Source organism: Malania oleifera, chromosome 9 (assembly GCF_029873635.1).
Source record: "Malania oleifera isolate guangnan ecotype guangnan chromosome 9, ASM2987363v1, whole genome shotgun sequence".
Lineage (NCBI taxonomy): Eukaryota > Viridiplantae > Streptophyta > Magnoliopsida > Santalales > Ximeniaceae > Malania > Malania oleifera.
This window is the reverse complement of record NC_080425.1, coordinates 88974928-89119106: the sequence shown is the minus strand read 5'-3', so window position 1 is coordinate 89119106 and position 144179 is coordinate 88974928. Positions and strand designations below refer to the sequence as shown.

Genomic DNA, 144179 nt, shown 5'->3' with positions numbered 1-144179 from the left:
GAGAAGGTGGGAGCATGAAAAGTGTAAGGCTTGCCACTTCCCACACGAGCAGCCGTGCAAATCCTGAATGCGCAGCGTTTGCACGTTGTTTCCTTTATGAGGTCCCAACTGCGCAGTCGTGATGCTAAAAGTACCTCTAGACCGGTTGAACGTCGTCACGCGATGTCCGGTCGCCTTCAACTTCCTTCTTTCCATCGCAAACAATATATGAGGAGTTAATGCATTTCCTCCTGATATTGCATTACGAGCAGCCTCACGTCGGCTATTGAAATAATGTGCAACGCGATAAAATGTCAGTTGCACAAAGGCAGTGATTGGGAGGCTACGAGCGCCCTTAAGGACGGCGTTGAAACATTCGACGAGGTTTGTCGTCATGTTCCCATACCTTCTGCCCCCGTCGTGGCACTGAGTCCACATATGAGGAGCGATTTGATCAAAGAACGTCTTCGCGGGTTCCCCACCTTCATCGAAGATCTTCTCCATCCACATGTTAAACTTTCTGACCTGATGCTCCCTTCCCGCGTGCTCAGCCATTCGCTTCAGATTGACACTGTGCACTTTCGTGCTGAAGTTGCTTACAATGTGTCGAAGGCAGAATCGGGGGTGCGCACGCGGTGGCTGCCAATCGGGATTGTGAGACACTGCAGCGATGATCCCTGGATGCCTATCTGATATAAGGCAAATGTCGTCCCTATCGGTAATGGAACGAAGACAACACAGAAACCAATTCCATGTGTCCAAACTTTTCTCTTGCACAATAGCGAATGCAAGGGGAAATATTTGCCTATTTGCATCCGGGCACATCGCAATAAGGAGTTTTCCCTTGTACTTACCATACAAGTGTGTCCCATCTATACAGATCACAGGAGGACAGTGGGGAAAACCCTGAATAGATGCTGCGAATGCCCAAAAGACTGATACAAATGTTACGGTCTAATCGCTGCCGAGTATAGGGTTCCACCTCCACTTTACGACAGTACCAGGATTATAAGTGCACATTGCTTCCATCCACCTAGGCAACGTCTGATAAGACTTCTCCCAATCGCCGAATACTTGGGCAATTGCCTTCTGTTTGCCTAACCAAATTTTCTTATATGAGATGGAACAGCCATAACGACGATCTATGAATTCTTTCAATGTAGCGATTGAGGTCGACGCATCACCCCTTATCATATTCACAACCTCACTAGCAATAAGGGACGACGTGATTTGGCTATGGTCTTGCGAGAGGAGTTCATTCAAGCATGTGTGCGGACCACCATATTGAGTGATTTCGAAGAATCGATGTTTCTGACGATACATCGCACGCAGTCTCCAACTGCATTCAGAGTTCTTACACCTAACAACCCATAATAGTGGGGTCAACTGCAGGACGTAGAAGTCATGGTGCGTTCGAGCATGGTATATTCGCGCAGCAGCTATTAATTGATCTTTCGACCCGAATAGATCTTTCGACCCGAATAGCATCCCTTGACTCAGTTCTGATGATTCATCCCAACGAGTTACCCGTATAGGAAGCTCGTCACCATGGGACAAATCTGCAGCCTCTACGTCAATTACACCATACATAGGAGGTTCATCCATGAAATCTGCCGTATCCGTGCCATCGTTCGATTGACGGGGGGGTGGGTCGACATCATCGGGGAACTCGTTCGTCCCTTCACCAATTTCCTCCTTGTACGTGTCGTCTTGTAAATGAACATCGTTCGTGATGTTCATCCCCACGTCCAGCGCGTTGTTCGCTATTGCGAACAACGATCTTGGTTGTTCTGCTGAAACATCTTCGCAAACACCATGAAAATTCATATGGATAGTAGTTCCTTCATACGTCTGCGCCTCGAATGACGATCGTGGACATTCGTTCATATCCACAACAGGCATCCCACCAACATCTGCATCTTCTTCCTTCGCTTCAACCACGTGCTCAATAGACGTTCCCGGCTGCCCATGTGTGGCGACACCCATCTGAGGAATGAGTTCAACATACAGTTGCACAGTCAAATATGTCGTCCCTACGCAGTGTGCATCCAACACCATGCGCAAACCGTAATCACTAGTTACGGGAACAACCTCATAGAAGATTGTATCATGATGCCCCTTAATCGGGTATCTTTCGGTTAGCCGCAATGCATTTTGATTTGGATCAATTTGCAAATACTTGTATATCTTCGTATGCAATTTAGTTAATTTACACCTATGACCAATTCTAATAGGTTGAACTGGCGGAATACTATAACTAACACCGGTTTGGCCAGTTATAATGTTACCCCCCATGTACAACAATACCGGAACCGGAATACTGCTTGAACTTCCTGCCATCTAGATTGACGCCCGGTAAATATAAAAGATCTACGCAAAACAATAATTTTATGTATAAGTCGTATGCTAAGTGAATAGTAAACAAAAATTATTTTCAATACATTAATGTGCACATTATATTCTTTAAATGGGTTAGGGTACACTCATGTAATTATATGGGTCATAAATGGGTGACCCATTTAGACCCAAAAATTAAATGGATAAAACGGGTCTACCCACTTAAACCATCGGCCCATTTAAATTTTCAACCTAATCATTTATAATAGTATTTTATTTAATGTATCACATTTAAAACTATACTACGAGCAAGTAACTAGTATAATAGTTAAAATCTCTACGTGCATAACATAATTATGGATTGTTCAATTCGAACATTTATATAATTACATAAAGAATTATGAACGTAGTTTGACTTGGTTCGATTTTCAAACTAATTAATATGCATGCATATTCATAATTGCATAATTCGTTCAGTTTAGATATGCCCGTAATTATGTTGGTTTTTAATTCTAGTATTGGTTATACCTATTATTTGTAATTAAATTACATAATTAAATAATTAACATTATAATATTAAAATCTCCGGTGCATGATTTTATAATTATGGACCATTAAAATATAATATATGCATAATTACACAATTATGTGTATGCATGTAATTTTATTTGGTACGATTTTCCAAAAAAAAAAAAAAACTAATAAGCATACATGAACATACATTACATATTTGGTTCAACTTAGATATGCTTAAAATTATGTAGATATGTAATTATATTTTTAACTACACCTATCAATTGAAATTAAACTATAATTACGTAATTAATACCGTTATTTGGAAATCTCTGTACATAATTTTATAATTATGGACAATTCAGTACAACTATATTCATAATTACGCAATTATAAATGTACACAATTGGTTTGGTTCATATGCATGCAACATGCATGTACGTAATTACATAATTGGTATGGTTTAGATATGTCCATAATTATGTAGGTATATTATTATAATATTGGCTACACCGAGCTATCATTTGAAATTAAACTACATAATCACGTAATTAACATTATAATTTGAAAATATATGTACCTAATTTTTTAATTCTGAACAATTAAATCTGAATATGTACGTAATTATCTAATTGGTTTGATTTAGATAAGCATAATTAATAGTTTGGTTCAATTATCCAAACCATCTAACATGCATGCATGTACGTAATTATATAATTGGTTCGATTTAGATACGTCAAAAATATGTAGGTATGTAATTATAGTAGTAGGTACATATCATTAGAAATTAAATTACCTACATAACTACATAATTAACATTATTATTTAGAAATCTAACCACATACATAACTACATAATTAACACTATTATTTAGAAATCTATGTACATAATTTTGTAATATGAACAATTTGGTCTCAATATGTACGTAACTACACAACTATATAAATATATATATATGTAGGAATTGGTTTGATTCAGTTTTCCAAACTATTTTTTTCATAAAAAAAAGAATTTATGTTTAGAAAGAAGAGAAGCTACAATGTGCAGGGACAAGAAGTCCACTATAAAAAGAGAGAAAAAAAAAAGGAAAAAAAAAAAAGAAAACTAAAAAACACAAGATCCCAAAAAAGAACTAAACAAAATCAACTGAGAAACCCCCTTTTCAAAACCTTACCATCAGAATTTACCGAGCTCTTCAAATTTGCTAACCCTCTTTGACCTTTCACCTTTCAACTTTTACCACCATCAGACACACTTTATTTCCTCCAATATCACTCAACTTTAAATCCATTTTATCCTCAAGAATTTGAGCTTCTAAATCCTCCTTGAAAATCTCCTCCACTAGAATGAGAAAATTCCATCCCTATGCTGAAACTTATTCAACAACCCATCATTATCAAAAATTGAAGCTCCCTCTAGACCTTCCAACAGGCATGGATCAGCATAAGATAAATCCCCTATTTCATCACAGGAGTCAGAAACCTACCCATATTTTTTTGGAAATCTATCCAACAATAACCCCCCAGCACAATCAAAATCACTATTGTCATCACTTTCTAAATCTGAAACCTCATTTTAGCTTTTCTAATCTCATTTGAACCTACTGCAATCATCTCAACTTAGGAACTTTCACAATACTAAAGTCCCCTTTAAAACCTCTCCTTAGTACAGTAGTCGTTGACTCATCAGAATTTTCTCTCTTATCTTCAAATACCTTCTTCATTGCAGCACCCAAACAGACTGCCTTTCAATGAGCAAAAACCTTATTACCTTCAAATTTATCCATTTAAAGACAAAAAACAACACACTCCCCCAACGCTGCTTTTTTTCTACTCTTCTCCACACCACCTTCTAATACATTTTCGGAACTAGACACAATTTTATCACCACCTATTTCTATTAACATGTATGCATGTACATAATTACGTAATCACTTCAGTTTAGATATGTCCGAAATTATGTAGATACGTAAATATACTATTGGTTACATCTATCATTTGAAATTAAACAACATAATATGTAATTCTAAACTATAATGACATTATTAACTAAAAAAACTAACCTTCCTCTAGATGCAGAGCCAGAACCCAAATACTCGGAACGCGGCATGTGATATCAAACCAACTCAAAACATAAACAATTATCTCATGTAAATCTCAGTAAGTTAAATGAAATATTCACGTTATTTTTCTAAATATTAAATAACATACCCCATCTTCGGCTCTTAAATAGCCTCGCCTCGCCTTCGCCTTCGCCCGAACGGTCACCTGCCAACGCAACGGTCATCTGCAAGCTCGAAGGAAGGTCTGCAACTTTTCTTCTCTTCTCCTCTGCATGATTGTGTTCTGAGAAGGCTCAGGGAGGAATTCAGCGCGCAAAACAAATCTCGCAGGTTTACCACGTGTCACGATCCCTCGGAATCTCGAAGCCACACGTCGCCTCTCCGTTCGATGGCTTCTTAAATCTTGCAGGTTGGACCTGCGAGATTTACCACGTGTCACGATCCCTCGGAATCTCGTAGCCACGCGTCGCCTATCCGCTCGATCTCTTCTCAAATCTCGCAGGTTGGACCTGCGAGATTTACCACGTGTCATGATCCCTCGGAATCTCGCAGCCACGCGTCGCCTATCCGCTTGATCTCTTCTCAAATCTCGCAAGTTGGACCGGCGAGATTTCTTCACCCGTCGCCACACGTCACGTTACCCCTGTTTCTTTCTTTACCACGCGTCGATGGCAGAGTGGCCACCAGTTTAAATCTCGCAGCATGAAGCTGCGAGATTATGTGAGCATTATTTTAGGAAAAAATTTCCTTTTCAGAGTATTATTTTATATTTTATTTATTTTTAATTATAAAACGGGAAAAAACTCCAACGCCTGCTCTCTGGCTTCTTGCTCTTCTGCCCCAATCCATTGAATTCGCTACCTGCTCGCAGAAACTTTCTCCAAAACCCTATCGAATTCCTCATCGTCCAGCTCTAGATCCATCTCTTCCTCGTTTTGGCCTCTGGATTCTCTGCTTGGATCCTCGTTTCTTCCAACTAGGGCTTCCTTTTTTTCGTCGATGCCTTGACGATTTTGTTTGTTCTCAGCTTTGGTTTCGCTTTCGGTCTGCTTAGGTTTTAGTGCGGAAGCTGAAATTCTCGTACCTTTTTTTTGTTTGTTGTTTGTTTTCCTGTTTTTTGATTGGAATTTTGCGATGGATGGTAATAATTGGAGGCCTGCTGCTCAAACTCAAGCTTCAGCTGCAGCTCCAGCTCAAGCTCAAGCTCATGCTCAAGCTGAGCCACCGACCACCATGGACGCGGGCGATTGGAGGACCCAATTACGACCTGATTCACGGCAAAGGATTGTCAACAAGATGTAAGTGTTGTTCGTTCATTACGCGTTTCAAAATTACCAATTATGGTTTCCCAAATTCTGTGTAATAAGCAATATTAGTATCTGTATATGTATGGATACACATATACGCACGAGTGCACATATACACAATGATGGCGTTCGTGACATTAGGATAATAATGATTGTTGCACCTTGAACAGGACAGTAGATATGGTACTTTATGCACACGTGTGCACTTATACATTTTGATTGTGTTTCTGGAGATGACAATGGTGCTAATAGGTGCATCTGCAGTAGATATGGTGATCAATATACGCATGTGTGTGAATATATATTCATACATATACGGAAATGCACGCACATGTGCATACTGTTTGCTTTTAATGTGGCAAAGGATGATAATGGTACTGATATTTGTATCCTGAATGCGGGACAATAGATGTAATGATCGTTACATCTGTTAGGTAACAGGGATTTGTGTCTTTAATGAAGTATCTTAGATATTGTTTTACTAGAATTAGTTTGCGTTGAAAAACAATAGGTGGGCATTGTTGCAAAGCTGACAATGCACGGGGCATGTTGTAAAGATGAGACTTTGGCATTAAATACTGGGAGATTAAATAGAATAAAAGTATATGCTGTGCATTGTTGATTGTTGGTGCGGTGTCACCCCATTAATTTAAGGCATGCAATTTAATAGAATAAAAATTTGTTGCTTTGGTTTGCCTATGTTGGGACGATGACTTGATAATAAAAATTTTTGAGGATCATGATGGAATTGTTTTCCTTGCAGTGTGAAGTTTTGGATTACCAAAAGGAGTTCTATTTTAGAGTGGTAAATTTGTGTGCTTAAGCAATGCAAGTTTTCTGGGTTATAGGAGTTGGAATCCTGTAATGCACTGCAGGGTTAGACCTAAAATGCTTATTTTTTGAATTTAGGTTTTAGACCGCTTAAGAGCCATTTTGATAGAAGTTTATGTTGTGTGTGGTTTTGTGTCAAGAAAGTAGCGAAGACTTGAGCAGTGGCACCATTGTCTAACAAAGATGATTTAGCTTAAGCCTTGTTATAGTGCAGTGCCCTACATTGGCAATTTGTGACATATGATTTGAGGCTTTTTCAGGGACAGTAGGTGTCCAAGATGGAGAATTTTGTCTGGATGTGTTAGTTACTAGGTAAAATTTCAATCTTAACTTATAGAAGCGGGATTTTTGGTTTGATTAATTCAGAATGTTGCATTTTTATAGTGACATGGAACTTTAACGCCACCTAGGTATCAAACACGTGGCTTTAGGGAAAATCTGGGATGCACCAGCCCCTTGCTATTGTGCAAGAAGAAATGTTACAGTTTGATGGTGATGGTTCCATTCTTAGAAACGTAGATAAAATTCACTAATTTGTCCTGACTCTATGAGTTAAAATTAACTCTTGCTGGGTGGAGATCCAAACCTTTAATGCATCAATATGAATATATATTTTATATATGATTATGAATGTATGAGAGAATATTTTGATGCATGATGATGTCATCTCATTTGGATGGTCTTTCCAATTGGCTCTTTTTGCTTGTTTTTATTTGTGTATATTTCAAATTTTTTCTTCCTAAAGCTTTACGAGACTAGGTATAAAGTTGATGAGAGGGTTAAAGGAATAAACTAGTTGGAGTTTGGCTTAACATGGCATCTTTTCTGGTGAAGTTTTCCTACTTTTGGCATTCCCATTTCTAATGAAAAATAATTTAGTCTTTGTTTATATTTGAACTTTTGTGTTGGATTTAGAGTATTGTGAACTTCTGTAGGTTCTAGTGGCCCAGGGGCTTACCGCATTAAAGGATGTGAAAAGTATGGGTGTAGCCTGTTTCAATTAACCTAGTTTTGGGATTAGAATAGCTTTAAACTTCTCTTGTTTATCACAATAACGCTATGAAGACTGAAAGGACCCTTAATTTTTGTGGAACCTAATAATTTATATTTTGAAACAAATGAAAATAACAACGAGGTTGGAGATTGATGCACTTTGAAAATAGTATGTAGGTTGACTGCTTATTTTTGCATTTAATATCAATTGTTCTTCTTCTATTTTGGCCTTTGAGATGGTCAAAACTTTCTATTCACAGTTACAAGACTCAAAGTGGTTTTGCTATTACGTACATCGCTCATTTTTTTGTATCTGGCTATTTGTATATTCATTTCTGTTATTGGGAAAATGCGGTTCCTGTTCACTGTGCATTAAAAAATTTTGGTTTTGAAAAAAAAAATTCAGTTTTAAATTTGTGACTTTTGTTCTACCAAAAGTCTTGAAATTGAGGAATTATGAGGGACAAAAATGTAGAACTCATGAATGGTTCTGGTGAATGCTTATAGCAACAGCAATGAGCTGATAACTTCTGATTTTTTTTTTTTGGATAGAAAAAAAATAATTATTAATAGAGAGATGAGAAGTACAAATGGGAAGGACAAGGTATCTTCCTAAACTCATAGGACAAATAACAAGAAAAGAAAAAGAAAAAATGACATCAAGACCACCCTCCAATCATGTTGTAATTTGTAAGTCACCCAACGAATCCCCCTAAAAATATTAAAAGTAAAAACCCCAAACTGAGGCCTGGAAAACGATTATATCCCAAAGAAAATGATTGTAATTGTTAAAAAAAGTGTCTCATTTATTTCTTTCCACAATACCCAAATTTACCTTCATGAAGTCTTCTGCTTCATGCTTCTCTCAAGCCAATAGATAATTTAAAATACTAATATGAAAAACTTTTGTGGTTTGTCACTGTATAAGACTTCATACCATCTTAGGATATTTGTGAAAGAATTATTTAAAATGTTTATACAAAAACCTCTTTATTTTTGTTTTCAATTTTTTAAAGGGTCATATTTGATATCTTGCTTCTATCCCGCCCCCACCTCACCCCGCCCCCCGCCAAAAAAAGGGGGGGGGGGGGGGAAGATATCTTGCCCTGGGAAGAATTTCTTTATTACTCTTAACAATTTAATATTTTTGGAATGTTTGCATATACTTATTTTACAAGTAAGTATGTTTTCATCTCAATTATTATTGGCTTGCTTTTTAAAATTTAATACCTACTAATCTTGTAACCAAATTTTGGTCATGCATTAAGTGAAGTTACACATCCCTCAGATATCTATGCATTAACCTTGTGATTAACCATTTGTTTGCTATAAAATTTCATTTAGTCGAAATGGATGTAGTTTAGTAGATTTTTTATTATGTTATAAGAAATCTTGGTTTTAGTTTCAAAAAATTATTTCTAATTTTAAAATGGGTTAAACTAGTGCACTGTGAATTTCAATTATCTAATGGACTGAATTTTTCCAGGAGAAAGAAAAGGTTTAAAAGAGAATAATGCCCTGGGGCCTATGATTCCCCCCCCCCCCAATAGTAAGTGAAGCTGAAAATGAATTGCACCTTGGGTTGCTAGCACATGCACAAAAGAAAATTCATTTGCTAGCGAAAGAATTGTAAATAAAATGCAGATACCTTCCTTGAGGTTTTTGAATTTGGCACTAACCTCTTATGAGGTTTTTAAAAGTGCACGTTACATTTCCTTTTGTGGTTGACTCCCTTACAGCTAGTTCACTGTTTTTGAAGTGTTTTTTTCTTTATTAAATCATTAAAATGACAATTCTGTCCTTATATACATTTTTATTTACTTTAACTTTAACATCATTTTAAAATTAAAAACCTTTTACATTACAAAGTTTCTTCTATAACATTTTTTCGTGATTAATATATTTTCATTTTAACTTTAAAAGACATCATTCTTAAAATTAAAAAACTTGAACATTACAAATTTTCTCATTATAACATTTTTTCGTTATTTGGACATTAAATGAATGACAAATTTGCTTTTGTATGATAATTTTTTTTTATTCAACATCAAGAATTGTCATTTCAAAAACTTAATGAGTTTAGAAAATTCAAAATTCGACTTGATGTAGGGGTAGAATTGCAAATAATAATTGTTTTAATTTTTATTGTACAAAGATAACACTATTATATTAAAAAAAATTTTAATTTTTTAAAAAAAATGACAAATTGATGTTTGACTAAAAAAATTAGAGGGGTGAAATTAAAATTTTATTGATCTAAACAAGAAAAAGCATTGTACTAATGGTCAACTAGTGGTAAGGAAGTTGACAGTAAGTGGAATTAAACTTGAGGGGAGAATATTGTAGTTTTTGAAATCTCAAGGGAGGTTTCTGCATATTACTATTTTAAGTATTGTAGTTTTAGGCAAATGTTGGGCGAGTTCAGAGGCAGTGGAGGATTTGTTGGTTGTTTCTGTTCTTGGTTTTGGCAGGAATAAGGATAGGGAAAGCACTCTGCAAATGTGCCTTTCTGGCTGTATTTGGGGGGTTGTGGATGGAGCGTAATGCGCTTATCTTTTAGGGACGATACATTAATTGGCTTCTCTTTGTTGTGTGGGACTGGAATTCTAAAGTGGTGAGCTTTTCTGGTATTCGGTGTGGTTGGCGCTTTGTGCTGGATTGTTAGTCTGCATTTTACGTGTTTTTTAAAAGTTCTATGGTTTTTTTTCTGTTTTTATTTATCTGGATCTTTCCAGATTTTTTTAAGGAGATATCTTGTTCTCCTGACTGTATATTCTTGATCTATTAATGAAATTCTTCTTTACTACCAAAAAAAAAAAAAAATGCTAGAAATTTAAATCTTTAAACCATCTATTTTTGGGCACATGAAGCTCAAGTTATGCTACCTCTCCAAGGGAAATGTTGAAAAATCACTGGCATTGATCATACCATGAGCATTTAGCTTTGTGCGCGGCGCCTAACTAGGCATTCTTTTTAACTGTCTGATGAAGTGGAAAACTCTTTATAGTAACTAGTAAGTTGGTTTTCTTGTTATCCTTCATTTTGGATTAATAGCTTTCAACTATATATATACTGCTAGATGCAGCTTGGCATCTGATAAGGGCAACAGATATTGGCTATTGAAAACCTTATTGGAGCTAGTATTATATTAGAAAGAGAAGCCAATATGATGGTGTGCGTCAACCAGTTAAGGACCTGGGCGCAAGGATATGCAGAAGAACATTTTTGAGTTGTTCATTGTATGCTGACTTTGCCCTTCTTTAGCTTTGTAGGAAGTCAATTCCTCGAAGCTCATGGTTTTTGGCTTGTCAATGATTGACCAATTGGCAATTATTGCTGTCAAGTTTAATTCAACTCTAAACAAGACTTACTTGTTGCGTTGTGCTCACATAATGGGTCTTCTGCCAATGTAGGACAAGTTGTGGATTCGGACTCTGGAAAGGTTTATTATATGGGTTTTTTCGTAAGATCTTGTGTTAAATTTCATTACAAGGCTTATGAAGGATGAATATCTAGAATAAAATCATATTTAGCAAGACAATATGCATGTTTGTGTGCACACACACACATGATATGGATTAGAAAATATAAGCCATGGTTTTCGGTTCATCAAAGTTGGGTCTATTGAAAGACTTGAATTCATGATTTGAAACCATAATGGCCTTGGTGCCTTTACTGTTGTGTTGTAGTAGCTGTGGGTTAAATGCATTAACCGTGTAATTTCATTTTTGCATTATATGTAAAATTGTGTATTACAGCCTAGATTGACATATTAATGCTTTAAATATATTTTTGATCCTCTTTTTTTGGAGAAGTATATTTTTGGTAATTTTTTTTTTATCAGCATGTGTACAAAATATGTTATAATCAATCAGATTTATTTTGGTCTTAAGCCTTGGATATTGGAACTACAGCTTCATTTTTCAGATTGACTGACTTAAGAGAAAAATATGTTGATAGTTTTTCTTTTTTTTTTTTTCATGACCACAGATTTTTGACAGATAGGTAAATTAAGAAACATAGCCATTTGATGATTTAGCATATTCATGTAGTAATGTGAACATGTGTTTAATAAATTAAATAATGTACCTATTAGATTATTAGTTAATTCGTTAATAATTAACATGTTCTTGCAAGTCTATGCAGAATCCAGTCTGCTTCCTTATATAAAATAAATTCTTTTATTCAAATACTCATATTACTAAAGCTTAACATAAAAACAAGAATTAAATTGATTTACAGTTAGGAAACTAATTCTACCTAATCTTGTTTACTCAAGTAGTAATGATAAAGCGAGTCACAAATTCATATTAAATATTTAAATCTAACTGTAAATGGGAAAAACAAATAAAATCAATGAAGCATCAATGGAAATATCGCACTCTGAAAGACAATTTTTCTTATAATGAACAAAAATCTGAGCATGCTAGGCCCAAAATAAATCAAGAGCTCCCTTAAAATCTGGAAAAGGATAAACTGTAGCTCATGAAATCCAACCTCAAATATTTACGCCTCATTTATTTTAATCTTAACTGTCAACGAGTATACATTTGGTTTTGGAAAACTCTTTCTAAACTTAATTAACGAAAAATTTAATAAAAGCAAAAGAAGTGACGATTTAGGAAAGCTGTAAAGAAGGTGACATTTTGTCGTTATTTGGGAAATTGAAAATGGAAAATAAGAACCATATTCCACACTGAACAGCATACAGAATAATAATAAAGAAAAATTTTAACAAACAGTCTTTTATGATATCTTCCATCAGTCCTAGCTCACTTGTTCAGATTATACTTTAAAGGCTCAATCCTGAATGCTTAAGATGGATAACTATCTTTCCAGCAATAACACTGCTGTTTTTAATATTAATTTTTTTTTTCTTTTGGGTAGTTATTGGATTAGGAAAGAAACTGAGAAGGGAAGGGTGTGATTTGAAACTTAAAATAAGGTTCTTCAGATGATGTTTATTAGGCAGTAGAGATCTAAGTTATGCTAGCTTGCTTGGGTAATCTATAGTCTATTCTATGCCTTTCTTAGAAAGATGCTCACATGAAAAGCTGCCAATCATCAAAATTCCCATCTCTAAAAAGATGCCTATTGTAGTTGAACATTTGAGGCTTTTGAATGCTCAAATTTGAACAATTATATGTCCCATGGTTACTTTTGTTCTAGCATTAAAAACTGCGTATTCGATTTATTTTGGTTCGATTTTTATGCAGCTACATATTTTAGTTTGAAATTTTGTTGCCCACAACTGCAGATCCCCTGCATTTATTAGCAGTAACTTCTTTGCTCTGAATGGTTCATAAACTATCTAAATCGATTGGTTTATGGGTGCAGAATGGATACTTTAAAGAGGCATATTCCCTTTTCAGGCCAAGAAGGGTTGCATGAACTGAAGAAATTTGCTGTCAGGTTTGAGGAAAAGACATATTCTGCAGCGACAAACCAGGTAAATTTGCCATGCAAGGGTCTCATCTGTTTTGTAACAAAATGTTGCATTGGAGCCTTCACATCCTCAAATCTGACATCCTGACAACCCCCCCCCCCCCCACCCCCAACAAAAAAAAAAAAAAAAAAACCAAAAAAAGGACTTAAAAAGAAGGGGAAAAGCATGCGTAGTTACAAGAAACAGGAGCAGATGATGCTTTAGAAGTGAGTATGCGGGGGAGATATATGTCAGTTTAGAAAGCATTGATATAAATTGTAAATTATATATGATATTGGGAAATTTATATATGAAACTATGACATAAACATAGAATCTTGTCAAAAGTAGAACAGAAGAGTTTTTTCCCATTTTATTATTATTTTATAATAATATATTAAATAATACTCTGTTCGGGAAAATTATTTCCAGAATGAAGCTCACGTAATCTCGCTGCTTGATCTAGCGAGTTGGATCAAGCAATGAGATTTGCCACGTGTCAGGAGCAGCTTATTTTTCAGGCAAATCTCGCTGGACCAAGCAATGAGATTTGCTTGCCACGGTTGAGATCCATGACGGTGGCTTCGTTCTATTTGGCCACTCTCTGCCAGGCTTCGTCGATCGGTGTTCCCAGGGACAGCAACGCTGGCGGTCTGAGCGATGGAGATGGCGAGGAAGTGCAGAGCAAGTTCAGCGGATGCTTTGGATCTCTGGGATCCTTGGAGGAATCCCTTCCCATCAAGAACCCTGCTTGCGATCAAGCACTGGTTGTCAAGAAACTACAAATCATCATCATCATCATCAAACGGCTTCTACTGCTCCCCAAACCCAACCTCCATGCCCATTCTCCAGGCCTTCGATGAACACGAAGAAGAAGAGGACGAAGCTGCTGATGACGAGGATGACGAAGCTGAAGGGAGGAAGCTCAGAATTGGCCTAAAATCACAATATCAAAGTTGTTTCTCACTCACAGATCTGCAGCATGCTTGATCTTATCTCTAGTTTTCTGTCTCAATGAAAATATAATATATTATATTATACATAATTATATATTATATAATTTTATAAATAAATAGATTATCCTTTTTAGTTATTTTAGCGTATTTGAATTTCCAGCTAGCAAGCAGACCATCTATTTCCGTTGACTTGTTTTCTCATTGTATCTAGGTTTTTTGGGTGCGTGTGTGACCATCATTTCCCTGCTCTGTCCCAACTCTAAATAATATATATATATATATATATATAATTTATTAATATGTATATAGATACATATATCTTTATGGTGCAACTTCTAACCATGACAAGTCAATTGGGTTTCTCTGTCCATGCCAAGAAAAGATTACAACTTGAACAAGAGAATAAAAAAAACTGATATTACATTTTAATGGGGATCTAGATAGATACCCAGTCAATTGGGTTTCTCCACCGACGAATATTTCTCCAACATCAAATTGTCAGACTCTTCCTATGAACATTCTGAGAAACAGAACGTGATATCAGACTAAGGGGAAGAACCCACATCGGACATAGCTGGCAACGATGAGTTTTCTTGCTTTAAATCCTCCGACGCCGAACTCTCTGATTTTGGTTTTGGTGAATTATCAAAGACCATCTTCGCCGAGGGAGTTGTCGTCGCCGAGTGTCACGGTCCGACTTTTTCACACCGTTGTGAAGGGCCGTGCGGCGCTAGCTAAAACACTCTTGCTTAATTAGCTAGCCTATTGTTTACCAACATTCATCTACGAAGCACTTTCATTAACATTCAATCAGATAGCAGAGGAAATAATAATCAATTCATGAAAGCCGTGGCAATCAAGCAGCAAATATTGAAGCAAACGTAATTTATTAACAAATCCTCCGTTGACATGTTGTACTTAGCGAGGGAGGCAAGTAGGCTAAGCACGTTGACAATTGCTAGTGAGTTTTACAATGACAGATGAGCACTCACCCTCCCCTAAAGAACTTTTTGGGCCATTCTCACTCTGGCACTAGGAAACATCAAAGTGACCGAGGAGTCATATTGCCTTATTTGGCTTACAATGAAATAAATACTGGAAAATAACCCTACACTAGTATTTACATGATGGAAACCCATCCCAAACATACGAGATAAGCGGTCATAGGCAAGCATAATGCCCTGAACAAGCTTAGCCCGTGACATTCTCCCCCATTTATGCGATCGACGTCCTCGTAGACTTTTGGCGATAGGTACACTTCAACTTTGTCCACGAATGGCTTCAAATCTTCCGCAGAAATCCAGCTGATTTCTTTATCATCAAGGCACTTCCACTTCACTAGGAACTTCTGTCGCTTCTTCCTTGAGGATAGGAACTTTCTGTCTGCAAGGATCTCTTCAACTTCATGTCTGTCAAGTTGCACTATCTTCAACTCTGCGCTATTTGACTGACTCCCGCTCAGGTCGTTGATGTTGGCGTTGAATGGCTTGAGGCAATTGACATGAAACTGCGGTCTTCTCTCCTGTTCTGCCCACTTCTTCATCTGCTTAGAAGCTTTCTCCAGATAGGCTTGGGCAAAGTCTGCATTCTGTCTCCCTTCACTGGTGAAGATGTACGCCTTAGGACTTTTTCGTTTGTATGGCTCGCCCACTGTGTGAGGTAACAGTGGCAGCTGGCCTGTAACAAGCACGAAAGGGCTCTTGTTGGTTGTTGAGCGCCTTTGGGCGTTGTCACAGAATGGAGCCACATCAAGTAGTTGCACGCCATTCTTCTGGTTGTCGTTGACAAAATGGCACAAGTACTCATCTAGCAGCTCTCTGAATCTCTTCATCTGTCCGTCTGTCTGTCGATGATAACTCGAAGAGATGTCAAGATGTGACCTGAATATCCTGAAAAACTCTATCAAGAAGTTGTCAGTGAACATTAAATCTTGGTCACAAATAATAACTTGGGGAACACCCCAATGTTTCACAATAGTCACAAGGAACAATTGTGTCGTCTCCTTTGCCGAACAGTACTTTGGTGCGGCCATGAAAGTACCATACTTCCTCCGCTCCCCCTTGTCTTGTTGGCAAGTGAGACAAGTTTTGGTATAATCAACCACATCATCCCGTGTGTGCAGCCAATAATACCTCCCCAGTAGTCCTGTTATTGGAGTCATTCTCCGCGAATACCCCTCAACGAACTTCCTGCAATATCTAGTAAGGCCAAGAAAGGAACGCAACTCCTTCACTGTCGTGGGGATCTTCCGTTCTTAAATCATCCTTACCTTCTCCATACCCCTCCGGATATGACCTTGTTCAACGACTTGACCGAGGAATTTGTTGCTCCGCCTAGCGAAAGAGAAATTCTCCTTCTTCACATTCAGACTGTTTCCTTTCAGCCTGTCGAACACCTTCCGTAGATGCACTTAATGTTTCCTCTGAAACGACACCGATGCTCCCAACGGTGTTTTGGAAGGGCGAACACATCCCGCTTCCACTTCATCAAGCTGTTTCCCCAACTCTACTATCTCTCGAGGCGCAATCCAACATGGCCCTTTAGCAGGTGGTTTCACTCCTGATAACAACTCGATCTCTTGCTCCACAGTCCGTCGTGAAGGCAAATTTTGAGGCAGCTTATCCGGCAACACCTCCTTATCCTCATCCAACACCACTTGGATGGTCGTAGGCTCCACCTCCTGGCTTACTTATTTGTCTACCACCACCGTGGTTAGACGTGTCTGCTCACCCTGACCCAATCCTTCATTGAGTTGTATGGCTGAAAGGGACTTCCCGTCGTCTCCTTTCGTTGCAACGACTTGCACCATGCACGAGTGATCTCCCATCAGACACAGGGAACCAGCCGAAGGCATCAGCACTGCCCTCGTCCCCATTAGGAACTCCATTCCTAGAATGACTGGATAGTCATCCAATGGCATTGCTGTGAAATTCGCATGACCTTCCCACTGTCCAAGCTTTATAGCCACTTGCTTGGCTACTCTTAAAGTAGGCTGGACTATAGAGTTAACTGCTTTCAAGCGTCCTGTATCATTCTCTAACGATAAGTTGAGTCTTCCTGCTTCCAACTGCGAAACAAAATTATGAGTAGCTCCCGTATCCACCATAGCGCGAGTACTCTTCCCATTTATCCTCAAGTCCACAAACATTAACCCTTTTGCTGGTGTAACTTTCGGTGTTTTTGCCTGCTTTTCCAATGCGTTCACCAACCGCACTGAACCCACCCTTGGGGCATCATCCTCTTCCCCATCGTCTTCCATTGCCTGTTCTACAATGGAAGCCTGTAAGGCATTAAGTGATGCTTTGTGAGGGCACTCAAAAACTCTATGAGGACCTCGACACAAGAAACACTCAATTTTACTCTTCCCCTTTCCATTGGGTGTGTTGAACCCTTGAGACGACGAAACTTCCTGTGAGGTTGATGATTTAGAGTCGGCTCCCCCACTCTTGGGTTTGCCATTCTTGAAAGACTTTCCACTGTTTCCCTCTCCGCCAAACCGTTTGGACGAAGCGGTCTCATCACTAGCGTAGTCTGTCAAGCGCTCTGCAGCTGCTTGTGCAGTTGACAAGTCTTGAACCCTTTGCCTATGAAGTTCAATTCTTGCCCACGGTTTCATCCCCTCTAGAAAATAGAACAACTTGTCCTTCTCCAACATATCCCGAATATCCAACATTAAAGCAGAAAATTGTTTCACATATTCACTGATTGACCCCGTATGCTTGAGATCTCTTAGTTTTCTCCTTGCATTATACTCAACGTTCTCAGGAAAGAATTGGGCCTTGAGCTCTCTCCTCAAGTCTGCCCAACTATCAATTACACAGTTTCCATTTTCAATTTCTCTGTACTTGGTACGCCACCACAGTTTGGCATCACCAACCAAGTACATGGTTGCAGTATCCACCTTTGCCTGTTCTGAGGCCATCCTCACAACGCGAAAGTATTGCTCCACATCAAACAAGAAGTTCTCTAACTCCTTGACATCTCGGGCACCCCCATACGTCCTGGGTTCTGGCACCTTGGTTTTGCTAACTCCCGGAGTGTTGGAGTTCCCCATAGCAAGAACCATCACATTTACCTTTGCATCCAAATCTGCCATCCGGGCTTGCAAAGTTTCCACAGTGTGGCGAAAGTCCTTTGACATGTCGCCTATCAAACCTGCTTGATGTTTTTGTGATCCCCTCACTTCATCAACAAGTTCTCTCATCTGAGCCACCTTCGCGGCCACAGTGTTGGTTGTTTCCTCAACCTGTGCTTCCAGCACGCTGATCCTCTCAGCATTGTTTGGTGTCATGGTCGCTTACCAAAGCTTCCCAAATCCAACAACGAAGGCAATCGAATTCACGTAGCAACTCAACCTTGGGCTCTCACCAAGTGTCACCGACTTGGCTCTGATACCAAATGTCACGGTCCGACTTGTTCACACCGTTGTGAAGGGCCGTGCGGCGCTAGCTAAAGCACTCTTGCTTAACTAGCCAGCCTATTGTTTACCAACATTCATCCACGAAGCACTTTCATTAACATTCAATCAGATAGCAGCGGAAATAATAATCAATTCATGAAAGCCGTGGCAACCAAGCAATAAATATTGAAGCAAACGTAATTCATTAACAAATCCTCCGTTGACATGTTGTACTTAGCGAGGGAGGCAAGTAGGCTAAGCACGTTGACAATTGCTAGTGAGTTTTACAATGACTGATGAATACTCACCCTCCCCTAAAGAGCTTTCTGGGCCATTCTCACTCTGGCACTAGGAAACATTAAAGTGACCGAGGAGTCATACTGCCTTATTTGGCTTACAATGAAATAAATACTGGAAAATAACCCTACACTAGTATTTACATGATGGAAACCTATCCCAAACACACGAGATAAGCGGTCATAGGCAAGCATAATGCCCTGAACAAGCTTAGCCTGTGATACCGAGGAAGCCACCTTCGCGTTCTTCTTCCTTGTGTTACCTTATTTCTGGGAATTGGCCAGACTTTGGCAAATAGTTTGAAGCTTCGTGTCGAAGGAGGAATGGAGAGGCTTGTAGTCACCAAAGTCTCCGGCAGCGTGAGAGGGCTAGAGATTCGGAAAATTGAGTCTAGAAAAATCTCCCCTAAGCTTGTATGCGGCCTTTTCATAAGCCAAAGCAGCTTCTTCGACGATATCGAAGGTCCCAAGCCAGAGTCGCGTTCTGTTCTTGGGGATAGATTTATACATATATCTAAGTATATGTATATAAAATTAAAAAAACCAGCTATCATGAAAAGTAGATTGGTTTGCCCCTAGGCAGCTTCCACAATGGACTCGTAGCCGGAGAATCACTGGATGCCTAGAAAAATTGAGATCACAGTGAGAATCTAAAGTACGGGGTAGGGAAGAGGGTACAGAAAGCTCGTGCTTGATCTCCAGATTTCTCACGCTCTGCCACCGCTTATGGAGCTTAAAGAGCGGCCAACGGGGACCCATTTCTTCTGCGGCTGGTTTGGCGGCGGCGTGCCTCGCCAGGATGATTACGGGGAGCTTTTTGGCAGATGGGTCGTTCGTGGTGGCACCGGTGAGCCTCTGCACAACGGCATGGAAGGTGGAGGGATCGACTTGGACGAAGGTGGTGTTGGAGGAGTCGTAACAAGGGATTGCTAGGAGCTTATTGGCGGCGTTGTTTGAAGCCATGAGAGAGAAAACAAAGTAAAGAAACAGAGACGGAGGAAATAGAGAGTGAAATGGCGAGAGAGAAGAACACATCCATGCAAATGTCCATGCAAATTTCGCTGGACCATTTAGCGAGATTTGACTGTCACACATCAACACACGAATTCTCCTAGTCGTTTAAATCTCGCTGCTTGATCTAGCGAGATTTAAACAAATCTCGTTGGACCAAGAAGTAAGATTACGTGAGCGTCATTTTCGTAATAATTTTCCCAAATAGGGTATTATTTAATATATTATTATAAATTATAGGACTATACATGGTTCGGTGCAGTTCGGTTTAGGTCAGAACCGAAAACCGAATCAAAATTTTCGGTTTTGGGATTTCTGAACCGAAACCGAACCGAAATTATGCTTTAATTGAAAACCGAAAATGTGGCGGTTCGGTTGCAGTTTTTTGGTTTTAAACATATTTTTTTTATAAAAAAAATAATCTTTATTTTTCATAAAGTTGTTGAAAATTTATTGAGCATTTTAATTTTTTTTATAGGGACTCATAATTTAAAAAAAATAAAATTTGTTGGGCACTTTTAACAAAAATAACTTTATTTTTCATAAAGTTCTTAAAAATTTATTGAGGATTTTTATTTTCTATAGTGGCTATATTGCTATATGGCATGCTATATTTTTACTAGTCATATTATATATATATAAATCAGTTTTTTAGTTTTTTTCGGTTCAGTTTCAACATAAAATCGAAACCAAACAATTTAATTTTTGAAAACCGCAACCAAAACCGAAAATCGAACCGTTTATGGTTTTGGTTTGGTTTCGGTCCGGTTTTCGATTTTTCGGTAATTTTTGTACACCCCTAATAAATTAATAATAAATTGGGAAAAAACTCCAGAACAGAAAGTAACATAATTATGTAAAGATTGTAACAATAATGCCGAAGGAGTTGCAAATTTTATTGCAATGGCAGCCCTAGTTAATAGGTTCTTATGCATACGACTTACCAAAAATACTTTTGGGCTTGTAATGATGAGAGCAAAGTTCGGTCATGGTTGGATTGGGATTTTGCCTTGATTGGAGGGAGGCTTGGCTAAGGTTCTGTTAGAATGCTGAATTGATGCTCCAAGGTGGAAGCATCCCCTGCGAGAAGGTTCCCGTAAAAAACTCTTTGAACCACCTCTCTGCCCCCTGACACATGGCATTCATATACCTGGACGTGCACGCCGCTGTGCACACCCAGGCTCTAGGCATGTTGGGGCATGTGTTGCTTGTGCAATGAATTAGCATGCCTTAGTATATTTTTGTTAGTTTCATATAAATAAAGGAGTAGGAGTGCCTTTCATCTCTCTTTCTCAATTGTGAAAATGGTTATTATTTTTTACAAACAACAAACCTAACGTTGAGTCCCACTAGGTGGGGTTGGCATGGTTATTTATCCTTTTCATTAATTGCTCTTGTTTAGTTTATCGTTAATATGCTTAAATAAAAAGGCTTTTTAGGAAAGATGTGTCTGTTTGAGTGAATTTTTCTTTGTTTTTTTTGCACACACATGGAGACGCGTGAAGTTGTGCAAGTCTGTGCATGTTGTCAGCTGCGTTTAAATGGTTTTGAGGTCGAATTATATCAGTTCTAACACTTTATATAATGCAAAATATGAAGAAAGAATCTTTTGATAACTCATGGGAGATTTAAAAAAAAAAAAAAAAAGAATTTCAATGCAAAAAGTGAAGAAAAATTTTTGATAATGAGAGAGAGAGCGTGTGTGTGTGTGGGGCATGCTTGAGTCTTTATTATGTATCATTAATTACTTACAAAAAAACATATATATATATATATATATATATTTGTAATTTCAGTCGGATTATCTGAGGAAAATATCACTGAAGATGTTGACGCTGGAGTCGAAGTCTCAGAATCCAATACCACCGAATGCTCCTGGTACTAAGTAGGGAAAAAGGCCCAAGCTTTAATTAGTATTGAATATTTAGACATGTCAATTTGTAAAAAAGATCATTGTAGAATATTATTATATACCGACACATATTTACAATGCGGTTATTGTGGTCAAATTGTGTTAGCATCGTCATATTTGCTATATTTCATATTTTTTTTATGCACGCCTGATGTTATTGTGATCTTATTATTTGAAACTATTTATTAGGTTATCCATTTTTTTTTAAAGTCAATAGTTATATTCAGGCTTATGCTTGTGTTGAAAACATCAATATTCTTACGACATTCTTGTAAGATATTTACAGTATAATCCCAACTAGTTACCTTTGGCTTCTGATTACATGTGCGCCAACTAGGGGGCAATCAGATTGCATGTCATGTTTGACTAAGAGTATTTATGGGCGATACAACACTAGTTAACCTAATATTCAACTCTTTTTGGGCTGTAAGTTGGCTCTATAAATTCGCCACTTAGGTTGAATCACTAACCGGGTCAACCTTTTTTGACTCATGTGTAGTCTTATACCATTAGCAATAGATGTAGATAAATGGCATAAAGAAATTTACATTTTGTTTTTCATATAAAACTATGTAAATATAAATTTAAGATTCAATTGAAGCAAGTATAAGAGTATATTGGGTACATAACTCCTCATCTCTCCTCCTATGTGTTTGGAAGTGTAGTGAGGACTATTATTGACACTAAGAAACTGCATCTTCTTTAATTGCAATTATAAATATGGCTAAAGTGAACAATTAGTTTCTAGACTCCATGCGTGTATGTTAGTTCATTGTTTGCCCATATGGGGTATAGGTTAATTCCAATCATGAATACAGATGAAGTATACAATTAGTTTCTAGCATATAATATTACTCCATGTGTGTATGTTAGTTCATTGTTTGCCCATATAGGGTATAGGTTAATTGCAATTATAAATATTGTTGAAGTGCACAATTAGTTTCTAGCATATAATACGACTCTATCTGTGTATGTTAGTTCATTGTTTGGCCATATAGGGTACAGGTGGTGTCATATTATTAAAAATGTGGTAGAACACACACACACACACACACAAGAGGTACATAACTTTGATATCCACTTAATGGAATCTGCCAAAGAGATACAAAAGTTCAAAAATTTACTCACCACTCTAAAGATGCAAACAACTCACTGCTTTAGAGATATAAGGTTTAAAAGTAATGTTTTCCACTCCCAAAGGAAATATAAAACTTAAAAATAAATAAGGCAATGTCAAAATCTCCAATTTTCATTTAAAATGGCAATACATGCTTTAACTATCATTAAATATTTTTGTAGCTAACAAAAAATCGAACGATCTTCGGGTAATTGCACCTTGATCACGATCACCTGAAAGAGATAAAATAAGAATGTCTTGAGGGACCCAGAGTGTAGTACTATAAGGGATCACTCCGATGCTTAAGTTAGGGATTATAAGAGGTTATGAACTGCAACAGTAGAAAGAAGTGGATATGAACGAGATACTTACCTCTTTTCCAAGTCCTTTTTTATTGTGGTGGAGGTTGAATCTCCATCAATATGGTATTAAGGGGCATTATTGTGCTTGTGAGGGTTACATAGGTTTTATGAGTATTTTATGTGGAGGTTTTGAATATGATTTTGTAACCATCACTCTCATAAATGTGTATAATAAATTTGTCCGTCGGTTATGTAAGGAGATTTAATGGTGGAATTGAAATCCTGCCTCCTTTTAAATGAAGATATTTTGAGGTATATAAGTTGCCCCCCTCTCGTTTCGAATTTTTGAAACTTGTTTCGAATTTTTGAAACTTGTTTCAAAAGTTTGAAGACTTTACACACTGTTGGGCCTTTTTTCTTGCTAATATTTGCTCGTTTGAGCCATTTAGATTTCTATCGAGCTGTAACACACCATGTTTAGCTCATCCGAGCCGTCGCCAATTTCTACTAAGTTGTATGCTAGGCCTGCTACGTGCCTCTATTGGCTCACTCGAGTCGAAGAGGTTCTGCCAATCCGTGTCATTGGCTTGCCCGCGTGCCTCTATCGGCTCATTCGAGTCGTGTGGGCTTCTATTGAGTGGTATGATCGGCTTATCCTTGCATCTATTAGCTCATCCAAGCTATGCAAGGTTCTACCAAGCTAGGCGATCGGCTTGCCCATGCCTCTATGGGCTCATCCGAGTTGAGAAGGCATTGCCGAGCCGTGTGATCGGCTTGCTCCTGCCTTTATTGGCTCATTCAAGCCGAATGAACTTATGTCGTGCCATTTTTCGATGATTGTTTGACTAGTTTATTAGTGTAATCTAACCAGCTGTTCGACTCTTTCTTTTTTCAAATGAGTCGAGCAGCTATTTCGTTCTTTCGAGCATATAAGCAGTTGTTGGATTTCAATCATCCGAGCAACTTTCTAGTAGGATTTTTACAATCCTAGTAGCTTTTCTCATATGATTTTTTTATAATCCGAGCAACTCCTTTGTTAATTTTTCAACAATTCGAGAAAAGCTAACCTCTTAGACCTCATGAGATGTGCTCATCAGTTTGGTGGTTCTTCAGGCCTCATGAGTTATGCTCATCAGTTGGTCCAGTTCTTCAAGCCTTGTGAGTTGTGCTCGTCAGTTGGACCGGTTCTTCGAGTCTCATGTATTGTGCTCATCAGTTGGCCGGTTCTTCAAGCTTCATAAGTTGTGCTCATCAATTGGGACAGCTCTTCGTGGCTCATGAACTGTGTTCATCAGTTGGGCTGGATCTTTAGGTCTCATGAGTTGTGCTCACTTGTTGGGTCGATTCTTCAGACCTCATGAGTTGTGCTCATATATTGGGTCGTCCTTTAAGCCTCATGAGTTGTGCTCATCTGTTGGGTCGTTTCTTTAGGCCTTATGAGTTGTGCTCATCTGTTGGGATGTTTCTTCAGATCTCATGAGTTGCGCTCATCTTTTGGGTCATTGAAGGATTTGCCTTAGCGTTATGCTAGCAAAAGCAGCCTTTTTTGCTACTGTATAGTTGATCTTCCCTCCATGCAACACCTTACTAGAATAATATATGGTCTTGTGCTGCCTACCTTCCTCCCGGACTAGGATCTCACTTACCGCACATCGAGTAAAGGCCAAATACAAATATAGTTCCTCTTCAGTTTTTGCTTTTTTCAAAAGAGGAGGAGACCTTGGGTATTTTTTAAGCTATTCGAAGGATTTATCCTACTCTTCCCCCCATTCCAACCTTCCCGCCTTCTGCAATGCCTTGAAGAATGATATACACTTATCTCTTGAACAGGAGACAAAACTGCTTAGTGAGGGAATTCTCCCCATTAAAACTTTGATTTCTTTCTTCATCCGATAAGCCCGCATCTCAATCAAGGCTTGTATCTTGTCATGGTTAGCGTCTATTCCCTTATGGGTTACCATAAACCCTAAAAACTTCCTTGCAGACACTACAAATATAGATTTGGTTGGATTCACTTTCATTTTGTACCTGCGTACAATTCGAACGCTTCGCCCAAATTTTTGCCATGATCATCCGCTTTTAGGCTATTGACCAACATTTCATCCACATAAGCTTTCATGGTATTCCATAGGAGATCTTTGAATATTTTATTCACTAGCCTCTGGTAAGTCACCCCTACATTTTTTAATCCAAACAATATTACTCTATAGCAATAGATCCCTTTTTTAGTGACGAGCGCAGCCTTCTCTTTATCTTGTGGATGCATGCAAATTTGGTTGTAAACTGAGTATGCATCCATAAAGGTCAAGAATTCATGTTTGGATGTGGAATCCACCAACTAATCAATTCATGGAAGAAGAAAGCTGTCTTTGGGGCATGCCTTGTTTAAATCCATAAATCGATGCAGGTCCGCCACGTCCCATTTGACTTCTCCACTAGTACTAAATTACTAAGCCATTATGAATAATTGACCTCTTTGATGAAATTATCTTTTAAAAGCTTGTTTACCTCATCGTCAATTATCTTGACTTGTTCTAAAGCGAAACTTCTCTTTTTTTTTTGGCTTCACTGGACAATGATTTGGATCCACCTGTCACTTGTGCTCAATAACCGCATGGATGATGTAATGACCTGCTATTTAAATGGGGTTATATATATATAACATTTGAAATGCTCTGATATCAAACTAAATTAAACCCAATCATCAACCTAAGTAGTAAGAAGCAGAAATCAAATAAACATGACCATACGTAGTTATATACAATACCAGAGTGCTAAAGTGTTTCCCAAAATATACTTATATGTCTGTTTTCTAGAATACTCTCAACTGGCTAGGGCTATACAAAAATACTCCCAAAAATACTCACACTATTGTCAGGGCAATACCGAGGCCCCTCTATCTGCGAGCCTAATCTGCTCGCTTACATGGATCACCTGAAAAATGTTAAAGTAATTGGGATGAGCCAACGCTCAGTAAGACGAAATATGCTATTGCTAGTGTGTGACAAATGAGTTACAATACTGTGAAAATTTATTACTGTATAGTCACGTATCCCTGAATCTGTAAAGTACAATACCAATAATATAATCTTCATCTTTTACCTGTTGCTTAACATTTCTGTGCTTTAGGTTTCCACTCAAAATACTGCTAATATATATATTTTCTGTTTCTGTAAACCTGTATGAACATAGTAATAACTGTAAACTTCCCTATGGATAACTGTGTGTCATGATTTAACCTCTCATGACAGGGTTGTGCGGCCCGTAGGCGGGATTTTCCTGGACTAGCCAACCAGGAATAAATCACTATACTCCATAGTCTGACAAGTCCTCCTTAGCCCATATTGAATGGGGAGCCTGTCCACTCGTGGGCTCTATGCGATCGACCTTTATACCACGTATTATCTGAATAGGTGGTTGCACTTTATATACTGTATGTAGCTACGGTACCGTGCTCTATAACTGTATGGTCCAACAGGGCTGATACTATGTAATACATCTCTATATACAACTATCTGTCTTACCATGATTCTGTAATAACTGTATAAACCATGACGCTGTAGAAAATTGTATTTATATCAACCGTGTTTCTGTAATTAACTGTAAATATGTATGTCATGGTACTGTAAAACTGTATAATCATGGTATTTCTGTAATTGCTGTAAAATACATTCATTGTCTGTATATTCTGTAAAACACATTTCTGAAAAATACTGTAAAACATGTTTCTATACTATATCTATATACTCAAGCCACATAGTAATTTTAAAACATATTAATCATACTTGATAAACTATATAAGTCTCTGTTGGGAATAATACTCTGGTGGAACGTTTATAATTTTATACTGAAATCATACTCAAATAACCTAGCATAACATATTTCTCTTACCCATTTTCTGCCAAAAATCCCCTACTATAACGGGTCCAACACCCACAGGGTTCTCCACTCAACACCCTAAAAATCATAAATTTTAGAATAAAACATTACTATTTTTACGTCGATTACATTTCTTACAACTGCTGGAAACTCAAATTCTGAATAAAAGATCTTACCTTAGATTTGGGATGAATCCCAACTTCGTTACACTAACGATTCGCTTCGGTAGACTTGAAGAGAATTTCGCTAAAAGCGTCGTGGTGGCCTCATATCATTGATCCGGCAACTAACGGGACTGAAATCGAAGAGAGATAGAAGAGGGGCCGTAGGAGAGAGAGCGAAGAGAGAGCGACGCTGTATTTTTTAATTAATCTGAAGTTTTGCACTATTTATATTGCGGGATTCGTCGATGAGCCACGTCACCTTGTCGACGAGTCTAGTAGAAAGTTCGTTGACGAATCTGCACCCTCGTCGACGAATTTCAGACTTCCCAAAATTCCTCTATCAGTATCTTCTCGTCGATGAGGTCCTGAAGAACTCTCGTCGATGAAACCCTTGTGTTCGTCGACGAGACCTAGGAAAATTTCTTGGAATTATCACCTTAGCGTTCGTCGACGAAATTGACTGCCTCTTTTTGTTACTAATTCCATTTCCCTCCCTCTTTATTATTTAAATACCATTATTACTCGGGTCGTTAGAGATGATCCCTGGCATATCATGAGCAGGCCAAGCAGAAATATCCGTGTACTCGCCCAGTAATTTCTCTAGCTCCACCTTCAGCGACTCCTACAATTGGCTTCCAATTTGTACACACCTCTCCTAGTTACCATTTATTGGAATGTTGATCACGTCTTCATCTAATGTACTGATCTACGAGTATTCACTTCTTACCACTAAATCTTGTATTGTCAAGGTCTCCCATCCCTCTGTCATTCCTTTCAACGCCATCACATAACAGTTATATGCTGCCGTCTGATCTTTTTTTACTACTCCGACTCTGTTTGGGGTAGGGAACTTGACCTTCATATGATAAGTGGAGGTTACTCCTTGGGATACATTGGGCTACATTGAGCATTGGACAACCTAATATTATGTTGTAAACTGAAAGGCGGTCAACCACTAGAAAATTTGTCATAAAGGTAACCTACTGCGGAGGTGTCCCCATAGCCAGCGGGAGTGTAATCGTGCCCAAATGATGGACTACGTTTCCCTCGAATCCCACTAAAGGTGTTGAAATAGGTTTTAAGTGTTCCCTTCCAATCTTCATTTACTGTAGCACCGACCAAAAAATTATATTGGTTGAGCTTCCGTTATCAATTAGCACCCTTCTTACCCGATAATTGGCAAAAAGTAATGATACCACCAAGGCATCGTCATGGGGCTGTTGCACGCTTTCTTCATCTTATTTGGTGAAGGAGATGGTCTCCTCGTGCTTCTGTTTTTTATAATTCTACTTTAGTTCATCCGTCAAAAGCATCTACTTTGCATACCTCTTCCGAGCACCTCCACTGTCTCCTCCATTAGCTGGTCCTCCCAAAATTACAATGATCTCTCCCATAATCCAATCTTACTTCTGCTCATCCTCTGGTTTTTTATGATTACAGGTTTCTGCTTAGTGGTCACCTCTTTTCATGAACTTCGATAAGTTTCCCCTTTTTATTAGGGCATCAATTTTGTTTTTCAAGTGGATACATTCTTCCATATAATGCCCATGATCCTTGTGGAACTTGTAGAATTTGGATGTTTTCGTTTATATGATGGTGCGTGCATGGGCTCTGGCCACAAAACATAACATATTTCCTTGATATGCATCAAGACATTTGCCTGGGAGACATTCAAGGGAGTGTAGGACTGGAACATAGGTGTCGGTCCTAACTCTCTTGAGCTGCTGGGCGGTCTGCTACTCTCTTTTCTTTTTCTTGCTATAGTTGTTTCTTCCGTATCCTTCGGGCCCTTTCTCTTTAAGTCGGTTCGACTGCTTTTTATGGCCGTCACCTTTTTTAGGTTGATATATTTCTAAGCACGTGCCATCAACTCTCCCATATTAGTTGGGTGCTTCTTTCCTAATGAATTTAAGAAATCTCATGGCCGAAGAGTCATTGTCAAGGCTGCTACTATTGCTCTGTGATCCAAGTTTCAAATCTCTATGGCTGCATTGATGATAGGTTGCATGAATTACTTTAACGTTTCTCTTTCTCCTTGAACAAGGCTCATCAGATAAGTTGAAATTTTTGCTATCGGAGGGCTGCTGATGAAGTGTCCAATGAGCTGTTGCTTCATTTCGAAAAAAGATTTGATAAAATAAGGCTTCAAGGTTTGATACCACACCTTGACATTCCCTTTTAAAATGGTTGCAAATGTTTGGCACATGATTGCATCTAGTGTGCCTTATAGTTGCATCGACACTTTAAAAGTGTCTAAGAGATCAATAGGATTGGACAAGCCATCGTACCCCTCTACATTTGGAATTTTAAGCTTATTAGCTAGGGGAACATCCATTACCTCTTTAGTGAAAGGTGGATATGAAGATTTAACTGAAGACTCCCGTAAAGATGGGTTGCTGCAAGCTTCCTTCATCATTTTCTCCAATTGATCAATTCTTTTGAATTTTTCTTCTAGTTCGTGTGATCATTGTTCATAGATTCCCACAATATTCGCATAGTCTACCTTCTTTACTGGATCAAAAGCCTTATCAATGATCTCTGGTGGGACTGCAACCTTACCATGTGACTCAAGTTCTGCTCGGTTAGGATGGGGGACAAGTTCCTCCTTTTTTTGTTGCATGATCATATTGAACACATCTTCCATTTTTTTTCTATAATGCAAGGAATTCACCTCTTGTCACGTCAGAATATTCAACTGCAGCAGAATGTATGGATTGGGGTGATTGGTCACCCAACGTAGGTTTTGACTTTAAATTGTGTGATGGAGTCATGATCGAGGATTGAAAAAGAAAACCTATCAAGAAGTTCACACAGATGGCCCCAACTGTTGGTAACTGAAAATCGAACGATCTTCAGGTAATTGCTCCTTGATCATAACCACGTGAAAGAGACAAAATAAGGATGACTTGGAGGACCTGAGATATACTTTGGGGGATCACTCTGATGTCTAAGTAAGGGTCTGTGAGAGGTGTTGACCCTATGAATTATACCTTGTTTTGATTATGACAAATACTCAGGTATTTAATGTCTGCCGAGTTGATGTGCAGGTTTATCTTGGCAGTATCATAAGATGACACTCGGAGACCCGTAGGAAAATGAAAACCCTAGTTATAATTTATTTGTTGTAATTTCTATTCGAGTCTATAATATTTAAGTAAGAAAGGTCTGAAATAATCTGCATTTCATGCATGTAGAAACTACAAGTTCAAAGACCTTAGAACGACTCTAGGTCCCCACACATCTCCTGAAAATCAAAATGACCATAAAAGGACCTTAGGGAACACCCTTCGATCGACCTTTGGTCGACCGACACCGGATTTTTTTGGTGCACTAAAAAATGACCTAAAATGATCCTAGGATACTCACTCATTCATACATATGAATGATCATTTGAAATGAGTGATTGAATGCTTAAAACAGGACCGAAATGCACTAAATATGTACATCCGGTTGACCGAACTTTCCTGTACAAAAATGCCCGCTCGACCGAACCGGTGCTGGGTCAACAAGTTGACCATAGCTTGGTCGACCGAACTCTTACAGTTCATTTGACTTTGGTTAACTGAACTCCCCATGAGTCAACTTTATTGACATTCTGATCGATTGAGAATAAAATACACACCAACTACTTGGTCGACCGACCGACTTAGTTCAAAATGGTCTCGGTCGATCAAACCTCGTAAAACTAAAAAATCGCCTTTGGAATTATAAGTCCGGTCGACCGAACGAGCATTTCATTTTAGTCCCGATCAACCGAACCTCAAAAACTTCGGTCAACCGAACTTGTTCTGGTCGACCGATGCTCTCGGGTTGCCCCATATTTTTTACCGCGATTAACTTTTTTTAAATAGGGTTAATCATTCTTAAAAGTTTCAAAAAAATCCTAATAATACCCTTCATGTTCCTAACGGTCATAATTCTCCCCATGTTTATATATATGAGATCATTTGCTAAAATTAACAAGAGATTAGGGAGTTAGATTAAGAAAATTCTCTTTGAATTTTTGAGTGCCCTTTCTTTATACACATCTCATATAGTCATCATTCCCTTGCCAAATCTTTCAGAGTGAGTACATCTTGAGTGATCCTACAAAGCCCTATACTCTCATTGATATTTGTATTGTTTGATTTTTATTGAGAGTTTGGCTTGAGTTCTTCCCACAGATTTAACTTGATAAATTTTGTGTAGGGAAAACTCTTTAGCTTGAGGATTTTTGCATTATCATTGCAAGATTCCCTGAGTAAATATTTTTGTGTGCAAAATATTTTTCAAAGTTTGTTTTCAAACAACTCTTGTGCTTGATACAATTAGAGAAAATATTTCGAGTTTGTTTGAATAATATTGCTAGCATCTTTGAATTACTAAGCTAATATTAGAATTTCATTTACTTTGCTTTCAAAGATTAGCTTGCTTGAACACTCTTGTGGTTGATTAGATAAAGTCATTATATTGAGTGTAGATTGCACATATATACCATTAAACTTATAGTTCTTACATGTTTGGTGTGGATTCATTATTATTTGCGCGTATTGGGTACATATCTGCTTTACATGAAAGCACAATCACTGTACCAACTTCATTGTGAACAAATACTGTTGTATGTCTAGGCACGGGCTGAAGAGGGAGTCAAGCCCTGGTAAATAGTCCCGAATTGACTTAGACTCGGTTAGGAAAGTTAGGTGCGTCATCCTGTTAAGGCATGTAGGTTGAGGTCAACCCCACTAATTGATCTGGTTGTAAAGGTTGAGGCCAACCCTGTGCTAATTGACATGGTTATATTAGGTGTCGCTCCACCCGTTAAGTGAGTCATTAGTGGAATCCTCGAACTTGCGAGTTAGAGGCAGGGACATAGGCACAGTTGGCCGAACCCCGATAACATATCGTGTGTCTGTTCATATTTCCGCACTTTATATTTACCGCACGTGTATGTTATTGTATGAATGATGCACATGATTTAAATTTCACATATTTTACTTATCTGCGCATTTGGGTAGACTGACCCTAGGTTGTGAATATACTGTTGCTGAACTAGTTGAACCCAGGGGAGAAATTTTTAAATACCTAATTCACCCCCCCCTCTTGGGAGTACATCAATTCCAACAAGAGGCTTTGAATGGGCATTATAGTGCTTGTGGGGGTTTCAAAATATGATCTTGTAACCATCCCTCTCATCTATGTGTACAATAAATTTGCCCGTCGGTTATGTGAGGAGGTTAAATGGTAGAATTGAAACCGTCCTTCCTTTTAAATGAAGATATTTTGAGGTATATCAAATTTGAACAACCCTCCAAACTTAAGAAAATGATAGTTCATGTTTTCTAGTTAAAACTAATTGACTCTGACAAAATAAAAAAGAAAACAATTTCTTAATACGTTTTTGACATAAAGAAAACGAACGAACACATAAAAAGCTCAAACTAACATATTGAACACTTAAAATTTAAATAAATATGACTCCTTGCATACACCTCCAATTAATGCTTAATTTCTTTAATTGCATTTATGAGGTGAATATTTTCAACCTTTAAAACCTTATGAAAATGGATTCCAAGCTAATCCAAATTGTATTGGTCCACAACTTCATACACTAATTTTGCTAATATAATTAAGTCACACTGCAGACCTAAATCCACTTAAACTAATTGAGCACAGTGACAATGGGTCATGCAACAAAGGTATCCTACCTAGTGTTTGATATTCTTTTCTATACTCATGATATGCAGTCTTAAACTTTTACAACTAAGACCCGCCCCCCTTAGGAGCCACTCCACATACTATAATGTATAACCCATATTAAAAATGACTTTGGGTGGACAATTTTGGGCTATCAATATTTTTTCGGTATAGTTTTTAAATTTTTCATGTATAAATATAATTGTATCTCAAGACTATTTTTTAGATTATATTCTTTTTTTTCCATGCAAAATCTTACTCCCTCTTCCGTTGTGATGGTAAACGCATTAACGAACCAAATAGTTAATGAGTGAGAGTTGAATGAGTTAATCCAAAAGAATATTCATTGATAACATATCTTAAATTTGTTATTTTTCTTAATACTTCAATGCATCTAAATGAAATTATGAAAATAATTGTAATTTTTTTTCCACGAGTCCATGTTATAATGTAGGACTATATATGTATGTATGTATGTATGTATGTATGTAGTGGTTAAAATGTTTAATGGGCTAGCTAGCTCACTAACAAGTGAATATTAAACAAGTTTAGATTTAAGGTAGTCATTTTTAATAAGCTAGAAAATAGAAACAATAACGCTTCTTTATTTAATGACTTGCAAAGAGATGGCAATTCACAAATAATACCTTGATTTATACAAATTTTAATATTTCAATAACTCGATAAGGAGTACAATATTACACTCATTGAAACATTCATAATTATTGTTATATTAATATTAAAAATATTTTGATTATCATCAAAATGCTATTTAAAATCAGCCGTATATTCCTTTTTTTTTTTCATACGCCTCAACTTTTATGTAACTTATAAATAATACGACGATTAAGTACATTATCAGTATTTTTATTTCATGACTAACGATATGACTATGTTTGTGACTATAATACTAGTTACTTTATTTGTAATATATTTTCACAATACACTCGATTAATTCATCCATAACATTCAGTAGTGATTCACTTTGTCGTGTAAATTTTTGTTTATAAAACACATTTGTTTTTTGGTCGATTTGAAGCTCAAATTGGGTTTGAGCTATACAAAGGTAAGTAACTCATTTGCCTTCTCACTCCTCCTAAATATTCAAATTCGAAACCTTTGATAAATATGCCTCAAGTTTTGACCACTTGAAAAGAAGAAAAATTATTAGGTTAAGGGATCTAATCATGTCATGTCGTAGATTAGACAGTTAATTATATCATCAAATTTTAAATGATTTTGAGTATTTTTCTAAAACTTTAAGTTAAACCAATAATTTCTAACGTAAAATTATTCAAGATCTAAGAATATGATTAGATGGTCTAAACTTAATAGAGTAAGATTGTGAGTGAAATAATTCATTGATAAAAAGGATTCTAAACTGTAATAAGTTTATAATGGTATAAATTTAGGAGATAGAGAGATCACATGACCTTCCTTTTTTCTCACCCCTTGTCCCCAAGCAATAGTACAAATATGATACACAAAAATTACCATTGAATCTTATAAAATCTATAGAGCCACATTTTTTGCACCCAATGTTATATTGGGTAGTGTGATGTTCATTTATTGATAATTCATTTCAAAAGTAATGTGTCTGTTCTTATCTTAAAATTATTAAACCTCAATTCTCTTTTTTTGGCGAAATAACTATTCCTTATCAACAAAATGTGCTATAAACTCCATCGGTCCATAGCACTATAAATTTGGGGAAGGAAGTGTGAGTCAAAATAGAGAGACTACGTGGGTTTTTTTTTTTTTTTCCCCCGGCTTTTCATTCCCCCGAAATGATAGTACATATATGGTACACAAAATTTTTCATTGAATCATAGAAAATCTATAGAACAATAAATTTTTGCATATAAAGTCATTTTAAAACACTTTAATTGTATGTCCATTCTTATTTTGAGTTCATAGTACTTTAATTTTATCGAGATAACTGTTCATAATCTTATAATTTCTTTTCAAAACGAAAACTAATACAAAAATTAAATGAGATATACAACATGAGCAAAATTTTCAATTACTTTAAAATATGTGAGTTATTATTATTATTATTATTATTATTATTATTATTATTATTATTATTTGTTATTAATGTGTATAATAAATTGAGTGATATAATTGGGATATTCTACCATACATTTTAAGGTTTTCTTTTAATATTAAAAATGACAAATAATTAAATATTCACTTACCTTTATAGCAAAGCAAAGTTGACTTTTTATATTTATTTTTACTTTTTATTTTTTATTGTTTAAAGTTTTGATGACTAATTTCCAAGCAAAATGTTATTTTCAATTTTTTTAATTAAAATTCTACTCTTGATAGCCTTGACTATTGGCCGAAAGGCTAGAAAATTAAACATATAAAATAATTAAATTTCAAAATTTTAAATTTAAAATAATAATGAAAATTAAAGACCAAACCAACTTTGACATCTCATTGTGAATGCATAGAAAGTATTTTTATTACTCTTAATTACTCTCATAAATACCAAATTATCATTCCTTTATTAAACTTAAATTTGTTCTTAAAATGAATGCAAACCACATTCAAATGCTAGCCAAGTAACATCGTCACATTACCTGTTTTTAATTTTAACTTTTTCATTCTCATACATTCCTCTAATTCACAAAGGCCAATCCCTAAATCAAATTTATAAAAATTCTTCCATTTATATTTTATAATTTTATAAAATCATATATTAGGACTTGTTTGGCATTGTTATTATTTTTTATTTTATATTTATGTTTCTCTGCAGTAAAAAAATAAATCGTAAAAAATGCGTTTGTTTCTATTGTCAGCTTTTTTATTTCTTTCGCCGTTTTACAGGTTTAACTATTTGTGAAAGAATTGAAAAATCTAATTTTATAAGTTTTAATTGTTTTGACAGTCAGTTGTCAAAAATTGAATATCTAGAATTTTTTTAATTAAATTATTCATTTTATATAATTTTAAATAAATTTTGTTGGTTTTTGTATCTAATTTTTTGTTTCTCTAATTTTTGACAATGAAACCAAACAATCTCTTAACATTTGTATTTATACAAATAAAGATTTTATATGAGTGCAAATCTCGTATCATTTTTTACATGTTTAATTTAATATTATACTTGTAATAAGTGAATCTTAAATTTTAAAATAATAATTTTTTAAGGACCACTAATAACTTGAAAGTCATGAAAAAATTGAAAAGAGTTTAACTTTTTATTTTTAACTACGAAAAATGAGAAATATAAAATATATAACAAATTAATTAACAACATTTTAATTTGTATTTCATTAGCATTTAATTTTTAGATTTTTTAACCGTATTAATTTTTTTATTTTAATACTAAAAAGGTATTTCTTTTTTATTTATTACTTTCCTTTTTATTCATAAAAAAGTATTTCCTTTTTTATTTTTTGAGAAATTTTTCATTGGATCCGGTAATGGAAATCTAGTCCTGAGGCGGTGAGGACCCCCTTGACCAAATCAGACCTAACCTAACCGCACCTTGGCTTACATACATCCAAGAAAGGACAAGTGGGTGGCTCCTGGGCCTAAGTTCAGGTAGTAAGGAGGTTCACCAGACGACCTTAAAGTTTGAGTTTGAGGTTCAAATCCTGCTGCTCGAAGCACACATATGATGTTTACCTTCTACAGTTGGGAAATGGGTGTATTCCAAAAAAAACATAGAAAGAAAAAAAAGGACAAGTGGGTGTCATTAAGTCGAATCTCACTTTTTATCTAAAACAAAACAACTCAAACGCCTCCTCTCTGGAGTTTTTTCCCATTTTATTATTAAAAATAAATAAAATATTAAATAATACTCTAATTGGGAAAAAATTTTCCGAATAGCTCACGTAATCTCTCAAGTTGCGAGATTTTAACTGATGAACCACTGGAAAATTGACGCGTAGCACGTTGGGAAGCAAATCTCGTAACTTGAAGTTGCGAGATTTAAAAGGAGCAACCAACGGAAGGTGATGAGTGGCAAGGGCTGGAGCAAATCTCGCAGCTTGGAGCTGCGAGCGGCAGCGGGAAGGTGACCGTGCAGAGAGGACGGGACATTGCAGAGAGTGCAGAGGGGATGGGAGATTACAGAGAGTGCAGGTGACCGTTCGAAGCTTGGGGAACTGAAAGGGATTGCTGGGAATTTATTTCAGATAACTACAGGGAAAGAAAAAAAACAAAATAAAAAGCCGTTTACAGGGAGAAGGAGAGGTTTCGGGGGCAGAAAGTCGGGGTTGGAAGCTGAATTTACAGGTACGAATGGAGAAGAAATAAAAGGAAAAATTTGTGGAGGCTGGGAGAAATAAACGAGCCAGAATCTGAGGAGATCCCACCGAAAAAGGTCGCCACCATCGACGAACTAAAATTAGAAAATCAAATGAATTGTCTTCCCCTTGTTCGGAATTTTCTCTACTGCGGCAATGAAGGAAAGATCGGGGCGGCTTCACCGACGTCGTTACAATTCTGCAAGTCTGATCCAGAATGATTTTGCAAGGTGGTTCGGCTATTGGCTCAGGGGATGTGAAGGAAATCAAGAGAGGATAAGGGGGGGAACAGGGAGAGAATGAGAATCAGGGTGATGGAAGAGTGGAAAGATGATGAGGGCTGCCAAGGTGGGATGGAAATGGGAGATGGTTGGAGAGGATGGATCGATTGCGTCTCTGGCTAGTACTCGGCTAGCTCGTTGGCTCGCGGGTATATCCGGCTGAGTGGAGAGGTCGGTTCGGTTCGTTGCTAATGCGAGGTTGTTGGAGAGTGGTGAGGTGATCAGAGTGGTAACAGGTGAGATGGGAGACACCGAGGGTGGAGAAAGAGAGCTGGTGATGGTCTGGGAAAAAGGGACAGTCGGGTCGGGATTGGTTTGGATGGGTGGTGGTGATGGGGTTAGAAGATGAAGGTGGCTACAACAGCGGGGCGGCTGGACATTTCCTGTGGGTGAGCTCGAGCTGCTGAGGGTGGTGCACGACATTGCCTTCCCTTCCCTTCCCGTCACCTCCCCGCTGCCGCCGCCTTTAAATCTCGCAGCTTGGAGTTGCAAGATTAGGTCCAACTCCTACCACGAGTCACTTTCCCGCTGACTACTCCCTTTAAATCTTGTAACTTGGAGTTGCGAGATTTGTTCCCGGGCACGAATCAATTTTTCAGCAGCCCATCATTTAAATCTTACAGCAACAAATTGCGAGATTACGTGAGCATTAGGTTCATAAAATTTTTCACGTTAGAGTATTATTTAATATTTTATTTTTTTTTAATAATAAAATTGAAAAAAAACTCCGAGTTTTTTCCCGTTTTATAATTAAAAGTATATAAAATATAAAATAATACTCTGAACAGGGAATTTTTTCCCAAAATAATGCTCACGTAATCTCGCAGCTTCATGCTGCGAAATTTAAACTGGTGGCCACTCCGCCATCGACGCGTGGCAAAGAACGAAGCAGGGGTAACGTGACGCGTGGCGACGGGTGAATAAATCTCGCAGGTTCGACCTGCGAGATTTCAGAAGGGAGCGACCGGTGAGGCGACACGTGGTAAATCTCGCAGGTGGAACCTGCGAGATTTCAGAAGGGAGCGAACGGGGAGGCGACGCGTGGCTGGTGATTCAGAAGGGAGCGAACGGTGAGGCGACACGTGGTAAATCTCGCAGGTCGAACCTGCGAGATTTCAGAAGGGAGCGAACGGGGAGGCGACGCGTGGCTAGTGAATGACGTGCTACTTGACACGTGTTGAATCTCGCAGGTTGGACCTGCGAGATTTGTTTTGCGCGCTAAAATCCTTCTTGAGACTTCTCAGGACACATTCAGGCAGAGGAGAAGAGAAGACCTGTTGCAGACGAAGCCTTCGATTGCACGACGGACCGTGGAGTGATGCAGGAGGGAACGTGGAGGTGCAGGTGACAGTTCGGGCTCGGGCGAAGGCGCGGCGAGACTATTTTAAGAGCCGAAATGGGGGTAGGTATTTAAATTTGGAAAAATAACGTCGATTATTTTATTTAGATTTACAGGAGATATTGTTGATGTTTTCTGTTGGTTGATATCACACGCCGCGTTCTGAGTATTAGTTCGTTGCTGCATCTAGAGGAAGGTTAGTTTTTTTTAATTATAATGTCATTATAGTTTGTCTTAATGGTATTTGTAATGCGGAAACAATATATAGAAAATTCGAATAAACAAATGAGCTTTTTTTTCAATGGATAGAACAAAAATTATTTTTTGAAAAAAATTAGTTTGGGAAAACTGACTGAACAACCAATTCGTACATATATATATATTTATATAGTGTGTAGTTACGTACAATTGAGATGAAATTGTTCATATTACAAAATTATGTACATAGATTTATAAATATAGCTTAATTATTGTAGTTATGTATGTGGGTTAGATTTCTAAATAATAATCTTATTATGTAGTTATGTACGTAATTTGAATTTTTCTAATGATATGTACCTACTACTATTAATTACATAACTACATATTTTTGACGTATCTAAATCGAACCAATTATATAATTACGTACATGCATGCATGTTAGATGGTTTCGATAATTGAACAAACATGAATTATTGCTTATCTAAATCAAAACCAATTAGATAATTACGTAAATATCAGATTGAATTGTTTCATAATTTAAAACAAATTAGGTACATATATTTTCCAAAATTATTAGTTAATTACGTGATTATGTAGTTAATCAAATGATAGTCGGTGTAGCCAATATTATAATTAGGTACATAATTTAAGCATATCTAAGTTGAACCAAATAGGTAATGTATGTTCATGCAGCTTATTATTTTTTTTATTGGAAAAATCGACGAAATAAAAATGCATGGCGTACACATAATTATGTAAATTATGCATATATTATATTTTAATGGCATAATTATAAAATAATGCATGTAGATTTTAATATTTATAAATGTAATAAATGATAATACCTGCCCTGCCTTCTCAATTTCATGTTGTTCATCTGTAAGGGCATTTATTTTATTGAATATGCTTTAATATCCAAACCTAACCTTCAGATTATTGTAGTAGCAAAAGCATCAAAAAACAATCAGCCTCAGTGCATCAAACTCAGCGAGACAGCGGTTCTGTGACACAGAAATTAACAAGTTCACACACAATTTAGAGATGAAAACCACTACACAAGTGGCCCACTATAATATGGAAAATGCTGATTTTGTCCCTGATTGAACAACATGTCAAGGGGTGTTGTCCCCTATCCTCTTTGTGAGGGAATCCGATCTTGCCAATATTTGTCCATTTTCCAAGACCTAAGGAAAGATCTAGGTTAACCCCCAAAAGTTTCACTGATTAAGGCAGCCCTTTATGTGTTTTTCTTATCTTTCTTTAACTTGACATGAAAGCAGTAGATTGTAATTGGTCCTTTTGTGGGATGACATTCGTGCGGTGTTTGTAGCGAAATATTACATATTTAGGTACATAATTTTAAGCATATCTAAGATGAACCAAAATAGTAATGTATGTTCATGCATGACTTATTTTAGTTTTTTTTATTTGGAAAAATCGAACCAAAAAAAACTACATTGGGCATACACATAATTGTGTAATATGGCATATATTAATTTTAGGTCAATAATTATAAAATCATGCATGTTAGATTTTTAATATTATAATGTTAATTATTTAATTATGTTTTTTTCAAAATTTTTAAATTACAAAATCATAGATAAACCAATAGTAGAAAATAAAAAAACCAACATAATTACGGGCATATCTAAACTGAACGAATGATGCAATTATGAATATGCATGCATATTAATTAAGAAGAAGTCAAACGAAGTTTTCAAACTACGTTCATTAATTGTTTATTTGTAATGGATATAAATGTTCGAATTGAACAATCCATAAATTATGTATTGCACGTAGAGGATTTTAAATTATGACTAATAGTTACTTGCTCGTAGTATAGTTTAATGTGATACATTAAATAAATTTTACTATTATAAATGATTAGGTTGAAAAATTAAATGGGCCGATGTGTAAGTGGGTAGACCCGTTTATTAATTTAATTTTTGGGTCAAATGGGTCAACACATTTATGACCCCCATATAATTACATGAGTGTACCCGAACCCATTAAAGAATATTAATGTGCACATAATGTATGAAAATTATTTTTGTTCACTTTCACTGAGCATACAACTTATACATAAAATTATGTTTTGCGTCAGGTCGGTATATCACCGGGCGTCAATCTAGATGGCCGGAACGTCAGCCGTATTCGGTGTCCGGGATTGGGGTACATGGGGTGGTAACCATTAGAACCGGCCAAACCGGTTTGTTAGTTATAGTATTCCGCAGGTTCAACCTATTAGATTGGTCATAGTTGTAAATTAACTAAATTGCCATACGAAGATATTACAAAGTATTTGCAACTGATCAAAAATCAAAATGCATTGCGGTACCGCGAGATACCCGATAAGGGGGACATCATGTACAATCTTCTATGAGGTGTTCCCGTAACACTCAGGATTACGGGTTTACGCATGGTGTTGGGGTTGGATGCACACTGAGTTAGGGAACGAATATTGACTGGGCAACTGTCTGTTGAAATCATCCTTCAAATGGGTTTGTTGTCGCCCGCACATGGGCAGCCGGTGAGGGGGGAACGTCTATTGAGCCGTGGTTTTGAAGCGGGCAGAAGGCAGATGTTGGTGGGATTCCTGTTGTGGATCTGCCCGCAATGTCCACGATCGTCCTTGAGAGGCACAGGGTATGAAGGAAGGAACTTACATCCATACGCATTTCATGGTGTTGCGAAAATTGGTTCAAGCAGAACAACAAGAGATCCGTTGTTCGTAATAGCGGTTGGTTTTTTTGGTGTGACACCCGCTGGACGTGGGAATGAACAGCACAAACGATGTTCATGTACAATATGACACGTACGAGGCGGAAATGGTGAAGGGACGAAACGAGTCCCCGCTGATGTAGACCGACCCCCCCGTCAATAGAGAGGCACGGTACGGCCAGATTCATGGGACGAAACTCCTATGTTATGGTTGTAATTGACGTAGAGGCTGAAGATTTGTCCCATGGTGCCGAGTTTCCATATACGGGTAAACTCGTTTGGGCTGAATCATCAGAACTCAGTTCAAGGGATGCTATTCGGGTCGAAAAGAATCAATGATAGCTGCTGTGCGAAATACCACGCTTCGAACGCACCATGGACTGCTTACGTCCTGCAGTCGACCCACTATTATGGGTTGTGAGGTTGTAAGAAATTGAATTCAGTGGGAGACTGCGTGAGGATGTATAGTCGAAGAAACCATCGATTCTTCGAAATCACTCCAATATATGGTGGTTCGCACACATGCTGAATGAATCCTCTCGCAAGACCATAAGCCAATCACGTCGTCCTCTTATTGCTAGCTGAGTTGTGAATATGATAAGGGGTGATGCGTCGACCTCAATCGCTACATTGAAAGAATTCATAGATCGTCGTTTTGGATATTCCATCTCATATAAGAAAATTTGGTTAGGCAAACAGAAGGCAATTGCCCAAGTATTCGGCGATTGGGAGAAGTCTTATTAGACGTTGCCTAGGTGGATGGAAGCAATGTGCACTTATAATCCTGGTACTGTCGTAAAGTGGAGGTGGAACCCTATACTGGGCAGCGATCAGACCATAACATTTGTATCAGTCTTTTGGGCGTTCGCAGCATCTATTCAGGGTTTTCCCTACTGTCCTCCTGTGATCTGTATAGATGGGACACACTTGTACGGTAAGTACAAGAGAAAACTCCTTATTGCGACGTGCCCGGATGCAAATAGGCAAATATTTCCCCTTGCATTCGCTATTGTGCAAGAGGAAAGTTTGGACACATGGAATTGGTTTCTGTGTTGTCTTCGTTCTATTACCGATAGGGACAACATTTGCCTTATATCAGATAGGCATCCAGGGATCATCGCCGCAGTGTCTCACAATCCCGATTGGTAGCCACCGCGTGCGCACCACCGATTCTGCCTTCGACACGTTGTAAGCAACTTCAGTACGGAAGTGCACAGTGTCAATCTTAAGCGAATGGCTGAGCGCGCGGGAAGGGAGCATCAGGTTAGAAAGTTTAACATGTGGATGGAGAAAATCTTCGATGAGGGTGGGGAACCCGCAAAGACGTTCTTCGATCAAATCGCTCCTCATATGTGGACTCAGTGCGACGACGGGGGCAAAAGGTATGGGAACATGACGACCAACCTCGTCGAATGTTTCAACGCCGTCCTTAAGGGCGCTCGTAGCCTCCCAATCACTGCCCTTGTGCAACTGACATTTTATCGCGTTGCACATTATTTCAATAGCCGACGTGAGGCTGCTCGTAATGCAATATCAGGAGGAAATGCATTAACTCCTCATATATTGCTTGCGATGGAAAGAAGGAAGTTGAAGGCGACCGGACATCGCGTGACGACGTTCAACCGGTCTAGAGGTACTTTCAACATCACGACTGCGCAGTTGGGACCTCATAAAGGAAACAACGTGCAAACGCTTCGCATTCAGGATTTGCACGGCTGCTCGTGTGGGAAGTGGCAAGCCTTACACTTTCTATGCTCCCACCTTCTCGCTGCATGTGCGGAGACACGACTCAACCCCATGCAGTACGTTGAGCCTTGTTGGACCACCGCCGAACATTATGCGACATATGCGGCGGATTTTCAGCCGATTATGCACGAGGCGTACTGGCCAGCATCGTTTTTGCCGACTATACAGGCAAATCCAGCCTATGCTCGACATAAAGGTCGTCCAAGGAGCTCCCGTATACACAATGAGATGGACGCTAGGGAAGGTAGGAAAAGGAGCACGTGCAGTATATGTCATCAAGAAGGGCATAATCGCACAAGGTGTCCGAGAAGGACCCACTCGGGTGATGCAGCGGGACCGTCGCGATGATTTCGTATGCAGTTTTATATTATTTCACACCGTTTCTTTTTTATTTATACCTATGCTGATGCAACTGTGCATTTCTAGGATTGATCTAGGGCCGTCTGATCCGAGCGTCTTGACGATGGGCGATCATCACAGGGCTAGCCGAGCGTGGGCTGAGGGGTATGCGGAGCCCCTGTGCTGCCGAGGGGGCACGCAGTTCGCCGAGCGTTGGTTAGAGGCGGACCCCCGCATTGTCCAGCTGATACGCGAGGCGGGGTTTTATGGCATTTATCGGATTGCTCATATCCAGCTTGACTGGCATCTTGTCACATCATTGGTGGAGCGATGGAGAACCGAGACGCACACGTTCCACCTACCTCATGGTGAGGCCACCGTCACATTACAGGACATAGCTGTTTTGTTCGGGTTGCCGATTGATGGGCGAGCTGTCATAGGTCGCACTGCCGGACCAGTGGAGGGACCTACAGACCTTCAGGGTCGACAAGCCCTGCGTACTATGTGCGAGCGTTTGTTAGGCGTTGTTCCGCCTGACAGCGAGTTGGTTGGTACACGCATCCGTATGCGGTTCCTTGAGGGGGATGCGTTTCGTGAGCTCCCAGCACATGCAGATGTTCAGACCATAGCATGCCACGCACGAGCCCACTTGTTGCGTTTGATTTGTGGGGTGATCTTCTCGGATGTTTCCGGCAATTATGCACATCTTATGTTCCTTCCACTTCTTGAGGACTTCGGAGCGTGTCACTCGTACAGTTGGGGGTCCGCCACTTTGGCGTGGTTGTACAGGGAGATGTGTCGCGCCGCGCATCACTCGAAGACACAGATTGCGGGCCCCCTTCGCTTACTCCAGGTTTGGGCTTGGGAGAGATTTCCTTCATTCGCGCCTACGCGGCGAGGTTTCCTGCAGATTGAGAGGGGTCAGGACGGTCGTCCGGTTGATCCTCTCCCGCTCGCATATCGATTAGTAGATATTTTATCTATCCCTTTATATTCACTCAATAACTATTACGAATACTAATTCGTAATATGTAGTAGTCTTGCATTTGGGAACTTTGATTTCATCTTACACAGATGGAGGGACGACTTGAGGGCATCGATGGTTGCGCTTCACACATTGCCCTGGTACAGGTTTGAGTTGGACATGCACCGGGAGCATGAGGTATAAATCAGTTAAAGTATAGCACATGAAAGCATTTCTTTCTTAATTTCAGTTGTGTATAGTCCGCATAACTTTGTGTTTTGTCTAACTGCAGTTTATATGGATGCCCTACACGGATGAGATTTTAGCCGACATACCGCCTGGCTATGCAGACCGGAGGGACCTGTGGGTAGCGCGAGTGCCACTCATATGCTTTCATATTATTGAGTGGTATCTCCCCGATCGAGTCATGTGGCAGTTCGGGTTTCGACAGGTCATTCCCACCCCATTTATGACTTCGGGGGTAGATATTGTTGAAGACGATCTCCACGGCATGGATGGACGCGGTCGAGGGGTCACAGACTAGTCGACTACGCACGCGATATTCGTCACTGCGTGGGAGCATCGGCGAGACTACATCGTACGAGGAGTGGCGGAGCACATTCCGATGCGTCCAGATGACCCATACTTCACTTGGTATAGGTCTATCACACGCCGCTTCGTCGACAGGACCGCAGCTGTATATTTGAGCCTCGTAAGAAGATTAATGACACAACTCATTTTATTATATATACGTTCCAATTTGAATGCGTTAATAAAATATGTTCATCTCCTGCAGGCTGACATAGTCATTTGAGGCAGCTCAGGATCTCGTCAGAATCCTGCGATTCCACCGATTGATTGGCAGTGCCTGCACTGGACCTCGTCCACGAGGACGGTCGACGGATCCCACAACGAGGAGGTCGACCTGATGTACCAGCACGAGGAGGTCGACCAGCTCCAGTCCGCGGAGGACGACATGCTTCCTCTAGTTGTCCAGGGACTCCCATGTCCTCCCCACCAGTCGTACAGGCCGAGTACTTGTTTGGCCCGTCAGCGCCTTATGCGCCTTCCACTGCAGCTGATATTGCTGGACCATCGAGCAGACCGATTGATGCCCCATCCGACTTTGCTGCTACCCCATCCATGTCATTTTTATTGGACGATCTTTTCGATGGGGTCGAGGTCGATGCACCCTCTAGGCCGCCTCGTTCTCGTTCCGAGACATCGTATCATTTCTCACCGCGTGCGCTACTCATGACTGATGATGATGATGCAGCACCTCTTGGGGGAGAGGATTCACATCCAGCACGACGGGCCAGGACACCTGATGATGTTGACGAGCAGGGAGAGGGTAGACGCAGACGGCAGGCAGCACGACCCCGGAGACGACCTCGCTGCGGCACGGAGTAGTTTAGCATTACTTTAATTGCATTTTATTTGTATGTATATCATTGATTGTTTTGATTTCATTTGTATATAATTGATTACTTTTTTCTTTCTTTTGTATATATCATTTAATAATTCGTATATCTAAAGAATTCAATACTGCCAAATCTAAATAATGACACATAATTCGTATCGTCTAAATTTGCATTTCTAGTTAAGTTATTCCTTAAATTCAGTTGACTTTTACTACAAAATTCGTATTGCTAAAATTTGTATGTCTGCATGCATTTACGTGCGTCGTCAGATGCAAATGTCTTTCAGCACTCTAAACCCTCGCATGTGTAATAATTCTATATTATAAGCGTTGATGTCCAATCAATCAAAATAGTGAAAGCAATTGGCATAAAAAATAGAATTTCCAAGGGAATAATTTTTCGTTGAACCTTACCAAAGGATGATGCTCAAGGGAGGAATGTAATTAAGGCAGGCATTGAACTATTTTTGGAATGCAATTACTGCATTTGATTACTGACATGGAGTAAGTAATTCAAATTTTTATTTCTTTCCAACATTTTGTATTCTTTTTTATAATGGTATAAAAAATAAGTTTTTTTTTTTAATAAATACCCCTAAAGCATAATCAAATAATTTTATAATTATTATTTTTTATTTGTAATAGTGATTATTAATAGTTTTATTATACATTTTTAGTGCTGTTATTGATTTTTAATGAATTTATATTTAATATTATCCTTAAAATAATAATAATTTATTAGTTTCATTGAGATTTAAAAAATTCTAAGGACCTTTCCCGAGCTTTCAAGAATTATGATGACCTCCCTTACGGTTTATTAAAAAAACATGTACCTCTTCTCGTCTTTTGTAAAAAAATAAGTCTTTTAAGGAAGATTTATCTATTTTTAGTAAATTTCAAGGGAGGTCTAACAATTTTGAAACCTTTAGGGCAAATAAATAGGATTTTGGAAACTTAGGGGAGCTCCTATCGGTTTGCCAAACCTCAAGGTAGGTTTGTTTCTTTTACCGTAATTGTTATTATTACCTGTTTTTTTTTTTTTAATAATAGTCCTAGTTGCAATTATGCACGTGTTACTTCATTTTATTTCAACAACTTGAGCATGCTTTGGATACGTTCACATTTAGACATTATATTTCTAAAGAAAAAATATGTCATCAACAACATACTATAAGAGATACATCATAACTCATGAAGAGTGTAGGGAAAATAAAAACAAATGTTCTATCCCATTTCTAACCATTAAAATTGTATTCAAAATTCATTTCTCTTACAATTTATTTTGTGCATCAAATCCATTAAGTGTTTCCGCACATGGAGCACATTTTGTGAAAAAAATGCTATTATTTTGTATGAATTTAAAATTTTCACAAATTTTTAAATTTTTTAGCAAATTGTGTTATTTTATTGTAATTCATAATCACTACAAAAAACATGATTTTTAGTGACGAAAGTATTAGTGACGGTTCTAAATTTGTTACTACAAGCGCATATTAGTCACGGTTTTTAAAAACCATAACTAGTAATGCACTTTTGGTGAAGATTTTCAAACTGTCACTAATACTGTCGTAACTAAAAACCAGTTTTCCTCCTCAAACCATTGTGGGAATTCAGGGTTTTGCGCGGAAATTATCCCGCAAAAATATTGGCGACGTTTCTTGGTATATTAGTGACGGTTTATTAACCGTCAGTAATAGCATCATATTAATAACGATTGCCTAAGCTGTTACTAATAATAATAGTTGACTAAGAAAAAGTCAACACGATTAGTATCGGTTCTAAGAAATCGTCACTAATACTACAATATTAGTCACAATTCTTCTAAACCGTCCCTATTAGTCTTGTACTAGTAATGGTTTATAAAACTGTCACTAAGAATGCATTTGTTGATACTAAAAAAGTCAAATCAATTAGTGACGATTTATGCAAATCGTCGCTTTTAGTCTATTATTAGCGACAAATTTATTAAACTGTCACTAATAGAGTTTTTTATTTAAAAAATATAAAGAATTTATTAACTATATTACTGACGTTTTAGAAAGACCGTCGCTAATAGTCTCTTATTAGGGACGATTTATTGAAACTGTGACTAATAGTCTATTATTAGCGATGAATTTACTAAACTGTCACTACTAGTGTTTTTTATTTAAAAATATATAAAAAAAAAATTTAACTATATTAATCACAATTAATTAAGAGAATCTTGGCAAAATACTTGGAAACTGACCTAGTTAATGAGTTCGACTTCTCAAACTCCAAAGCGGAATGATCTATGTTTGGCCAATTCGAAACTGAGATTGTTCTTAATTAACATAGTGGATGAAAAAATTGGAAGAGATGTCATTTATATATAATAGTATTACTGAATATTGGTTGAAAAGATTCTCTAAGTTTAAACATTTTTAAGTTCATATCTTTTGGAATGACCATTTACAGACCAGGGAAGATGTGGTCAAGTTCTGGAATGATTAGGCTAATTTTTTAAATGCAAAAGAGTTTGAGAGATCTTTTGAAGTTGTTCATTATCACAATACTCAAAAGGAATAGGATGCATGAAATTAAGAACAATTGTTGATATTGTCTAGCAAGCAACTTGACACCACAAATGAGAATCTGGATGAGTTGAAGATAAAATACAACCTCGATCTTTCAAATCTGAAGGAAAGTTCTATATGTCTGGCCATGAACTGAGAGTGTTCTAATTAACATAGTGGAGGAAAAAATGGAAGATAACTGTCATTGATAGTGAATATTGGTTGAAAAGATTCTCTAAATCTAAATCTTCTCAACTGCATACCTTTTGGAATAACCATATACAAATCAGGGAAGGTGTGGTGAACTTATGCAATGATTGGACTAATTTTTTAAGTGCAATAGAGTTTGAGAGATCTTTTGAAGTTGTTCATCACGTACAGTAACAAGGAATGGAATGCACGAAAGAGAAACAACACGCTTTCTTCAAATGTCTATGTATGGGTGGGTTGCTCATGGGACCAGAGCCCTTACATACCATATTATATATATAGCTTTCCCCCTCAAGGAAGTCTCACTTTCATTATCTACAGAAGATTTTTCTAGTTTCTTTGAGATAGACTTTGTAGTGTTAATGTGCAAAGGCTTTACAAAAATATTATTCATTTTTAGTTTCTTGAATGAATCAGGTCTTGAAGATCTTTTCTCACTTTTCCTAATAGAAGCGACATATTTTAAATTTGAAGGAAAGAGCTAGATGTCTGGCCATGGACTGGGATTGTTCTTAACGTAGTGGATGAAAAAAATGAAATAGCTGTCATTGATAGTGAACTAGACGTATATACGGATCACGACGAGCCGTCTGAGTGGAGGAATTCGAGGTCGGTATCGGCCACAGTTAAGTCGAAATGATATTCTACAATAGCCATATTGGTACATGCATGAGTGGGTTGCCCATGAAGATGATTACAATTCAGATGGGCCAATATGAGACTATCTTTGTAGCAGTGGACAGATAGGAACAGTTGCTAATATATATTGTCCAGGAAGAAAGACCATCACTAATAGTCTTTATATTAGTGATGGTTTTTAGAACCATCACTAGTCATTTAGCTTAATTAAGTAGCTCAATCATTTATTAATTTTATTAATAAAATTAATAAAATATAAATTAGTGACTAAATGGTTATAAAAAAAACTTCAGAGTAGCTTTGTCATCCAACAAATTTTGAGTTAAAATTTTCAAATTAAGGTGCTCAACATCTCCATATCAACTCACCAAATATGCTTCTGTTCGTCTGTTTTCTCTTTTTCTAAATTTGGAATTTAGAAAGGCAAAAGGGCCATATTTTATGAGTGATGAAGAGGTTCTCTTTTGGTTTTTAATTAATATAAGCAGTATGAGTATCTGTTTTTCCAGATAAGCATGTATTTTTTTACATAATTGAAATTTCCTAATATCTACATAAAAATATTATATATATATATATATATATATATAATTGCGAGTGATGCAGCCAATCCTTGAAAAGCAAATTTTAACTTTAATTTTACTGGCGTTATTTAAGCAAATTATGTTTCATAGCCTTTAGGCTTCAGCATTGTTGGTGTTGAAACACCAGATCGTTATGTGTTGGAGAGCTGGTAAGTTGTTGAATGTGACTGGCGTGTTGTGGTTCTTCTTTAAGGCCAACCCAGAAAAATGACTTAAAATGAGCCTCTGTTTTTATAATTTACGATGCAACGAGGACAAGTTACCCCTGTTCAGAGTCTTATTTTATATTTTATTTATTTTAAATTATAAAACGGGAAAAAGCTCCAAGTTCATTCCTTTGGTTCTCCGTACGGTCGCTCCTTAAATCCCGCAGGTCCAACCTGCGAGATTTACCACGTGGCACGATCTAAGTTCACTCCCTTCTGAAATCTCGCAGGTCCAACCTGCGAGATTCACCACGTGTCACGATCGCTTACCAGCCACGTGTTGCCTCCGTTCGCTCCCTTCTGAAATCTCATAGGTTTAAAACTACGAGATTCACCACATGTCACGATCGCTTACCAGCCACGCGTCGCCTCCGTTCGCTCCCTTCTGAAATCTCGCAGGTTCGACCTGCGAGATTTATTCACCCGTCGCCACGCGTCACTTTACCCCTGCTTCGTTCTTTGTCATGCGTCGATGGCGGAGTGGCCATCAGTTTAAATCTCGCAGCATGAAGCTACGAGATTACGTGAGCATTATTTTGGGAAAAAATTTCCTGTTCAGAGTATTATTTTATATTTTATATACTTTTAATTATAAAACGGGAAAAAACTCCTCCCCCTCTGTCTTTTTCTCTCTCCCTTCCAATGATGATATTTTTATTCTGTGGTATTTGTTATAGTTTGGCTCCTTTTGTTGTTTCCTGCTCTTCCGCCCAAATCCATTGAATTCGCTACCTACTCGCAGAAACTTCCTCCAAAACCCTATCGAATTCCTCATCGTCCAGCTCTAGATCCATCTCTTCTTCGTTTCGGCCTCTGGATTCTCTGCTTCGATCCTCGTTTCTTCCATCTAGGGCTTCCTTTTTTCCGTCGTTGCCTTGATGATTTTGTTTGTTCTCAGCTTTGGTTTCGCTTTCGGTCTGCTTAGGTTTTAGTGCGGGAGCTGAAATTGCCGTACCTTTTTTTTTCTTTTGTGTTTGTTGTTTGTTTTCCTGTTTTTTGATTGGAATTTTGCGATGGATGGTAATAATTGGAGGCCTGCTGCTCAAACTCAAGCTTCAGCTGCAGCTCCAGCTCAAGCTCAAGCTCAAGCTCAAGCTGAGCCACCAACCTCCATGGACGCGGGCGATTGGAGGACCCAATTACAACCTGATTCACGGCAAAGGATTGTCAACAAGATGTAAGTGTTGTTCGTTCATTACGCGTTTCAAAATTACCAATTATGGTTTCACAAATTCTGTGTAATAAACAATCTTAGTATCTGTATATGCATGGATACACATATACCCACGAGTGCACATATACACAATGATGGCGTTCGTGACATAGGATAATAATGATTGTTGCATCGGGAACAGTACAGTAGATATGGTTCTTTATGCACACGTGTGCACTTATACATTTTGATTGTGTTTCTCGAGATGACAATGGTGCTAATAGGCGCATCTGCAGTAGATATGGTGATCAATATAAGCATGTGTGTGAATATATATTAATACATATACAGGAATGTAAGCGCATGTGCGTACTGTTTGCTTTTGATGTGGCAAAGGATGATAATGGTACTGATATTTGTATCCTGAACGCGTGACAGTAGATGTAATAATCATTACATCTGTTAGGTAACAGGGATTTGTGTCTTTAATGAAGTATCTTAGATATTGTTTTACTAGAATTAGTTTGCGTTGAAAAACAATAGGTGGGCATTGTTGCAAAGCCGAGAATGCAAGGGGCATGTTGTAAAGATGAGACTTTGGCATTAAATACTGGGAGATTAAATAGAATAAAAGTATATGCTGTGCATTGTTGATTGTTGGTGCGGTGTCACCCCATTAATTTAAGGCGTGCAATTTAATAGAATGAAAGTTTGTTGCTTTAGCTTGCCTATGTTGGGACGATGACCCGATAATAAAAATTTCTGAGGATCATGATGGAATTGTTTTCCTTGCAGTGTGAAGTTTTGGATTACCAAGAGGAGTTCTATTTTAGAGTGGTAAATTTGTGTGCTTAAGCAATGCAAGTTTTCTGGGTTATAGGAGTTGGAATTTAGTAATGCACTGCAGGGTAAGACCTAATGCTTATTTTTTGAATTTAGGTTTTAGACTGCTAATGAGCCATTTCGATAGAAGTTTATGTTGTGTGCGGCTTTGTAGCAAAGACTTAAGCAGTGGCAGCATTGTCTAACAAAGATGATTTAGCTTAAGCCTTGTTATAGTGCAGTGCCCTATGTTGGCAATTTGTGACATGATTTCAGGCTTTTACAGGGACAACAGGTGCCAACATGGTGAATTGTTTGTGGATATGTTAGTGACTAGGTAAAATTTCAACCTTAATTTATAGAAGTGGGATTTTTGGTTTGATTAATTCAACATGTTGCATTTTTCTAGTGACATGGAACTGTAACGCCACCTAGGTATCAAACACATGGCTTTAGGGAAAATCTGGGATGCACCCGTCCCTTGGTCTTGTGCAAGAAGAAATGTTACAGTTTTATGGTGATGATTCTACTCTTAGAAATGCAGATAAAATTTACTAATTTATCCTAACTTTCTAAGTTCGAATTAACTCTTTCCGGGTGGAGATCCAAACCTTTAATGCTTCAATATGAATGTATATATTTTATATACGATTATGAATGTATGAGAGAATATTTTGACACATGATGATGTCATCTCATTTGGATGGTCTTTCCAATTGGCTCTTTTTACTTGTTTTTATTTGTGTATATTTTAAATTTTTTCTTCCTAAAGCTTTACCAGACTAGGTATAAAGTTGGTGCGGTTTTTCTAGTTTAGGCATTCCCATTTCCAATGAAAAATAATTGTTAGTCTTTGTTTATATTTGAACTCCTGTGTTGGATTTAGACTATTGTGGACTTCTGTAGGTTCTAGTGGCCCAGGGAGCCTACCGCATTAAAGGTTGTACAAAGTATGGGTGTAGCCTGTTTCAATTAACTTAGTTTTGGGATTGGAATAGCTCTAACCTTCTCTTGTTTATCACAATAATGCTACGAAGACTGAAAGGACCCTTAATTTTTATGGAACCTAATAATTTATGTTTTGAACAAATGAAAATAACCCCATGGTTGGAGATTGATGCACTTAGAAAATAGTATGTAGGTTGACTTGCTTATTTTTGCGTTTAATTTCAATTGTTCTTCTTCTATTTTGGCCTTTGAGATGGTCAAAATTTTCTATTCACAGTTTCAAGACTCAAAGTGGTTTTGCTATTATGTACATCACTCAGTTCTTTGTATGTGGCTATTTGTATATTCTTTTCTGTTGTTAGGAAAATGCGGTTCCTGTTCACCGTGCATTAAAAAAATTTGGTTTTGAAAAAAAAAATTCAGTTTTAAATTTATGAATTTTGTTCTACCAAAAGTCTTGAAAATGAGGAATTATTAGGGACAAAAATGTTGAACTCATGAATGTTTCTGGTGAATGCTTATAATGAGAGCAATGAGCGGAATACTTATGATTTGTTTATTTTTAGATAAAAAAAATAATTTATTGATAGAGAGATGAGAAGTACAAATGGGAAGGACAAGGTATCTTCCTAAACTCATAGGAGAAATAACAAGAAAAGAAAAAGCAAAAATTACATCATGACCACCCTCTAATCATGTTGTAATTTGTAAGTCACCCAATGAATCCCCCTAAAAATCCTAAAGAGTAAAAAACCCGAACTGAGGCCAGAAAAACAACCATATCCCAAAACAAAGGAGTGTAATTTTTTAAAAAGTGCTCTCATTTATTTCTCTGCACAATACCCAAATTTACCTTCATGAAGTCTTCTTCTTCATGCTTCTCTCAAACCCTCAACATTTAATCTCCCTTAAATATCACCAATAGATAATTTAAAATACTAATATGAAAAAAATTTGTGGTTTGTCACTGTATAAGACTTTATACCCTCTTAGGATATTTGTGAAAGAATTATTTACAATGTTGATATGAAAACCTCTTTATTTTATTTTTTATTTTTTTAAAGGGTCATATTTGATATCTTGCTTCTATCCCACCTACACTTCCCCCCAATAAAAAAAGGGAAAAAAAAAAATCTTGCCCTGGGATGAATTTCTTTATTACTTTTAACAATTTAATATTTGTGGAATGTTTGCATGTACTTATTTTACAAGTAACTATGTTTTCATCTCAATTATTATTGGCTTGCTTTTTGGAATTTAATACTACTAATGTTGTACCAAATTTTGGTCATGCATTAAGTGAAGTAACACATCCCTTAGATTTCTATGCATTAACCTTGTGATTAATAATTTGTTTGCTATAAAATTTCATTTAGTTGAAATGGATGCAGTTTAATAGATTTTTTATTATGTTATAGGAAATCTTGTTTTTAGTTTAAAAAAATGATTTCTAATTTTAAAATGGGTTAAACTAGTGCACTGTGACATTTCAGTTGTCTAATTGACTGAATTTTTCCAGGAGAAAGGAAAGGTTTAAAATGGAATAATGCCCTGGGGCCTATGATTTTTCCCCCCACTCTAGTCAGTGAAGCTGAAAATGAATTGCACCTAGGGTTGCTAGCACATGCACAAAAGAGAATTCATTTGTTAGCCAATGAATTGGAAGTAAAATGCAGATACCTTCCTTGAGGTTTGTGAATTTGGCACTAACCTCTTATGAGGTTTTTAAAATTGCATATTTCATTTCCTTTTGTGGTCGAGTCCCTTACAGCTAGGTCACTGTTTTTGAAGTGTTTTTTTCTTTATTAAATCATTAAAATGACTATTCTGTCCTTGTATATATTTTTCTTTATTTTAACTTTAACATCATTTTAAAATTAAAAACCTTTAACATTACAAAGTTTCTCTTCTATTACATTTTTTTGTGATGAATATTTTTTTTTTATTTTAACTTTAAAAGACATCATTTTTAACATTAAAAAAACTTTAACATTACAAGGTTTCTCATTTATAGCTTTTTTTCGTGATTTGAACATTAAACAAATGACAGATTTGCTTTTGTATGATAATTTTTTTTATTCAACATCAAGAATTGTCGTTTCAAAAACTTAGTGAGTTTAGAAAATTCAAAATTCGTCTTAATGTAGGGCTTGAATTGCAAATCATAGTTGTTTTAATTTTTATTGTACAGAGATTACACTATTATATTCAGAATTTTTTTGAATTTTTTATGAAAAATGTGATGTTTGACTAAAAAAATTTGAGTGGTGTAATTGAAATTTTATTGATCTAACGCATGAAAATGCATTGTAGTAATGGTCAACTAGTGGTAAGGAAGTTGACGGTAGGTGTAATTAAACTTGAGGGGAGGATATTGTAGTTTTTGAAATCTCAAGGGAGGTTTCTGCATATTACTATTTTAACTATTGTAGTTTTAGGCAAATGTTGGGTGAGTTCAGAGCAGTGGAGGACTTGTTGGTGGTTTCTTTTCTTGCTTTTGGCAGGAATAAGGATAGGGAAGCACTCTGCAAATGTGCCTTTTTGGCTGTATTTTGGGGGTTGTGGATGGAGCGTAATGCACTTATCTTTGAGGGACGGTACATTACTTGGCTTCTCTTTGGTGCGTGGGACTGGAATTTTAAAGGGGCGAGCTTTTCTAGTATTCAGTGTGATTGGCTCTTTGTGCTGGATTGTTAGTCTTCATGTGTTTTTTAAAGTTCTATGGTTTTTTCTTTGTTTTTTTTTTCTTGGGATCTTTCCAGATTCTACTGAGGAGATATCTTATTCTACTGGCTGTATATTCTTGATCTATTTGTCTGCATTTTATGTGTTTATTAAAGTTCTATGGTTTTTTCTTTGTTTTTTTTTTTATTGGGATCTTTCCAGAGTTTGCTGAGGAGATATCTTATTCTACTGGCTGTATATTCTTGATCTATTGCTGAAATTCTTCTTTACTACCAGAAAAACAAAAAAAAGATAATGTACTAGAAGTTTAAAATCTTTAAACCATCTATTTTTGGGCACATGAAGCTCAAGCCATGCTACCTCCCCAAGGGAAATGTTGAAAAATCACTGGCATTGACCATACCATCAGACATTTAGCATTGCACTTGGCTCCTAAATAGGCATTCTTTTTAACTGTCTGATGAAGCGAAAAACTCTCTATAGTAACTAGTAAGTTGGTTTTCTTGTTATCCTTTATTTTGGATCAATAGCTTTCAACTATATATATACTGCTAGATGCAGCTTGGCATCTGATAAGGGCAACAGATGTTGGCTATTGAAAACCTTATTGGAGCTTGTATTATATTGGAAAGAGAAGCTAATAAGATGGCGTGCGTCAACCAGTTAAGGACCTGGGCGCAAGGATACGCAGAACAACATTTTTGAGTTGTTCATTGTATGCTTACTTTGCCCTTCTTTAGCTTTATGGGAAGTCAATTCCTCTAAGCTCATGGTTTTTGGCTTGTCAATGATTGACCAATTGGCAAGAGCTATGGCTGTCAAGTTTAATTCAACTCTAAACAAGACTAATTGCATTGTGCTCACATGATGGGTCTTCTGCCAATATAGGCCAAGTGGTGGATTCAGACTCTGGAAAGGTTTATTATATGGGTTTTGTGTAAGATCTTGCGTTAAATTTCATTACAAGGCTTATGGAGGATGAATATCTAGAATAAAATGATATTTTGCAAGAAAATGCGCACACGCATGATATGAAGGTTTTCAGTTCATCAAAGCTGGGTCTATTGAAAGGCTTGAATTCATGATTTGAAACCGTAATGGCCTTGGTGCCCTTACTGTTGCGTTGTAGTTGCTGTGGGTTAAATGCATTAACAGCATAAATTCATTTTCGCATTATATGTAAAATTGTGTGTTAAAGCCTAGATTGACATATTAATGCTTTATACGTAGGCCGAATAGTGCACCAATGAGGAAGAGTGAATTAGTTACTGTGGGGGGCAGTAGAAGGAGTAGAGATAGACCTAAAATAACTTGGAAGGAGATAGTGAGAAAGAATTTAATATCCCTAAATCTGTCAAAAGAAATGGTCCATGATCGCATAAATTGGCGGAAAGGATTCTTATAATTGACCCAACCTAGTGGGACTTGAGGCTTGGTATTGTTGTTGTTGTTTTGTAGAAGTGTATTTTTGGTATTTTTTTTTATCGGTATTTGCACAAAATATGTTGTAATCAATAAGATTTATTTTGGTCTTAAGCCTTGGATCTTGGAACTATGGCTTCATTTTTCAGGTTGACTGACTTATGAGAAAAATATGTTGATAGTTTTTTTATATTTTATTTTTTTCATGACCAGTGATTTTTGACAGATAATGTGATATATGGTAAATTTTGATCTGTTTGATGCAACTTTTACAGTTAGTATATAACTGTATAAAAATTAAAGTTCATGGGTGGAAACACTGTAATTTTTTTTTTCACTACTTTTTGACCAAAATGCTGGTAAATTGAGAAACATAGTATTTTGATGTTTTAGCATATTCATGTAGTAATGTGAGCATGTGATTAATAAATTAAATAATGTGCTTATTAGATTATTAGTTAATTCGTTAATAATTAACATGTTGTTGCAAGTATATGCAGAATCCAGTCTGCTTCCTTGTATGAAATAAATTTATTTATTCAAATACTCATATTACTAAAGCATAACATAAAAACAAAAATTAAATTGATTTACAGTTGGGAAACTAATTCTTTATTCCTAATGAAATTACCTAATCTTGTTTACTCAAGTAGTTACAATATAGCGAGTTACAACTTCGTATTAAATATTTAAATTTAAATGTAAATGGGAAAAACAAATAAAATCAATGAAGCATCAATGGAAATATCACACTCCAAAAAACAATTTTTTCGTTTAATTAAAAAAAAAATCTGTGCATGCTAGGCTCAAAATAAATCAAGAGCTCCCTTAAAAGCTGGAAAAGGATATATTCATGAAACCCAACCTCAAATATTTATGCCTCATTTATTTTAACCTTAACCATCAATGAGTATACATTTAGTTTTGGAAAACTTTTTCTAAACTTAATTAACTAAAATTTTAATAAAAGCAACAAAAATGACGATTTAGGAAAGCTGTAAAGAAGGTGACGTATTTTGTCCTTATCTGGGAAATTGAAAATGGAAAATAAGAACCATATTTGACACTGAACAGCTTATCGAATAATAATAAAGAAAAGTTTTTACAAACAGTCTTTTATGATATATTCCATCAGTCCTATTCATGCTCACTTGTTCAGATTATACTTTAAAGGCTCAATCCTGAACGCTTACCGTGGATAACTGATCTTTCCAGCAACAACACTGCTGTTTCTAATTTAATTTTTTTTTTCTTTTGGGTAGTCATTGGATTAGGAAAGGAACCGAGAAAGGAAGGGTGTGATTTGAAACTTAAATAAGGTTCTTCAAATGATGTTTATTAGGCAGAAGAGATCTAAGTTATGCTAGCCTTCTTGGGTAATCTATAGTCTATTCTATGCCATGCTTAGAAAATGGTCACGTGAAAAGTCGCCGATCATCAAAATTCCCATCTCTAAGAAGGTACGCATTGTAGTTGAACATTTGAAGCTTTTGAGTGCTCAAATTTGAACTATTATTTGTCCCATGGTTACTTTTGATTTAGCATTAAAAACTGCGTATTTGATTTATTTTGGTTTGATTTTTATGCAGCTACGAATTTTAGTTTGAAATTTTGTTGCGTGAAACTGCAGATCCCCTGCATTTATTAGTAGTAACTTTTTCTCTGAATGGTTTATAAACTATGTAAAACCGATTGGTTTATGGGTGCAGAATGGATACTTTAAAGAGGCATCTTCCCTTTTCGGGCCAAGATGGGTTGCATGAAGTGAGGAAAATTGCTGTCAGGTTTGAGGAAAAGATATATTCTGCAGCGATAGACCAGGTAAATTTGCCATCTGTTGCATTGAAGCTGATAATTCTCATCCTCAAATCTGACACCCTGACACATCCCCCCTCTCCCCCACAAAAAAACAAAAAACAAAAAAGGGACTAAAAAGGAAGGGGAAACAGCATTTAGTTACATGAAACAGGAGCAGATGATGCTTTAGAAGTGAGTATGCGGAAGCGGGGAGATATATGTCAGTTTAGAAAGCATTGATATAAATTGTAAATTATATATGATATTAGGATATATATATATATGTATATATATATATATATATGAAACTATAACACATAAACATAGAATCTTATCAAAAGTAGAACATAAAGTAACAAAGTTATGTAAAGATTGTAACAATAATGTCGAAGCAGTTGCAAATTATATTGCAAAGCCAGCCCTAGTTAATCCATAGTAATAGGTTCTTACGCATATGACTTACCAAAAATACTTTTAGACTTGTAATGATGAGAGCAAAGTTCCGTCATGATTGGATTGGGATTTTGCCTTGATTGGAGGGAGGTTTGGGCCGTTTGGCTAAGGTTCTGTTATAATGCTGAATTGATGTTCCAAGATGGAAGCATCCCCTGCGAGAACTCCGAGAAGGTTCCTGTAAATAACTCTTTGAACCACTTCTCTGCCCCCTGACACAGGGTATTCATGTACCTGGACATGCAGTCTTCTGTGCTCACCCAGGCTACTCTCCTACCGCATCTCAGGAATAGGAATGATGGAGCATGTGTTGCTTCTGTGATGAATTAACATGCCTTAGTATATTTGTGTTAGTTTCATATAAATATAGGATTATGAGTGCCTTTCATCTCTCTCTCAATTGTGAAAATGGTTATTATCCTTTGCAAACAACAAACAACAAGCAACAAACAACAAACAAAACTTTAAGTCCCACTAGGTGGGGTTGGCATGGTTTATTTAGCCTATTCATTAATTGCTCTTGTTTAGTATCTTGTTAACATGCTTAAATAAAGGCTTTTTAGGAAAGGTTTGACTGTTTCAGTGAATTTTTCCCTGTTTTCTTTGCATACACATGGAGAGGTGAATGTGTGCAAGTCTGTGCTTGTTGTCAGCTGTGTTTTAATGGTTTTGAGGTCGAATTATGTCAGTTTTAACACTATATAATGCGAAATATGAAGAAAGAATCGATCGATAGCCCATGGGAGATTTTTTTATTTTTTAAATTTGAATTTCAATGCAAAAAGTGAAGAAAATTTTTTATAATGAGAGAGAGAGAGAGAGAGAGTAGCATACTTGAGTCTTTATTATGTATAATTAATTGCTTCCAAAAAAACATAATATATATATATATATATATATTTGTAATTTCAGTCTGATTATCTGAGGAAAATATCTCTGAAGATGTTGATGATGGAGTCAAAGTCTCAGAATGCAATACCAACGAATGCTCTTGGTAGGGGCAAAAATCCTGGTAATAACAAAGTGTCAACTTTTACAGGCTATATTAAAAGAATGGGCAAATGACACTCACCTCTCTTGAGGTTTGGCAAAAATACAGAGACCTCTCCTGAGGTTTCAAAAATACCACCAATCTTCCCCAAGGTTTGGAAAATTTCACAAACCTTCCCTGAGATTTTCCAAAAAGACACATACCTCCCCTCAAAAAGCTTGTGTTTTTACAAAAATACTAGGGAGGTTTGGGGAGATCCTTGGAATTTTTGAAATCTTTAGGGAGGTCGTTGTCATTTTGCCAAACCTCTTCTGAGGTTAGGTAACTTGCTGCTTACTAATATCATGTTTTTTATTTGAATTTCATGTAAATGGTTTTATATTTCCTTTTCTTTGCTTCTTTCATCTAGTTTTTCGTACACTCTATGGCTTGGTTCTAATATTTTTGAACACCACTATAATTGATTCACAGCAAAAATATGAAAAAGCGGAATAATGCGATAAAAATGATAATTATTTTAAATAGAAAAATAATCTATCCTCTTAATTGGTAGACTAAATTTAGTTTTAAATTTTCTCAGTTTTTGACTTCTTCTGATTGTTCCTCTTATTTTTTATTCTTTTATCCTGAATAGCATCTCATGGTATGCAACCGCAAGTGCACACCCAAGGGGAGTTGCTTCCTATTCCTGGGATGAAATTTTATGAAGAAGATCCATGCTTGCATGACCTAGTCTCCTATGCCATAGCCAACAATTTTCATTAGTGACAACTAAACACTTAATGTTTCAATTTGTGATATCATCAAACTCAATTGTATATATGTTTGATTCACGCTTTCCTATGAGAATGGTATTTCTATTTAAATCATTTATTAAGCATTTTGTGGATTGGATCTCAGTTTTTGACTTCTTCTGATTGTTCCTCTTATTTTTGATTCTTTTATCCTGAATAGCATCTCATGGTATGCAATCGCAAGTGCACACCCAAGGGTAGTCGCTTTCTATTCCTTGGATGAAATTTTATGAAGAAGATCCATGCTTGCATGACCTAGTCTCCTATGCCATAGCCAACAATTTTCATTAGTGACAACTAAACACTTAATGTTTCAATTTGTAATATCATCAAACTCAATTGTATATATGTTAGATTTACGCTTTCTATGAGAATGGTATTTCCATTTAAATCATTTATTAAGCATTTTGTGGATTGGATCTCAGTTTTTGACTTCTTCTGATTGTTCCTCTTATTTTTTATTCTTTTATCCTGAATAACATCTCATGGTATGCAACCGCAAGTGCACACCCAAGGGCAGTCGCGTCCCATTCCTTGGATGAAATTTTATGAAGAAGATCCATGCTTGCATGACCTAGTCTCCTATGCCATAGCCAATAATTTTCATTAGTGACAGCTAAACACTTAATGTTACAATTCGTGATGTCATCAAACTCAATTGTATATATGTTAGATTCACTCTTTCCTATGAGAATGGTATTTCCGTTTAAGTCATTTATTAAGCATTTTGTGGATTGGAAAATAATGTTTAACCCTTTATCACATAGTTGACTAACACTTAACAAATTATGTTTGAAAGTATCAACTAGAGCAACATTATCAATAGCCAGGATGAATTACTTATTTTACCTTTACCGATGATTCTTCCCTTTGCGTTATCTCCAAACATGACTAACCCTTCCTTTTTGTAGGTGAGAGAGAAGAATTTGCTTGCGTTTCCCGTCATGTGCCTTGAGCATCAACTGTCTAGAAATCATTTATTCTTTACGGAGTCGCTTTTTAAGCATACCTGCACACAACATCAAGTTATTTGTTTTGGTATCTATAATTTCTTGGGTCCTATTGGGTTAGAGTTCTTAATCACCCATTTGTAGTTCATATTTTTTCCTCTATTTCCCCTGAAGGGGCAAGTAAATTGCACATGACCCTTTTTCTCACAATATAGGCAGACTTTATTTGTGTGTGAGGGGTTTAGTTTAGGTGCACGACTTTTTTTTTATGCAGAGCTCCTTTTAGCATAGAGGTTTGCAAATCTTATAGATTTTGAAGATGATAGGCCGTATCCTAAACCTTCTTGAAAATTGCAAATCTTTGAGCTCCAAGTAATTTATAGAAATTTTCCTTACCATTTGTTAATTTATATATAGTGTTGCTTAGATCCTCCACCTTCTTTTTCAATAAAGAGTTTTCTTAAAGGAATTCAATCACTTGACTCTTTAAGCTTTCAATTTCCTCTTGAGATGACTCTTTATAGTTTGAGTATTCTTTAGAAAGTTTTTCTTTTTCAAGATGAGAAGATGCATTTTCAGCTTTTAAGGTGTCACACAAGCAAATCTGTTTTTGTTTGCATTTTGAATAATTTTCTTCTAAAGGTTTGAGTTTCCTTTTAGATGCTCTTAGCTCAACATAGAGTTTTCTGCAATTTTCCTCTAATTCTTCATATGAGGGGAGATATTCGTCATCAGAACTTACCTCACTTTGTTCGTACGTCATAAGGCAGAAATGAGCGACTTCTTCTTCGATTTCTTTGGTCGGTTGAGGTTCCATCTAGTTCATCCCATTCAGTTGCGTTCATTGCTTTGAACCTCTTCTTGTCTCCTTGTTCATTGTTGCCTTTGTTTTTGAAGAGAGGGTAATTGGTCATGCGGTGCCCGATCTTTTTGCAATTGTAGCATCTGATTCTTGATTCTCTTTTCTCCTTTTGTTTGCTATTTTGTTTGTTCATCAAAAAGTTTCTGAATTTTCTAGTTAGTAGGGCAACTTCATCGTCCTCATCATTTTCCTCTTCTTCTATGATCTCTTTTTGCTTCCCGGCTTTCAGAGCAATTCCGGTAGCCTTCTTGGGTGCTTCAATTTCAGCAGCAGCATTTTTCTTCTTGATCTAGTAGGTCATGAGAGATCCAATTAGTTCGTCAAGTGTGACCTTTGAGAGGTCCTTTTGCTTCCTCAATTGTTGTGGACTTTGCGTGCCAAGATGTCGGTAGAGAACGAAGGACTTTGTGCACATTATCTTCCATAGAGTTCTCTACCAAGAGCTTTTAGTCCATTAGTGATGTGTGTGAACCGTGTGAACATAACTGTAATTGTTTCACCTTCTTCCATTTTGAACATTTCATATTCTTTTACAAGCGTATAAATTTTAGATCTCTTTACCTGTGTAGTGCCTTCATATGTTACCTGAAGTTTTTCCCACATTTCCTTGGTCGTGTTGCAACCGCATATCCAGTTGTACTCTTCATCACTTACGGTGCAATATAGGAAATTTTTGGTTTTAAAGTTGAGCTGTGCCAGCCTTGCATTTGCCTCGGGAAGTTTTCCAATGAGTATGTCATCGCCGTCTTCATTTTTGAAGGTGTAGTCTCTTTTAGTGATGACATTTCACATACGGTAGTCATAGGCCTAGATAAAGATAGACATTCGATCATTCCATGCTGGGTAGTTAGTTCCACAAAACTTGGGGGGGGGGGGTGGTTCACGAATTGACCTTGGGCAAACATATCTGTCATGTTGATCTTTTCGCCTGGATGTTACTCAGAATTTCAGCGACTGACGCTCTGATACCACTTTTTGGCCCGGTTAAACATCTAGAGGGGGGGGGGGGGTGAATAGACTTTCTTCACGGATGTGCTAACTTTCTACAAACACAGAAATCTTACCAAGAGCAAGTGCATAAAATTGCAGTGTAAAGATGCAGGAATCACAATAATAGTATAAAGGAGATATGTGAGAAGAAAAGTTTAACACAAAAATATTTATGTGGTTCGGCACCCCGCCTACGTCCACGCCTTGAGACCAACTCAAGGATTCCCAAAATCCACTATAATCCTCCTTCGGGCGGAGAAGCCAATACACGGTAGCTCACAAAGAGCTTCAACAAGGCGCTCACTTAGAGACACCCAACAGTAGCTCACAAAAAGCCTTTATTTACAAGAAGTAGATGAGAAATAAATGTAGACTTGAGTACTCCCTTTGAGCTGATTACAATAATAAAATCCTTACTCAATGTCCTCTTGTCAATAGAGTAGAAGCAAGACGAAGAACAGTAAAAAGATGGCAAGTGAGTGTATGAGCAAACCCTAGAAATGAGAATACCAATGAATGATCTTTTTACAATATCAACTTTCTTGGTAAGGAATAAATGTTATTTACTCCTATTTAAACACCAAATGGGCGAGGGGAATGCTGGAGAGCTGATGGGCATTTATGAACGTGAGACAAGGGTCAAACTAGTCGTTCTGCAGCATTTAATGTACGCTGCTGCCCAACGTTCGTCGACGAAGACTGAAATTCGTCGACAAGTTGCTGGTTCTGAATTCAGGTACCTCTCGGTATATTTTCGTCGACGAGAACCCTGTGTTCGTTGACGAGTTCTTCATTCCATTCGTCGACGACGCCTCGTGTTCGTCGACGAGTTATAGCTCTGAACTCAGATGCCTCTCGGTATCTTTTCGTCGATGAGAACCCTGTGTTCGTCGACGAAGTTTGTGTTACACTCGTCGACGAAGCCCTGTGTTCGTCGACGAGTTCCTTCTTCTTAAGACTTGTTCTTTAAGTTCAAAGAAGGTCATTGTCCGTTTGAGGGTTTCTTTTCACACTTTTAAATAACTTTACTTGTATTTTGTTGTGTGTGTGTGATATGCCCATTTCTTGCTCTTAGTTTTGAGTTTTACTCTATATACAAGATATTTACAAGATAGTCTCTCTCTCATTCTCACACTCATCCTTCAGATGACTTTGTATATTATGTATCGTCCATGAATGCCTTGAGATTCTTGTGCTTTTGGTAATGGCTTGAGTTGCTTTGATTGTTTGTTGGTTCAAATGTCGTTCTATAAAGCTGAACATGACTTAGAGAGAAACGTTAGTAGCCTTAAGAACTGCTAATAGGTTGTTGGCATCAAAACACGGTAGGAATGAAAGACTCTTAACTACTTTGTCTAACAGTATTGGTCCACAACTTCATAAAGTAATTTTGCTTGTATAATTAAGTCACACTGCAGTGGCCTAAATACACTTAAACTAATTGAGCACAGTGACAATGGGTCATGCAACAAAGGTATCCTACCTAGCGTTTGATATTCTTTTCTATCCTCATGATATACATAGTCTTAAACTTTTACAACTAAGACCCGCCCACCTTAGGAGCCACTCCACATACTATAATGTATAACCCATATTAAAAATGACTTTGGGTGGACAATTTTGGGCTATCAAGATTTTTTCGATATAGTTTTTAAATTCTTCATGTATAAATATAATTGTATCTCAAGATTTGTTATTTTTCTTAATATTTCAATGCATCTAAATGAAATTATGAAAAAATATTGTAATTTTTTTTCCACAAGTCCATGTTATAATGTAGGACTATATATATATATATATATATATAGTGGTTAAAATGTTTAATGGGCTAGCTAGCTAGCTAACAAGTAAATATTAAACAAGTTTAGATTTAAGGTAGTCATTTTCAATAAGCTAAAAAATAAAAACAATAACTGTTCTTTATCTAATGACTTGCAAATAGATGGCAATTCACAAATAATACTTTGATTTATACAAATTTTAATATTTCAATAACTCGAAAAGGAGTAGAATATTACACTCATTGAAACATTCATAATTATTGTTATATTAATGTTAAAAATATTTTGATTATCATCAAAATGCTATTTAAAATCAACGGTATATTCACTTTTTTTTTTCATACGCCTCAACTTTTATGTAACTTATAAATAATACGACGATTAAGTACATTATTAGTATTTTTATTTCATGACTAACGATATGACTATGTTTGTGGCTATAATACTAGTTACTTTATTTGTAATATATTTTCATAATACACTCGATTAATTCATCCATGACATTCAGTAGTGATTCACTTTGTCGTGAAGTTAACATGGACTTGTCAATGCTAAATTTTTGTTTATAAAACACATTTGTTTTTTGGTCGATCTGAAGCTCAAATTGGGTTTGAGCTATACAAAGGTAAATAACTCATCTGCCTTCTCACTCCTCCTAAAGATTCAAATTCGAAACTTTTGATAAATATGTCTCAAGTTTTGACCACTTGAAAAGAAGATAAATTATTAGGTTAAGGGATCTAATTATGTCATGTCGTAGATTAGACAGTTAATTATATCATTAAATTTTAAATGATTTTGAGTGTTTTCTAACCTAAAATTATTCAAGATCTAAGAATATGATTAGATTGTCTAAACTTAATATGGTAAGATTGTCAGTGAAATAATTCATTGATGAAAAGCGTTCTAAACTACAATAAGTCTATAATGGTATAAATTTAGGAGACAGGGAGATCACATGACCTTCCTTTTTTCTCACCCCTTGTCCCCAAGCAATGGTACAAATATGATACACAAAACTTACCATTAAATCCTATAAAATCTATAGAGCCACATTTTTTGCACCCAATGTTATATTGGGTAGTATGATGTTCATTTATTGATAATTCATTTCAAAAGTAATGTGTCTATTCTTATCTTAAAATTATTAAACCTCAATTCTCTTTTTTTGGTGAAATAACTATTTCTTATCAACAAAATGTGCTATAAACTCCATTGGTCTATAGCACTATAAATTTGGAGAAGGAAGTGTGAGTCAAAATAGAGAGACTACATGGGCTTTTTTTTTTTCCCTGGCTTTTCATTCCCCCAATATGGTACACAAAATTTTCAATTGAATCATAGAAAATCTATAGAACAACAAATTTTTGCATATAAAGTCATTTTAAAACACTTTAATTGTATGTCCATTCTTATTTTGAGTTCATAGTACTTTAATTTTATCGAGATAACTGTTCGTAATCTTATAATTCCTTTTCAAAACGAAAACAAATACAAAAATTAAATGAGATATACGACATGTGCAAAATTTTCAATTACTTTAAAATATGTGAGTTATTATTATTATTATTATTATTATTATTATTAATAATGTGTTTAATAAATTGAGTGCTATAATTGGGATATTCTACCATACATTTTAAGGTTTTCTTTTAATATTAAAAATGACAAATAATTAAATATTTACTTACCTTTATAGCAAAGCAAAGTCCACTTTTTATTTTTATTTTTACTTTTTATTTTTTATTGTTTAAAGTTTTGACGACTAATTCCCAAGCAAAATGTTATTTTCAATTTTTTTTATTAAAATTCTACTCTTGAAAATCGCACTAGTAGCCTTACTATTGGCGGAAAGGCTAGAAAAATAAACATATAAAATAATTAAATTTCAAACTTTTAAATTTAAAATAATAATAAAAATTAAAGACCAAACCAACTTTGACATCTCACATGAATGCATAGAAAGTATTTTTATTACTCTTAATTACTCTCATAAATACCAAATTATCATTCTTTTATTAAACTTAAATTTGTTCTTAAAATGAATGCAAACTACATTCAAATGCTAGCTAATTAACATCGTTACATTACCTATTTTTAATTTTAACTTTTTCATTCTCATCCATTTCCCTAATTCACAAAGGTCAATCCCTAAATCAAATTCACTATACAGTTCCTAAGCATAAGTTTGAGTTTGAAGTTCAAATTCTACCTCTTGTAGCATACATTGGAAATGGGTGTATTCCAAAAAAAAAAAAATAGAAAGAAAAAAAAGGACAGGCGGGTGTCATTAAGTCGAATCTCACTTTTTATCTAAAACAAAACAACTCAAACGCCTCCGTCTTTTTCTCTCTCCCTTCCAATGATGATATTATTATTCTGTGGTATTTCTTGTGGTTTGGTTCCTGTTGTTGTTTCCTGCTCTTCTGCCCAAATCCATTGAATTCGCTACCTACTCGCAGAAACTTCCTCCAAAACCCTATCGAATCCCTCATCGTCCAGCTCTAGATCCATCTCTTCTTCGTTTCGGCCTCTGGATTCTCTGCTTCGATCCTCGTTTCTTCCATCTAGGGCTTCTTTTTTCCCGTCGATGCCTTGACGATTTTGTTTGTTCTCAGCTTTGGTTTCGCTTTCGGTCTGCTTAGGTTTTAGTGCGGGAGCTGAAATTCTCGTACCTTTTTTTTTCTTTGGTGTTTGTTGTTTGTTTTCCTGTTTTTTGATTGGAATTTTGCGATGGATGGTAATAATTGGAGGCCTGCTGCTCAAACTCAAGCTTCAGCTGCAGCTCCAGCTCAAGCTCAAGCTCAAGCTCAAGCTCAAGCTCAAGCTGAGCCACCAACCTCCATGGACGCGGGCGATTGGAGGACCCAATTACAACCTGATTCACGGCAAAGGATTGTCAACAAGATGTAAGTGTTGTTCGTTCATTACGCGTTTCAAAATTACCAATTACGGTTTCACAAATTCTGTGTAATAAACTATCTTAGTATCTGTATATGTATGGATACACATATACCCACGAGTGCACATGTACACAATGATGGCGTTCGTGACATAGGATAATAATGATTGTTGCATCGGGAACAGTACAGTAGATATGGTGCTTTATGCACACGTGTGCACTTATACATTTTGATTGTGTTTCTGGAGATGACAATGGTGCTAATAGGCGCATCTGCAGTAGATATGGTGATCAATATAAGCATGTGTGTGAATATATATATTCATACATCTACGGGAATGCACGCACATGTGCATACTGTTTGCTTTTGATGTGGCAAAGGATGATAATGATACTGATATTTGTATCCTGAACGCGTGACAGTAGATGTAATAATCGTTACATCTGTTAGGTAACAGGGATTTGTGTCTTTAATGAAATATCTTAGATATTGTTTTACTAGAATTAGTTTGCGTTGAAAAACAATAGGTGGGCATTGTTGCAAAGCCGAGAATGCAAGGGGCGTTTTGTAAAGATGAGACTTTGGCATTGAATACTGGGAGATTAAATAGAATAAAAGTATTTGCTGTGCATTGTTGATTGTTGGTGCGGTGTCACCCCATTAATTTAAGGCGTGCAATTTAATAGAATGAAATTTTGTTGCTTTAGCTTGCCTATGTTGGGACGATGACCCGATAATAAAAATTTCTGAGGACCATGATGGAATTGTTTTCCTTGCAGTGTGAAGTTTTGGATTACCAAGAGGAGTTATATTTTAGAGTGGTAAATTTGTGTGCTTAAGCAATGCAAGTTTTCTGGGTTATAGGAGTTGGAATTTAGTAATGCACTGCAGGGTAAGACCTAATGCTTATTTTTTGAATTTAGGTTTTAGACTGCTAATGAGCCATTTCGATAGAAGTTTATGTTGTGTGCGGCTTTGTAGCAAAGACTTAAGCAGTGGCAGCATTGTCTAACAAAGATGATTTAGCTTAAGCCTTGTTATAGTGCAGTGCCCTATGTTGGCAATTTGTGACATGATTTCAGGCTTTTACAGGGACAACAGGTGCCAACATGGTGAATTTTTTGTGGATATGTTAGTGACTAGGTAAAATTTCAATCTTAATTTATAGAAGTGGGATTTTTGGTTTGATTAATTCAACATGTTGCATTTTTCTAGTGACAAGGAACTCTAACGCCACCTAGGTATCAAACACATGGCTTTAGGGAAAATCTGGGATGCACCCGTCCCTTGGTCTTGTGCAAGAAGAATGTTACAGTTTTATGGTGATGATTCTACTCTTAGAAATGCAGATAAAATTTACTAATTTATCCTACTTTCTAAGTTCGAATTAACTCTTTCCGGGTGGAGATCCAAACCTTTAATGCTTCAATATGAATATATATATTTTATATACGATTATGAATGTATGAGAGAATATTTTGACACATGATGATGTCATCTCATTTGGATGGTCTTTCCAATTGGCTCTTTTTACTTGTTTTTATTTGTGTATATTTTAAATTTTTTCTTCCTAAAGCTTTACCAGACTAGTTATAAAGTTGGTGCGGTTTTTCTAGTTTAGGCTTTCCCATTTCTAATGAAAAATAATTGTTAGTCTTTGTTTATATTTGAACTCGTGTGTTGGATTTAGACTATTGTGGACTTCTGTTGGTTCTAGTGGCCCAGGGAGCCTACCGCATTAAAGGATGTGAAAAGTATGGGTGTAGCCTGTTTCAATTAACTTAGTTTTGGGATTGGAATAGCTTCAACCTTCTCTTGTTTATCACAATAACGCTACGAAGACTGAAAGGACCCTTCATTTTTATGGAACCTAATAATTTATGTTTTGAACAAATGAAAATAACCCCATGGTTGGAGATTGATGCACTTAGAAAATAGTATGTAGGTTGACTTGCTTATTTTTGCATTTAATTTCAATTGTTCTTCTTCTATTTTGGCCTTTGAGATGGTCAAAATTTTCTATTCACAGTTTCAAGACTCAAAGTGGTTTTGCTATTATGTACATCACTCAGTTCTTTGTATGTGGTTATTTGTATATTCTTTTCTGTTGTTAGGAAAATGCGGTTCCTGTTCACCGTGCATTAAAAAAATTTGGTTTTGAAAAAAAAAATTCAGTTTTAAATTTATGAATTTTGTTCTAGCAAAAGTCTTGAAAATGAGGAATTATTAGGGACAAAAATGTTGAACTCATGAATGTTTCTGGTGAATGCTTATAATGAGAGCAATGAGCGGAATACTTATGATGTATTTATTTTTAGATAAAAAAAATAATTTATTGATAGAGAGATGAGAAGTACAAATGGGAAGGACAAGGTATCTTCCTAAACTCATAGGAGAAATAACAAGAAAAGAAAAAGCAAAAGTTATATCATGACCACCCTCTAATCATGTTGTAATTTGTAAGTCACCCAATGAATCCCCCTAAAAATACTAAAAAGTTAAAAACCCGAATTGAGGCCAGAAAAACAACTATATCCCAAAACAAAGGAGTGTAATTTTTTAAGAAGTGCTCTCATTTCTTTCTCTCCACAATACCCAAATTTACGTTCATGAAGTCTTCTTCTTCATGCTTCTCTCAAACCCACAACATCTAATCTCCCTTAAATATCACCAATAGATAATTTAACATACTAATATGAAAAAAATTTGTGGTTTGTCACTGTATAAGACTTTATACCCTCTTAGGATATTTGTGAAAGAATTATTTACAATGTTGATATGAAAACCTCTTTATTTTTATTTTTATTTTTTTAAGAGGTCATATTTGATATCTTGCTTCTATCCCACCTACACCTCCCCCCAATAAAAAAAGGAAAAAAAAAATAATCTTGCCCTGGGATGAATTTCTTTATTACTCTTAACAATTTAATATTTGTGGAATGTTTGCATATACTTATTTTACAAGTAACTATGTATTCATCTCAATTATTATTGGCTTGATTTTTGGAATTTAATACTACTAATGTTGTACCAAATTTTGGTCATGCATTAAGTGAAGTAACACATCCCTTATATTTCTATGCATTAACCTTGTGATTAATAATTTTTTTGCTATAAAATTTCATTTAGTTGAAATGGATGCAGTTTAATAGATTTTTTATTATGTTATAGGAAATCTTGTTTTTAGTTTAAAAAAATGATTTCTAATTTTAAAATGGGTTAAACTAGTGCACTGTGACATTTCAGTTGTCTAATTGACTGAATTTTTCCAGGAGAAAGGAAAGGTTTAAAATGGAATAATGCCCTGGGGCCTATGATTTTTCCCCCCACTCTAGTCAGTGATGCTGAAAATGAATTGCACCTAGGGTTGCTAGCACATGCACAAAAGAGAATTCATTTGTTAGTCAATGAATTGGAAGTAAAATGCAGATACCTTCCTTGAGGTTTGTGAATTTGGCACTAACCTCTTATGAGGTTTTTAAAATTGCATATTTCATTTCCTTTTGTGGTCGAGTCCCTTACAGCTAGGTCACTGTTTTTGAAGTGTTTTTTTCTTTATTAAATCATTAAAATGACTATTCTGTCCTTGTATATATTTTTCTTTATTTTAACTTTAACATCATTTTAAAATTAAAAACCTTTAACATTACAAAGTTTGTCTTCTATTACATTTTTTTGTGATGAATATTTTTTTTTTTATTTTATATTTTAAAACACATCATTTTTAACATTAAAAAAACTTTAACATTACAAGGTTTCTCATTTATAGCTTTTTTTCATGATTTGAACATTAAACAAATGACAGATTTGCTTTTGTATGATAATTTTTTTTATTCAACATCAAGAATTGTCGTTTCAAAAACTTAGTGAGTTTAGAAAATTCAAAATTCGTCTTAATGTAGGGGTAGAATTGCAAATCATAGTTGTTTTAATTTTGATTGTACAAAGATAACACTATTATATTAAGAGTTTTTTTGAATTTTTTTTAAAAAATGTGATGTTTGACTAAAAAAATTTGAGTGCTGTAATTGAAATTTTATTGATCTAACACATGAAAATGCATTGTAGTAATGGTCAACTAGTGGTAAGGAAGTTGACGGTAAGTGTAATTAAACTTGAGGGGAGGATATTGTAGTTTTTGAAATCTCAAGGGAGGTTTCTGCATATTACTATTTTAACTATTGTAGTTTTAGGCAAATGTTGGGTGAGTTCAGAGCAGTGGAGGACTTGTTGGTGGTTTCTTTTCTTGCTTTTGGCAGGAATAAGGATAGGGAAGCACTCTGCAAATGTGCCTTTTTGGCTGTATTTTGGGGGTTGTGGATGGAGCGTAATGCACTTATCTTTGAGGGACGGTACATTACTTGGCTTCTCTTTGGTGCGTGGGACTGGAATTTTAAAGGGGCGAGCTTCTCTAGTATTCAGTGTGATTGGCTCTTTGTGCTGGATTGTTAGTCTGCATGTGTTTTTTAAAGTTCTATGGTTTTTTCTTTGTTTTTTTTTTTCTTGGGATCTTTCCAGATTCTACTGAGGAGATATCTTATTCTACTGGCTGTATATTCTTGATCTATTTGTCTGCATTTTATGTGTTTATTAAAGTTCTATGGTTTTTTCTTTGTTTTTTTTTTTATTGGGATCTTTCCAGAGTTTGCTGAGGAGATATCTTATTCTACTGGCTGTATATTCTTGATCTATTGCTGAAATTCTTCTTTACTACCAGAAAAACAAAAAAAAGATAATGTACTAGAAGTTTAAAATCTTTAAACCATCTATTTTTGGGCACATGAAGCTCAAGCCATGCTACCTCCCCAAGGGAAATGTTAAAAATCACTGGCATTGACCATACCATCAGACATTTAGCATTGCACTTGGCTCCTAAATAGGCATTCTTTTTAACTGTCTGATGAAGCGAAAAACTCTCTATAGTAACTAGTAAGTTGGTTTTCTTGTTATCCTTTATTTTGGATCAATAGCTTTCAACTATATATATACTGCTAGATGCAGCTTGGCATCTGATAAGGGCAACAGATGTTGGCTATTGAAAACCTTATTGGAGCTTGTATTATATTGGAAAGAGAAGCTAATAAGATGGCGTGCGTCAACCAGTTAAGGACCTGGGCGCAAGGATACGCAGAACAACATTTTTGAGTTGTTCATTGTAAGCTTACTTTGCCCTTCTTTAGCTTTATGGGAAGTCAATTCCTCTAAGCTCATGGTTTTTGGCTTGTCAATGATTGACCAATTGGCAAGAGCTATGGCTGTCAAGTTTAATTCAACTCTAAACAAGACTAATTGCATTGTGCTCACATGATGGGTCTTCTGCCAATATAGGCCAAGTGGTGGATTCAGACTCTGGAAAGGTTTATTATATGGGTTTTGTGTAAGATCTTGCGTTAAATTTCATTACAAGGCTTATGGAGGATGAATATCTAGAATAAAATGATATTTTGCAAGAAAATGCGCACACGCATGATATGAAGGTTTTCAGTTCATCAAAGCTGGGTCTATTGAAAGGCTTGAATTCATGATTTGAAACCGTAATGGCATTGGTGCCCTTACTGTTGCGTTGTAGTTGCTGTGGGTTAAATGCATTAACAGCATAAATTCATTTTCGCATTATATGTAAAATTGTGTGTTAAAGCCTAGATTGACATATTAATGCTTTATACGTAGGCCGAATAGTGCACCAATGAGGAAGAGTGAATTAGTTACTGTGGGGGGCAGTAGAAGGAGTAGAGATAGACCTAAAATAACTTGGAAGGAGATAGTGAGTAAGAATTTAATATCCCTAAATCTGTCAAAAGAAATGGTCCATGATCGCATAAATTGGCGGAAAGGATTCTTATAACTGACCCAACCTAGTGGGACTTGAGGCTTGGTATTGTTGTTGTTGTTTTGTAGAAGTGTATTTTTGGTATTTTTTTTTATCAGTATTTGCAAAAAATATGTTGTAATCAATAAGATTTATTTTTGTCTTAAGCCTTGGATCTTGGAACTATGGCTTCATTTTTCAGGTTGACTGACTTATGAGAAAAAATATGTTGATAGTTTTTTTATTTTTTATTTTTTTCATGACCAGTGATTTTTAACAGATAATGTGATATATAGTAAATTTTGATCTGTTTGATGCAACTTTTACAGTTAGTATATAACTGTATAAAAAGTAAAGTTCATGGGTGGAAACACTGTAATTTTTTTTTTCACTACTTTTTGACCAATATGCAGGTAAATTGAGAAACATAGTATTTTGATGTTTTAGCATATTCATGTAGTAATGCGAGCATGTGATTAATAAATTAAGTAATGCGCTTATTAGATTATTATTTAATTCGTTAATAATTAACATGTTGTTGCAAGTATATGCAGAATCCAGTCTGCCTCCTTGTATGAAATAAATTTATTTATTCAAATACTCATATTACTAAAGCTTAACATAAAAACAAAAATTAAATTGATTTACAGTTGGGAAACTAATTCTTTATTCCTAATGAAATTACCTAATCTTGTTTACTCAAGTAGTAACAATATAGCGAGTCACAACTTCGTATTAAATATTTAAATTTAAATGTAAATGGGAAAAACAAATAAAATCAATGAAGCATCAATGGAAATATCACACTCCAAAAAACAACTTTTCGTTTAATTAAAAAAAAAATCTGTGCATGCTAGACTCAAAATAAATCAAGAGCTCCCTTAAAAGCTGGAAAAGGATATATTCATGAAACCCAACCTCAAATATGTATGCCTCATTTATTTTAACCTTAGCCATCAATGAGTATACATTTGGTTTTGGAAAACTTTTTCTAAATTTAATTAACTAAAATTTTAATAAAAGCAACAATAATGACGATTTAGGAAAGCTGTAAAGAAGGTTACATATTTTGTCATTATCTGGGACATTTAAAATGGAAAATAAGGAGCATATTTGACACTGAACAGCTTATCGAATAATAATAAAGAAAAGTTTTAACAAACAGTCTTTTATGATATATTCCATCAGTCCTATTCATGCTCTCTTGTTCAGATTATAATTTAAAGGCTCCATCCTGAACACTTACGATGGATAACTGATCTTTCCAGCAACAACACTGCTGTTTCTAATTTAATTTTTTTTTTTCTTTTGGGTAGTCATTGGATTAGGAAAGGAACCGAGAAAGGAAGGGTGTGATTTGAAACTTAAATAAGGTTCTTCAAATGATGTTTATTAGGCAGAAGAGATCTAAGTTATGCTAGCCTTCTTGGGTAATCTATAGTCTATTCTATGCCATGCTTAGAAAATGGTCACGTGAAAAGTCGCCGATCATCAAAATTCCCATCTCTAAGAAGGTACGCATTGTAGTTGAACATTTGAAGCTTTTGAATGCTCAAATTTGAACTATTATATGTCCCATGGTTACTTTTGATTTAGCATTAGAAACTGTGTATTCGATTTATTTTGGTTTGATTTTTATGCAGCTACGCATTTTAGTTTGAAATTTTGTTGCGCGAAACTGCAGATCCCCTGCATTTATTAGTAGTAACTTTTTCTCTGAATGGTTTATAAAGTATCTAAAACCGATTGGTTTATGGGTGCAGAATGGATACTTTAAAGAGGCATCTTCCCTTTTCGGGCCAAGAAGGGTTGCATGAACTGAAGAAAATTGCTGTCAGGTTTGAGGAAAAGATATATTCTGCAGCGATAAACCAGGTAAATTTGCCATGCAGGGGTCTCATCTATTGCATTGAAGCTGATAATTCTCATCCTCAAATCTGACACCCTGACACATCCCCCCTCTCCCCCAAAAAAAAAACAAAAAACAAAAAAGGGACTAAAAAGGAAGGGGAAACAGCATGCGTAGTTACCTGAAACAGGAGCCGATGATGCTTTAGAAGTGAGTATGCGGAAGTGGGGAGATATATGTCAGTTTAGAAAGCATTGATATAAATTGTAAATTATATATGATATATATATATATATATATATATATATATGAAACTATAACATATAAACATAGAATCTTATCAAAAGTAGAACTGAAAGTAACATAGTTATGTAAAGATTGTAACAATAATGTCGAAGCAGTTGCAAATTATATTGCAATGCCAGCCCTAGTTAATCCATAGTAATAGGTTCTTATGCATATGACTTACCAAAAATACTTTTAGACTTGTAATGATGAGAGCAAAGTTCCGTCATGATTGGATTGGGATTTTGCCTTGATTGGAGGGAGGTTAGGGCCGTTTGGCTAAGGTTCTGTTATAATGCCGAATTGATGTTCCAAGATGGAAGCATCCCCTGCGAGAACTCCGAGAAGGTTCCTGTAAATAACTCTTTGAACCACTTCTCTGCCCCCTGACACAGGGTATTCATGTACCTGGACATGCAGTCTGCTGTGCTCACCCAGGCTACTCTCCTACCGCATCTCAGGCATAGGAATGATGGAGCATGTGTTGCTTCTGTGATGAATTAACATGCCTTAGTGTATTTGTGTTAGTTTCATATAAATATAGGATTATGAGTGCCTTTCATCTCTCTCTCAATTGTGAAAATGGTTATTATCCTTTACAAACAACAAACAACAAGCAACAAACAACAAACCAAACCTTAAGTCCCACTAGGTGGGGTTGGCATGGTTTATTTAGCCTATTCATTAATTGCTCTTGTTTATTATCTTGTTAACATGCTTAAATAAAGGCTTTTTAGGAAAGGTTTGACTGTTTCGATGAATTTTTCCTTGTTTTCTTTGCACACACATGGAGAGATGTGAATGTGTGCAAGTCTGTGCTTGTTGTCAGCTGTGTTTTAATGGTTTTGAGGTCGAATTATGTCAGTTTTAACACTATATAATGCGAAATATGAAGAAAGAATCTATCGATAGCTCATGGGAGATATTTTTATTTTTTAAATTTGAATTTCAATGCAAAAAGTGAAGAAAATTTTTGATAATGAGAGAGAGAGAGAGAGAGAGTGGCATACTTGAGTCTTTATTATGTATAATTAATTGCTTACAAAAAAACATAATATATATATATATATATTTGTAATTTCAGTCTGATTATCTGAGGAAAATATCACTGAAGATGTTGACGATGGAGTCAAAGTCTCAGAATACAATACCACCGAATGCTCCTGGTAGTAGCAAAAATCCTGCAGATCCTGGTAATAACAAAGTGTCAACTTTTACAGGCTATATTAAAAGAATGGGCAAATGACACTCACCTCTCTTGAGGTTTGGCAAAAAGACAAAGACCTTTCATGAGATTTCAAAAATACCACTAACCTCCCCCATGGTTTCAAAAATGTCACAAACCTTCCCTGAGGTTTGACAAAAAGACACAGACCTCCCCTCAAAAAGCTTGTTTTATTACAAAAATACGAGGGAGGTTAGGAGAGGTCCTTGGAATTTTTGAAACCTTAGGGGAGGTCATTGTCATTTTGCCGGACCTCATGTGAGGTTAGGTAACTTGCTGCTTACGAATATCATGATTTTTATTTGAATTTCATGTAAATGGTTTTTATATTTTCTTTTCTTTGCTTCTTTCATCTAGTTTTTCGTACACTATATCGCTTGGTTCTAATATTTTTGAACACCACTATAATTGATTCACAACAAAAATATGAAAAAGCGAAATAATGCAATAAAAATGATATTTATTTTAAATAGCAAAATAATCTATCCTCTTAATTGGTTTGACTAAATTCAGTTTTAAATTTTCTCAGTTTTTGACTTCTTCTAATTGGTCCTCTTATTTTTGATTCTTTTATCCTGAATAGCATCTCATGGTATGCCCGCTTCCTATTGCTTTGACAGCCAATCAATCTCAACCACGCCAACAGTTGTTATCACAGAACACATCTTCTGGAGTGCAAAGTTCTGCTGGCTTACCAAGCACTCTGCCTCCCGTCAGCAGTTTAACTCAAACTCCAATGCCAAATGTTGTTGGCCCGAATTCCAATATGCAGAGCATTTCAGGCATTTCGCAGAATTCGGTAGCAAATTCAATGGGGCAAGGGGTGTCTTCTAATGTGTTTGCTGGTTCTCAGAGGCAGCAGATTCAGGGAAGGCAGCTTTCGCAGCAGGTTGTTTCCCAACAGCAGCAGCAGTCTCAGAATCCACATCAGTATATGTATCAGCAGCAGTTACAACAACAGCTCTTGAAACAGAAGCTCCAGCAGCAGGGAAATATACCACCCTCACTTATGCAATCTCACATTCAGCAACAACAGCAGCAGCAGCAGCAGCAGCAGCAACAGCAGCAGCAGCAGAATCTCTTGCAACCCAATCAATTGCAATCGTCTCAGCAATCTCTTATGCAGCAGCAGAATCTCTTGCAACCCAATCAATTGCAATCGTCTCAGCAATCTCTTATGCAAACATCATCTGTTATGCAGCCTTCTGTGATGCAATCCCCTCCACTTTCTGGCCTTCAACAGAATCAGCAGTCTTCTGCTCAACAGCCAGCACAATCTGTTCTTCAACAGCATCAGCAATCAGTTCTTCGGCAGCAACAGCAGCAACAACAGGCTCCTATTATGCATCATCAGCCACAGCAGCAAATGTTGCCATCACAGCAGCAGCAGCAGCAGCAATCATTGATGGGGCAACAGCCAAACGCTGCAAACATGCAACAGAACCAGTTAATTGGGCAACAAAGCAGTGTTCCCGAAATGCAGCAGCAACAGCAACCGCAACCGCAGCTGCCGCCGCAGCAGCAGCAGCAGCAACAGCAGAGGTTGCTAGGCCAGCAGAATAATCTTTCAACCCTGCAACAACAGCAACAGCAGTTACTGACTCAGCAAAACAACCTCTCAAATGTACATCAGCAGCAGCTGGGTCCTCAAAGTAATGTTGCCGGAATACAGCAGCAGCAGCAATTGCTAGGAACTCAATCTGGTAACTCCAGCATGCAGAATACTCAGCACTCTGTACACATGCTGCAACAATCAAAGGTTACAGTGCAGCAACAAAGCCAGCAAAACACGTCAACTCCGTTACAATCACAACCACAGGCTCCACAGCAGCAATTGTTATCACAGATTCAACCACAGCCAGCACAGCTGCAACAGCAGTTGGGTTTGCAACAACAGACAAATTTATTGCAGCGAGATATGCAGCAAAGACCTCAAACTTCAGGAGTCTTGCTTCAACAGCAGAATGTACTTGACCAGCAAAAGCAGTTATTTCAATCGCGTGCTATTCCAGAGGCATCATCCAGTATGCATCTGATGCAATTTCTTGTCAAGTCCCCATAGTTGCATTTCTTAATGATATTATATTCTCTTATCTTTATTTTCTTGTTTTTCTTTGTCTCCCTTTCTTTGTGGTGGATATGTTTTTAGGTGATAATATTTTTACATGCACGTTTACTGGTTTTGTAGCTTCTTTGGATTCCACAGCTCAGACAAATGGGGGTGATTGGCAGGAGGAGGTTTATCAAAAGGTAATATGTGTTGCTTTTTTATGTGTATATTGAAGTCACTTGTTTAATTGGACTTGAGAAACTCCAAGGGCTAGCGTTACAGGTTTGTGTAGAGGATGAAGAAACACATCCTATATAAAGTAGCACATTTACTGGAATTGGTTATGGTTGATAGAGAATACAATTAGTAAATGCAGAGAAGTTAATGGAATAACCAAAAAAAAAACTTATTCTGACTAGTTTGAGTTGGATATTTAGATCCTTATCACCTTTTAGCTCCTTTTAGGATTGTTTCCTTTGATAAATTAGAAAACCTGCAAAAAAGGGACTGTCCTTGTCAACAAATGTTTTTCGTGTGTGGAAAATATCGATACAATTGAGCATATCCTCTTGCATTGTTCTTGGACGGAAATCTTAGGGATCTGGCAACTACACTTGTCAGGCTGGAATGTTTTACTGGCAGAACATTTGGGGCAGATGTTTGGGTAGGAAAAGCATTAACTCAAGTGGGAAAAGAAGGAAAGATTTGATTCTTATTCCACTGACCATTTTTTGGATTGTTTGGAGGTAAAGAAGCGTTCGAAGGGATTAGCTACAGCCTTAAATATTAGTGAAGACAGATGGAATCCTGCCTGAATGAGTTGGTATAGTCGTTTGTTCATGAAAGACACTTCACAATTCTTGTCAATGTTTGTGCAATCCCGCCAAAGTTACTGGAAGCCACATATGCTGCTCAGGAAGCCACATATGACCACCAGATTTCATCATTTTATTATCACTAGTATTTATATGATACTGTGGACCTTGGTCACATTGCTATAGCAATATACTGTTGGCATATTATAGCTGGTAATAGGGTGGATAGGGGTAGGCTTAGAAGAGCTCAATTAAGATAGCAACTAGCAAGCAAATTTTTGGAGGATGTTAACTAGATGCGTCAGGATAATATTAAAAAAAAAAATGGTGCAATGAATCATATGATCAATCTTGATTCAAGGTTTGCTTAGGGAACTAGTTGGGATATTGCACCTTTGGAACTCTTGTGTGGAGAGTGTGATTGCCATCTTCATGAGTACGTTTGCTTAGGAAACCCTAACTATAATTCTTTATTTTTTTTTAAAAAAATTTTATTATTATTTTCTTACTTGCTTCCTTTCTTATCCTTCCATTTTCCTCCATTTTTATGTTGGTTAGAAAAATATAGTTTATTGAGAGAAGAATGATCTACAATGAGGAGGATAAGGCATCCTCCTACAAGAACAAAAGGGAAAAGGAAAAAGAAATAAGGTGAAGGACTAGTATACATCAACAAAGTCAAGCTAACAAATTCATCCGTTCCCTCTAAAAGCCTATACAGCAAATTTCCTGAAAACAATCAGATGCGAAGGCCCGTAGAGAATCAAGAAATTGAATTCTCTCTCAAATCAACTTCACAGACAGAGAGTGACCATCGAAATTGCTGGTGTCCCTCCCCAACTAAATGCCTGCAGCACTACGAAGGCTGCACAAATCTATAACTTCCTAGTATCCTTACCTCTTCCATGACCTCTAAAAGAGGTGAACGAGAAGGCGTCTGTTGATTTTGTACACTCACAATATTCCTTAAAATAATCAAACAACTAGTTCCACAATATCCAAGCTTGAGAGCAATGCAAACTAATATGAGAATATTCATCAGTGTCAAAACAGATCACACAATCAGGAAATAACACCTCGTGGACTCTGCTAATCTACAATAGGGTGTTGGTCTTAACCCTAGTAAGGATTTGACTAAGCAATTGCTTTAATCTTGGGAGGAACCTTGGTCTTCGGGATCATTAAGGTGGAAAGAGGATTTCAGGTCTAAATTGGAGGGAGGGCTGGATCTTGGAAAATTGGTGTCTGAAAAAACATTGTTCTCTTAGCTTAATGGTTATAACGTTTTCCCCTAGAAGATCATTCCCTTTGGTTTAGAGTGATTAGAAGTAAGTATAGGTTGGGTGAGAATGGTTGGGATTCCAACGTTAGTTTGCAATGTTCATCGGCGAGTCCGTGGAGATATAAGTTTTAGATGTATCCCTTATTCACTCCTAGAGAAAGAGGTATATGCATATGGTTTTTATTGACCTAGAGAAAACATACGATAGAGTACCTAGGGAAGTCCTTTTGTCAGTCTTAGAAAAGAAGGGGGTTTGTAGTAGACATACTGAGGTCATTAAGGATATGTATGATAGAGTAATGCCTAGCGTTAGGACTATAGTAGGGGAATCTAGAGTTTTTCCAATCACAATAGGTGTACATCAAGGTTTTACTTTGAGTCCTTATCTTTTTGCTTTAGTAATTGATGGCTTACTAGGAGTATCAAAATAAGATCCCTTGGTATATGTTGTTTGTAGATTATATTGTGTTGATTGATGATAGTAGGAGCGGAGTGGAATTTAAGGTAGAACTTTGGAGAGCCACAATAGAGTTTAAAGGGTTTAGGATAAGTAGAAATAAGACAAAATATATGAAATCTAATGTCAGTAATGTAAGGAGCAGCAACGGAGAGAAGATTAAATTTGATAATCAAGATCTTAATAGCACTAATAGATTTAGATGTCTTGGATATGTTATACAAGTTGAAGAGGAAATTGAAGAAAATGTAGTACATAGAATTAAAAACATGTTTGGTAAAATGGAGAAGTGCGTTAGGTGTGTTGTGTGATCATAGAAGACTTTTAAAATTAGAAGGGATGTTTTATAAGACTGTTATAAGGCCAGCTATGCGTTATGGTTAAGCATGTTGGGCAACTAAGAAACAACATGTACAAAAAGTTAAATTTGTTGAAATGCGAATGTTAAGGTGGATGAGTTGTTTAACATTTAAAGATAAAGTAATAAATGAGCATATACACAATAATTTAGGTATAACACTAGTTGAAAACAAGATAAGAGAGTGGCAACTTAGATGGTTTGGGCATTTGAAACGTAGGCCTACTAGAGCATCTGTGAGGAGTGAAAAAGTTAATTGTTTTTGGCATTAAGAGGGGTAAGAGTAGTCCTTAAATAACTTAGAATGAGGTAGTGAGAAAGGATTTAATAGTGTTTGATCTAATAGAGGAAAACACTCTCAATTGGGTGAATTGGCAGAAAAACATTTATGTAGTCGACCCCACCTAGTGGGACTTGAGGCTTCTTGTTGTTGTCACTCCTCACATTATTTGTGGTGGAGAGGGGTTCGTAGATTTGTTTTTGGAAAGATCCATGGTTGGGGATTGATATTCTATCCACATCTTTTCCTCATCTCTTTTGGTTGGCTTATGGCAGAGTGGTATAATTTCCTTCTTTGCAGTGTATTTCATTAGTCCCTTGATTTCTTGAAACTTTCATTTTAGAAGATCTTTAAATGATAGAGAGCTGACGGAATTTTCCCCTTTGTTATCTTTAATGAATTATTGTCATCTTTCTTCAGATAGGGATGCTCTGGCTTGGTCTTTGGATCATATGGGGGTGTATTTTTGTAAATCTTTTTTTGCATTTTTTATCTGCTCCAACCTTTTTTTACCTATATATTTGTGTGTGTGTGTGTGTGTGTGTATAAATAAGTATATATTGTAGTGCCCTGAACCCGGTGGGGCCCGGAGTGCTATTCTCCATACATAAATCTTTGATACCACATCTATAGCGTTAGCGATCCAAACCCGAAAGGGGGTCCCGGGTGCCCCTATCCATACACTCAATATAAAACATGCAGCGGAAGACAATTAAACTTCAAACACTTTACCAGAGTTCTAAACCATCCCAGTTACTCGTATGTGTATCCATGTTGTATGTATTACATCCCAAAATAAACAAACATAATAAACTAGTGTCTCACTTGCACTTACAATAACTACAAAATTCTAATCCCTGCCCCGTAGCACGTTAGGCTCGATTCCCCGTAGGACCTGAAATATGAGATGGATATTGGGGTGAGACACTTGTCAGTAAGACTGATTAGATTATCATCAATGTGTGGCTAACATGAGTTTTAGTGTGAACATAATATATTCATATGTTTAACTATAAGTGAAATGGCATTTGAAAACTATACTCACACCTATATCATTGAAAATACATATATTTTCCTTGATAACATACTTTTAGCTCAATATAGCCCATTTTTCATAAATTACTTATATGAATAGAGAACCTCCCTTATTGGGTCATCATATAACATCATGAATAACCCCCATGATCGGGTTGTATGGTCCGAAGACTGGACTTAGCCATGGCTAACCTACCACTAGGCTAAGTCAACATACTCGTCTGTAAATTCGATTTGCCTACCCTCTCTGGTCCGGACTCCAAGGGGGATACACAACCCTTCTCTGGCCAAATCGACTATCCAAACCAACACTCTCAGAATAGTGTGGTTGCACTGACATATCATACTAGTTGCAGTATGAGCTTTTACAAGATCTAGTCCCTCAGGGTTCATAAACCATATATATAATTTACATAGTAAAAATTGTACGTGATCTCATTTTCAATATTCGGTATAAACCGTCATATTCATAAATCTGTATAAAACCTATCATATCATAACTCGGTATAAAACCATCATATCATAACTCGGTATAAAACCGTCATATCATAACTCGGTATAAAATTGTCATATCGTAATTTGGTATAAAACCGTCATATTATAGCTCAGTACAAAAACCGTCATTTCATAATTCTGTATTGAACCTGTCATATCATAACTCGGTATAAAAATCGTCATTTCATAATTCTGTATTGAAACTGGTCATATCTTGATTCGGTATAAAATCGTATCTTTTACTGTATAATACCATAAAAGCTATTATGTTTAATTATGCAATAATAATAAACATTCTCATGCCACATGATTTGAGTGATATATCATAATATAATAAACTGCCTGAGGAAAATATATTTTGTCAAAAATAAAGGTATGATCATCTCTAGGGTTTAGTTTAACTCAATACATATGTTTTTCAGGAAAAGGAGATGATCACCCCACTCACTTTAGTATATAATACCAAAACCCTCATTTCATATGCCTGATTCAATTAGAAAAATTATACATAGTATTTCTGTATCCGTATACTTTAGTTTAATCAATTCACATTTCAAAAATAATTGACATAATCTAATCCCCTTACCTGTTCTTGAAAATCTGCCTACAACTTTTGGAGGAAACTCTAGCTTCTTAAACCTGGTCGAGAAACGAGGACCGGCAAGCCGGGAGGAGAGAGAGAGGATCGGAGAGTGCATGCGGAGAGATTTTGGGCTAGAGAGAGAGTGAAACCCTAATTTGGAGAGAGAGAGAATTATGAAATATGAAATAAAAATATTAGGTTTCCTTTTATAGACCCCTTAGCCCGCAGGAAACCGTCGACAGTTTTCTTGAGATTTTTGAAACTGCTGACGCTTTGGTCCTGTCCCAAACTGTTTTCCTTCTTTTCTTTTTCTTTTTCTTTTCTTGGTTCGGGTTCCTACATATATATTTTAAGGCCAAAGCTCCTCTAAAGATTTAGGCTTTTATTTGTCTGTTTGTGCTTAATATAATCAATACTATTAGCCTATTGCAAGTCAAGAGACCTTTTAAGGCTTTATCTCCAGATGTGTGTGGTTAATAATCTCATCTCAATACAACGGAGATCGGCACCTCCGACCATATAATGTTTCATACGATGTCATCTCGATACTAGCCTGATAGCTATTGTTGTAGGCGAACTCCACTAGTGGCAAATACTTGAATCCTACTACCTCCGAAATCTAGCACACAAGCCCACAAAATTTCCTTTAATATCTGAATTGCTCTCTCTGACTGTTGATTAGTCTGGGGATGAAATGTTGTACTAAAAGTCAGTTGAGATCCCAAAGCTTTTTGGAAACTCTTCCAAAACTGGGAGGTGAACCGTGGGTCCCGGTTTGAAATGATGGACGCAGGTACGCCGTGTTGTCTAACTATCTCCTAAACATACAACTCTGCTAGCCTATTCATGGAGTAGTTAACTTTAATCGGAATGAAATGGGCAGTCTTTGTCAATCGGTCAACAACTACCCAGATGGCGTTTTGCTCATGAAGTGCTGGTGGTAACCCCGTGACGAAGTCCATGGAAATGTGCTTCCACTTCCACTTAGGAATGTGAAGTGGTTGCAATGGCCGTGTTGGTCTCTGATGCTCAGCCTTCACTTACTGACATGTCAAGCACTGTTCCACGAATCGGACAATTTCTCTCTTTATGTTGTTTCACTAGAAAAATTCTCGCAGATCCCTATACATCTTGGTGCTTCCTGGATGCACTGTATAAAAAGAGCGATGTGCCTCTTCTAGAATGGTTCTTTTAATCTCAGTTTCATTGGGTACACATAACCTGGTGTAAAACCTTAAAACCCCATCATCTGAGATGTTAAAATTCGCCATCAGTCCACTCCGTACTTTATCGACAATCTTCAACAACTCTGCATCTTCCATTTGAGCGGCCTTAATCCTTTTCAGTAAGGTCGATTGGACTATCAGACTAGCAATGAACGCCTGGTGATTTCTTTCGACTATTTCCCACACCAAATCTTTCCAGATCCATAATGATCTGATGTTGAGTTACAACTGTTGATACTGATGCACCAACTGACTTCTGACTCAACGCATCAGCTATCACATTAGTTTTCCCTAGGTGGTAACTAATGGTACAATTATAGTCCTTTATTAGCTCTGGCCATCTCCTCTGTCTCATATTCAGTTCTTTCTGCGTGAAGAAGTACTTGAAGACTTTTATGATCTATAAAGATATCGTGCCTTTCACCATACAGGTAATGCCTCTAAATTTTCAACGCATACACTATTGCCACCTATTCCATATCATGCGTGGGATAGTTTTTCTCGTATTCCTTGAGTTGACGAGAAGCATATGCGATGACCTTCCCCTGTTGCATTAAAACACACCCAAGCACTTTCTGAGACGCATCACTGTAAATCACAAAACCACCATCTCCGGATGGAATGGTTAGAACCGGAGCAGTGACGAGTCGTTGTTTTAATTCTTGGAAACTCTGTTACAATCATCAGTCCACTCATACTTCACATTCTTTCATGTCAATCGTGTTAGAGTACTTGATAACTTAGAAATTCTTTCCACAAACTGGCGATAATACCCTCCCAGACCTAAGAAACTCCTGACCTCATGAACATTCCTCAGTCTTGGCCAATCCACTACCGCTCTATCTTACTCAAGTCCACAGAAATACCACCCCTGGATATCACATGTCCCAGAAATGCTACTTGTTCCAATGATAATTCACATTTCTTGAATTTATTATAAAATTTCCTCTCTCTAAGCACCTGAAGTAGCAGCTTCAAATGAGTCTTATGCTCCTCGGGACTCCTCGAATAAACCAAAATGTCATCAATGAACACCACCACAAACTGATCCAGATACTTATGGAATACCCTGTTCATCAGGTCCATGAATGCAGTAAGAGCATTAGTTAGTCCGAATGACATAACTAAGAACTCATAGTGGCCATACCTGGTTCGAAAAGAAGTCTTTGAAACATCCTCTGATTTGACTTTCATCTGATGATACCCGGATCGGAGATTGATCTTAGAGAATACTTGTGTTCCTTGAAGTTGGTCAAACAGATCATCAATACGAGGTAACAGGTACTTATTCTTGGTCGTTACTTTATTTATTTCCCGGTAGTCGATACACATCCTCATCGACCCGCCTTTCTTTTTCGCGAACAACACTGGTGCTCCCCAGGGTGACACACTAGGTCTGACAAATCCCTTATTCATTAATTCCTGTAACTGTTCCTTCAATTCCTTCAATTCAGCTAGAGTCATTCTGTATGGAGCCTTAGAGATTGGGGCCTTACCTGGAAGTAAGTCAATAACAAACTCCACTTCACGATCGGGAGGCAACCTAGGTAAGTCCTCCGGAAAAACATCTGAGAACTTCCTTACTATTGGAATATCCTCCAGCTCTAGTTCTTTCATTGGTCCTTCTTTCACACATGCTAGGTACCCCTGGCATCCCTCTAGGAGTAGCCTCTTTGCCTGAATAGCTGACAGAATCCGTGGTGATGAGCGCACACACGACCCGACATACTTATACTCTTGCTCCCCAGGAGGTCTGAATACTACCTCTTTCTTGTGACAGTCTATACTAGCATAATTGGAGGATAGCCAGTCCATCCCCCAGAATGACATCGAATCCATGCATGTCAAACATTATTAAGCTAGCAGATAGCGTTCTTCCCTGAATACCCACTAGATAATCTCTAATCACTTTTCTTTATACCACTACTGTCCCTGTCGGTGTAACTACAGATAATTCGGCGTCTAATAGCTGAGTTTCTACCCCACACAATTTGATATACCCCAGAGATATGAAGGAATGCGTTGCTCCTGAATTAAATAACACAACAACTTTATTTGAAAACATAAAGATATTACCTGTCACTACGTCTCCCGCATTTTTTGCATCTCTCGGAGTAAGAGAATAAACTCGCACCTGGGCAGTGTTCCTTGGGTAGTTGCCTCAAGGTGCCTGATTCCCTCCCCGGTATTGATTAGGTGGGGGTGGATTGTTCAACGGCTCACGATAGTCTCGTGCAACGTGGCCATGTCTACCGCACCGGTAATAGGTACCTGATCCACTCCGACATTACCCCGGATGCTTTTTTTCACATTTAGGACAAGTAGGGTGTGATGGGTTACCCTGATACGCACGGTTCCCCATCTCCTGTGGACCCACTGTTACCATGCCTCCTCTAAGTATCTTGACTCGCACCTGCGTGAAAACTAGGAGGCATGGGCCTTTTCTCTGATTCAGAAACCCTGCACTTCTCTGCAGACTCGTCTCTGCTGCAGTGGCTTTATCCACCAACTCCGAGAAATTTTGCACCTGAAATGCCACCACATGCTCGTAGATCCCTTGTCTCAGCCCTTCTCGAACCTCCGTGCCTTCTTAGACTCATCTGGTACCATATATGGGGCGAAGCGAGACTGCTCAACAAACTTGGCCGCGTACTGCTGAAAAGTTAAGTGCCCCTAGGTTTGGTTCGTAAATTCCTCCGCCTTAGCATCTTTGGTGGAGGTGGGGAAGTATCGATCAAAGAAAATCTCTTTGAAATGGTTCCATGTCAAAGCTGCGGGTGTTGGCCTCTGTTCCTCAAGTAGCTTCACAGTTATCCACCAACGCTTGGCCTCCACTGTCATTTTAAATGTGGCGTAAAATACCTTCTGCTCATTAGTGCAATGCAGTACTGCCAAGTTCTCCTCGATCTCCTAAACCCAATTTTTTGTAATGATTGAGTTGGCTCCTCCCGCAAAGGTTGGAGGATTCATGTGGGTAAACTGCTTGATGGTGCAACCCAGGTCAGTGGTGGGATAGTTTTGCCCCCTAGAATTTCGCATGATCTCTGCCATGACTTGCTGGGCTAAACCACGAAGCACTGATGTAGAATCAATGACGTCCTTGTTGGAAGCCCCCTCGTTGCTACTTCCTCCGACGTTCACATTGTTATCCTTGGGATCCATCCTGAAGATAGGACAAAAATGAATTTAGAATTCCAATTTCTTAACGTGAATGGTACAATTATTTAACTAAAAACCACTTTTAAGTCCAAGTTCTCAATTTAAGGTTCAATCCTACTGTTCAGACACGAAACTGTTGACGATTTTACTAAGAGTCTTGAAACTGTTGACGGAAAAGTTGAGATCCTGAGAGCCTATTTTGAGGAAATCGTCGACGGTTTGTGAATGCCGCAGAAAACCGTCCACGGTTTTGCCCTAGAAACTTTACCGATCCCTTCTCTTGTATACATTTAGTCATTCCAAGGAACATGCCTCAAATCACCATAGAAATTACGACATACCCAACCAACTTAACATTCCAATTCTAATTTTTCAAGTTCTAGTCTCTCCGCTTAGAAACAAAAGCTGTCGATGGATTTACCGTAACTTTTCTAAAACCGTCGTTCCAGGAAATCACATAAAACCGTCAAGGTATTTTTGCCTCCAGGCTGCGATACAAAACTCAAACTAACCTACTAGTATCCCAATCTACCCGTTCCTATCATCATCCTAACTCGAACCTATACTCTGGTAAGATCATCTGTCAAAGTATACAGGACCTATCAACTTGGCCTCTGATACCACAATTGTAGTGCCCCGAACCCGGTGGGGCCTGGAGTGCTATTCTCCATACATAAATCTCTGATACCACATCTATAGGGTTCGCGATCCAAACCTGAAAGGCAATTAAACCTTAAACACTTTACCAGAGTTCTAAACCATCCCAGTTACTCATGTGTCTCCATGTTATATGTGTTACATCCCAAAATAAACAAACATAATAAACTAGTGTCTCACTTGCACTTACAATAACTACAAAATTCTAATCCCTGCCCCGTAGCACGTTAGACTCGATTCCCCGTAGGACCTGAAATATGAGATGGATATTGGTGTGAGACACTTGTCAGTTAGACGGATTAGATTATCATCAGTGTGTGGCTAACGTGAGTCTTAGTGTGAGCATAATACATTCATATATTTAACTGTAAGTGAAATGACATTTGAAAACTGTACTCACACCTATATTATTGAAAATACATACATTTTCCTTGATAACATACTTTCAGCTTAATATAGTCCATTTTTCATAAATTACTTATATGAATAGAGAACCTCCTTTATTGGGTCATCATATAACATTATGAATAACCCTCATGATCGGGTTGTCCGGTCCGAAGACTAGACTTAGCTATGGCTGGCCTACCACCAGGCTAAGTCAACATACTCATTTGTAAGTCCGATTTGCCTATCCTATTTGGTCCGAATTCCAAGGGGGCTACACAACCCTTCTTTGGCCAAATTGACTATCCAATTACCAACACTCTCAGAATAGTGTGGCTGCACTGACATATCATACTAGTTACGGTACCGAGCTTCCACAAGATTTAGTCCCTCAGGGTTCATAAACCATATATATAATTTACATAGTAAAAACAATACGTGATCGCATTTTCAATATTCGGTATAAATCGTCATATTCATAAATTTGTATAAAACCTGTCATATCATAACTCGGTATAAAACCATCATATCATAACTCGGTTTAAAACCGTCATATTCATAATTTTGTATAGTACTTGTCATATCATAACTCGGTATAAAACTGTCATATCATAACTCGGTATAAAACCATCATATTATAATTTGGTATAAAAACCGTCATTTCATAATTCTGTATAGAACCTGTCATATCATAACTCAGTATAAAAATCGTCATTTCATAATTCTGTATAGAACCTATCATATCATAACTCGGTATAAAAACCGTCATATCATAACTCGGTATAAAAATCGTCATTTTATAATTTTGTATTGAAACTAGTCATATCATAACTCGGTATAAAACCTTATCTTTTACTGTATAATACCATAAAAACCAATGCAATAATAATAAACATTCTTATGCCACACGATTTGAGTGATATATCATAATATAATAAATTGCTCGGGGAAAATATATTTTGCTGAAAATAAAGGTATGATCATCACTAGGGTTTAGTTTAACTCAATACATATGTTTTCCAGGAAAAGGAGATGATCACTCCACTCACTTTAGTTTTCCCCAAATACATATATAATACCAAAACCCTCATTTCATATGCCTGATTCAATCAGAAAAATTATACGTAGTATTCCTGTATTAGTATACTTCAGTTTAATCGGTTCACATTTCAAAAATAACCGACACAATCTAATCCCGTTACCTGTTCCTGAAAATCTGCCTACAACCTTCGGAGGAAACCTTAGCTTCTCAAACCTGGCCAAGAAATGAGGACCGGCAAGCTGGGAGGAGAGAGAGAGGATTGGAGAGTGCGTGTGGAGGGATCCTAGGCTAGAGAGAGTGAGAGTGTGAAACCCTAATTTGGAGAGAGAGAATTATGAAAAATGAAATAAAAATATTAGGTTTCCTTTTATAGACCCCTTGGCCCGCAGGAAATCGTCGATGGTTTTCCTGAGATTTCTGAAAGTGTCAACGGTTTGGTCTTGTCCCAAACCGTTTTCCTTCTTTTCTTTTTCTTTTTCTTTTCTTTTTCTTTTCTTGGTTCGGGTTCCTACATATATATTTTAAGGCCAAAGCTCCTCTAAAGATTCAAGCTTTTGTTTGTCTGTTTGTGCTTAATAAAATCAATACTATTAGCCTATTGCAAGTCCGGGGACCTTTTAAGGCTTTATCTCCAGATGTGTGTGTGCTCTGTTATTTGAATTCTGAAATGGCACCTCATTTTTGTTTAACGCTGTGATTTTGCTTGGAGAAACTGGAATAAGTTGTTTGGTGTGTTCGGTTTAAATTGGGTTTGACTGGCGTTAGTGGAGGGGCTGTTGGCTATTTCTTTTGAGGGTTTTGGAAGAAGGAAGGATAGGGCTGTACTTTGGGAATGCGATATTTTTGCATGTTGTAGGGTGGGAATTATGGTTGGAACATGCATGGATTTTTTTGGGGAAATAATTGAGTTAGCAGCTGATTTGGGAAAAGATTCAATACTTGGCCTCTTTGTGGGGCATTGATTTGGGTGCTATAAAGGGAGTTTGCTTTACAGTGGTTCTGTGTGATTGGAAGAATCTTTTATTTTTTTTCTTTCCCTAGTCTCATTTTTTTTGTTTTTCCAGTTTATTTCTTTTGGTTTGTTCTAGAATTTTGATGGGAGATGTCTTATTCCCCTCATTGTAGATTCTCCTCCTATTAATGAAGTCTCTTCTTTTGTTATTATAAAAAAAAACCTTTGGAGGAACCTTAGCTCTTTAAATTTGATTAAGTGGAGGGAAAGGAGTTGATAAAGGAATTAATTGAGAGTACAGAGACTTGCAAGAAAATTTCAGCCTCACTCTCTTCAAGTTCATCTTCTTGTTCTTCTTGTTCTTCTTGTTCTTCTTTTTCTTTTCTACATATACTATCCTTTTAGATAAACCACATATCAAACCTTTAAGTTGGCAAAATACCCCTTGAATTTCGTCTGTACGAAATTATTATCCTTATCCTTTAATCTATGGCTGAAAATTGAATGATTATACATCATATTTGGTATTAAAACCAAGTAAATGGTATGAGAATTATAAGCAATTCGAATTTTCGGAATGGGTAGAAAGATGCCTTGTGTCACGGACCCCCAAAATGGGACTCAAGTAAGGGCCGTGTGGCACTCGTTGAGAGCTCTCTCTCGACAAGTCAGCCAACTCTCACACGTTCAAGCCTGCAAGCACGAGCACCAAGTGAGTCTCAATACTCAAGGAAAACAAGGAACAATAGGATTTCACATGAGCAATATATTCTTATACACCGAATAAGACTATAACAATCAGAGACATCATAATCCAAGGCAACAGAACACCACAATGAAAAGAACTACTTGTATTATTCATCTACAAGAGAATCACCATACAAGCGATAACACAGATATTCATATATTCATTCTAAATCCCTGAAGAATACAATTATAGCAGTATCTCACTCCCCCATTTTCCCCATTACATTGTCACACCCTAACATCCTCCCCCACTCAATTTATCGACGTCCTCGTCGATGTGTTGTAGACGGCCTTCTCACTCTTCTAATGTCGATGTAGATGTCGTTGACTACGAATTTCTGAAATCTTCAATCTTCTGTATGGCATGCTGAAGGTTGTCTGCTGTTTTCCAACTATTCTCTTCTTCCCCTAGTCCTAACCACTGAACCAGAAATTGTTGTTGTTGACGACCGTCTAGATTGACGACTCTGTCTGCAATGATCTCCTGGACTTCTTTGGTGACAGGATGCCTTCTGGAAATTGTTGATCTCCTTAATTTTTGTCGGTGCGGATCTGCTTCATCTGTGTGGAATGGCTTTAAATTGCTTACATGAAACACGGGATGAACTGGACGTCTGTGGCTTTTCATCCACTCGGGTTGCTCAAGCCGATAAGATGCATGTCCCACCTTTTCGATTACTCTGATTGGACCTTCGTAACGACGTAACAGCCTTTTATCCTTGCCACGAAGAAAGCGAAATGTCTCCGGCGGCACTTTTACAAGAACCAGATCTCCAGCTTCAAATTGTTGTGGTCGTCTCCCTTTGTCAGCCCATTTCTTCATGCGCTTGGATGCTTTTTCTAACTGAGCTCGGGTGACTTCGATGTTTTGCAACCAATTTTTCGTGAATTGGTAGGCTTTTGGGCAATTTCCTCTATATGGACCATCCAGAGTGTGTGGAAGAGTCGGTTGTTGACCTGTCACAATCTCAAAAGGGCTTTTATTAGTTGCAGAAGATTTCATAGAGTTAAAACAGAATTGTGCCGTGTCTAGTAAAGTAACCCAATTCTTCTGATTGGAGTGAACAAAATGTCGCAAGTATTCTTCCAGCATCCCATTAAAACGTTCAGTTTGACCATCTGTCTGTGGGTGATAGCTCGTGGAAAGATTAAGGTTTGAACCCATCAAGCGAAAGAGTTCACCCCAAAATCCCCCCGTGAATCTAACATCCCTATCACTAATTAAGCTTTCTGGAACACCCCAATATTTAACCACATGCTTGAAGAATAACTGAGCTGTCTTCTCTGCTGAACACGGCTTCGAGACTGGTACGAAAGTTGCATACTTTGAGAACCGGTCAATCACCACCAAAATTGTGTCAAACTCCTCTACTTTTGGCAACGAGGAAATGAAATCCAAAGAGACACTCTCCCATGGCCTAGCAGGAACTAGCAATGGCTCCAATAAACCTGAGGTCTTCTTTCTTTCTACCTTGTCTTGTTGACAGATCAAGCACGTTTTAGTATAACTCATCACATCATCTTGCATATTTGGCCAATAGTACCCCTGTGTAATCAAAGCATGAGTTCTTCGCCATCCCGGATGACCAGCCCACAACGTATCATGACACTCTTTCAGTAAGGTTTTCCTCAAGTTTCCAGCTTTAGGCACATAGACTCTCCTGCCTTTAGTCATTATCAGTCCATCTTCTACCCAGAATTGTCGTGTCTTCCCTTCGTCTATTAGTTTGCTTAATGACTGCGCCTGCTGGTCTGTACTTAAATGTTCCTTGATAAGATTCTTCAAAGGTAGCGCCACCCTACTAGTTGATAGATGACTGATGATTTTCAATGCTGCCAATTCAGTTTTTCTACTTAAAGCGTCGGCCACTTCATTTGTCTTCCCCACTTTATATTCAAAAGCAAAATCAAATTTAGCTAGCTTCTCCTGCCAACGGGCTTGTTTTGACGTTAGTCCAGGTTATGACAAAAAATGAGTAACTGCTACATTATCGCTTTTTACCACAAATTTGGACCCCAAGAGATAGTGCCTCCACACCCGAAGACAGTGTACCACTGCGAGAAGCTCCTTTTCTTGTGCTGTATAGTTCCGTTCGGCACCCGACAATTTTCTACTTTCAAAAGCAACTGGATGCCCTTCCTGCAAGAGAACTCCACCTAATGCAAAGTTTGAGGCATCTACTTGCACTTCAAACGGTTTTGTCACATCAGGAAAGATTAGCACAGGATCTCCTACAATCTTTTCCTTTAATTCAACAAATGCTGATTGGCACTCTTTTGACCACCCCCATGGTACCCCATTCCTCAATAAATTCATTAACAATACAACTCTTCTAGAGTACCCCTCTATAAACTTTCGGTAGTAGTTGGCTAGACCCAAGAAAGATCGCAGTTCTCTAACGGATGTAGGTGCTCGCCATTCCTTGATAGTTTTTACTTTAGCTGAATCCATCCGAATCTGGCCCTCCTCAATGATATGCCCCAAGAATTTAATACGCTTTTGAGCGAAAGCACACTTCTCCCCTTTTACATATAACTGATTTTCTTTGAGTTTTTGAAAAACCTTTCGAAGATGATCTTTATGTTCTTCTAAGGATGCGCTGAAAACCAGTATGTCATCAAGGTAAACAACCACAAACTGATCAAGGTAGTCCCGAAAAACCTGATTCATTAGAGAACAAAAGGTAGCGGGTGCATTTGTTAGCCCAAAAGGCATGACAAGGAATTCAAATGCCCCATACCGTGTGACACAAGTGGTCTTCGGTTCATCTCCCTCAACAATGCGCACTTGATGATATCCCGACCTCAAGTCCAGTTTCGTGAAATATCTAGCTGTACTTAACTGATCAAAAATATCAGCAATCAGTGGAATAGGATACTTGTTGCGCACGGTCACCTTATTAAGAGCCCGATAATCTATACACAAGCGCAAACTACCATCTTGTTTCTTCTGAAATAACACTGGGGCCCTAAAAGGTGCTTGTGAAGGCCGGATGAACCCTGCTGCAATAAGATCATTCAGTTGTCTTCTAAGTTCAGCTAACTCAGGCGGCGCCATTCGATAAGGGGCACGTGCTGGCGGTTTTACTCCTGGCAAAAGTTCAATTTCGTGGTCAATCTGTCGTCGAGGTGGTAAAACCTTAGGTAGCTGTTCCGGGATCACCTCCTTGAACTCTTCTAAAACTTCCTTAATCTCAAGTGGATATTTCCCTACTTCTGCATCTTCTGAGACTATTGGTAGAACCACGAAAGAAGATTCTCCCCTTTTTACTCCCTTTTTGAATTGGAGGGCTGAAAGCAATTTCCTCTCATCGAAATTGTTGTAGGCTGCGGGGACCGCACAAGGTGCACTTCCCATTATCACAAGACAATCCGCAGCTGGGATCGGCATTGAGCGTGTCACTTTAAGAAAATCCATCCCCAATACCACATCAAAGTCGTCAAGGGGTGCCACAGTGAAATCAACTGTTCCAGACCATGATCCCATTTGGCATGCCACTTTAGGTACCACCCCCACCGTGGTTAATGCTGGAGAATTCACTGCTTTTATCTTGCCTACATCTTTATCTACTTGCAATTCTAACCGTTGAGCTTCAGAATCAGCAATGAAATTATGGGTGGCCCCTGTATCAATCATGACCCTGATTTTCTTTCCATTCAAAAGTAGATCCACATACATTAGTCCCTTCTCCTGAGACTTGTTGTTAATTACTTGACGCTCTAATGCCCCCAAAAATCTCAAGGCTCCCACCATATTCGGTTGTTCTTCTGGAATTGCTGTCGAGGTTTCGGTTTCCCCTCGAAGGGCCTTCATGGCATTCAAAGCCTTACGATCGGGGCACTCCGCCACTCGATGTGGTCCACTGCAAAGAAAACAAGAGATCGGTCGACGCTCTCCACCCCCTGTTCGTCCGCCCCTCCACTCCCTATTCATGGGCACTCTTTTATCTTTCCAAGAACTATTTGTCTCCTTATCCCTTCCCCCATTTGTGGGCTTATACACTTTGTTGGGACGGGAATCATTATTGGCGGATGTAGGGAAATTTCGCTTCCCAGAAGTATCTGAAAAATCATCCAACCGTTCAGCAGCAGCGAGGGCAGAAGAGAGATCACCAGCACCTTGCCGACGTATTTCATTTCTTGGCCATGTCTTCAAACCCCAAAGAAAAAATGAATCAGTTTATCCGATTCAGTCATGTCTACAATGTCCAACATCAAGGCTTGGTATTCCCTTACATAACTCCTTAACGAGCCCGTCTGTTGCAATTCCATTACTTTGTACTTTGCTATATACTTCACATTTTCTGGATAGAATTGGGTCTTCAACGCCTGTTTCAACCCCTCCCATGTGTTAATGACACATCTATTGTGCTGAATATCATTCCATTTAGTTCTCCACCACAATTTTGTATCCCCAACCAGGTATACCGTTGCCATATTGACCTGGTCCACTTCTAAATCCACTCGGGAGCACGTGAAGTAGTGTTCCATATCAAAGAAGAAATTGTCTAGCTCCTTTGCATCTCGTGTACCCCCAAAACTTTTAGGTTCCGGTACCTTCCATCGAGAACTCTCATTTGGATGTGCAACTGGCCATCGGGCTAACTGTGCCACTGCATTCACTTTCGCAGTGATCTCTTGAAAATCCCTCTGGACTTGGACCACCGCACTTTGGACATTGCCCATCTCCTTCAAATCTCCCTTCAAAGCAGTAATGGACACTTTAACATCTTCTGTAAGGAAATCAAGATTATCCGTTAGCTCCCGTAAGGAGGCCTCAAGCTCTATTGGCTCTCCCCGTTGGGACGAAAGAGATGGCAATATGCCCTCAATATGTTGTAGCCTACTCTCAAAGGCTTGCAACTACTCGATACTCTTCTGGAAGGCCTCAAGCTCTCTTGGCCGTTTCTCCAGGGATTTCACACTTGGAATGAATTTTTCAAGTTCCTCAAGTCTCTCTACGACTTTTGATACCCCATAGAGATTTTCTCTAGGGTTTTCTTCGGCAGCCTCAAGCTCTGTTGACCCGCCTTTCTCTTTTATCAATGTTGCCACCAACCCTTGGAGGTCACCGCACGTTGTCTCCAGGGTTGCGAGTTTTGTCTCAAGCGCCTCAATGCGCTTCACTCTTCCTGACTTATTTCTCCTAATCCCACGCATGGTGCTCGCACACACTGTGCTCTGATACCAACTGTCACGGACCCCCAAAATGGGACTCAAGTAAGGGCCGTGTGGCACTCGTTGAGAGCTCTCCCTCGACAAGTCAGCCAACTCTCACACGTTCAAGCCTGCAAGCACGAGCACCAAGTGAGTCTCAATGCTCAAGGAAAACAAGGAACAATAGGATTTCACATGAGCAATATATTCTTATACACCGAATAAGACTATAACAATCAGAGACATCATAATCCAAGGCAACAGAACACCACAATGAAAAGAACTACTTGTATTATTCATCTACAAGAGAATCACCATACAAGCGATAACACAGATATTCATATATTCATTCTAAATCCCTGAAGAATACAATTATAGCAGTATCTCACTCCCCCATTTTTCCCATTACATTGTCACACCCTAACACCTTGCTTTGTAAGATTTTGGAGTGATGTGAAATTCCATGAAGTGAAAATTGTGGTTACTGAATTCAATAAAAAGTCAGGAAAAAATGTTTTTGTTCCATTATCTATGGCATGGTGAATGGAGATGTACATGTGATGGAGAATGTTGCGCCAGGGTGGGGGTGGGGGGTTCTTACTTCACCATGTTGAGACAATCGTAAAGCATTTTTCCTTTAGAGGCCACAATCCTTTTTTGTTTCTATTTGTGGGGAACTTTTTTCCCTCTATTTGTTTTTTCTAGAAAAACCTCAGCATAATCTGGGGGAGATTGTGTAGGCAACATAGAATTGGATAATTTGAAAAAAATAGCCTAAGTGACATGGCTAATGAACACAGTTGTACCAATTCATGAGTTGAAAACTGTAATCAAGTTTAGTGGTATTGATTTCTTGGTAATAGATCCAAGGTATTGAAGTTTAATACATTGAGTTAAAGCAAGTTGCATAAATCGGAGAAGTGCTTCAGACCTATTGTATGATCGTAGAATATCCTTAAAACTAAAAGGAAAAGTTCTATAGGACTGCTGTAAGCTTGTACAATCAATTTTCTATACGAATCAGAATGTTGAGTAACTAAAAAGCAACATGTCCAAAAAGCAAATGTTCCCAAGATGAGAATGCAAAAGCAATGACTGGGATAAAAAGGTAAATTAAGGAATGAATACATTCACGATAAGTTACAGATTGCTCATATAGAAGATAAAATGAGCAATCAATACCACTTCTCCGATTTATGCAACTTGCTTTAACTCAATGTATTAGATCCAAGGTATTGAAGAAATCAATACCACTTCTCCGATTTATGCAACTTGCTTTAACTCAATGTATTAGATCCAAGGTATTGAATCTACTAGTGGTATTGATTTCTTGGTAATCAAGTTTAAACTTTTCTCCAATATTTGTCATACTATGACTGAAATTAGTAAATTACATTTCATATATTATGTCTTATGTCTACTTATTCTAAAACCTCTAGATTTCCAAAGCTTCTTTTCATAATTCTAACTTAAATTCAACTCCATTTCTAGTTTTATCAATCAAGACAGTATTATTTACAAATAACATACACCATAGAACCTCATGTTGGATACTCCTATTAAGTTCATCCATCATTAGGGAAAAAATATAAGGACCCAAAAGCAGATCCTTGTTGTACACCTATTGTCATTTGAAATTCCCTAGCCTCACCACATATAGTCCTAACGCTAGTCATTACTCCATCGAACATATTCCTAATGGCATCAATGTACCTACTACATACACTTTTTTTTTTTTTTTTCCAAAAACCCAACATTTCTCTATGATATGAAATCATTCTTGAATAGTGATGCTCATCTCATGCTTCCATGTGCACATTATTTCATATATAAAGCTTTTATCTTCTTCAACCTATATTTTTCCATTTTGTAATATGTGGAACAGAATTGCTTGGATAAGGGAATGAATGATCCTGTGCTGATGTAATATTTGTTCTTTATAGATGATAGCACATGAATTATGAAACTTTTAATCAGTAGCGTTCTCTTAATAAATTTTGAATTATTTTAACTTGCTGCTGTTATTTTGCAGATTAAATCCATGAAGGAGATGTTCTTACCTGAATTGAGTGAGACGTATCAGAAAATTGCTGTAAAGTTGCAGCAGGTATGTTGTTACTGTTTTTTCTAATGTTGTCTATTATATAATCATAGACCATTAGTAGCCTTTTACTATATTAGTTGCCATGGTAAAGGCATCCGTCCCGAGAGGTTAGTTGATCTCCGCAGCACAAAACTGGGTGGAGTGCCCTATTAAGTGCAGGATTATGTCATCTTTTGTAATTTCTTTCCAGATCCCTGCAAATGCTTAAATATTATTTTAAAAAATTATTTCTTCTGTTTTGTATTGTATTCCTTACCACTGTCATTCTTGTTCTTATAATATTTTCTTTTCTATTCTTACTTTTCACCAGCAAGATTCTCTTCCTCAACAGCCCAAGTCGCAGCAGTATGATAGGTTCAAAATGGTTAAGGTTATGTTGGAGCACATTATATCATTTCTGCAGGTTTCCAAAAGTAATGTTACCCTTGCTTACAAAGACAAATTGGGTTCCTATGAAAAGCAGATAGTTACTTTTCTTAACACAAATAGGCCTAGGAAACCTGGTACTTCACTGCAGCCAGGGCAGCTTCCTCCGTCCCATATGCAGTCCATGCAGCAGCCTCAGCAGCCACAATCTCAGATAACTCAAGTGCAGTCCCATGAAAATCCAATGAACCCTCAATTGCAATCAATGAATTTACAAGGTTCTGTAGCACCAATGCAGCAGAACAATGTAACAAACTTGCAGCATGGCGTGTCTTCTTTATCTGGGATTTCAACTGGGCAGCAGAGCATGATGAATTCCTTGCAGCCCAGCTCAAATTTGGATTCTGGACAAGCGAGTGCACTGGGTTCATTGCAGCAGGCTGCTGTGGGATCTCTACAACAGAATCCTGTGAGTGCTTCCCAACAGGCAAATATAAACACCTTGTCATCACAGAGTGGGGTGAATGTTCTCCAGCCTAATATTAACTCCCTTCAGTCAAATTCCAGTATTCTTCAACATCAGCATCTGAAGCAACAGCAGGAACAGCATCTCTTACAGACACACCAACTGAAACAGCAGTTTCAACAGCGTCAGATGCATCAGCAGCAATTCATGCAGAAACAGCAAATGCTGCAGCAGCAGCAGCAACAACACCAGCAGCAACAGCAGCAGCAGCAGCAACAACAGCAGCAGCAGCAGCAGCAGCAGCAACAGCAACAACCACCATTGCACCAGCAAACAAAGCAGCAGCAAGCCACACAGTTACAAGCACATCAAATGCCACAGCTTCATCAGATGAATGATGTGAATGACATGAAGGTTAGACACGGAATGAATGTTAAGCCAGCTGTTTTCCAGTCACATCCTTCTGCAGGCCAGCGTTCAGCTTATCATCACCAACAGTTGAAACAAGGCGCTTCTTTTCCAATATCTTCGCCCCAGCTTCTACAGGCTGCATCCCCGCAAATTCCTCAACATTCTTCTCCTCAAATTGACCAGCAAAATATGCTGACATCCTATACAAAAGCTGGAACTCCTTTGCAATCTGGAAACTCTCCATTTGTTCCATCTCCATCAACTCCACATGCTCCATCCCCTATGCCTGGTGATTCTGAGAAGCTTAATACTGGTGTTTCATCCCTTTCAAATTCAGGAAATATTGGACATCAACAAACAACCGGTGCAGTAGCTCCGGCTCCATCCCTTGCCATTGGCACTCCTGGGATATCAGCCTCTCCTTTGCTGGCAGAATTCACTAGTCCAGATGGGAATCATGGCAATCTCTCAATAAATGCCCCGGGCAAGTCAAGTGTGACAGAGCAGCCTTTGGAGCGCTTACTCAAAGCGGTTAGTTAGACTGGCATAACCTTGATTATTTTTGTTCATAATGATATTGTTTGCATGAAGTCTGAAAATACAGCATGCTGCATTTTTGTGCTGCATCTATAAGATTTGGTTCCTCAATTTTAATTTTCAGGTAAAATCAATCTCACCTAAAGCGCTAAGTGATTCGGTAAGCGACATTGGCTCAGTTGTTAGTATGATAGATAGGATAGCAGGATCTGCACCAGGTAATGGATCTAGGGCTGCGGTTGGTGAGGATTTGGTTGCCATGACAAAGTGCCGTTTGCAAGCAAGGAATGTGGCTGCACAAGATGGGATGACTGGGGCAAAGAAAATGAGGCGCTACACTAGTGCCATGCCCTTAAATGTTGTGTCATCAGCTGGCAGTATAAATGATAGTTTCAAGCAATTCAGTGAGACATCTGACCTGGAATCAACTGCAACATCTAGTATCAAAAGGCCTAAGATTGAGGTACAATTATGCTATTTTCATTTGTAATAATCTAAGCCATCTTTGAAGATAGGCTATAAACACAGTTTGTTGAATTCAGCATAGGGACTTTTCTGCAGCTTCTCTGGAGGGTTCATACGTCATAATGACATCTCAATCCAGTTTTGATAGACAGTTCTTACATTACATCAGTCGAACCTTAATGATTAACTATTTTATTTAAAAATAAAATTTTCTGAGTCATGCATTTATTGTGATTTTCGAACCAATGTATGCTATGGATGACTTCAATTTCTAACATGTCATTTGGTATCTCCCTCCCTCCCTTCTTTCTCCTGACACTTTCTCTTTCAAGGTATCAAGCTCTCTTTGTGCTGGGCATAAGAATGACATGTTTGCTATCTGATTTCAGTTATATTACAGTTTTCTAATTGGCAGCAGCAATATATATACTCTGTTTCACATGGACATCGTCCAGTGTGTTTGCGGTCATGTTGGACATGAATGTTATGGCTATGGTTTATGTCCAAGTTGCAAACATCTCCATGTACAATAGGATGGTCTGACAGATTCTTAGTTCATATGAAAATATATGTCATCAATCCAGAGATGAGAGAAAGCCATATTCATTTTGTAGGGCTTTGCAGGAGTATATTTTGTTGATCTATGAAAGTCTTGTAATTGTTCTGCAATATAAAATATGCTTTGTGATGTTGGTTTCCATCAACCATCACATTGTCTGGCACTCATTTCTTGCTTCGAGTGCTCATATATTTTAAGTGTCTGTAATGGAAATGCTCAATTCTGAATGTAATCTATTCCCGGTGTAGCCTGTCCCTGAATGTCCATTTTGGAAGCTTTGTATAAACTATAAAAAAGGTTGTCATACTTGTTGCAGGCAAATCATGCCCTTTTGGAAGAAATAAGGGAGATAAATCGGCGGCTTATAGACACTGTTGTAGATATCAGTGATGAGGATGTTGATCCAACTGCATTTGCTGCTGCTGCTGAAGGTGGTGAAGGAACTATTGTCAAGTGTTCATTTACTGCTGTGGCTTTGTGTCCAAACTTGAAATCGCAGTATGCTTCAGCCCAAATGGTGGGATGTCAAACTGTTTAAACTCTAAGTCTCTAATCTAAATGATGCACTAGGAATATGCATTTTGTTTTCTCCTTCCTTAATTTGTGTTACATTTATCTGCAGTCACCGATTCAGCCATTGCGACTGCTTGTTCCTGTGAATTATCCTAATTGCTCCCCAATCCTCCTTGACAAGTTTCCAGTTGAAGTCAGGTGAGGCAATAGAGCATTCTTTTTATCTTATGCTGGTAAATTTCTGTTGTCTTACTAAAATTCTTCAAAAAAAAAAAAATAATAATAAAAAATTGGAGCATTTTTTTGTATTGATAGAAACTACTTTTTAGAAAAAAAATTTACTGATATAATTTCTTTAGGGTCCATGTACTTACAGCTTTTGTACTCCAACTTATCTTCTGAATTGTAAACTATAAAGTCATCAGATTTTTTCCATGGCCTAGTTCTAGATTCATGACCTCAGAGATGTGGGGGTTCCTCATCCTCACAGTTCCTTCAAATTGAGGCAAGTAGCTTCATGGGGTTAGTTTTCTTATTAGAAAAGAGAGATATGAATACTTTCCACACATATCACTCTTAACCAACTTTCTTATGTCTTGCTCTCAATTTAGAGCTAGCTAGGTCTTTATGAATGTGTTTTTCTGGTTCTTTCCTTTGCGGACATTGTATTCGTAATTCATCAGTCTTAAGACTTTCAACATCATGACAACTAATTTGTGAGTATGTTTTCCATAACTCTAGCAGTAGTGCAAAGATATCTTGATGTATTCAAACTCTGTTATTTAGTCCAGCTTTAAAGGTGTGATATGTTATTACACTTCAACCATACTACAATATTACCACAAACCCTGACTTTTTGTCTATATGTTTTCAACTATTCTTACATGTTAAACAGTATACAGTACTCTGAAAAAATATATATATTAGAATTGACATATCTATATTTCCTTTACAGCAATGACCAAAAAATAATAATAATAATAATACAAGTCTTTAGTCCCACTAGGTGGGGTCGGCTACATGAATCCTTTCCCGACAATTTATATGATCAAGGCAATTTCCTCATGGAAATATGGACTATTAAATCCTTACTATGTCATTCCATGTTATTTTAGTTATATTCCTACCCCTTCTATCCACTAATGGTAACTAGCTTACTCCTCCTCATTAGTGCATTATTTGGCCTATGTTATGCATGCCCAAACCATGAGTCATCAGGACATTATTGCACCAACTTAATGAGAGTATGTTCATTTCTTAATTTATCTTTTAACGTTCCATTACTCATCTTCCTTGCATTCTCATTTCACCAACTTCTACTTTTTGGATATGTTGTTTCTTAGTTTTTCTACATTCAAATTTGTATGACATAGCTGATCTTATAGCTGTCCTATAAAACGTTCCTCTTAATTTTGAAGGTATTCTACAATCTCAACACGGCACATACCTGAAGCACTTTTCGATTACATTCCCTTCGATTTCTCCTTCAGCTTGCAAAATAGATTCCAAGTTATTGAAATCTTATAGTGCTATTAATTTCTCAACTTTTAAGTTTAATCTTTTGTCTAATATTCCTCCTACTCTAACTAAAATTACGTTGCACATATTCTGTCTTATTTCTTCTTATCCTAAAGCCCCTATTTGAAGGCTTCTCTTGATAATTCATATTTAGATTCTACTCTACCCGTAATTTCATTACTCAAAATAATATCTCCCGCAAACAACATACACCATGGAAGCTCATTTTGAATGCTATTAGTAAGTTTAACCCTCACTAGTGCAAAAAGATAAGGGCTGAAAGCAGATCTTTAATGTGTGCCTATTGTGATTGGAAATTTCCTAGACTCTTCACATATAGTTTTAACGCTAATTATTACTTTATTGTACATATTTAAAGTGTCATCAATACCTACTACATCCCCCCCCCCCCCTCCCCTCTTTTTTTTTTGTCTTTCCTCTATAACTTAGCATAGAACTTTCATAGTACCCTATCATAAGCATTCTCTAAATCAAGAAAGACATGCAAGTCTTTCTTTTCCTTAACCTTTTCAATTACTCTTAAAAGATGTATAACTTTTGTAGTTGACCTTTGAGGCATAAAACCAAATCGATTTTCTAGGAACCTCGTTCTAACCTTGGTCTCTGTTCAATTACCCTTTCTTACAGTTTCATTGTATGATTCATAAGCTCAATTCCACAGGAATTATTACAATTTTGAATATCTCCTTTACTTTTGTCCATAGGTATTAAAGTGCTTTTCCTTGTCTAACATTTTCTTAGTTTTATAATCATGTTAAAATAAGTTAACCGTGTAATTTTGTTATCACCTAGACATTTCCAAGGTTGAATTGGGATGTTGTCATGTCCTATTGAATTTTCAATTTTTTATTTTTTTAATGCAAACTTCATGAACTTTTAATTTTGTGAATAGATATAATTTTTTTAAAGCTTTTTTCTAATTTGTCAATTCGAAGTTTAAGATTTGTACTTGGTTTTCATTAGATACCCTTTTCAAGTAACTTTGGCATTTTCTTTTATGTTTCCTTCTTTAACCAAGACACTGTCATCCTTTGTTCTTTTTCTTTTCTTTTCTTTCTTTCTTTCTATATACACATACATTTTATGTTAACCAAGTCTTTGCTCTTTTTTCCTCCAGGTCTAGTAAGTTTAAACATGTCTCTTTCCTATCTGTTTGTATCTAATCTAGTATGATTTATATGCTTTATGTTTAGCTTCAATAAGTGCCTTTTTTGCAACTTTTCTTGCCTCCTTATAGTTTTTGGAGTTTTCCATGTTTCCATATTTTTGTTATGTTTTATACCAATTTCTTTTTGTCTTCATGGTCTCTTGGACTTCTTGATCCCACCAAAAAACTTTCTTTACTAGCTGAGAATCTTTCTTCATTTAAAATCTCTTTCGCTATCGTTTTAATAGAGCTAGTTATCCTTCTCCAAAGAGTGTTTGCATCTATATTATCCCCTATTGTCCAATCATCCTCTTTGATAATTTTATATTAGAATTTTATTATATTTTTTATTTTAAGTTCCACCATCTAGGCTTTCTGTATTGATTTATGTTACCCTTTCTATTTCATTTTCAATATGCATGTCTAACACTATAGCTCTAAGTTGTATAGTTGAACTTTCACATAGGGTAATTTTATGATCCTTAGATGATAAATGATCTACACTCCTAGATAAGAAAAATCTATCTGACTTGTTTATTTTATACACTCGTGAAGATTATTTAGTGTTCTTTCTTTTTTAAAGCATGTATTCATTATAATAAGGTATATGATATAGCGAAGTCTAAAGATCACATCACTAGACTCATTTTTATCTTCATATCCATGTCATCCATGTATCCTCTCATAATCTCTATTCCCCTTTCCAATCTGTCAATTCAAAAGGCTCCTATGAATATTTTCTCAATCCCTACTATCCCCTGTTCAATATTATCCATGTATTTCCAATATTGTTTTTTAAGGTTTTCTTCTAAGCCTATTGAGGAACATAATTAATGACATTTATTATCTTTTGATGCAGACCATCTTGATTTTTATGATCCTATTCTCTGCTCTTTTAACATTTATAGCACTATGTTTTAGGTTTTTTTTCTGCAATGCCTACCCCATTATTATGTTTTCATTTTCCAGTATACTAATGTATAAATCATCGTGTTCTTATTTTTCAACTTCTCTAGCTTTCTTCTCTACCTACTTAGTTTCTTGAAGGCAGATCATGTTAATTTTTCGTCTAATCATAGTGTCAAATTTTACTTGTAAGTGTCCCCTGTAGTCCATCTTGCTAATCTAACCCTAGTCTCCTAAACTTACTTCTTTACTTGCCTACGTCTAGAATGATGTGGGATCCTCTTGCATTTGACACTGTAATTGGTACTGACATAGCATGCCACTTTGGGGTGACAACTCATCTAACCCTAGTCTCTGGAACTTACTTCTTACTTGCCTACGTTTAGAATGCTGTGGGAACCCTCATGCATTTGACACTAACTGGTACTGACACAGCATGCCACTTAGGGGTGACAACTCAGCCACCCTCACCCGTTTTTTGCAACACTCAGGTGGTATAGGTGTAAAACGTCCCTTATTTGGGCCGCCCTAATGCATAGGTTCATATAGTAGAGATCTGACAAATTTTATGCTGAGAGCAACCTAAAAACAGCCTTCCTTCTTTTGTTTGGGCTCGGGACCAGCTGTGTGTGAAAAGATTTGGGATATTGAGTGTATCACAGTTGGATTTTCATTTGTAATCCATACTTCACTCTTGCAGATATTTACGTCCAAGTAGACCAATCACTTCCTTGCATATTGATTCCCCTAATCATGATATCTATGTCATTATGCAATTCAAAATTGACAAGTGAAATATATTCTGTTCCGTCGCATTTATTTTGTCAAAAAATAGTTTAATTCATTTTGTAAAAAAATAATTTAAGGTCTGTCATCTTGCATGAATCTTGTTAGCCTTGGAACAATCCATCTTTGAAGACATGACTGTAAACAATACACGAACAGAATTGAGGCAATACCACTAGATACATCAACAAAAAGAGTGGATGGAAGGAGGCAAAATCTGAGGAAAAGGAGAAGAGGAAAAAATAAAAAAGCAAAAGTGGAAGGAAGGTGTTTTCCCTTCACTTTGGGGATTGGAAGTGGGCATTTTTTCTCTTATCTTCCTTTTTGAACAATTTATCTCAATTTTTTTTTAAAAGTGAATAATAATAATAATAATAATAAATTCCAATGGATTTTCTAAAATTGACAATGATTGCAACATAAGATCCTACTTGCACTTCAGAATTTAGGTCATTGACTGGATTTCTTGAGCACTCTCTTGTGAAGGTCTTGCACAGCCTAATTTGTTCCCTGAAGTTAACTGTTTAGATTTGGTTAGTATTATGCATTGTGGGGCAGGCGCAATTGTGAGAAGTTCCAAGTAAAGTGAATCTAAAGGATAGCAGTCTCCCGAGATTTTCTGACTTCCACAGCCTCCTGTAGTTTGGCTCTTAACCCCTGTTTGGAACATCTTAAAAAATAAGTACTTTTTAAGAAAAGTATTCCTACAAGTTCTTACGTCAATATTGAAGTTCTCTAATTTTGATGTTTTCTTGTTTTTTCCCTATTGCATTTAAATATTTGAGACCTATTTTGCTGATGCAACTTTGGGTGCAACATTGCAGCAAGGAGCATGAAGATCTCTCAGTAAAAGCGAAGTCACGGTTTAGCATCTGTCTTCGAAGCCTTTCACAGCCTATGTCACTTGAGGCAATAGCCAGAACATGGGATATCTGTGCTCGTGCTGTTGTTTCCGAACATGCACAACAGAGTGGTGGAGGCAGCTTCAGCTCTAAATATGGGACTTGGGAGAACTGCTTGACTGCATGAATGCTTCTTTGATCCTTCCATAAGTCCCACTAATATATTTTTTTTTTTATAAATTGTGATGCAGAGTTCTCTTATCACCGTTGCGCGGGCATTTTGTCGATTTTAGAGCTCACAGGGCTGCCCTGGGTTTTGTATTTATATTATAAATCATAGGTAATAATGTGTTTGTATGTAAAATGGTACATTGCACATGCATCCTAGGTTTCTATTGCCATGCTTGTTGCTTGTACAAAACTACATTGCAACTTGCATGAATGGTGGTGGGGCTGGTGGTTTTTGTATGTTTGTAACATTATATAATTGTATTGCATAAAATAATAAGTTGCTCGAGTGGTATTTTATTGTGGTAAATTCGGACCTTCCGCATTTACCTTTAACCAATGTCTCAACATTGTTTGTTTCTTTTTAAGTTTCTATTTGTTTTTGGTTTTAGTTAACAGTATATAACGTGTGTTTGTTCACGTCTTCGTGGGTTCCTGAAATTGGGAGGCATGCCTTTTTCTTTCTCTTTTTCACTGAAAGAGGGTACGAGAGGATATATTAGTTTCAGGAAAAATAAAAATGCAAGGAAAGCGAGCTTAGCATGGAACAGCGACGGAGAACATACGAAAAACCAGGCACAAAGATGTTGAATAAGATACACTCAAGCTAGGCCCTCTAAGCTCTGTAATCTCCATAAAAAGCTCTGTAATCTCCATAAAAGTTGCTACATTCCTCTTGTGCCTTTTAGCAAGGGCTTGGCCGAGAGCATTCAGCCACCTTAGCCTTTCATGCCAGCTTGAGGGACTCCTAGCAATCTTGACAATAGAAAGAGTGTTGCGGTGAGCACGGCAGTTCTTTTTCATTTCAAGTCCTTTGATCTTATTTGAGTATGTGATTATGGTTTGGCTACATTTTTCATTTGAAATTAAAGTACTTGATCACATGATTTTTGTTAATCGTGCCATTGGGGAGTATATAGAGTAAGGTGGGGGGGGGGGGGGTTTGAATGGATACTTTTCGCGTGTTTCGATTTTCTCTACAAAATAAAATACTTGACTAGATTCAAGCAATTATATTACAATATGTAAAACGTTAATCAAGCACAAGACATAATTTAAAGAGTATAGAGAGAGAAAACTAAACACTAGTATTTAATGTGGTTCAATACTGAGTCTACGTTTACGTCTTGGCACCAAAACAAGGATTCCAATATCTACTATATATCTCCTTCACCGGCGAAGAAGTCTTACAACTCGGGAACAAATCCATACACAGGAACAAATTCCCACCGTGCTCACCAAGAGTCACAAAGATCACCAAGATGTCTTACAAGTTTGGTTCATAAAGAACCTTCACAACAAGATTGATTACAAAGAAAATGCTCCTCAAAAGAGCTAATATTAATTACAATCAAATCTCACACTATTCTCTCAAGAATTGAATCAGACAAGAATAGAGAGTAAGAGAGAATGAACACTTGTGAATGAGAACTAAGATGCAAAGTGCTTAGGTTTTGTATAAAAGAATCATCAAAACGATGTTTAATCAAGTCTATGGACTTGTATTTATAGGCAAAATGAGCTAGTAGCTGTTTTATGATCGTTGGAGTGATATATTATATGTTTAAATTGAAAACTAACTGTTTATAGTCGTTGGGGACTGAATCCCGATGCCAATCGACAACTAGTGGTCCCCACTCGTCGACTAGCAACACTCTGCTAGTAATCGTTAACATTTTGCCTAAAATCGTCGACGAGTTGCACCCAATTGTCGACGAGTGCCCCGAATCAGAAAAAAGTCATCAACATGAAAGTTGTGGAATTTTTTCTTAACTTTCCATAGACACCAAGATTGTTCTATTTGAACTTTTTTAGCAAAAGTTATGCCCCAAATACCGCAAGGTGTTCAGGAAATTTGATAGGTGCATTACTAGGGTTTTAAACCCAAGCAAGACCAAGTTTGTAAAAGATTATGACACTAATATAATTTAAAAATTGTCTATATGAAATTTATTTTGAATATAAGATATCTTATTTATGGATACATATTTAAAAGCTCATTTTGATATCTTATATGCTAAGTATGTCCTTTATAAAAGTATACTTGACTTTCGGCTTTAGAACATAAAACATGTTTTTTCCAAGTCAGAACTATGTATGAAAAAGTTTATAAAATCAAGATATTGTAAACTTGTCCGTTTGGAAGACATATTTTGAGTTTAGGATTCTTTTGACAAACTCTTTAATATAACCTTGAAAACTATGTATGTTGAGTTTGTGACTTTGTGAAATCCTATAAACTCATATGTGCTAGTATGCATGTGCATTTGCTCAACTCTTACTCAGGAATCATGTATAAAATAAAACTGTAAGAGTTACAAAATAAACTATTTCAAACACACATCCATTACATATAATCCTATACTCAGCTTCCTTTGGTTGTGCTTGGGTTCTTTCTGAGTGAGTGTTAGCCTGCATCATGCATTTAACATATATTTGCACAAAATTTACATATACTCATGCCACACAGTGTAGCAGTAAAATTCATATATATTCTGTAATGATCCTAAAAATAAGATAATAAAAAATAAAATAAAAATAAAAATAAAAAAGTAAAAAATTAATTAATTAAAATTAAAATTAAAATTTTAAAATTTTTAAAAAATAAATAAATAATTAAATAAAAATTAATAATTAATTAAATAATATAATAATAATAATAATAATATAATATTATATATATATATATATATATATAGTAATCACGTAGAAATACAGAGGCGTCCTTTTCCCCTCGTCTTCTCGTCCCTCTCTCCCACTCTCCTCCATCTCATCTTCGATATTCGGCCGATCGGAAATCCGAAAATACTGTTGGGCTCTGTTCGCCGCCACCGACACTTCTATTGGAGCGGATCTGTCGTGGGAGCGACGTAAACATATCTCTTAGGGCAAGGTAAATTCTCAAACTTATCACAATTTCTCTTAAATTATAAGCTCAATTAACAAACGGAAATTGTCAGGAGATTTGTGAGGAGATTCTCTACAACCTAGTTGGAGCAGATTTTCGAATTGGAGTTCTGGGATACCAATCCTAAATCGGAGGTAAGTTTAATAATTTAGGCTTAATTAGGCTATTTAGGGTATTCAAAGTCTAGGGGAATTTTAGGGAAAGTTAGTTTAGGAATTGTGATGAGTAATATAGTGAAGTTTGAATTTCAGGATTTTAGGGATTTTGAACATTGTGGCGCGTAGGCTGGGGTGTTAGCGGACTTTTTCACGAATCAGGTAAGGGGATTAAATTAAGTTAGTAATTTTATGAAATTTGAATCAATTTAATTGTTATGTTTATATAAATATATTTATTTATTTATTCATTTGGGAATTTAAAGGCTATTTTGAAACCAATCGTTCGAAATGAATTTTATAAACTTAGGATATATGATATGATATTTTTGAATAAAATGAACGGTGGGAAGCTTGTTTGTTTACATGGATATGTTAAACGTGAAAAATTGTGTGGCGGATGATTTAATTGGTATGGATTATTGTATATCTGGATTTGGGATTTTGAAATACTGAATTATTTGAGAAATACTGGAAATGCTTGTGAAAATACTGGAACTGTTTATAAAATGCAGGTGTTTGAATTAATAACCAGTGACCAGGTATTGTTTGATTGGCCAAGGGCCAGGATTATTATTTGACGGCCGAGGGCCGAGTTTTAATTGATGGCTATATGCCGGAATGTATTTCGTGGCCGGGGGCCAGGTTTTGGAATAACAAGAAATATATGTGAATTAATATTTTAAATGGTGATTTCTATTATCTAAATTGCATGATATGTTTTAGGAACCCTGGGAACCAGTGTAATGTGAGCACGGTACCGTTGCTAGTTAGACCATGTGCACCCACACTGTTTTAGATAGAAGTGTAGGAGGTCCAACCGATTGCCTGCGTGAGGTTGAAGTAAGGGCGTCAGACCTACAACTTTGCTGTGGATGCTTGCAGATGTGTTTGTAGAGGATGTTGTTTTTTGACTTTGTTTGGGCTGATTACCCAGGCTCAGTCCAGCCTTGGGGTCACACAACCCGTGCCATGGGAAAGTAAATGACATGTTTGTCACAAGGAGTATCTTATATGCATATCTGTTAATTTATGTGAATACGAATAATTAATAAGATAATTTTGGGGGTTTGCTGAGAAAGGCGAGTGCCCTAGTAGCAGTAATGGTATTAGAGCAAAGGGAAGCTACTTCTATGGGCGGGTAATCTTCCTTATCCTCGGCTAATTGTGTGTGTGAGTGTAAAATAAGAATGTTTTCATAAATGTGTTTGTCTACTTAGTGAACTGGTTATTTTATGTACACTAAATGTATGCTGGCCACACACTAACATTAACTTACTCTTTTCCTTACTAAGCTGTGCCCCACCCCTACTTTACAAACTATCTTTTCAGGAAATCCTAGAAATCGGATCTAGTGGGCTAGAGGAGCCGGGCTAGAGGTGTAAATTCATGTAGGTAGTGTGTAAAAAGAGATTTTTTTTTTTTTTTTAGTTTTATGGGATGTAGTTATGTGGAAATGGATATATTTGTGTATAAAGATAGTTAGAACTCTGATAATGGAATTTGAGGATTTTTTATTTTATTTCTGCTGCATATATGTGCTTTATATATGATGAATAAGGTATTAGGTACACATACGTCACTAAAGTAGCACTTCGGGCCCATGTGGCGGGTCAGAGTCGTTACAGATGGTATCAGAGCCTAGGTTTGCTAGGTTCTGCAGACTTTGAGGATTGATAATTACCAGAGTATAGGTTGAGATAAGATTGGGATAGGAGTGGGTAGGTTAAGATGGGTTTTACTCTGGAAGCTTGGAGGTAGAAACCTATTGACGGACTTTTATGATTTTCTGAATTAGTGGCGAGTTTCAGAAAACCATGGTAAATCCATCGATGGTTTCGTTTCTAGGTTGAGGGACTTGAACTCAGAAAATTTAGGTTGGAATGTTATGATAAGTGGGTATGTGTGTGAAGTTAATGTTGGGATGGAGATTTTACCTCAATGGTTTTGTGATAGAATTGGGATATGAATTATTAAATTAGAATCCGTATATTATATCAATTCCATTAGTCCATAGTTGCATTAATTATGTTAAATGTGAAATTTCTAAGTTGGGTTATATCCAATTTACAGGATGGATTCCAGGGGGAAAGATATTGTGATTGGAGGGGATACCTCTAGTATTATTTGATTTAGGTGCAACCCACTCGTTTGTGTTTCGGGGATTTGTTAGACTATGTGTGTTAGGGGTTCAATTGTTAGAGATAGAGTTAGTAATGGGCACACCGACAGGGTTAGTGCTAGTATGTAGCAAGGTGATAAGGGATTATCCAGTTGAAATTCAGGGGAGAGTGCTGCCTGCTAGTTTGATAGTCCTCGATATGCATGGTTTTGACATTATTCTAGGCATGGACTGGCTAGCATCAAGCTATGCGAGCATTGACTGTCGCAGGAAGGAGTTGGTATTCAAACCTTCTTGAGAGTAGGAGTTTGTATTTGTTGGGTCGTGTGTGCGCTTGGAACCATGAATCCTTTCTACTATCCAGGTGAAGAGGTTACTTTTGGGGGGATACCAGGGTAACCTTGCAGTGGTGAAGGAAGCACTGAAGGAGGAGCTCAAGTTGGAAGATATCCCAGTGATAAGGGAGATCTCTGATGTTTTTCCAGAGGATTTACCTGGGTTGCCTCCTGATTGGGAGGTGGAATTTGCAATTGATCTGATCCCAGGGATAACACCAATCTCCAAAGCCCCATACAAAATGGCTCCATCTGAATTAAAGGAGTTAAAGGAGCAACTACAGAAGCTTCTAGACAGGGTGTTTATCAGACTGAGTGTATCACCCTGGGGCGCACCGGTGTTGTTTGTGAAGAAGAAGGACGGGTCGATGAAGATGTGCATTGACTATCGAGAGATTAATAAGGTAACTATGAAGAACAAGTATCCATTACCCCGAATTGACTACCTGTTTGATCAGCTTCAGGTACGCAGATTTTCTTTAAAATCGATCTTCAATATGGATATCATCAGGTGAAGGTTAGATCAGATGATGTATAGAAGATTGATTTTTAGACTCGGTACGACCATTACGAGTTCTTAGTTATGCTGTTCAAGTTGACGAATGCTCCAGCGATATTTATGGATCTGATGAACAGGGTATTCCACGAGTACTTAGACCAATTTGTTATTGTGTTCATAGATGATATTTTAGTCTATTCGAGGAGCCCTGAAGAGCATGAAGCTAATCTGAGACTAGTACTTCAGGTGCTCAGGGAAAAGAAGTTATTTGCTGAACTTAAGAAATGTGAATTCTAGCTAGAGCAGGATGCATTTATGGGTCATGTAGTATCCAAGGAGGGGATTTAAGTGGATTCGAGCAAAGTAGAGGATGTGGTTGATTGGGCAAGGTCAAAGAACGTGTAGGAAGTCAAAAGTTTTTTAGGTCTTGCTAGATACTACCGCCGATTTGTCAAGGGGTTCTCCAGATTATCAAGGTCTTTGACATAACTCACGAGAAAGAATGTGAAGTTTGACTGGACCAACGAATGTGAGCAGAGTTTCTAGGAATTGAAGCAGCGTCTAGTCACTGCCCTAGTGTTGACCCTTCCATCAGGTGAGGGTGGATTTGTAATTTATAGTGACGCTTCGCAGAAGGGACTTGGTTGTGTTCTAATGCAGTAGGGGAAAGTCATTGCGTATGCGTCTCGCAAGTTAAAAGAGTACGAAAAGAACTATCCTACGCACAACTTGGAGCTAGCAGCAGTTGTGTTTGTGTTGAAGATCTGACGACACTACCTTTATGGTGTAAGGTGCGAGATCTTTACTGACCATAAGAGTCTTAAGTACTTCTTCACCCAGAAGGAGTTGAATATAAGGTAGCACAGGTGACTCAAGTTGATAAAGGATTACGACTGCACCATTAGCTATCACCTAGGAAAGGTGAACGTGGTAGATGATGCATTGAGCCGGAAATCTGGGGGTACGTCAGCCTTAGCAGTTATTGTGACGCCCCAATTTTTGTATAATTTTTTTTCTCAATAATAAATAAATAATCACTCGTCATCCACAACATCCACAAATCGGTCACGTCAACAATCCTACTATCATTTCATACAACCCGACCCACATTGGGTACCGGATAAAAAGTTATTTTATTGTACAACCTAACAGCGGAAGACAATATATACATATCAGTCAGAATACAATACCCAGAATATCAATATACACATATACACAATACTATCTCATAACCAAAAACAATACAACCCTAGGGAATCACACCTCCCTAGTCCAAACTCACTATGTATATCAGGGTTCCAACTCCCTACTATCACGGAGCTCTATCACCCGGTCGGTCTCTATTCCCTGAAAAATTTAGATAAATTGGGTGAGACACATTTCAATAAGAAGGAATAAATTATTTACAGTGTGTGACCATATGAGTTCAGTTATAACATGCTTTACTTTTCAAACCATCGTTTCATCTGAGAAAATACACTAATATACACATTCTCATACTCATATAGATATACAACACAAGCTTTTATAAGTTTTAAAACCATTTCTTAAATTCAATACTTTCAACACATAATTATCCGCGAAGTTCCTGAGAATAGGGAAGATTACCCGCCCATACAGGTAGCTTCCCTTTACCTTAACACGTTATGCAGCCAGGTATGACCACATCTGATACCTATCACGGCACTCATCTTACTCAGTAAGCCCTTAGGCGGAGAGTTTCATTTCGCCTCAATTATTTATGTCATTAACTCACACTGTTCATTTCTCATATTTAACATTCTTTATTTCTCAATTTCCATTCTTTCTTTCATTTCTCATTTTATCCAATTTTATCATTCTTTCACTTTTCGTTTCCAATTTTACTTTCTGGCTCATGAGTATCCTTGGTATCAAATACCAACTGATTACGCACCGAAACTGCGTAATTGGGCATCTTAACCCTGACTTTACGGTTTATATTTTAATTAAATGTCCAAAATTATCCAATATTTTAATAAAATTCCAAAATCATCATTCTTGAATTTTATTGCACTATTTATGAAAATTTGGTAATTTTTTGTCGCAGGAAAATTCCCGGGAATCAAAACCAACACCTATTTGTATTTCGTGCATAACTTTTCCGTCCGAACTCTGATTGAGACGATTCAAGTTTCTAAAGAAAGAAGAAAGGATCATCTACAACTTTTGTGTTTTGAGTTTTGTGAGATACAGGCTCCATAAGAGCAAAATTTACGACGAACAGAGAATAAATAAAATGAGAAAAAATATATATATGAATGGGTCAAATCTCCCATCCGGGTCGGGTTAGCTCCAGCGGGTCCTAGGGCAACTTCTTTCCCCCATCCCTATTTAATCTCCTTTTATCCCCTGCGCATGGTGTGCCTCTGGCACCCTTCTCTCTCCCTCAAACTCTCCCTCTTCCCTACTCTTTCTCCCTTACTTTGTTATGTTCTTTTTCTTTTGTTCTCTCCTTCCCTGTTCTTATCTCTTTTCTCTTTATTTTCTTTCCCTCTGTTTTTCTCATTCCCGGATTCTCTTTTTCCCCTATTTTCCTTAACCTTTTCCAATCTCTCCTTCTCCCTTTGTTTCTCAACCCACACAGTCAAGTATCCTCCACTGCTCACGGCCACAGCACACAGCTCAGCACTCTCCTTCTGCGAACCACCAGCACCCGCGGCCTCTCTCTGCCTCAACCTCTGCACATATCAGCATCCACACCAACAGCAGCTCCGGCCGAAGCAACCTCTGCCCAGCAGCTCCAAACTCCACCCGAGCAGCGGCCTCGAACAGTAACTCTACACGGCAGTCTCCAGCAGCATAGCTCCTGGGCAGCAACAACACCCACAGCCACCCGAGCAGGAACAGCAGACCCGAGAGCCTCCTTGCTGCTGCAAGACCTCCTCAGCCCCTGTTCCAGCACAGCAAGCAACACCCACAACAGACCCGAGCGCCTGTAGCAGCCATGTTCTGTTCTCTCTCTCTTCTTCTCTTTCTCTTCCAGTTATCTTCTTAACTTTTTATTGTTATTATTATTGTCATTGAGTCTAAATGTTAATTTGTATTGAAATTTATTAAAGTTTTGATTTTTTTTACTTTGATTATTGTTTAGGGATTTTTGTTTGAAATATTTATTTAGTTTTTATTTATTTATTGCAGTATTCAGTTATTTATTTATTTATTTCTTTTCTTTCAATTTACTTTGTGTTAGATTTGTTTAATGTTTCCATTTAGTAGTTTAATATGGTGATGTCTAGTTTTGTCCTAGAATAATGTTTAAAAGTATTTTTTTTAAAAGTATCTTTTTTTTATCAAAGTTCGGTTTAGTTAGGGTCCATTTTATTTAAGTTTATATTTTTATCGTGCTCCATTATTGTTTGAATGTTAAATTCTCGTTGAGTCCGTGTTTGTGTTTAAATTGTGATTCTTGATTTAATTCCGTAATTTTGTTCGGCTTCTATTGGGTGTTTTTAATTCCATGTTCTAGGTTACCATATTTAATTAGTGCGTGTGTCGATGTTTCCTTAGGTAGATTAGAGTTTCCATTCTAGAGTGTTTTAATTCTTTATTTGTAGTTTCCAGTTTTAATTAGTGCGTGTCCCAATGTTTCTTTAAGTAAACTAGGGTTTCTATTCTTGTTTTCTTTTATTTAGTGCATGTTAGTTTAGGGTTTTAAATTGCGTGTCATTTAATTTGTCAAAAGTGAAATTGAACCATCTTGAAAAACCCGAATCTGAACTGAGTTCAGTGCATTTTTAATTTTGATTGGAAGAACGTAAAATCTGAGATTAAAACGCATTCCCTAAGGAGACGATCTAGCCCTTGGGCTTAATATTACACGACGTAACTCCTATACTTGGGATAGCTTTCGAGCTGCTCATTTTTCGAGTGAGTCACCAACATCGCGTCTGTAACTCATGACCACTCTGAAGATCTTTCTATCCACGCCATGCTTCCCCCCATGGTCAAGGTTGTGCGGCACGGAGGTTGGATCTAACCGCGGTTGGCCGACCCGGTTAGATCAAAGTATCATATCACATATCGCGTTTATAGTAAGACTGGCCGGCCTATAACCCTGATCCGGATTCAGGGGGCCCAACAACCCTACAAAATGGCTCAGTCGACTATCACGCCACACGCTCCAAGAGTCCGTGTGGTTGCACTAACATCACTAGCAAATGTACCGTACTCAATATCATAACCATCCAACAGGGTTTACTATCACATACCCGCAATCATTATGCGATATTGGCATTTCATCAATCATATTCTAGTATATCACAATTCAGTTCAATATAAATATTCTCATCATTTTCTATGCACATTTCATCATCTCGTAATAACATATATCATATTTCACGTATTTTTCACATTTTCCCAAAATACTCATTTCAATAATTTGTACAAACTCATTTCTCATGTAAATAATTTTTACTCACAAATAAACGCCACATTTCATTATTTTCCACTAATCACATAAATCATTTTCATTTTAATATTTTTTTTTAGAAAATACCCATCATTATATTTCACATTTTTCAACACATTTTATGTGCCACACAATTTTCATCTAATATTCATAATATATTAATTTCAGACTCCAAAGCATCACAAATTAATATTACTCAAATACCACACAATTTATTTGATATTTATATCATAATAATTTTCAAACAAAATACAATATGCTCATTTTCATATATTAATTCAAATGGTAATTCTAAAAATACTGTTATAATTTGTTCTACTTACCTGACTTACTAAGAGACTCGTTAACACTCAGATTCTACGCCCTTGGTGCCCGAAACTCAAATCCTGAAATTCACATTTTTCCTAGATTAATTAACTCATTTCCCCCAAAACAATACTCAACTAACCTTCCCTAAGCTCCGTATACCCCAAATTATCATTTAAACTATTATTTAACACCCCCACTTAATTTTCTGAATTTTGCCTGCAGGTCCCAAAATTACACCTACGGCGCTCATTCGGGTCCTAAATTTCAAAAATCCTATTTCAACTCCAGATGCTCAATATTTTAGTATTTCTAAATTAATACTAATTAATTAAAAATAAGCCCCTTAATAACCCCCGTACCCCAAATTTGGGGTTTTACCCACGATGACCCCACGAGAATTCTGTCTCACTAGACTTGTAGAGAATCATCCATAGATTCTCGTGGTGGTGTCCGTTCATCAAACGGGGCTATAATTTGCAAGAAATTAAAGAAAAATAGAAAATTAGCTTACCTCAGGAGATACGTTTACGTTGCTCCTACCACCGATCCGCTTCAGTGGAAATGACGGCAGCGGAGAATGGAGTCTAGCGGTATCTTCCGATTTTTGATTGGACGAAAATCTGCCACTAAATCGAGGAGAGAGGGAGAGAGAATGAGAGGAGAGAGAGAGTTTGTGCGCGCAGGAAAATAGAAGAAGAAGAAGAAAGAAAAGAAAAGAAAACCAAAAGAAATATAACAAATAATAATAATAATAATAATATTTTTAATTAATATTAATAATAATATATTTTATTAATAAAAATAAAAATAAATTTTAATAATTTTTTTTTTAAAAAAAATCGAATTAATTAAATTTTTTTTTAAACTACTCCACTAATCTTCTATATCCCTTTTTGGGGTTATTACAGTTATGGCTTCGCACCAGATCGTGTTGGACCTAGAGAGGTTGGGTGTAGAATTGGTAGAAAGAAATCATCAGACGTTCAATTCTAGTCTGGTGGTTCAACCGACTTTACAGGAGAGAATCAGAACAGCTCTGTTGAAAGATGCAGAGTTGATAGAGATTGTAGAGAAGATATAAGATGAGCAACACACATACTTTAATGTTGTTGAGGATGAAGTTCTTAGATTTCACACTCGATTGTGTGTGCCAGACGATGCAGAGATAAAGAGGACGATTCTAGGGGAAGCTCACTGTTCTCTCTATACTGTTCACTCGGGAAGCATGAAGATGTATAGAGACTGGCGTGAAGCATTCTGGTGGAGTAACATGAAGAGGAAAATTGCTAAATTTGTGGGTCAATGCTTGACATGTCAATAGGTGAAGGCAGAACACGAGAGGCCAGCGAGACCACTTCAACCACTGGACATCCCTAAGTGGAAGTGGGAGCATATCTCAATGGACTTTGTATTGGGATTGCCTTCAGTGTTTCATGGGCAGAATGCCATATGGGTAGTGGTTGACAGATTGATGAAGACTACCCATTTCATTCCGGTTAGAACTAGTTACTTTATGGATAAGCTGGCAGAACTCTATGTTGAGGAGATAGTCAGAATATGTCCATTGTTTCAAATCAGGATCCACGGTTCACTTCCCGTTTCTGAAAGAGTTTGCAGGGAGCGTTGGGTTCTCAACTCACTTTTAGTATTGCATTTCACCCTTAGATAGATGGACAGTTCGAACGAACCATTCAGATTCTTGAGGATATGCTATGGGCATGTGTGTTAGATTTTGGGGGCAGTTGGACCTAATATCTGTCGTTGGTTGAGTTTGCATACAATAACAGTCACTAGACCAGCATTGGAATGACACCATATAAGGCTTTGTATAATCTCCAGTGTCGATCTCTATTGTACTGGGATGAAGTAGGTGAGCAACAAATTTTGGTACTAGAACTTGTTCAGCAGGCCTCTACAAAGGTCGAACTTATCAGGGAAAGGATCAAGGCAGCCTAGAGTTGGCAGAAGAGTTATGCAGATACTCGCTGACGAGAGCAAGAATTCGAAGTAGGTGATATGATATTCTTGAGGATTGCTCCGATGAAGGGGGTGATGAGGTATGGAAAGAAGGACAAGCTGAGCCCTAGATACATTGGGTCATTCGAGATTCTGGTGAGGATTGGTTCGGCGGCGTATAGGATAACACTATTCCCAGCGCTGTCTAGGATACACGATGTGTTCCACGTGTCCATGTTAAGGAGGTATGTTCCAAACCCCTCACATGTGATCAGTTATAAATCATTGGAGATCGAGGATACTCTGGTATACAAGGAGGTACCAGTTCAGATTCTAGATCGAAAAATACAGGAATTGCGTACTAAGGATATACCATTAGTGAAGGTGCTGTGGTGAAATCATACAGTTGAGGAGCCTTCTTGGGAGTTAGAAATGGAAATACGCCAGAAGTACCCGCAACTGTTCAGCGAGGGCTAGTGCTAAACGGGTAAGGGTATAATTGTATATTGAGGGATTAGAGTAGGTGGTGTGGTTAGTTGTGTATAGTTTTAATTATAGATAGTCTTTGGGAAACTTTGTTACGATTATTGTAATTTCACAAAGAGAGTATTGTAACCACCATATTCCTCCGCCATAAGTGAAGGTAGTTAATAAACTTGGGACGGGGCCGTTATGTGGATTACTATCGACTCTTCTATAGATAGGGATAGTGAGTTAAGAATGTGATTGATAATAGTTAACAAATTTCAAGGACGAAATTTTTGTAAGGAGGGGAGAATGTAGCGATCCTAAAAAATAATAATAAAAATAAAATTAAAAAATTAAAATAATTAATTAATTTAAATTTAAAATTTTTAAAAAATTAATTAATTAATTATTAATTATTAATTAAATAATATAATATAATATTATTATGATCTAATATATATATATATATATATATATATATATATATATATATATAGTAATCACGCAGAAATACAGAGGCGTCCTTTTCCCATCGTCTCCTTGTCCCTCTCTCCCACTTTACTCCATCTCGTCTCCGATATTCAATCGATCGGAAATCCGAAAATACAGTTGGGCTCTATTCGCCACCACTGACACTTCTATTGGAGCGGATCTGTCGTGAAAGCGGCGTAGGCATATCTCCTGGGGTAAGGCTAATTCTTAAACTTACCTCAATTTCTCTTAAATTATAAGCTCAATTAACGAACGAAATTGTCAGGAGATTCATGGGGAGAGTCTCTACAATCTAGTCGGAGCATATTTTCGAATTGGAGTTCCGGGGTACCAATCCTAAATCAAGGGTAAGTTTAATAATTTAGGCTTTATTAGGCTATTTAGGGTATTCAAAACTTAGGGGAATTTTAGGGAAAATTATTCTAAGGATTGTGATGAGTAATGTAGTGAAATTTGAATTTCAGGGTTTCAAGGATTTTGAACACCGCGGGGTGTAAGCCGGGGCGTTAGTAGGCTTTTTCAGGAATCAGGTAAGGGGATTAAGTTAAGTTAGTAATTTTATGAAATTTGAATCAATTTAATTATTATATTTATATAAATATATTTATTTATTTATTCAATTTGGAATTTAAAGGCTATTTTGAAAACCAACCGTTCGAAATGAATTTTATAAACCTAAGATATATGGTATGATATTTTTGAATAAAATGAATAGTGGAATGCTTGTTTGTTTACATGGATATGTTAAAACATGGAAAATTGTGTGGCAGATGATTTAATTGGTATGGATTATTGTATATCTAGATTTGGGATTTTGAAATACTGAATTGTTTAAGAAATACTGGAAATGCTTGTGAAAATACTGGAACTGTTTATGAAATGCAGGTGTTTGAATTAACAGCCAGTGGCCGGGTATTGTTTGATTGGCCAAGGGCCAGGATTATTATTTGATGACTGAGGACCGAGTTTTAGTTGATGGCTATATACCAAAATGTATTTCGTGGCCGGGGGCCAAGTTTTGGAATAATAGAAAATATATGTGAATTAATGTTTTAAATGATGATTTTTATTATCTAAATTGCATAGAACGATCCTACAAAACCTCATAGTGGTTTCAGATCATCAAACTGGGTCAAATCCGGCCCGAAATCGAAGAGAGAAGGCTGGGAAAACCATATTTTTAGAGAGAGAAAGAGTGAATCCTCGAGTTTTCTCGCTGAAAATGAGAGAAATTCTATTTATAGGCAAGGCTTCGTCGATGGGGCACGTGGGTTCGTCGATGAACCACTAAAAAGACTTCGTTGACGAGAAGATACATTCGTTGACGAAATTTAGAGTTTCAAATTTACTCTCTCGGGATTCCTTCGTCGACGAGAACAAAATTCGTCGACGATCTCTAGAAGGACACTCGTCGACGAAGACAGAACATTCGTCGACGAGGCCTGCTATTCCTCCTCTAATTTCTTTCCTTTTCCTTTATTATCCATTAATCCATTTTATTTATTATACTTCCTAATTATTTTATAATTTTAATTTCCAGTTCATTACATCCTTCCCCTTTTTTATGATGACAAATCATTGGTACTCTTTAGAGGGTATATTTAAAAGCTTCCCCTTAATTTATGCATATTCTTAAATAGGACTAAAATATGCTCCCCTTACTATATGCATATCCAAAATTTTCTCCCCCTTACTTTACGCATATAAGTCATAAAAGCATTTAACTAGATGTAGATGTCTTATGCACTGGAGCTATATTATGCAATACCTAAAATAGAAAGTTCATTCAAGATAAAACAATAAGCAAATTGAACTTTCATATTACCTTCTCCCCCTTTGGTCATCATAAAAAAGAGAAGTATTATTCATTTAAAAAAATAATTTCTTTCCCTTAATATTTAATTCCATAGTGGTGAGGTGAGTATGTGCAAAGATCAATTTCATGTATGGGTACTATGCTTTAAAAAATCTTACTATGTATCTAATCAAAAGCATATATCCTCAAAACAAATTTTGCCAAAAAAAAAAAAATTATTCCTAAGGAATAAGCTTGAGCACATGCTTTCTCATCCCATACACAATAGCCAATACTTTTAAAGAGAAACACCACATCAATAAGGATATACACAATTAAAACATCAAATTGGTTTTATGATTTGAATTCATCAATATTGACATAATCTTAAAAAATTCTCAGCATAGAAATCAAACGGTTATCATGCAAAACTGAGATTTTTACACTTTGAGCTCTGTTCACAAAAATAAGTGTTTCTAATTCAACACTATATAAATTCTCTTAATCATTACTTATTCCATTTCGCCTAGGTTTGGTTAAAACTACTTAACTCCTATTTCCTAATCCTAGGTTCTAAGGAAGCAAAAAGAAAATCATGTGTTTCCTTTCGGTACCCATTTTTCCTTGGGTCCCAATGGGTTGGTTTTCTTAACAACCCATTCCAACTTCCTTTCTTTGCTTCTATCTCCTCTATAAGGGTTGGTTTTGACTTACTTGTATTATTTTACTAGATGAGGCATAACCATATAATTTATAAGAGGTTTTAAAAATATTTTTGTAAAAATCATTTTTCTTAACTCCCAAAGACTTGTTGGAGTTTTTTTTTCCTTTTGTGGCTTTACCATGATTTTCAACTTTCTTTTATAAGATTGTACTTTGATTTTTCAAATTTCCTACTTCTTGAAAACATTCGTGGTCTTTTTGAGCTTTTTCAATAAGCTCCTTATTTCCAATTTTCAAAGAGCAATTTTCATCTTTCAAGGAGGAACAAAGACAAGGTTCCTTACCTTTGCATTTTGACAATTTTCCTTCCAAGCTTTTGATTTTTACTTCTAAAATCCCAGATTCTATTTGAGAATTTTCATAAAGCTCCTCATTTTCTTTTTTAAGAAAATCATTTTCTTCCTTTAATGAGGATTCCCTTATTTTGACAAGGTAAGCTCTTTCTCAATATTTTTGTTCCTTCTTTTTGCTAAGAAGAATTCATCATACAATGTAGCACAATTATCAACAACTTCATCATATGAAGGAATAAGTTCATCATCATCTTTCGAACTAATTTTCTCTTCTTGTTCATTGGCTATGAAGCAATGTGCTTCTCCAAATGTGTCTTGGCGAGTAGCACTAGAATCTAAGGCAAGGCCAATTTCTATCTTAGACTCTTCTAAGTCTTTTGCTTCTTGAAAGACTTCATATGTGTCTTGAAGCTTGTCCCATATTTGTTTTGCGGTTTCACATCAACAAACATGATTTTTTTTCAAAGTCATTTAAAGCACAAAAAATAAAATGCTTAGCTTTAAAATTTAATTTAATTAACCTCTTTTCTGTGCTTGACATCTTTTCTATTTCTTTCAGTTCCCCTTCTTCATTTTTGAAGATGTAGTCTCCCTTTGAAACGACCCACCATATATTCAAATTGCACGCTTGAATAAATATAGCCATACGATTTTTCCATGCTAGTTAGTTGGAGCCGTTGAACATTGGTGGGTGATATACAAATTGTCCTTGGGAAGAGGTGCCCACCAAATATTCTATTTGATCTTTACGCTCGGAATTTTACTACAAAAAATGCAAGCGTCTCGATCTGATACCACTTGTTAATCGTCCCACTCGGGAGTATATAGAGTCAGAGAGTGGGGGGGTGAATGGACTCTTTTCGTGTATTTCGATTTTCTCTGCAAAATAAAATACTTGGTAAGATTCAAGCAATTATATCATAATATATAAAACGTAAATCAAGCACAAGACATAATTTAAAGAGTATAGGATGAGAAAGTTAAAACCGGTATTTAACTTGGTTCGGCACCAAGCCTACGCCCGCGCTTTAACACCAAGCTAAGGATTCCACAATACACTATAAATCTCCTTCACCGGAGGAGAAACCTCACAACTCGGGAACAAATCCCTATTGTACTCACCAAAAGTCACAAGGATCACTAAGATGCCTTACAAGTTCGATTCACAAAGAACCTTCACCAAACAGTTTACAAAGAACCTTCACAACAAGATGATTGATTACAAAGAAAATGCTCCTCAAATGAGCTAATATCAATTACAATCAAATCTTACACTATTTTCTCAAGGATTGAATCATACAAGAATATAGAGTAAGAGAAAATAAGTACTTGTGAATGAGAACTAAGATGCAAAGTGCATAGGTTTGTACAAAAAAAAAATTTCACTATGAACTTGTATAAATCATCAAAACCATGTTTAATCAAGTCTATGGACTTGTATTTATAGGCAAAATGAGCTACTAGCTATTTTGTGGCCATTGGGGTGATATAATATATGTTTAAATTGAAAATTAGCCGTTTATAGCCGTTGGGGACTGAATCTCGAAGCTAATCGTCGACTAGTGGCCCCCACTCATCAACTAGTAACACTGTGCCAATAATCGTCAACATTCTACCTAGAATCATCAACGAGTTGCACCCAATTGTCGATGAGTGCCCCGAATCAGAAAAAGTCATCAACATGAAAGTAGTGAGATTTTTTCTTAACTTTCCATAGACACCAAGATCGTCCTATATGGACTTTTCTAACAAAATTTATATTGGAAATATCAAAAGTTATTTAGGGAATTTGATAGGTGCATAATTGAGGTTTTAAACCCAAGCAGGACCAAGTTTGTTAAAGATTATAATACTAATATAATTTAAAACTTGTCCTTATAAAATATCTTTTAAATATAAGATATCTTATTTATGAAAACATATTTGAAAGCTTATTTTGATATCTTATATGCTAAGTATGTCCTTCATAAAAGTGTACTTGACTTTCTTGAGGCTTTAGGACATAAAACATGTTTTGTCAAAGTCGGGACTAACTATGAAAAAGTTTATATAACCAACATATTGAAAACTTGTTCCTTTGGAAAACATATTTTGAGTTTAGGATTCTTTTGATAAACTCTTTTGTAACGATCCAGAAAATTTAATTAATAAAAATAATAAAAGAAAAGAAATGGAAAAGGGAAGAAAAATGAATTTTTAAAAGGAGTATCAGCGAGGCCTCGTCGACGAACCAACTGGTCTCGTCGACGAGCGTTCTTCCTTGGCCCATCGACGAGGGCACATGTCTCGTCGACGAGGAGTTATCAAGAGGGTTTGAGGTATTCTGAAACTCGTCAACGAACTCATGGCCTCGTCGACGAGTGTTCTTCATAGGATCGTCGACAAATCCACGTGTCTCATCGACGAGTCCCTGCTTATAAATAGAGTTGCTTTCATTTTCAGCGAAGAAAATTTAGAGTTTTTCATTTTCTCTCTCTAAGAAATGATCCTTTTGCCTTCTCTCTTCGATTTCGAGCTGGATTTGACCCGATTTGACGATCCGGAACCATCACGAGATTCGTAGGATCGTTCTCTACAAAGCTATGGGAGCTGATTGTTGATTTGGGGTTTTGGGGTACCATCCCAAAATTAGGGTAAGTGAAATATTTTGGAATTTTATTGTTAAATATAGTTATATGGAGCCTAGGAAGCATTAAATGAGTATTTTTCTAAGATTTGAGTGAGTTGGGAATTTTGGATTACAGGGTCTCGTTTTTCGTTCGGTTTAAGTAGGAACTTGAGGAATAGGTAAGGGGAAATACTTTATAATAGCTTTTATTAATTTTAAACTGGTTAGATTTTGGGTATAAATTCTATATATATATTTTGGTATAAATTTCTGAACGGCGCAGGTATTGAAAATATTGATTTTGAATATATATTATATTGGAAAAAATTGTATGGCATGAAAACAACTTTGATAATTAAATGGTTGTGAGTACTGCGAAATTATGATTTATTGTGTGATTGTGAATATTATTTGGGCTTCGAATTCTGCTTGGTTGAAAATGCTAGTTGGCTGTGGATACTGTCTTACTGTGTATATTGTGGTAGATGTGTGGATGTGCTTGAGTGGTTGGTTTTTTTATTGATTTGTATTGTGATTCATGTAAATTGTGATATAGAGTTGGCAATGGTAGGGGGAGGTCGTTATATGGGAATTTATATTGGGGGGTAAAACATTGGCAGTGGTATAAGGAGTTTGTTTTAACTATTTACCATGAACAGGGTGGTATGTGTTGTAATCTGTGTGATGATTTGTCCTGTGTGGACCATGTAACCTGTGTGATTGTTAGTCCTATGTGGACCAGTCTTGTGTGGACATGTATTTTATATGGATTAGAGTCCTGTGTGGACATTGTATTCTGTGTGGATATGAACCCTGTGTGGGTGTGAACGAAAACTATATGAATTATCTTGTGTGGATTGGTTGTGGTATGCATATATATGTGGAACTCTATGAAATGACGGCTTTGGATATGTGTAACTTTAATTACATAAGTATTTACGGTAAAGTAGAATTCTCTACCCGAGAGCTTGTTGAGGAAGGCGAGTGCTTTGGTAATTATCTGTGGATACCAGAGCAGAGGGAAGCCACTTGTATGGGCAGGTGACCTTCTGTATTCTCGAAGACTTTACCTGGATACATAACCCGAGGGCTTACTGAAAAAGGTAAGTGCCCTGGTTTTAGCACTAGAGCAGAGGGAATCTACTTATATGGGTGGGTAGACTTCCCTATTCTCGTGAATTATCCGTATAAAAATAATTATGTATGTGTGTATGTGATTGGGTGACAGAGAAGTCGACAATAATGTGATTAAGAATGCATTTTCTCAGCTGCTATTGATGGTGATATACAATTGTATGTATATTTTGTAATTATATATTAAACACTTCAGCCATACACTGTTGTAACTTATTTCTCCTTACTGAGAGGTGTCTCACCCCGACAAATATTTAATCTTTTCAAGTCCTCCAAGTGATTGAGCTTAGAAAGCTCTAGGGCGGGGTGGTTTTTGTGAGTGGATACCAGAATAGATATGTGTATAGTTTCATGTTTAATATTTTGACCTAGTTATGTAATATGGAATTTGGATGTACCTTTTATGGGTTTGCATATGTAAATATTGTACTTTAGTATTTTATTTGAGGTTGTTTATTAAGTTTTGCTGCATGAATGGTATCTGAGACGTGTGGTTGGTTTTATAACACTCCGGACGTCACATGGCGTATCTGGGGCGTTACATCTTTAATTTAACTTTGAATACTATATATGTTGAGTTTGTGACTTTGTGAAATCCTATAAACTCATGTGTCCAAGTATGCATGTGCATTTGCTCAACTCTTGTTCATAAATCATGTATGAAATAAAATTGCAAGAGTTAAAAAATAAACTACCTCAAACACACACCCATTACATATAATTCTATACTAAGCTTCCTTTGGTTGTGCTTGGGTCTTTTCCGAGTGAGTGTCCTTTTGATCTTTCCTATTCGACGCCTACTCAGTCCGATCTTTGCCTTTAATCTAGTATTTCATATATTTGTCACTTGTACATGTAGTAAACATGATATGCAAAGATGGAAAACACTAGAAATCACAAATAAGTTAATATCATCAAAACACATTAAATAAGATTATGTAGCTGCCAATGTAACGCCCCAACCTGGGTCTTCCAGGGAGCACTGTGTCTCTCCTTCTCCACCTGGACTAGACAATAGGGGGCGGGCCTTATCGGACTAATGACTGGCCCCACAAACCAACATGTGTCCTTTTCAATGTGTTTTGTCCTCACTCACACACTTCCTAAGAAAACTTCCTAGGTGGTCACCCATCCCAAGATTGCTCCAAGCCAAGCACGCTTAACCATGGAGTTCTTATAGGAAAGCTCCCGAAAAGAAAGGTGCACCTTGTTGATATGGGTAGTAACATCTAATCTTTTAAGTCTTTCATTCATGGGGTTTTCACATTCTCCTTCACTTATAGAACGCAACACCCTCATTGCGAACCCACATTTCCAAACCCAGGTGATGTGAATCTCATCACACTTTCGGCTGGGTGTTGGCTCTGATACCATTTTGTAACGCCCCAACCTGGGTCTTCCAGGGAGCACTGCGTCTCTCCTTCTCCACCTGGACCAGACAACAGGGGGCAGGGCTTATCGGACTAATGACAGGCCCCATAAACCAACATGTGTCCTTTTCAGTGTGTTTTTTCCCCACTCACACACTTCCTGAGAAAAATTCCCAAGTGGTCACCCATTCCAAGATTGCTCCAAGCCAAGCACGCTTAACTATGGAGTTCTTATGGGAAAGCTCCCGAAAAGAAAAGTGCACCTTGTTGATATGGGTAGTAACATCTAATCTTTTAAGTCTTTCATTCATAGGTTTCACATTAGTTGTCACGACCCGCTCATTTTTCCACATTTTTTTTATAATAATAATATCAACAACACATTTCCCATATTCTAGTTCAGCAGGTCACAATCCACTTGGACCCGTGGGTACCAGAGATATATCAGAACATACAGCAGAAGCTCTAGCAGCAGAAAACATACAATAATGTACATCTTAATACCATATATCACAATATACCAAAGTTGCTATAGTCCACAGTATTTCCATATATACATCCCAAAAATAAATCTAGGGACATTTCCCGCAAAATCTAACTGTCCCTACCAAAGCTTACCCTTCACAGAGGGCAGATTAACAACTCTAAATCAGCAGGGCTTTTCCCGCTCTCCTATCTGGGGATCCTGAAAAGTTAATAAGATTTAGGGGTGAGACACCTCTCAGTAAGGGAAATAAACTAATACCAGTGTGTGGCAACATGAGTATTCTGTGTTCTACATATACTAAACATAACATATTCAGTACTGTTTCATCAAATCTGGAAAACATACATATATATATATATCAACACATGGCAGAACATACTGCATTTCATAACCATATCTCATCTCATATCATAATAATAACACAAAAACATCCCTGGTAGGTTAGCTGGTTGTTGTCATGTATTACCCCCACATGATTGGGTTGTGTGGCCCGAAGGCGAGACCTGACAATGGTTGGCCGACCACTGCCAAGTCAAACAGTAGTATGTAGGTCCGATGGGTCTACCCAGACTGGTCCATACACCAGGGGCGATAACAGCACACTTCTTGAAAATAACCACATCGACCATCCAATCTCACACCACTCCGTATAGCGGCGTTAATACAGATATCATGATCACAAAGACCATGGACACATAGCAACAGTACCGTGCAAGTGCTAGCGTAGACCAAACCAACCAGGTTCTGATATCATATAACATATACTAAAATCGTGATACATAGATATCTCATATCATTTATTTTCATATCAATCATATCGTTTTGCATATATACGTGTATCATGAAAATCATCGACCTGTACGTTGGTATTACACATTTCATCATAGCTCGGCCTGTACGCCTACAAATCACATCATAGCACGGACCGTATGCCGGCAAACATATCATAGCACAGCCCGTACGCTGGCAAATCACATCATAGCACAACCTGTACGCTGGCAAATATATCACAGCATGGCCCATACGCCAGCAAACACATCATAGCACAGCCTGTACGCTGGCAAATATATCAAAATCACGGCCTATACGCTGGAAAATATATACATCAAAATCACGGCCCATACGCCGATTTTTCCATCTCACAATCACATTTCCAGAAAAACAATATATCGCAACATTTTATACTCATGCCACACTAACAGATTTTCACATAATCAACATACGATCATTTTCACAATGTTTTCCAAAAATGAATTATTTATATAGGTATATTCATTTTTCCTGAAACCAAATACTATATATATATACATGCATTTTCTTAAAACAAAATTAGCTTAGTTTATCCCCTTACTTGACTCCTGAAAAGCCCCTAAGAAAATCTCCCCCGCACCTGCAGGGTTCCCAACTCAACACCCTGAAAATGAAAACTTGTAGAATTAAAATTCAGTATTTTTACGCGCATATCACTTTCTTCAACTGTCAAAAATCCGAATATTGAATATAAGGCTTTACTTCAACTTAGGGATGATTTCCAACTTCGTTTTCCTAACGATCCGCTCTAGCAAACTTGTAGAGAACTTCACCGGGAGCGTCGTGGTAGCCTCAAATCTTCGATCCGGCGATTGGCGGGGCCAAAATCAAAGAAAGAGAGAGAGAGAGAGAGAGAGAGAGAGAAAACCGAGGAGAGGAGAGAGAGGAGTGAAACTTGCTTAATAATGAAGATAAACTCAGATTTTTTCATATTTATAGAGCAGAGGATTCGTCGACGAGCCACGTCATTCGTCGAAGCGTCTTTCACAAATTTCGTCGACGAAATTCAATCTTTGTCGATGAAATTCAATCGGTTCAAAACCCCCCACTCGGTATTTCTTCATTGACGAGTCCCCTATATTCGTCGACGAATTCTTTTATGTCTTCGTTGATGAATCCCTTGTATTCGTCGATGAAGCCCTGCAGATCCCCTTTTTGTTATTCCTTCCAAAGTTCAATGTCGTCGACGAAGTTGACTGCTTCCTTCTGTTTCTGGCTTCCATTTCTCTTTCTTTAATTATTTAAACACCATTTTATTCAAGTCATTACAACCAAGGCTAACAAAATTTTTTTTTTATGTAATTACTACTGTAGTTTGAACAACTTTTCACCCAACAACATAATAATTCTTAAGGATGGTCTAAAGATTTTGGATGGTAATATCAAACTATAATTTTAACTTGATAGATAGGATCATCAATAAGTCAAATCATTTAATATGATAGATCATTATTGGTACAATCCATTTAACCTGCCTACCCATAGTGCAGTGCCTGCTGTTTTTGTTGTTTTGTTTCATTCCTTAGTTTGTTCTTGATTTCATTTTCTCATTTGGTCATTGCGGTGCTCGTTCCTCTTTGCCCAGGTGATTATTTAGGCTGAATGGGTAACTGACCTAGTTCACTGTCAGCCTGGTACGCCATTGTGTGTTTATGATTTTGTTTTTTCTTGGTTTTGCTCGCATCTGCTTTTTGTAAGTTTAAACATGATAAACATTATTCATATATCATAATTTTAAGACTTTCGAAACTCATAATTTTACAATCATTAATGTTAAAATAAAACATACCTTGATCCATAGCCTCCAAATATATATATATATATATATATATATATATATATATATTATTTATTTCAAACTATGTGTCTATCTCACAATCTTTGCATATAAAGGTTGAATGTCCGTTTAAGAGGAAAGGTGTTAAAACCAAGCAAGTATGGAAAATAAAAGAAACCTTCCTTGAAAAGTACTTCGGGCCCAAGAAAATATGGGTACCAAAAATGAAATAATGACTTCACACATATATAAAATAGAAAATGGCATTGTAACCAAAATCATAGGATTACTCTTTACAAGGCTTAACTTAAGAAAATATAAAGAAAATATCAAATCTAAGCTTATTATATAAGTGCCTTGATGTTACATGCTACATGCTTACTTGCCTACATGTGATGTGTTGATATGCTATATGCTACATGTGTAATAATTAACTTGACTTGATTTATATTGAAAAGTATGGCTCACTATGTTGAAAATTGAGAATGAGATTATTGAGCTTAAGCACAAATTTTTTATATAAGGATAATTCTTGAACTTGCATGATTTTAAATGGATCACATGGATAATCATACTGCTTTTTATCTATGAGCTATGAAATATATAGTAGTTATATTGGTATCCATGAACTATACATTATTTGATATTAAGCTTTGGTATCTATAAAGTATTTTTGGTTTCACATGTTAAAATTTTCAATATATATCAAATCAAAAAGCTCACTTGGTATCACAAAGTCAAATTATTTATGAGCATGATTATGTCTATGAGCATGATGTGACATTGATGATCTTAGTATGATATTGATATTTGATATATGATATGATTTAATATTTTACATGGGATGATAAAAGCAAAATTAATAACAAAATTGAATGTATTGAATTCAGGGGGAGTGTCATGAATCATTAAATAAATTGATATCATGAATTAAATTTTAAATTTGAAATTGGTATCATAAAAACCATCAAATTAATATCAGCTGGTATCTTGAATAAATGCTGTGAGCTACACACTACCCATGTTATATTGAAAAACAATAACTTGAGTGTGTACATGTATTTGGAATACATGGTTATTGATATGCTTAAAATGATTTGTATTTGAATTTAAATCTTTTCTTTTATTTTTGATTGATGTCAAAAGGGGGAGAAGTTGTGAAGCAAAAATTGAGCATGAACATTATATCTATTCAAAAGAAGTATTTAAGTATTTAATATTAATTAAAAAAGCTTGTAAAACCAAAAGAAAGTGATGAACATGATTGATGAAATTAATATTGATTTTATTAAGATGGAGCTTATTGAAAGGGGGAGCCTTTTTAAGGCTTACTCAAATTTTTGCTCCTTGTTTGTCATTATCAAAAATGGGGAGATTGTTAGCCTTACAAGGCTTAAAATCTTGTTATCTTGTTTTGATGCTAACAAACAAGTGAAATTTAATGTATTTGTGTGAGTAATGATATTTTAGGGTTCATATATGTGAAAGTAAGGTCAAAGTGCCCACAAGGATCAAATATAATGGAAGTAAGGTCAAAGTGCTCACAAGGATCAAATGAAGCTTAAATGAGTCAAAGCATGGATTTAAAGATGATATATGAAACCTTGAAGAATATGAGGACATGAATGAGTTGTTGAAAGCCAAGGCATATTAAAGTCAAAAGAGCCAAAGAAAGGCAAAGTAAGAAAGCTCAAAGAATATGGAAGCTTGAAGAAAAGATGGATTCAATCCAAGGACAAAGCATGAAGACTCAAGAACTTAGAATGTTAATATTTTAAAAGTCTCATGTAAGTGCTTTAATGTTTAAAATATTATTTGAAATATTTGAAGCTCTTAGGTTAACTTCTTAGACCTAGATACTTTTTAAAATACTTGAAAAATATTTTTATAAGGTCAAAAATTATTTTAAAAAGGTTAGAATCATTTTTGGAATAAAAAGCACCAAAAAGAGTTTTTCCCAAATACTGTCAGTTTTTATACAGCCGCATGGAGGTGAATTTTTCTCAATAAAAAATCATTATTTTAAAGAGTGGTAAACATGGAAGTTGTAGGATTTTCTCTTAGCTTTCTTTTGACATCAAGAATACCTAATTTGGAGTTATACAGAAAAAGTTATGGCCAAAACACTGAAACGGGGTCACTACTGTCAGACATTTAAACACCGTTCAATGGGCAAATTTTTAAAATTCTAATGTTTTAAATTATAGCCATTTGAACCCTAAATATTCTAATAAATAGGGAAACTCTTTAAGGAAACTTTTGCAAGATGGAAACAAGTTTGAAAGCCTATAAATACATGGTTTTTCAAATCAAAATATATCCAAGAATTGAAAAATCTGTTTTGAGAAGCTGAAAGTACTCTTATTCTTCCTAAGTTTTCTTGCTCACTCATTGAAAAATTATTTTGCTGAGAATTCTGAAGTGCTGATCCTTCTTCCTTTGAATTCCTACTGCTAATCCTCTTCTAAGAAGGATATTGGTGAATTCTACACTTGAGCTTCATTTTATTTCCTATTGATATTTTACATTGAAGTATATAGTGCTGAAATTGTACTAACTTGCTCTTTGAGAGAGTATACTTGTACACAGATTTTATCTTGTGTTTCTTATAGTTCATTGACGTTCCAAGGTGTTTGGATCGTTGGCTAAGCAAGGGGATATTGCTTAGAGAGGCGGACTCTAGCCTATGTAAGGAGTGACCGAACGAGGGAATATCGTTTGGAGAAGGCAGGCTCTAGCCTTAACCAAGGAATGTTGGAATCGGTTTTGTTCCACTTGTCAACGGAACAAGTTTAGTGAATCCTTTGGTGGTTTGCCAAAGGCGAGAATGTAGGCTGGGTATAAGCCGAACCTCGTAAAAATCCTCGTCTCACTCTCTCTTTCCCTATTCTTTATTTTCAGTTCATATACAACTGCGTGGATGATTTAAATATCTAAATTATACATACTACGCATATTTGGAAATCAAGTAAACTTAAAGTCCAATTTTGATTTGGGTTGCGGAAACCGAAAGGGAGTACGTTGATTATACCATATCTTGCGGAAACCATATGGGAGTACGTTACTTGGTTAACACCCCAAAGATAAATTTACCAAGAGTTTATTTGAATTCTAAATATTTGGAAAGAGTGATTGGATTTATTTATACAGGGTTTTACTTCAGCAAGCATAAATTATAATTCATAATCACAGGGCTTATATAAACAAACAAACTATCTCAAGATCTTATATTACCAAAGTGCTGAATACTTTATATCTTGGTTTGGTTGTTTGTTATTTAACTTGTACTTGGCAAATAAATTGATTGTTTGGTTTGAAGATTGTGTTTAATTGATTGGATAAAAGAACTAAGTTCTTGATTGATTAAAGAATTAAAAAAAAAACAAGTCAAGAATTGGTTAAAAGAAATAAAAGAAGTTTAAGGTATTTTAAAAGGAATCAAAAGAAATTTTTAGAATCTAATTCACCCCCGCTCTTGGGAAGCTATTCCTAATTTCATATATGACAAAACATATAATAATAAAATATTATTATTTATGAATCTATAATAACAGGGAGGGGTGAGTATGTAAAGACCCGGAAAATAATAATAATTAAATAGAGGAGGTAAAGGAAAATTTAGAGGAGGTAAAGCAGGGTTCGTCGACAAATGCCTGGACTTCGTTGATGAACTCCCTTATACAGGTCATCGACGAGTCTCATTATCTCGTCGACGAAGAGATACCAAGAGGGTGTATTTCAGACCCATTGATTCGTTGACGAGTTCTTTACTTTTGTCGACGGATTGCCTTCTTCACCTCGTTGATGAGGCCACATGGCCAGCCATCTATATAAGTTCAAAAATCATATTTTTGACAGAAAATCAGCCAATTCTCTCTCTCTCTCTCTCTCTCTCTCTCTCTCTCTCTCTCTCTCTCTCTCTCTCTCTCTCTCTCTCTCTCTCTCTCTCACTAGGTTTCGGTTTCTCTCACTTCTCTCTAGATTTTCGGCCCCGTTTCTCCCCGATTCGACAATCAGAACCTACCACGATGATCTTGGGGAGATTCTCTACAACCTAATTGAAGTAGACTTTCGATTTGAGAAGTTTGGGAACCATTCCAAAATCAGGGTAAGTAGATTATTCAAGGATTATTTGGTTTGTAGGTTTTTCTGAACCCAAATTTAGTAGTAGATGTTGTCATACTAGTGTTTAGGATGATTTATGTGGGTGTTGTGAATTCAGGGTTTTGGAACTTTTACTGCATGCAAGTTAGGGGAAGCTAGAGGGCGTTCTTGGGGACCCAGGTAAGATGAGGAATAGTTTATAATTTAGGAAATATGAGTATGAAAATTATTCTGGGTATTCAGTTATTTGACAGGAATATATATATATATATATATATATATATGTGTGTGTGTGTGTGTGTGTGTGTGTGTGTGTGTGTGTGTGTGTGTGTGTTTTCAAGAATATGAAATTATGAACGTCGGGGGTGTGAGATAGAACAAGTAGACGAGTTTAGTTAGCCAAGGTAAGGGAAATATGCTATACTAGTAAATTTAGAAAATTTTATCAGTAAAGTATAGTATTTGTTTACTAAGATATAGGGTATAAACTATACAATTTTGCAGATTTCAGAATATGAGTTTTATTATTTATGTGGCATGAGTAGGTATTTGCTCAGTACAGTGTTTATGTAGTTTTCATAATATCATGATTTACAGTATTTTTGCACAGAAATATGCTTTATCAGATATTATAAAGACAAATATATTTTACAGACAGATACTATTCAAACAGATATATTTTATAGACAGATATTCTCACGCCCCGAACCCGCAGGTGGGCCCTAGGATGTGATTTAGTAACCTAACTGAAATGAGGAATAACTTCCCAAGAGGGGGGTGAATTGGATTCTTTTTAAATTTTAATGATTTTTAAGCTTTTGATTTTAATTACCAGAAAACAAGACATATAAACGATAACCACACTTAAAAATACTGAAATTTAAATTCACGAGCCAAATAATGAAATCAAGGTAATTTAATCACTCAAGCAAGAATATTAGAGCTTTTTTTGATTTCCCTGTAAACTCTTAGTATGCACTTTACTTGATCAAGATTTTCGCAGATTAACCAACGTACTCCCTTTTTAAGTTTCCGCAAAGGATTAATCAAAACGTACTTTCTAAATATCAAGTGCCTTTGTTTCTTTCTCACTTAAGAACCTGCAACCTGCACTTTTAAATCATACAACAATAGCAAGTAAAAATATAAAGTAAAGCAGAGAGAAAGAGACAAGATTTTTACGAGGTTCGGCTTCAACACAGCCTACGTCCACGCCATTGGCAAAACACCAAAGGGTTCTACTATATCAGTTCCGTTACCTGGTGGAACAACACCTATTTACAACCACTGCTTCTGTTAGGCTAGAGTCCACCTCTCCAAACAACAATCCCTTGTTTGGTCCAGCGATTCAACAACTCTGAATCGTCTAAGAATCAAGATATAGAGATTTTGTGTACAAAAGAGAAACTCTCACAGCAGAGTAAATCAGTATAATGATCAGCACAATGATACTTCAAAGTAATTCAAATATAAAAGAATTTAAAGCTCAATACTTAGTATGAATCACCAAATGATTTTCAAAAAATGAAAGATTCTGATTTTTGAAAGCTTTGCTTCAAAGTATAAATCAATAGCAGATCAGAACTTTAAGCAAAAGAGAGTTTTAGATCCTTTGAGAATTTTGAATACTTGAAGATCGGTTGATCTAAAAGCCTTTGAAAAGTTGCTTAATCTAAAAACCTTTGAAAAGTTGTTTGATCTAAAAACCTTTGAAGATTGCTGGATCTGAAAACTTTTGAAGATTGCTAGATCTGAAAACTTTCAAAGATTGCTTAATTTCAAAAACCTTTGAATATTACATCAATGTAAAAACCTTTGAAGATTAGGACTATTTATAGATGTTTTAGAAGCCATCCATTACTCCCAAAGATTCTTAAAAATCATTTCCAAGTATTTTGAAATAAATATGTCCAAAAACGTGGTTTAAAAAATCTTCTCGTTGAGAGATTTAATGCTAACGTTCGAGTGGCAGTCGCCTGTCACAGAGTAATCTCTCAACACCGAATGTTGGCAGTCGCCTGCCAGAACCAAGGCAATTGCCTGGCTTGTTCACGCAGGTGCCTGACAGTTTAGGCAGTCACCTGTCTAGCTACTGACTTTTTTGAAAAGCCTCTTTCTTAATGTGACAGTCGCCTGGCCCTTCAATATTTGAAAATTTTCCCTTTTTCAAAAAACTTTTCTTTTCATTGATTATACAAATATTCTTTAGAGTATATATATAAAAATTTATTTTTGAATTTTTAAGAGTTTCAAACCAATTTATACTTGAAATTAACTTTGAAGTACTTACATTTAGAACGTCCTTAAAAATATAATTTTTTGATCTTCAATCTTGTTCTTCCATCATCTTTGTGGTTTTAAACTTTCCTTTGAGCTTTTCACAGTATAACTTTATTCTTCATGCTCTTTATAATCCATAAGCTTTACTTTGTGTTCTTCAAGAATTCTTTGTAATCCATAAGCTTTACTTATACACTTGAGCTTTGTCACTTTCCTGAAAAACGTTTACTTGAAACATATTAAACACATCATTGATTTGTTATCATCAAAATAAGAATTATAAGCCTTATTAGGCCAACACTAACCTGTCTCTGTATCAATTAAAACATACATGATACTACACTGAATGAGGGTTTAACCCCGTGGGGTACACGTATACCTTATACACATTCACATACACATACATACACGTCACATACGTAGCGGAAAATGTTCTTTCTAATACATACAACATACCATACCATAGTCTACACATAACCAGAGTTTACGCTCCAAAATACAGTACATATCTCGGGTGTCTACAAAACCCAACAATGACCACCTGGTTACAAAAATCAGTACTTACTCAAGTACTATACACAACTACTCGACAACCACACTCCTGAACGCTAGGATACAAGTCTCCGATACTCAAAGGACCTGAAACGCATTTGTATATTCAGGTTGAGATACCTCTCAGTAAGGAAGAAAACATGTTATATCAGTGTGTGGCACATAAGTGTTATTTCATAAAACATAACACAATACAATTCTAGTATTTTCACAATCTAGTTCTAGTACCTACGATACAAAACATACGGTCAGTGTCATCACACTCATCGGCCAACACCGGCTGCATTAAACGGAGCACACGATACCCTGCAATAACCAAAGCCCCACAGCGATATCGTTGCTAATACGGTCTCCACTCACGCCCATCGGTGATCAACCGGAACAAACAAGTGATATTTCACACCCTCGGATATAGAGCCGGACACTCTCGCCCATGGTATTTAGCCGAGACATGGCGTTTGCCCACGGTAATTAGCCAAGACACGACAATTTCACAAAACCTGAAACAATTTTGGAACCCATGTTCCTATACACGTGGCAAATTTCACAAAACCTGGAACAATTTGGGAACTCATGTTCATATACCCCTCAGCTTACGATAATTAGCCGTCACAACTATTTTACAAAACTTGGAACATTTACATACAACAGTTTATTCCACACTTATTTGGTATACAAAAAATCATATTGTTTTCATTTCAAGAAAACAGTTTAATACAAATACATGTACGGTCATCTCAATATCACAGTTTTATACAACATACGCTTTTCCAACAAAAATAGAGATGATACCTGAAACCCCCAAATTTTCCCAAAATAGTAACCCGAAAATCTCGTATTTTCACCCGATAGATTTCCCAAATAAGTAGCCATATCATACATACAATCGTAAACTACATGTTTATCGATTCCGATTTCAAAAATAACTGATATAAACAGAATCCCCTTGCCTTAACCCGAAAACCAAAACATGAGCTCAACGACTCCAAAACAACGAACCAAGGCACCAAAACCTAAACAACGACGAACAATACTTCCTTACAATACTATTCTCTACATATCTCCCGAAACGAAAACGAAATCAGACCCTTACCTTGATTTTGGGTTGAAACCCGAAAATCCTCAAAACGAAATTTCGATCTGCAATACTCGAAGAGATTCTCCTCTTGATCCACGTAGCAATGTTGAATTTTTTATTCCGGCAACAGATAGCTCGAAATCCTAGAGAGAGAGAGAGAGAGAGAGAGAGAGAGAGGATTTTTGTTTCTTAACCATGAAGCAATGGAAAATTCAACTTATAGGCCTTTGACCCGGCCAGACTTGTCGACGAGACGCAGAAAGAAGTTCGTTGACACCAAGGTGGACTCGTCGAAGAGCCTGAGGTTTCCAGATTTCCCAAAATCCCTCAATATCTCCTTGTCGACGAACCACTGAAACTCATCGCAAAGCCATACAAGAGACTTAGTCGACGAGAAAAGAAGCCTCGCCGACGAGCCCTACTGATTTTTACTTTTTTTTTTCTTCTCTTTTCTTATTTATTTAATACCCTATCTCGGGTCAGGTTCTTACAACCTCCCCTCCTTACAAATATTTCTTCCTCAAAATTTGTAATATCTCATTTACCAACTCAACAACATATCCAAATGCATACCCGACTCTAAAAAAAGCAGACAACTACCCACATGGTAGCCCTATCCCAAATACATACATACCCTTACTTATGGCGGAAGAATATCGCGGTTACATACATACCATATCGGGAGCTCACAATATTACAAAACTCTCCCAAAGACTAACCACACACCATTACTACGATAACAGAATATTACATACATAACCATACCGATCCTGCTACCAAAGCTACTACTCAGAACAACTGTGGATATTTCCAGCATATTTCCGTCTCCAATTCCCAAGAAGCTTCCTCAACCGCGTGATTCCACCACAATACCTTCACTAATGGTATCTCCTTGGTACACGGCTTCTGAACTTTATGGTCTAGAATCTGAATGGGTATCTCCTCATACACCAAACATCCCCAATCTCTAAGGATTCGTAACTAATCATATATGATGGATCTAACACATACCTTTTCAACATGGATAGGTGAAACACATCATGGATTCTCGAGAGCGTAGGGGGTAGTGCAATCCTGTAGGCCACCGAACCCACTCATTCCAATACCTCGAATGGTATGATATACCTCGGACTCAGCTTGCCCTTCTTCCCGAATCTCATCACACCTTTCATCGGAGTGATTCTTAGGAATATCTACCTCTAACCTCGAATTCCAACTCACGGCCGCGAACATCCGCGTAACTCTTCTGCCAACTCTGATATGATTTAATCCTATCCCTAATCAATCTGACCTTCTCAGAAGCCTGCTATACGAGTTCAGGCCCCAATACCTGTCATTCATCGACCTCATCCCAATATAAAGGAGACCAACATCTCTGACCATACAATGCCTCGAATGGTGCCGTATCGATACTAGCCTAGAAGCTATTGTTATAGGCAAATTCCCCTAACGGTAGAAACTGAATCCAACTATCGCTGAAATCTAACACGCAAGCCCGTAACATATCCTCCAAGATATGTATTGTCCTCTCTGACTATCCATCAGTTTAGGGGTGGAACGTTGTACTAAAAGCAAGCTTCGTCCCTAGTGCCTCCTGTAAGCTCTTCCAAATCAAGAAGTGAATCTT

The 144179-nt window shown here is 36.8% G+C and overlaps 3 protein-coding genes across 10 annotated transcripts; all 3 read left to right on the top strand.

The window, feature by feature from the left end:
* The first annotated feature begins 5685 nt into the window (after nucleotides 1–5685).
* Nucleotides 5686–22165, top strand: LOC131163638 (mediator of RNA polymerase II transcription subunit 15a-like). 3 transcript variants are annotated; one of them, XM_058120271.1, is made up of 3 exons: nucleotides 5686–6189; nucleotides 13360–13471; nucleotides 21905–22165. In XM_058120271.1, the coding sequence occupies exons 1-3, from the start codon at nucleotides 6026–6028 to the stop codon at nucleotides 21995–21997; spliced, it is 369 nt and encodes a 122-aa protein (XP_057976254.1). In that variant the 5' UTR covers nucleotides 5686–6025; the 3' UTR covers nucleotides 21998–22165. The 3 variants fall into 3 exon arrangements, with proteins under 3 accessions (XP_057976254.1, XP_057976256.1, XP_057976255.1); XM_058120273.1 differs by having other exon boundaries at nucleotides 5705–6189; nucleotides 13395–13471; XM_058120272.1 differs by lacking the exon at nucleotides 21905–22165 and adding an exon at nucleotides 13879–14539 and having other exon boundaries at nucleotides 5710–6189.
* Nucleotides 22166–51211: 29046 nt separating this feature from the next.
* LOC131163635 (mediator of RNA polymerase II transcription subunit 15a-like) lies at nucleotides 51212–62090 on the top strand. 6 transcript variants are annotated; one of them, XM_058120266.1, is made up of 4 exons: nucleotides 51212–51778; nucleotides 59341–59452; nucleotides 60794–60875; nucleotides 61507–62090. In XM_058120266.1, the coding sequence occupies exons 1-4, from the start codon at nucleotides 51615–51617 to the stop codon at nucleotides 61635–61637; spliced, it is 489 nt and encodes a 162-aa protein (XP_057976249.1). In that variant the 5' UTR covers nucleotides 51212–51614; the 3' UTR covers nucleotides 61638–62090. The 6 variants fall into 6 exon arrangements, with proteins under 6 accessions (XP_057976249.1, XP_057976248.1, XP_057976250.1 ...); XM_058120265.1 differs by having other exon boundaries at nucleotides 60794–60893; XM_058120267.1 differs by having other exon boundaries at nucleotides 51218–51778; nucleotides 60794–60893; nucleotides 61827–62090.
* A 6474-nt stretch (nucleotides 62091–68564) lies between these two features.
* On the top strand, nucleotides 68565–110208 carry LOC131163610 (mediator of RNA polymerase II transcription subunit 15a). The gene is made up of 11 exons (XM_058120214.1): nucleotides 68565–69158; nucleotides 76725–76836; nucleotides 78180–78288; nucleotides 78941–80344; nucleotides 80509–80570; nucleotides 101032–101106; nucleotides 101414–102877; nucleotides 103008–103346; nucleotides 104224–104424; nucleotides 104530–104618; nucleotides 109623–110208. Exons 1-11 carry the CDS (start codon nucleotides 68983–68985, stop codon nucleotides 109825–109827), a joined length of 4236 nt encoding a protein of 1411 aa, XP_057976197.1. The 5' UTR covers nucleotides 68565–68982; the 3' UTR covers nucleotides 109828–110208.
* The last annotated feature ends 33971 nt before the right edge of the window (nucleotides 110209–144179 follow it).

What these genes read in the sequence shown, in the direction of transcription:
- LOC131163610 (XM_058120214.1), top strand. Translation starts at nt 68,983, where the DNA reads ATGGATGGTAATAATTGGAGGCCTGCTGCTCAAACTCAAGCTTCAGCT. An exon ending in CAAAAATCCTGCAGATCCTG is followed by an intron (nt 78,289 to 78,940) that starts GTAATAACAAAG and finishes TTGCTTTGACAG; the next exon opens with CCAATCAATCTCAACCACGC. An exon ending in TTGCTGTAAAGTTGCAGCAG is followed by an intron (nt 101,107 to 101,413) that starts GTATGTTGTTAC and finishes ACTTTTCACCAG; the next exon opens with CAAGATTCTCTTCCTCAACA.
- LOC131163635 (XM_058120265.1), top strand. Translation starts at nt 51,615, where the DNA reads ATGGATGGTAATAATTGGAGGCCTGCTGCTCAAACTCAAGCTTCAGCT. An exon ending in CAAAGGATTGTCAACAAGAT is followed by an intron (nt 51,779 to 59,340) that starts GTAAGTGTTGTT and finishes TTATGGGTGCAG; the next exon opens with AATGGATACTTTAAAGAGGC. An exon ending in TGGTAGGGGCAAAAATCCTG is followed by an intron (nt 60,894 to 61,506) that starts GTAATAACAAAG and finishes TATCCTGAATAG; the next exon opens with CATCTCATGGTATGCAACCG.
- LOC131163638 (XM_058120271.1), top strand. Translation starts at nt 6,026, where the DNA reads ATGGATGGTAATAATTGGAGGCCTGCTGCTCAAACTCAAGCTTCAGCT. An exon ending in CAAAGGATTGTCAACAAGAT is followed by an intron (nt 6,190 to 13,359) that starts GTAAGTGTTGTT and finishes TTATGGGTGCAG; the next exon opens with AATGGATACTTTAAAGAGGC. An exon ending in ATTCTGCAGCGACAAACCAG is followed by an intron (nt 13,472 to 21,904) that starts GTAAATTTGCCA and finishes TTGTAATTTCAG; the next exon opens with TCGGATTATCTGAGGAAAAT.